Source organism: Telopea speciosissima, chromosome 4, assembly GCF_018873765.1.
Source record: "Telopea speciosissima isolate NSW1024214 ecotype Mountain lineage chromosome 4, Tspe_v1, whole genome shotgun sequence".
NCBI classification, from domain to species: domain Eukaryota; kingdom Viridiplantae; phylum Streptophyta; class Magnoliopsida; order Proteales; family Proteaceae; genus Telopea; species Telopea speciosissima.
The window spans coordinates 7,213,918-7,358,096 of record NC_057919.1 but is presented as its reverse complement, the minus strand read 5'-3'; the positions used below and the strand labels follow the sequence as shown (position 1 = coordinate 7,358,096).

The 144,179-nt window shown below is 39.1% G+C and overlaps 5 protein-coding genes, 2 long non-coding RNA genes and 1 pseudogene across 10 annotated transcripts; 5 read left to right on the top strand and 3 right to left on the bottom strand.

Annotated features, from left to right (window-relative positions):
- The first annotated feature begins 75 nt into the window (after positions 1–75).
- On the top strand, positions 76–2,805 carry LOC122657585 (psbP domain-containing protein 3, chloroplastic). Its single transcript, XM_043852330.1, has 10 exons — positions 76–235; positions 377–443; positions 580–689; positions 791–856; positions 1,489–1,569; positions 1,656–1,738; positions 1,832–1,907; positions 2,158–2,276; positions 2,379–2,423; positions 2,610–2,805. The coding sequence occupies exons 1-10, from the start codon at positions 154–156 to the stop codon at positions 2,634–2,636; spliced, it is 756 nt and encodes a 251-aa protein (XP_043708265.1). The 5' UTR covers positions 76–153; the 3' UTR covers positions 2,637–2,805.
- Positions 2,806–3,758: 953 nt separating this feature from the next.
- Positions 3,759–20,835, bottom strand: LOC122657804 (trafficking protein particle complex subunit 11-like). 3 transcript variants are annotated; one of them, XM_043852597.1, is made up of 10 exons: positions 20,731–20,835; positions 20,330–20,696; positions 12,426–12,487; positions 11,843–11,957; positions 11,626–11,749; positions 11,017–11,097; positions 8,309–8,650; positions 6,721–6,887; positions 5,805–6,640; positions 3,759–5,369 (listed from the first exon to the last, which is right to left on the bottom strand). In XM_043852597.1, the coding sequence occupies exons 2-10, from the start codon at positions 20,665–20,667 to the stop codon at positions 3,886–3,888; spliced, it is 3,549 nt and encodes a 1,182-aa protein (XP_043708532.1). In that variant the 5' UTR covers positions 20,668–20,696; positions 20,731–20,835; the 3' UTR covers positions 3,759–3,885. The 3 variants fall into 3 exon arrangements, with proteins under 3 accessions (XP_043708532.1, XP_043708531.1, XP_043708533.1); XM_043852596.1 differs by having other exon boundaries at positions 20,330–20,835; XM_043852598.1 differs by lacking the exon at positions 20,731–20,835 and having other exon boundaries at positions 20,356–20,493.
- LOC122657807 lies at positions 10,606–16,643 on the top strand. The gene is made up of 3 exons (XR_006332365.1): positions 10,606–10,650; positions 11,790–11,795; positions 16,346–16,643. It is a non-coding gene; the product is annotated as an uncharacterized LOC122657807 (long non-coding RNA).
- A 7,489-nt stretch (positions 20,836–28,324) lies between the features above and the next one.
- On the top strand, positions 28,325–75,621 carry LOC122657802 (brefeldin A-inhibited guanine nucleotide-exchange protein 1-like). Of its 2 annotated transcripts, XM_043852594.1 has the most exons (11): positions 28,325–29,640; positions 39,147–39,464; positions 66,602–66,929; positions 67,207–67,629; positions 68,399–68,691; positions 69,242–69,515; positions 69,874–70,379; positions 70,925–71,246; positions 71,805–72,165; positions 73,691–74,376; positions 74,860–75,621. In XM_043852594.1, exons 1-11 carry the CDS (start codon positions 28,589–28,591, stop codon positions 75,469–75,471), a joined length of 5,175 nt encoding a protein of 1,724 aa, XP_043708529.1. In that variant the 5' UTR covers positions 28,325–28,588; the 3' UTR covers positions 75,472–75,621. The 2 variants fall into 2 exon arrangements, with proteins under 2 accessions (XP_043708529.1, XP_043708530.1); XM_043852595.1 differs by lacking the exon at positions 28,325–29,640 and having other exon boundaries at positions 39,296–39,464; positions 66,592–66,929.
- Positions 75,622–77,706: 2,085 nt separating this feature from the next.
- Positions 77,707–85,315, bottom strand: LOC122657805 (RNA-binding protein 24-A). Its single transcript, XM_043852599.1, has 6 exons — positions 84,533–85,315; positions 84,079–84,202; positions 81,329–81,458; positions 79,002–79,038; positions 78,626–78,863; positions 77,707–77,814 (listed from the first exon to the last, which is right to left on the bottom strand). The coding sequence occupies exons 1-6, from the start codon at positions 84,767–84,769 to the stop codon at positions 77,717–77,719; spliced, it is 864 nt and encodes a 287-aa protein (XP_043708534.1). The 5' UTR covers positions 84,770–85,315; the 3' UTR covers positions 77,707–77,716.
- An 8,858-nt stretch (positions 85,316–94,173) lies between these two features.
- On the bottom strand, positions 94,174–101,876 carry LOC122657806. Its single transcript, XR_006332364.1, has 3 exons — positions 101,867–101,876; positions 95,721–95,727; positions 94,174–94,514 (listed from the first exon to the last, which is right to left on the bottom strand). It is a non-coding gene; the product is annotated as an uncharacterized LOC122657806 (long non-coding RNA).
- A 16,421-nt stretch (positions 101,877–118,297) lies between these two features.
- Positions 118,298–121,892, top strand: LOC122658227 (3-hydroxy-3-methylglutaryl-coenzyme A reductase 1-like). The gene is made up of 4 exons (XM_043853141.1): positions 118,298–119,304; positions 119,786–119,967; positions 120,670–121,016; positions 121,646–121,892. The coding sequence occupies exons 1-4, from the start codon at positions 118,298–118,300 to the stop codon at positions 121,886–121,888; spliced, it is 1,779 nt and encodes a 592-aa protein (XP_043709076.1). The 3' UTR covers positions 121,889–121,892.
- A 261-nt stretch (positions 121,893–122,153) lies between these two features.
- Positions 122,154–124,368, top strand: LOC122658226 (annotated as a pseudogene).
- Positions 124,369–144,179: the final 19,811 nt, after the last annotated feature.

The window sequence follows — 144,179 nt, the reverse complement described above, 5'->3', positions numbered from 1 at the left end:
TGATACTGACAGGTTGGAGTCGGGTCTTATCTCAGCCAGACAGACATAGAAGGAGCCTGGCCAAGAGCGAGAACCAATCATGTCCATCCATGACCATGAAGTCTGAATTGGAATCTGAGAAATCAGAACCGAAAAAAGCTTCATCCGGAAAGAATGGCGTCCATTCCATCACTGTTTTCCGACTCGGCACTATATCGAGTCGGCGATTCCACACTTCTCCGACGTAACAGAAAAGGTTTTATCAACCTTTAATAACTAACCCTTCATCCTAGTTTTCATTTGATGATGATTTTCTCTCTCTCTCTCTCTCTCTCTCTGTCTCTGTGCTATCGGAGCTCTTGAACAGTTGAACCTATTCTTTGCCCCATTTCTCCAGGCATTTGTAAATGCGGAAATAAGTTCGTTCTCTGTTCCAGGAAAAGTGAAACGGAACAAAAACAAAGGCAATTTCTTCTTCTTCTTTTGTTTTTTTTTTTTAAATTTTCTCTCTGCAACTAGTTCTTAAATTCTCTGCCATGCTTTGTGAGTAGTTTGAGAAATCGATCAATCCGTTCGTTTGATCTTTTCCATTCGGTGCAGCTTGCAACTCCATGGACCGGGAACTAAAAGGAGACAGGCGTTGTTGCAGATCATCTTTGGTGCATTTTCTTTTCCATCCATTGCTGTTGGTAGTGTTTCGGCTGATACAGGTAACCAACCATCTCTCGAAGTGGAATTATTAAATTTTTTTCCCCCTTTTTTAAACTTATTTGAATTTTGGAATATTTATCTCAATTTTTCATACCTTTAGATGTAAAAGAGGATTTCCGTATTTACTCGGATGATACCAATAAGTTCAAGATATCGATTCCACAAGGTAACATTTTAAAACTTTTTGGGTTCACAAATCTCAATTAGAAAGCTAATTTGTTAGTTATAGTCTTATAGATAAGGAATGCCTCCCTTCATTCCTCTTCTGCTTATTCTAATGTAAATTGGATGCAATGAAATAGAGTATCCGGCCTGAAATTTGCAAAAAACAGGGTTGGAAATAGCCATTACCTTATGGATCTTATGGAAATCGTGCATGTCTGTGAATCCTTCCTCCTCTATTCTTTCTACGGTTGAGAGGGCTTATCATGGTGTCTTAAAATAAAATTTGTGTGCCACTATATTGCTGATTCAACTCTTGGTTATGAAGATTAAGCTTTTACATCCTCCTCATTAGGGATACTAAAGCAACTGAGAAGATAGCTAAACATAGATTAGAAGCCCAAGGCCCAAGCACAGTTAGTATGATTTTTCCTCCACAAACAGTTACATTTTATTGTGCCTTCTGACAAGGTTAAGAATGAGTGGAAGTAATCTGTTACTTAAAGTATATATTTTCTAATAATGATCATGATTTGGTTTGTCATACTTCGCGTGTTGACACTACTATTGAGTATAGTACTTGTAAGACTAGAATGTGGGTACTAGCTTGGTGTTAATGTATACATGTTTCTGCAGACTGGCAAGTTGGTGCAGGAAAGGGTGATGGAATCAGATCACTAACTGCTTTTTACCCTGAGGAGACCTCTAGTTCTAATGGTATGTTACTCTGAAGGGTTTTCTGGTGGATCAATCTGTTTAACAGTCGAGTGCTTGATTTATGAATCATTCAATGGTTTTTTCAGTCAGCATTTTAATCACGGGGCTTGGTGCGGATTTTACCAGATTAGAATCGTTTGGCAAAGTTGATGCTTTCGCTGAGAATCTGGTGGGTTTTAACATTTTTCATTGGTTTCTAACCTTCAAGTGGAGAAATCGTCTATATGTTTATCCTGATGCACATTCCAAATAACATTCATAGGTCTCTGGATTGGACAGAAGCTGGCAGAGGCCTCCTGGCTTGGCAGCAAAACTCATTGACTCTAAGGCTTCAAATGGTAATTGCCTCTCTGTGTCTGCCCAGGTTCTTCTGTTTTTTGAAATTTTAGAAATTTAAGGTGCTCTACAGACAACAATCTTGATACTTGGAGATCTAGCTGAACATTCCAAACACTTTGGTCCCAGTTCCTGTAGATGATTACTAGATGGTAGTCAAAAGACATTTCAATGTCTGTTGTGTTGTCCCACCTAACCTTGCTCTTATGAGATTTGCTATTTCTTCTCTTTTGGAATGAACAAATTGAGCAGGCCTATATTACATCGAGTATTCCCTGCAAAATCCTGGAGAAAGTTGCAGGCACATATTTTCTGCCATTGGGATGGCATCAAATGGTTGGTACAACAGATTATATACTGTAACAGGGCAGGTGGGTGTTGCTACAACAGCTTATTCGCTCTTGAGTTTTCACGTAAATAAGTGAGGGATACAGAATATGAATCCAGACACTAAAAGTTGGCTTTATGTGCAGTATGTAGAAGAAGAGTCAGAAAAATACCGATCCAGAATTGAGAAGGTGAGCTGAAAATTCGAGAGATTCTTCATTACCAAACACGGCTGTACCATTGGACTTGTTGAGTACCTTGTAGTACTAACCTATTTGGTTAGCATAATGGCATTTATCCGACTTTCAGTATAGCTGTAATTAAGGACTCATGAAGCTGCTTTGGATTAATTTACTGTAATTCCATTTCTTTTGCAGTCTGTGTTGTCCTTCAGGTTCATCTGAGATGACTCAAGAGGCTGGGAAGCTAGTACATTTGTCTGTTCCTTGCCAATGGTGCTTACTTCATGTTTTGTTATTTCTTCCGTAGTTCATTTTCACAGAGAGGCAAACTGTTTATCTCCCCATAGGTTTGTGTAATCTTCTCTTATTTATTATAGGCAAAATATAAATGTGACAACATTTGATTATTGTCATTTCATAAAATAAAAATAAAACAAAGTTTGATTATTATCACGAGATCATATTTTCTCACTACATTGGGGACTAGGATGGGATACAAATGTTTCATGTGTTATAGGATCCCACAACCATCTCATTGATGAAATTTCAGAACAAAACAAGCTTGGAAATGGTTAAAGAGAGAGTTCAAATTTTCATTACATTACAAGAATACCCCTTCACTGAAAGATAGTGTGGCCCCTGCGCCAATGGGAGTATGCATGGAAGCATCAACAAAGGTGGGATGTATGCATGTCAATATACGTGTACTCCCAATTAAAACTCTAGTTATCGTACAACTGGCACTCTCACTGGGTCCCCCCCCCCTAAGGGTAGAAGTGTCCTAACATGCTGAAAAAACGGTTTTCATTTTTTATTTTCAAACCTCAAAATGGCACACGAATCGACCAATCCGATTACCAATTCAAATCGACCAGAATTGACCGGTTAGGAAAAAGCGGGAATCGGTGTGAATCATCCAAATCGATCAATACCAACATGAATCGACCGAGCCAGTTCTGATTTTTGAAACCTTGCATGGCACCAGAATTGCGATTTCCTTCCCTCGCCCTCTAACATAATAATTGAAACTCTCTTCAGACAAAATGTGGACTCATGGGAAACCTCTGGCCCTAATTTTTATTATTGAAACAACTAATTAGTCCATTGTGAAGTCACGTATCCAATTTTAAGGGAATTCCCAAAAAAAAATCTCAGATGGCAACCAAATTCAGCCTGTATAATTATCTTTGTTGCCCACTACTGCAAATTTCGCCAATCAATAGAGGTAAAGATCATCTTGATACAAGGTCACATATTTTAGAAAAATATTAGCCAATCATTGGCAAGTACAGCTTAAATGAGTAACTTAAAATATCACCACTGGCAAGGGACCCAAGAAACAAGCAAACAGCTGACCAGCCGTTGAAGATGAGATCCTTGAATTCAGCAAACAATTTTTGAAGTGTTGCATTCGCAATTAAAGATTTAAAGAAAGGGTTTTCAATTGTTGGGTATGTAATGCAGACTTTACTCAAGTAGCAATGGGTTCTAGTGACTTTGACCCCACATCATCCATCATAAATTGAGGCTTGCAGGGGAAGACAAAAATGGTGGACGCAGAGAACGATGGTTGAAGTTCAGCGGAGTATCTCACTGAGGTTACTGTAACCCGGGGTAGCTGTTGCGAACCAGATACCAAGGGCACAACCTTGTAACCAAGAATATGCTCAGACTTGGGCAGAACAAAAATTGTGTCATTGTGAAACCCAGACAACACAAAGCTCTGAGAGTCCGCCAGTGAGTATTTGACCTCTTGAAGCAACTCTGTCTGGTTCCGAATTCTCACATAGCATGTGAAGGGAGATCCAAGGATGGCCTGGGGAGGGCATTCCAAGCTCACAATTAAAGGCACCATCTCCACATTTACATCAGGGAGCCTGTGTCTGGTTAAAACCTCAGTTGCTGTAACACTGGAACGAGATTGCTCTTCAAACCCAAACTTCCTACTCCATCTCAGAGACACTGTACCCATGGCAAGTGTTGGAAAATTTAACTCAGGTATGACGGAGAAAACTTGTCTGAACTCTTCCCCTGGCACAAGAAATGCATTATCCAGTGGAATATCACCTCCCTGCTGCACTGTGCATGAGCGTCCAATCTCATCATCGTCCATTTCAATGGACATGGACATCAATTGCAAAGTAACATCACTGCAATTCTTAGCACTGACAATGAGAATACTGGTTTCATTCAGAGCCAGTGATTGTGAATGATCAGAATCAGGTGCTAACTTGATCTTTGAGAGCAACAACGGGTGCCGCCTGTATGGCAGCATAAAACGATGGCCCATCACTACAGCAGTTTTCCCTTCAATTTGAATGCTTTTGTGCACATGAACTTTCTGTGCCCCAGCTTCACTATTTGGGAGGTAACCCAGTGAAACATAGAGCATGATAGGTTTGGGTCTGTTCCATTTGATTTCTAGTTTGCAACACCAGGAGTCTCCCAGTTGTATGAAAGGAATGGGTAACAATCCAAAAGACTGCTGGACCTTCTTGATATTATCCATACCTGCTTGAGATTCACCTTCGCCATCTGGTTCAGAGATGCCAAGGAGCTCAACATGGTGACTGTCCATTGAAAATGGTTCTGTTTCCCTTGGACTAACCAAACCACCTCCACTAGCATCCACCAGATTAATCTTTAACTCACCAGAATAGATGGCATGGCCCTTGGAGGTCACAGTCACAGGAACCAAAAAGCGTTCCCCAACTAATGCAGGGCCGGTAGCACCTAGAACAAGATCAACTTGTGGGTCTGGCTCTTCAACTTGTACAACCTTCTGCCCAGAGAATGCAAGGGCAGGATCCTTTGTTGGAAAGGTCTGTACAAGATCCTCAAACTTCCAAAGTGGCAAATCATCCATTGAAGCAGGGCTCTCGGCTCGACAACAGATTGTCAAGTGGGGTCCCAATTTTGCAATCACTGAGAGGCATTCAAGCTTCCCGCTTTGTTCTGAAGTCATGCAGTAGGCATATATTTACAATGATATAAAATGCAGGAAAAGTGAAAATATGCTTGCACCAGTACTATCATCACACATAATTTGGAAGAGAAAAAAAAGGGGGGGGGAATATATCTGAACAGTACTATCACCATACAGATACAATGAGGATTGTACTGCACACATGGAATACATGCAGAAGTAGGGAGGACCAGAACATGGTAGATAATAAGGCCTACCTAGATCAAAATTGTACTCAAGTCAGACGATCTAGGAACCCAAAATCACATGTCTCTTCCTCCGTAATTCTTCCCCCATCCCTGCCCCTCTTTCATTGAGAAGAAGATCCCCTAATTGCCATTCATTGGGAATGCTGGCATGTATTCCATGTGTACAGTAGAGATTAGACAATATTAGTACGATATCAGAAGAACAGAGAGATCCACCTGATATGACGTCAAATGTCAACCGTAGCCATTTGTTTGTAACCAGACTTAGATTTGGTGCAGTCTTTAAGCGAGTAACTGTCTCCCCAACAGAACTTGCTACCTCGGTTTCTTTGGAAGCACTGGCAATGGTGAAATTACATTCTGACTGATTGAATTGGATTTCTAACTGATCAATCTCAACAGAATGGGGCAATTGTGATAAAAGTGACAGTGTAAGTGAGATAGATGCACCAGGTTTAACCACCTGCTCATGGAAAGCTACTGAAGCAAGAAGTACTACCCTTAAAGGGCTGATGAGATCAATCTCCAGATGGAGGGGTTCATCATTGGTTATGGCAAGGATACAATTGCCTTCCTCTGATGTCGAAATGGGTTCCCCTTTCACGAGCCCAAAAACTTCTCTGTGTATCATCTCTCTCTGAGGAAAAGCAGGGGGCCCAGCTGGCCCATATTCTCCTTTACACCTGGAGGACTCAGCAGCAGATGATATAGGCAAAGCAGCCATTTCAAGAGAGAACTCAATGAAATCTTTTACTGAACCTAGTCTCCTGGAGCACTCACGCAAGTAACCCAAGACTTCCCAAAGCAATGTAATCCAACCCTCCTGCCTGTACAGACTAACAACGCCATCAAAAAGGTTCTTTGCATTACCAAATTCACCAAGAGTAAAGTATTCTCTGGCCATCTGATTCCCGCAGTAAGAGGCCATCCTTCGGGCATTAAGGTTATCATATGATTCAAAAGACTTCTTGAGCAGAGCAATAATTTCATAAGAATCCTGAAACCTCTTCCCTTCTGCAAGAGCATACTGAACGTACTCTGCATCAGTAAGGCTGCATGGCAAATGAAAAAGTATGTGTTAGTAGAGATGGGAGGAGACAAGCCATTCTGACAACCACTTTACAAGACTTACATTTGCATCACAAATGCTTCCCCTTGCTCCAGTAGCCTAGCAAATTGGCCCACAAAAACTGATTGTATCACAGATTCAGAGCTACTCTCAATCCTTTTTGAGGTTTCTGATGCAGACAAAGCAACTTCCAAGCAACATCTCTTCTCCCTCATATAGTGAGCTGCTAACTGTTGCCAAATAAAATATTGTTGTTGACGTTAAAATAAGATAAAATAGAGTATTATGAACAGTTCCCCATTCTGTTTGGTTGTCAGCATTACGTTTGTAAAAATATATGAGACCTGAGCTTTCATCTCATAGTAAATAGGTTTCTCTAACTTGCATAACAAGAATATAGTCTGAAACATTTTTTTGAATTCAAAAATTGGATCAGATGAATGAAAACATCCAATAACTGTACTTCTCTTTTTTGATCATTGAATGTACCTTTTATAATTGTCGATGCAATGCTAGATATTTATCCAAAAAAAGGCAATGCTAGTGACTGGGATAAGCAGGTGTCAAGCATCAGTAGAGAGTACCTTCTGAACAATAAAATAATGGTAATATTTTCATCTACTTTTGAAAATAATAGTTTAATATGGCAAATTACAGCAATACCCCCTCATGTTTTTTTACTTCTGATATCTCCACTTAATTCACATAAGCTTTCATAAACATCCCTTATAAAACTGAGATAAGCATCACCTAGACATGCAGTTTAACAGAAATACTTCACTTATATTTACCAGAGTTCTACAAAAATGTACATACCAGAAAAAAGTTTCAATTCATTTTGGTCTTCACATCAAACAATGACGGGGGAGGGTTTTGTCAACTGAGAAAGGGTTTTCCATGGGCATTCATTATCACTGAACATACTTCGATGCGAAACCACTCAGGAGACCTCTACCCTTCATTTTTTTTATTTGAAGATAAACGGCAGTTTTGTCCTTAACAAATTTGTTTATATTCCTTGGTCCATTGGTCTAAGCATGTCAAGGTAGTTTTGGCTTCTCTCTTTTTTTTAATCTTTCAAAGGACAACAAACATTTTTATTCAAAAGGGAGAAAAAGGATGGACACAACACAATGCTAATACTACAACAGCAAAAAGGTCTCCCCATGAATACAGGACGAGACCACTCAATAGGAGGACCCACAGCCCCCAAGTAAAATTAAAGATCCAAAACACACAGATATCTAGCTATCATTGTGATGTAAAATCATATATTTCATAACACACATAAGATCAGTGCTTGCATATATCTGAGAGAAAATATGTTTGAGAGAGACAGTGCAGGGCAGGTGTCCTAAGCCACCAATGTATCATCCAAAATAGAAGGCATCATCAGATGGTCCTAGCCATTGAACTCCTCGGAACATCAGAAATAGTGTATACGACAGGCCAACGAATGTCAGTAATCAAATAATTAGATTCATAATTTTAAGTTGAAAGAAAGCATGCATGTCCATGTGTTCCATATAGATAAGGCAGCTTCATTCCATCCTCCTCTCCTGCCTGATTATTCCTTGTAACACCCTTCTTGAGAAGAGGGGAGGGGGGGGGGGGGGAAATCTTTGATATCAAAGGTAAAAAGGAGACCCACCTCATAATAGTAAGCTGGGTGGAATTCCCACTCAGTCGAAGGTTTCTCTGATGTGCCTAAGATAAGAGAAGCATTGCCTGGGATGGTTGCAGCACTTGTCTCCAGTAACTCAGCAAAGACCAAATACTGCCGGCTCATCCAGTCCCAGTGAAGGAAAACAACTTCTGGTGCTCCCACAAGAGTTTTATAAGATGCAATGTGTTGTCGGAACCACATAACTGCTTCTATGACCTTCCCACCATGCAACAACAAGGTTGATATCTTAAAGTGCAATAGCTCTACAACTGTTTTTATCTCGACCAGGCGTTGAATTGCTGGCAACCTTGTTGATGTCCCAACCATCTAAGACATAAAAATTGACTTGTAAGTACAATCTACAAAGGAAAGATTTGGATGAAACATATGGATTCAAGCAGCTCTTTCAAACAGACAAGTGGGAGCAGGGAAGAGAGCAAATGCAGCTAGTTATAATGCGCTTCATGGTTCTCAGAAATTTTCTGGTTATGGCCCTGCAGCTTTAGGCTATCGTGCCTGATTTCTTGGGAACCACAATAAGTCCTATGAACCATACATACAGTCAATAAAATTTATAGTTTTTGAGTTGTGTACAGGAAATTATTAGATGATTAAAATGGAATATTCAAACATCCCACCATCTTAATAGCATCATGGGTCCTGTCAAATCCAATTCCCCCTCACAATGAAAAGATACCGTTCACTGTTGTGCACAAAAGCAATTGGTCTTACTCATTCATTATTACAACCCAAGCTCATTTCCATTCATTATTACAATTGGGTTGATTGACCACCCACTCAATATTAAGAAATCCACTTGCTATAATCAATCCAAACATATCATGAATCCACACAGCTAAGTGAAACAGAGTTGTATTACTTTAGTACTAAACTTCATGGTCTCAAAAAAGGCTGCTTACAACTTTATTTATAGACAAACTAAAAATCCTAGCTGGATTAGGAAAACTACAATCCTATTACATCTCATACCTTAAAAGTAAATTCATATAGCAATTAGCTATTAGAACTTTTAAACCAATAACATAAACTGGAAAGTAGAAAAGAACTAGCCTTATAAGCCTAAACATACTAAAAACTGAAAAGAGAAGGACGAGGCTCTTAAAAAGCCTACAGTTTAGACCTTTTGCACTTGTTATTCCCACATCTCAAAGAGGGGTGAGCCGCATCACAATCATTTGACCAAAAACCAAATGCTTAATCGATTACTAAATTCATTCTTTAAAAAATTAATATTAAATATTGATGGTATATGTCTGGTCTTCTATGTCAGGAAACTAAAACTAGGAAAACAAAACTAGAACTTACTTCAATAAACATTGAAAATTCTTTTTTTTTTTTTCTAATTTTTTATGATCTTGTTTGGTTTCATATAAAATTTACACATAACCACACATGTTAATCAATTTCGTTGCCACCTCTGCAGTGTGGCCCATCAACAATTTGACCTTTCCCTCACTAATTTAAGTTATAAACACATTGAATTTTTAAGTGAAACCAATTTATTTCAAACCAGTTTGCTTGCCTGTCAAGGGTCGACACTGTATGAATATTAAAACCATTACAAATTCAATAATTTTTTATGCATAAAAGCTTACGTTGACTAGTAAGAGGATGCCCGCATTCTCCAAAAAAAGTCTTCAGTTCACGTTTTTGCTCATGCATTATTACAATTTATGGATTCTATTAAAATTAAGGTTTCAACAAGCTACTCAAAATTAGGGAGTAAGCCAACATCAAGTAAGCTCACAGACCCTAAAATCAATCTTGTTATCTGCCTCACCCTCTGCTCATAAAACACTTTTAAGGATTTAGGATGGCATGCCGAAAAGAATAAGGAAATGGAAAAGCTCATAGGTGTTTGATGTTTTTGCAGAACATTCAAATATAAGGTATTTCTAGAAAAAACATTCTTTGGTAAACAGGATGGTGTGAAGAAACTGACTTGACCTGATGTGCATGGGATGTCACACCACCAACTTTACTCAACAACCTAATAGTGTGTCAATTGCACTTTATTGTACATCCTTGATAACAGTAGTTATTTTAAATGAAGGGTTAGTAAAAAAAACGATGAGGATGTAGCTCTCACAGTAGAGCACATCAAGGGTGTAAATAGAGAACGATATTAAAATAGGATGGATAAAGTGGAGAGATGCGTCCGGAGTGTTGTGTGATCGACATATTCCTTTAAAACTTGCAGAAGAATTTTATAGGACAGTCATATGACCAGCTATGATGTATGGTGCAGAACGTTGGGTTGCTAAGAAGCATCATATAGATAAACTCAATGGAGCTGAGATGAGGATGTTGAAATGCATGTGTGGCAAAACTAGGAAGAATAAAGGAATGATCAAATTAGAGCTGATTTGGGAGTAGCTCCAAAACATGTTAAGCTACGAGAAAGTCATTTGAGGTGGCATGGCCATACTCAATGGAGGCCTTTAGATGTTCCCATAGGGAGGAGTGATTTGATTCAGCTTGAAGGAACTAAAAGAGCTAGGCACAGACCTAGAATGATTCTAGGAGAAGAAAGGAAAGACATGCATAGCTTAGAAGTATGACCTCGAATAGAGCTGATTGGAGGGTACGGATCCATGTAGCCGACCCTATTTAGTTGGGATAAGACTGAGTTGTTGTTGTTGTATTTCTTTTTTTGAGTACATGAAACATACCTCACGTAGAGCACGGTATGCATCTTCATAAAACCTCAAAGCTTCAACCCAGTCTCTCCGAAATTCTGCATATACAGCAACCTGCAATTTCATTAGTTGCATTTTCATTAACAGAAATTCCCTCACAAAACCAAATTTTGGATACGATATCTAAGATCACAGGGTTTGCATGTTGCAGAAATCAAGCATGAGATGGTCTGTATGTCACACAATAATAGCTGTACAAATAATAGAAAAAGACAAGGAGACATTTGAAGCACTCGCCTCTTTTCAAAGGTAAAAGAAACTCTCAACGCACATTTTTTGGGTATATGGAGAAAGAATTAAAAGTAGAAGAAGAACCGGTTATCCGAAAAATAAACAAAGAACAGTAAACATAATAACAAAAGCAGTGAAGCATTGTTCCCCAATCAAATCAGTAACTTTTTGTTAAAGAAATCAATATTGCTTATTGGAATCAGCTGTAGGCAAGGACTCGATCCATAATTATGTTTGGGTATCCACAAAGTCAATACAGGGTTTGTGCTTTTCAAAATTAAAAATGATGCCTATTGTATTAGCCATCAAACATAAGGTAAATTAACAGAAAAAAGAAAAGTGAGTCCTAACCTTAAAGCAATAGCGGATATTCAACTCAATAAAGTTGAAGTTCTTCTTCTCAATACGAGTTTTAATCCTTCGACCTTCATCCCTGTAATATATATTTGCTAGTTCAGCAAGTGCGCTGCCCAACCTGAAAGGTTTAGTCAATAAGATGTTAGATTCACCGACAGATTGAGGTTTTGGCACGGAACTGAGATTTTAATACATTAAAAATATTGCTTGCCTTTTAAGTGATTGTTTTAGTTCTGATGCATCATTCTGGATGAAGATAAGATGATACTTGGAATCAACTTCAGCACGCTTTCGCAGGGCAATCATACGGTCTTCAGTGACTTCATCTGCATTGACCATAGAGTTATTTAGATTTAATATCATTTCTATTTCCATTATCACTAGATTTAATGAACATAATACTTTAAAGTCTACAATTCTAAACAGACTCTTGATTTCTCCCTCCTTGAAAATCCTTTGAAGATCCTCAGCAAAGCTATTAAAAACATTTTAAATTCTCCCAAAAAACCTCCCAACAAAAAATTCCTGGAAATTAAAATAGAAATTAGATGTAAAATGGTAAGAATACCAGAAACCTAGAATCAGAAGTTATGCAAAAGCATGACCAAAGAATTTTGTATGGATGTGAGTAACGTTGATGTGATACCATCTGAAAACTTGAAATCCAAAGTACAAGCCTCAATAAAAATTGCAGCATACTGACAACTTGCAGGTCATTCTGAATTAGAACAATGGCTTCATTGAAGAGAGATTTTAACAAAATCTGATGGGAATGGCATGATAAAACGGCATACCCTTATCAGTTGACTGAACAACCACCACAACCAATTTAATGTTCCTTCCACGAAGCACAATTCTGCAGACAATAAGAAACATATAATGGAACCATACACAAAAATAAACCTTAACATTTGAATGAAACATTGAGGGAAAGGAAAAATATATAGAATATTGTTTAACATGATTGTGGCCAAAACAACAAAAAGAAATTAAACAAAGTTGTTACAACTGCTTATCCTAAAAGCTCGAGCTGTTAACTAAGAGCCACAACAATGCATATCAACACACAACACCCCCACACATGCAGGTCCACACGCACGGCTACGCATGTGACACCATCAGGTGGTACCAAGGGGGCACAACAACCCATAACACAAACCCCTCGCACTTACCAGGGATCAAATATCCAAACTCCTGGCTCACCATCAGGTGGTACCAAGGGGACACAAACCCCTCGTACTTACCAGGGATCAAACATCCAACCGCCTGGCTCTGACACCATGTTACAACCGCTTATCCTAAAAGCTCGAGCTGTTAAGTAAGGGCCACAACAATGTATATCAAGTATCAACAGACAACAAAGGTAAAATTTTCAAAACCACACACTATTACCCAGGAATAAAATAATTGGCAGCAACAAAATTCAGCCATGTTTTTACCAGTTTTAAATATTTCAAACACATGGACCTAAACCTGGTTAGGCCCATGATAGTAGTATTACTAAAGGTAAGAATTTTAGCTGAATCAATACAAAATTCATCCAATTACAAGGTTTTACAAGGAACGTGAAAATTTTAGTAAATTAAACCAACTAGTTCATTTTTTATTTAGTTTGGTAAGTCTAAGAATATAGCTACCAACTACCAGAAGTTTAGAAACTACAACTAGCGTACCTCATGTTTCAAAAACTACGTTTGGGGTACCCTTTTCTATATTTACAACTTTGCCCATACCATCACTTCCAGAAACTCCTCCCCACCACTACCTCTTCTTCCTCCGACGGAATGATCGTGGTCTTTCGGCCGGAGGGGGTCACTGCCACTACCATTGCTGCCTCGAAGGAGCAGAACACTGTCAAGCCTCCCTGTTGTCTCCCCCTGCCACCAGCCTTTGCATCTCTCCCTCCCCCACCCTCTGCATCTCCCGCTTCCCTACCCTTTCATCTTCCTCCTCCCCAGCCTCTGCTCCCTCCCTCCCGCACCCCTACCCTACCTGCTCCCTCCCGCACCCCACGAATCGTCTCTCTCTCTCTCTCTCTCTCTCTCTCTCTCTCTCGGTTATGAGTGGGCCAAAGGAGGAAAAAGTATATGGCCAAACAGAATATCCGTGGGCAAAATTGATCTCAAACATAAAATGTATGAAACATGAGGTACCCCAGGTGTAGTGCCTCTAAAAATTATGTACCCCAAGTGTAATTACCCTAGGAAATTTGAATGGAACATAACATGCTTTCCACAAATACTGTCTCTAACAAGATTTGGTAAAAATTGGGCAGTGTAAGGCCAACACCGAACAAAAAAAGTTATGAATAACCACGTTGGATCTACATGGAGACCATTGAATAAAATCACCTGGTACACTCCATGGGTGAATATAGGTGGAGGATTTCTGCAACCTGTGACTTTTTCCTTTTCTCTTAGGAAATTCAGGAATCTCACTATTGTGCTCCTTTGTTGTTATCACAGTAATTAATCCATCTGAGACAGGTCCACATCAGAAAATGATCTGAATGTCCACTAATTTAGAGGTTTGGATGAAAATCTCGAAACCAAATTTTCTCTTTATGGTGATGAATAGAATCACTTTGCAACTATACCTTTAGTGTTGATGCAAAATAAACTTCGCGAGTGGTTGCTGCCTGTACCAAGCCCGGGATTACAGAGGGTTGGTGCGTCAGGTCGGCAGCCGGCACCTGAAAAACCCTAGCCAAACCCTTTTACATGGATACTACAACCTTATATTATAAACATTATGATAGGGTCTCCCCCGACAAAATAAGCAACGTACTACAATATTACAGTACTACCCAGGTATAGTGAAAAGTGAGCAAGGATTAGCTAGGGCGTCCCCTCTAAGCGTCGACTCCCGGATGTGGTGACAAGTAGGCAAGTGTTCTTGCACCGTAGACGAGTGCAGGTAAAGAAGCTAGTCCAAATGCGAAAAATTAGATTAGCATCTTGGAACATTGCATCTTTAACAGGTAAGAGTCTAGAATTGATGGATGTTATGAGGAGAAGAAGGATTAACATAGCCTATATTCAAGAGACTAGATGGAAGGGTAAAAAAGCTAATGAGCTGGACGACTTTAAACTTTAGTATACGGGGGGATAAAAGTAATATAAGTGGAGTGGCATAGTAGAGAATAAAGATTTAAAGATTGATATGGTGGATGTTAAAAGTTTCGGAGATAGAATTATATCCATCAAGCTTATGTTGAAGAGAGAGATTGTCAATATAGTTAGTGCTTACGTACCTCAAGTAGGATTGGATGAAAGTAGTAAGTTGCAATTTTGGGACCACATGGATAGATTAGTGCAAGGCTTTAGTCAAGGAGAAAAGATTATTACAGACTAACAGAGAGTGATCTAAATGGATATGTTGGGAAAGATCATAGAGGTTATGAAGGTGTACATGAAGAATATTGTTTTGGAGAGATGAATAAGGAGGGGATCTCAGCTTTAAATTTTGTCATAGCTTATGACTTATCCATTGTAAATGCTTACTTTAAAAAGAGAGAGGAGCAATTCGTTACCTTCAAAAGTGGGCACCAAAAGTAGCCAAATAGACTTCTTCCTAACTAGGTGTCCGAAGTAAAAGAAGTTTTAAGGTGGATAAAAGTAGGCAAGGCACAGCTGAGGTCCCAATAGAAGTGTGGAAGAGCTTAGGAATCAGTGGTTTATCTTGGCTAACCAAACTATTTAATAAGATTATGAGCACAAGGAAAATGCCAGATGAATGGAGGAGACGCATCGTGGTTCCAATTTAAAAAAATAAAGGTGATATTCAGATTTGCATTAACTACAAGGCATAAAACTAATTTTCACTATGAAATTATGGGATAGGGTTATTGAAACCCACCTAAGACAATAAACTACTATTACGGAGAAACAATTTGGTTTTATGCCAGGAAGATCCACAACAGAAGCTATTTACTTACTTAGGAGACACATGCAAAGATTTAAAGATTGCAATAAGGATCTCCATATGGTCTTTATTGACCTAGAAAAAGCTTATGATAGAGTCTCTAGAGAGTTCATCCGACAAGTACTTAGAAGAGAAGTGTTCAAAGTAAATATGTGGGCATAATTAAAGAAATGTATGATGCCATGATGGTACGGTGACAAGTGCATGAACTGTGGGGGACCAAGGTAGTGAATTCCCAATTACAATTGGGTATTTGGGTTGCATCAAGGATCAGCTTTAAGCCCTTATTTGTTTGCACTTACCATGGATGTTAACCATAGACATTCAAGATGAGGCTCCTTGGTGTATGCTTTTTGCTAATGATATTGTTTTGTTGGATGAGACAAAAGCAGGGATTAACACCAAGCTGGAGTTATGGAGATCAACCTTGGAATTAAAAGGTTTTAAGATAACAAGAACGAAAACAGAGTATTTGGTGTGTAACTTTAGTTGCACTAAGATGGATAATGAGGTGTTTAATACTGATGAGAGGGAGATTCCGCAAAATGATTACTTTAGGTATCTAGGCTCAATCATAATAAAGAAGGTGATATAGAGGATGATGTTTTAAAGAGAATTAAAATAATATGTATGGAGTGGAGAGGTGCATCCGGAATGTTGAGTAATCAATAAATTTCTTTAAAACTTAAAAGGAAAATTTTATAGAACAGTCATACGATTGACTATGATGTATGGTGCATGTTGGGCAGTAAAGAAGCATCATATAAATAAACTCAGTGAGGATGTTGAGATGGATGAGTGGCAAAACTAGGAAGGATAAAGTAGGGAATGATCATATTAGAGCTGATTTGGGAATAGCTCTAATACATGATAACCTACGAGAAAGTCGTTTGAGGTGGCATGGCCATGTTCAACGGAGGATTTTGGATGCCCTAGTATGGAGGAGTGATTTGATTCAGTTTAAAGGAACTAAAAAGCCCAGGGCAGACCCAAAATGACCTTGGGAGAAGTGGTGAGGAAAGACATGCATAGCTTAGGCCTTGTATCAAGTATGACCTCGAATAGAGCTTATTGGAGGGCAAGGATCCTTGTAGCCGACCCCATTTAGTTGATGCAAAATACCCTTTGATGTCGTAACATCTCCAGCACCAATGCTATTTCCTATTCCATTGAAGTGGAGATACTAAACATTAAAAGAAGAACTACACTATGGGGGCATGGTTCTATATTAATTGAGTAGCACCAGAAAATGTTTTTGTTATTTGAAGTTAAGACAACACAAGATTTTAGTTAAATTAGTGGTTATGTACGAGTTTTTCTTATCTTGATTTTTAAAAACACTAAAGGAGTTGTAAAATTTGTGAAGAGAACAAAAACAGTAAGTTCAGGACTTAATTAAAATTAGGAAGTCAGTCTTAAGTGTTGATTTTTAGTATTGTAGTTGTCTTTTCTTTCTTTTTCTGGTACAAATAAGTTAGGCTTATTTCCTTTATATTCTGTTTTTAGCTCTTTCTTTTAAGCAATTAGGAGCAGAGGATGCTGAGATGGATGTGTGGCAAAACTAGGAAGGATAAAATAAAGAGTAAATTACTTGTACACCCCTACTATGGCCCGATTGCTTGACACCTCCAGCTTTGAAACTATTACTTGAAGCCCTATGAAACATGACGGTGTTAAATCTGCTGGTAGTGGTTGAATGGAAAAGTCTACCCTTATGAGCTATTCAACTGAAACCTGTGAAGTTAACCCATCAAACCACTTCCACTTCCCCTCCATCGCCCATCATACAACACCCCAACCCCACCAACCCCGCCATCACATACCCCAACCCTACTACCAGAACTGCCCCCCCTCACCATCACTATGCATCTCTCCCCTCCCCTATGCACCAGGCCTTGCACCATGGTAGGAGGTAGCTACATAACCACATCAGTCAATAAAGTCTCAAAATCTTCGTCTCTCCCCTAAGGCGACTCCTGTTGCAAGTTGGAAAAGTAAAGATAAACTCCCTTTCCAGTTTCTGTCAATCAATCCCGAGATAAATCTAACAGAAAAGAATAAAATAATAAAACGTAAACAGAATACCCATTTTATTCTAATCAAGCAACAAAGCTTTAGACCAAATCTAAACAGATAAAGGGCATAACAGCGCAAAAACATGGCTCTCTTGCACGTCTGAATGTCTGATATAGTTGGTCTGCCAGCCTGCAATAAATAGATGGGACCAAGAATGAGAAGAGTGATTGAAAAAAACTAGAACATGGTTTTGGAATTTTCGGTTTTCCAGGTACCATTTGGAAGCAGAGTATAGGCATCGATCCCTTAGTTAACGAACTGCAATTCAAAGCTCATTCTGCAAGTCTCTTTGGAACCCCATCAAACCACTTCCACTTCCCCTCCTGAAAACTGTAGCACCTTGCTTATGAATCCCCAACTGAGAAGCGGGCTTCAATATCATGAACCTAGAGCAGAGGCTGTGTTGAATGTTCAGCTCCCTTCACTACCATGAAGCCCCTACAACGCTATAAAATGAAGGTAAATCAATAGAATAGCCAGAAGATTGAGGGGGTTTTTAACATTTTCACAAAAATGTATAATGTGTTTTTATGAACAGAATCCCCTTCAATGGTTCGCAGACACCGGCGGTAGGATCACCATGGGTGCTTGCTTCGTTTTCTCCGGCGTCTGGAAATCGCTTCGTCTTCTCCAGCATCTGCAAATCGCCACAGCAGGAGCAGCAGAGTGGAGGGCTTGCTCAACGATGAAAGGAAAGGTTCCTTTACTACGGCCAAAGGGTAAAAGGGTCACTTCACTACCTTTAAAGGTAGTTTGGGCATTTACGATTTTTCTAACCCATGACTTCATCACTAAAAGGTGATTGACTAACGGACAAGAGCTACTTGTAAGAAATCTTATAATGCACTGGGTGTTCAAGTAATAGTTTCAAAAGTTGGGGGTGTCAAGCAATCGAGCTATAGTACAAGGGGTGTACAAGTAATTTACCCTAAAATAAAGAATGAACATATTAGAGCTGATTTGGGTGTTACCCCGATTCAAGATAAGTTACAAGAAAGTCATCTGAGGTGGCATGGCCATGTTCAACAGAAGCATTCAGATGCTACAGTTTAGAGGAGTGACTTCATTCAACTTGAATGTACTAAAAGAGCTAGGGGCAGGCCCAAAATGATCCTAGGAGAAGTGGTGAAGAAAGACATGCATAGCTTAGGTCTTGTTTCAAGTATGACCTTGAATATAGATGATTGGAGGGCAAAGATTCATATAGCAGACACCATTTAGTAGGGAATGATGCTAAGTTGTTGTTGTAATGTTTTTTTTCTTTCTACTATTTTTATTAATCTTTTGTCTTTGCAAGGATCCATGTAGCCAACCCCATTTAGTTGGAATAAGGCTAAGTTGTTGTTCTTTTAAGTAATTAGGAATTAAAAATAATTAATTTCAGGTTGCAAGTTCAAAACATGGAACCAGCCTCTCCGCGAAGCGGGGGTAAGGCAGTATACATTTGCCCCTGCCAGACCCTGCAGTAGTAGGAGCCTCGTGCACTAGGATGCTCTTTTTGTTTTTTTAAGAGAATTTCAGGTCTTTTTCAGCCTTTAAAAGGGCATGGGGCATTCAAAGCATGTATCGGCTGTATTGGAGGCTTGAAGCTGCTTTTACTGAACTGAAGTTGAGCTGTTTCTGTTCCCCAAGTTGTAGCCTTTTCAGATTCTAATGATTGTTGTTGCTTGCAAAAAACCTTGGTGAGTTTTAACTCATCTAATTGTATCTCATTTTTCTTCTTCCACTTTTACTTCCTTTTTCTCTCACTTGTCTGTTGCACCTATCCTATACCCACAGTGATGCAGCTCAAAGGTAAACTCAAAAATATATAGAATATTTCTATTACCAAAATGAAGAACCAAGTACAAGATAACAAGGGTCAAAGAGGACCGCTTAACTAAAAGGTTAGAGACGATCACTTAACTCTGGGGTCGCTTGAGGACTCACTCAACCACAAGGGGACCTCAAACTCAAATGGGGACTCAACCCAAAAGTGGGACTCACTCACTATAAGAGGTTACATTGGATTCAAATTCTTCTTCTCTCTCTTTTATATTTCACAATACAAATATATATAAAGGGAGAACTAGCCGTTGGAAAGAGAGTCATTGGAAATTAATGACTAGTGACATTTATCGCTTCATCACACAGTCACCCTCCTTCCTCCATATTTTCTCTACAAAACCACCTTCAAACAACACACGCAAAGAGAGTCCTATTCAAATTGTTGAGGTTAATCTGTTATCTTATTTCCCTTAATAAAATTGTTACTTATAATTAAAAAATGCTTTCCTTTTCTGATAATCATACAAAGGGGGGAGTGACCACTAAAGTTGAGGTAAAGTATAATGTAGTAAGTTGAACTGTGAAAAGCATTCCTACCACGAGATCAATTCCTTTCCTCAGCTTTTATGAGGTAACACCGGCATAAGAACATTCATTCAATTAAAAATATATATGATAATAATTCCCGTTACCGTGACTGAGACTGAGTGCCATAGAACTGAAGCAGGTTTTTCAACGATTCACCAATCATACTCCATTCTTACAGGAGAGAAACAGGTAGAAGGTCTGCTAAAATGTGTCCGGGGTGAAAAAATAGCTTACCAAATTTACAGTTTGAACTACTGTCTAACCGAAAGAGAGGTAGTAGTTATTCAAATGAAATGTCAAGTACGAGGGGTAAAAAAGCAGGGAAAGAAGAGCGAATTCGTACTTTAGGTTTTCAAGATCGGTGCAGACCTGTAGCCACTGTGCAGGATCGCCAGCGACCTGATCGGAACTAAACAAAGTAGCAACAACCGCTGGAACCTTGATTCGATGCTTCAATAACCAATCTCTCTTCAAAATCCCACCGGGCTGACCAGAATCTGCAGTTTCCTTATGCGTCCTCCCCAATACCGAGATCTTCGAGAAATCCGGCAACGCCAGAGTATTGATAGGGGGCTGCTCTGAGTGAAGATAAGTTGAGATTGTTGGATGGAGCTCCGGACATCCTACCAAAGAAATCAGAGTGACTGGTGGAGTGCGGAACTCTTCGGCGTAATCTTCCATACTATTCTGCTATAGTCGAGATTGCAGAAACCGCCCTCGTTTGAAGTTCAGGTGCGCCAGTCGAGATTTGAATGATTGCTAGCGTAGGCTAGGGCTTTTCATTTTGTGTCACATCGATCAGATTTGATGATGAACAATGCTATCTGAAACGAAAACCCAAGGATCTGCTAGATAAATTCCAGTCGGTCAGTTACCAAAAGCACCTTAAAGATAATTTTCCTTTCCAATATGTTGAGTTCGCAGTGTTCTCTATGACCGCCCTCGTTTGAAGTTCAGGTGCGCCAGTCGAGATTTGAATGATTGCTAGCGTAGGCTAGGGCTTTTCATTTTGTGTCACATCGATCAGATTTGATGATGAACAATGCTATCTGAAACGAAAACCCAAGGATCTGCTAGATAAATTCCAGTCGGTCAGTTACCAAAAGCACCTTAAAGATAATTTTCCTTTCCAATATGTTGAGTTCGCAGTGTTCTCTATGATCACTTTGTTGCAGGAGTCTGCTTCTCCACCATACTGATAACCTGCGAAGCTGCTGCGGTGAGAATTTTAAGGGCTAGTTTCGTTTTTACAGAGAACATCAGCCATCCTTCCATAATTTACAAATGAGACAGGGCTCTCCACGACGGCAGTGTAGGAGGAATTTGCATGCCACATCAATGGCTATCCGGAAAAAATTGTATCATTCACATTATTTTATTTTTTTTTTTTTTTTTATTTTTTTTTTTTGATGAAACACATGGGATTGACATACTTAGACGGATCTTTAATTATCCCCTCAATTTAGGCAAATTGAGGCGATAAGTTTCCTACTTATACCAACAAAGATCTCGTGTGAAAGGGAAACTGTATTCTAAGCCTTTTTTTTTAGCAAAACACTACCATGATTTATTATTAAGATAAAAAATCCCGTTGGAAGAAAGCCCAACGGACGCAGAAAATACAAGAGGAAAAGGAAATTAGCCATCGTACATTGGAAAGAAACAAGTTTGAGGCCCTAATAGTAAGATAGTGGGCCTCGCATTTAATTTGTGAGGAACAAATCTAAAGAAAACTGAGACATTAAAGCCCTAATATCACCTAAAATCATATATGTAGCCCAAACTATGGTAAAAGACTTTCATCAGAAAAAAAAACTATGGTAGAAGACGTCATTGATGAAAGAGAAGAAATAACAACCTCGCAATCTGAAAGAAGAATGATATGTTATAGCCTGGCAATATGAAAAAATAATGATATGTTGCAGCTCCATGCGACTAGGAATAAGAACATCATCTCTTAGGGATTCGGCCTCCATAGCAGAAGAAGAAAAACTATTGTTAAAAGAGTTTTGGCCAACAATAAAATGGCCCGTACTACTATGAAAAACAATTCCACGCCCACCAAGGCGGCGAGCATATGACCATGCACCATCAATGAAGATAAATACAAAACAAGAGGGCAAGATTGTTGGGGTCGCATGCAGAGGGGCCATACGAGGAAGTTTGGACTGAAAATATCTAATAGCACTCTCTCTTCCTTCAACAATAAGGAGATCAATAACCCGCAAGGTACCTCGCAAATTTGGGTCACAATCGTGAAAAACAATACAGTTTTCGTGCTTTCAAATGGCTTACAAGTTGAAACCCATATAATGATAGTGTCCTTATAGTCCTCACAATCACGATATCTATCTAATAAAAATTGAATCCAATCACGAAAAGATGATCCATAAAAAGTAGTAACATCAATGTGCAGTGAAGAGGCCCTCCAAACCAATGCCGCAGAGGGGCACTGCACAAGCAAATGCAACATTGTTTCAGAGTCATTGTGATATATAGGGCATATATCTAGATTTGCAAGTTGTCTACGTTTTAAAGATCTATAAACTGCAAGAGTTTTCGGCTAATATCGTCATATAAAAAATTGAAGTTTTTGAAGAATGTAAAGTCCCCAAATCTTAGACTAGAATGAGTCAATGGTGGAAGCACTTCCTAATGTTGACAAACTTTTGTTGTTTAAAGTATGATAATAAGCTAACCGAATACTAAAGCCCCTTGAGCTTGTAAAGGCCCACCACCACCATCTGTGATTTTGGGACTCAAAACATAGAAGGATAAGAGGGGATATTATCTGCCTCAACAGAGGATAAAAGTGGTCAAATTTGAAGGGAATCTCATTACAGGTGGTTGGGTGAATAAGGTAACTGACTAATCGAGGACCAGATGTGGAAGGAGTGATGTTTATGCGGCCACTATGGATTGATATTAGGAACCCAAGCTGAAATTGTAAACCTGGAAACTATGACCATTTGCAATTTTATGGGCGAAGACCATCAAGAATGAATGATCGACCCTTTAAGAGGTTGTGCCATGCCCGAGAACAATTGGGCCAAGTCAAAGCTTCTCAAAAAGATGTTCTAGGGAAATATCAGTTTTTTAACACCTAAACCCAAAGAGCGTCATCCTAATGGATTACACGCCAACATTGGCGAGCAAGAAAGGATTGATTAAAGCACTCAAAAGTTTTGAAAAGCCCATGCCTCCGGAGCTCTTGTTTTAGCCCATGCTCTAAAGTTTACTTATTGTCCTAAAGTTTGGCAATAGTCATTGACGATGTCCATGATGGCCCTAGAACTTGGATCATTGGCTTTTACAAAAATTAAACAGTCATCAATAAACAGAAAAGGTGTGACACTTTTATGCCACCTCTATTTGTTTGAAGACCAAGGAGAATATTTGCAGAAGCTGCATGTACAAAGTGGTAGGTGAGGAACTCTTAGCCCATAATAAAGAGGTAAGGGCTTAGAGAGCATCCTTGGCGCAGGCCTCTTTTGGGGGTGAAACGTCTTATAATAGAACCATTAACCCTAAGATGAAACTTTATGGTTGTCACACATTGCATAATCCATTAGACCCAAGTACGATTAAACCCGAAGGAAAATAGAACCATTTTTAAAAAGCTCCATCCTACTCTATCATCTTTAGTAATGGGTATATGTTGCATGACTTCAACTAAACAACATTAATTTTCATTCCTAAGCAGAAACACCCTACAATCATGAGTCATTTTCGAGCTATTAGCTTGTGCACAGTTTTTTGCAAAATTATTGCCAAATGCCTTGTTAATAGAATGAAACCCCTTTTAAACTCCATTATTGGTCCCTATCAAAGTGCATTTACAAAAAGGGGAAAAATGATGTGGATGTTGTTAATAGTGCACTCACTAACATTGTCTATCTCTCTTCCTTGATTGTGTAGATCTTTTTATACGAACTATAATGCACCCTTCGCATGGCCATGTACCCATTGGCTTCACATGCGCAATGCCAAAATATATTGGCAGCATCCCTCATTAACAAATATCAAACCTTTATTTTTTAGAAGAAAAGTTCTATGTGAGGGAGTGTACCGCCCACACCTAGACACGAAGGGGGGTGAAATAACCGCCCCACCCCCATGAAAGGTAGAAATTCCGCCCCCAAGATGCCAAGGCACCTGCTCTCATTAGCCCCTATGCGTGCAAGAACCATGCTCCCTCACAGAGAATGCCGACCCTTTTTCTAATCTGTCAAACTGAAGACTATAAATTGCCACTGCATTTTGTCACACGAGATGCGCCTTCAGGAATTTTTGCCTTTCCAGTTTCCATGGGGGTGCGGCGGTCATTTCGCACAACCCTGTGCTTAGGTGCAAAAACTGCGCACCGCACACGACCATGTAGCATTCTTTTATCCTTTTTTATTATATATTATCGGAAGAAGATATTTCACCATGAGCTGCCACAAAGGATTGTTGGCCAGCTACATCCATGAGAAAAAATATATGTGTATTTATTGTAATATTGCCTACCCATCTCATGTATTGTCATAATGTCCCTAGATGCTTTTTTCCCATGCGTGATATGGTTTGATGGTTTAGCAATGTTCCTACGTGTGATCCATTCACAATATTTTTTTTTGGGGGGGGGGGGAAAAAACCCCACAAGGGCTGCATGGACCCTATGTCCAGACACACGGGTGCGTGACTGTCCTACCCCATGAAAGGTGGAAATCCCGCCTCAATTGATGCTTCCATACACACTCCCATTAGACCATACGTTGGTGTGGGGGCCATGCTACATTTCAGGTAATCCTCTCCTTTTTCTTTTAATTATATATTATCACAAGGGATTTCACCATGAGCCGCACAAAGGATTGTTGGCTAGGGATGTAAATGGATAATCGAAAATACGAATATGATCCGCATCTGTATTCGTTTAGGGACATCCATATTCGTTTAGAGATATCTGGAAGAAAAAAAAAATTCGGATACTCTGATAAAAATCCGCCTGGAAAAAAAAATAAATCTAAATACGTAATAATAATAAAAAATTAAGTAAATAATGATCTTGAGGGTTTTTTAAGATTCAACTAGTTCTAGAATATGAAAAAAAGAGAATCATGATCTAAGAGATATGGATTGAGAGTGAATTGTATCCGCTAGGGGGAGGAAGGTTCGGGTTACACAAGACAGGGATGTAAATGAATGGTCGAAAATCCAAATTTGATACGCATCCGAATCCGTTTAGAGGTATCTGTATTTGGCCAGGAAATATCCGGATAGTCGAATTCGATCCGATTACGTCCTATTTGTTATTTTTTGTCGAATGGCTATATTCAAGTGTAGTTTCCATCCCCTTCTTTCTTGGCTATCTCTCTCTCTTCAAATCTTCTCACCTCCTATGCTCACCACTTTTGAAATATTTCTCTTGAAAGTTTATAGCTAGAAAGTTGGTAAGTCAATCTACAAAGACACACTCTCCCTCCTTTATATTAACCAATTCTTGGCTAATTGGTTCAATATGTGTCCTCCTCCACTTCTCTTGGGTCTCCTTTAAAATAAGCAATTGTTGGCTAATTGGTTCAATTTGTGTCATCCTCCACTTCTCTTGGCTAACCTTCTATTCTTCGCGTTTTATTCTCTCCACTTCCCAATTTACATGGTATTTTGTTTTTTAGGCAATGGTTTTCTATGCGGTGCCTCCTCAGAAGGGTTTACGAATCTATTATAATTATCAATGAATTCCTAGGATTTTAGGTGGAATGGAGATTGTAATTCTTTTTTACTTCTCGAGGTATAATGACATATCGGGAGTCTTGGAGAGTATTTTATTGAATTACGATCTCTAAACTTCAATGCATGCATGGTTACCCAAGAACGTATTAGAATTGCCATATCAATAACAAGTGGGATAATGCTTACCAAAAAAATACAAGTGGGCTAATGAGAAAGTCCTTCAAGGGTGGGCCACACAAGATCATTTTACCATTTTTTGGTAATAAACTTGTACAATAGTTTTCAATTATGTTTTTAAATATGAAGTTGGTGTTCAATCTATACTCTAGTTTACTCTCTCATATTTTTTGGTAGAAAAGAGGGCTATTCATTCATGCGCGCCCAACGCCAAACAAAGGAAAATAAAATACATAAGATAGATAGAGAGCATGATAAACACAAGGTATGGATATACGATATCCAAAACCAAGGAGTGGAAATTGACCCGGTCTCACATGCCATTTACTGGATCATCCAGAGTAGGGGATGGATTACAACCATATCCCTAGAGAAAAAGCTGTAGACACAGCCAAAGATAAGCGCATGCACATACGTGCCAATAGAGGGGGGCCCATATGCGCTGAACAGACCAAAAACACCAGACCTCCCATGCATGCCGCTATGTTGCCACAGTCTACTTTCAAACAGACCTGCTAGAGAGACAAAGTTCTGCTGGATCGATGAGTGGAGCTTCGATAGACAGTTAAAAAAACCATCTGGAACGTTGCCACAACCTACTTTCGAACAGATCTTCAAGGGTCTGCTGGATCGGCGAGTGGAGATTAGTTCGACGACAGGACAGGTATGGTGAAGGTAGAACAGCGGCTGGAATTTTTGAGTCGACGATAAACTCAGTGCCACCAACACCAACAAACAGACAAACAAAGAAAACGGAAAAGATAGGGCGGTAATAAACCTTGAAAAAAGGGGTGGGGTCATCATCATCGTCGGTATCGTCATCGACGAGTCCAAGGATCATGGTGAACGAAGCAAAAAGGAGAAGAAAAGTAGTACACGCACAGACGACGGAGGAGAGACACGCCCAAACGGCGGATTAAAAAAAAACACGCACAAATGGCGGAGAAGGGTTTCTGTCAAGAAACTAGATGATGCAAACTTTAATTCTAGGTAGAACAGAAACAAGCAAAAACAGCAGCATGAGGTTAGGAGCGTATATGCTCAGCTAGACAAAGTATCGAGCACCTTATGTGCAACAGTCGCAGGAAACTTCAATATATAGCGCTCGAGTGTCCAACCCCTTAATTATTGAAGAAATCTCTCAGATGAAAATGAAAACTTGAATGCCTGAGACCCTGCAACGTCTTCCACAAGTCTTCATCGACTCTGACCCTCAAATCCCTTTTCGATCTCTCGAACTTCAACAATCCTTATTTTGTCTCTATAGGAGCTTCGGCCTTTCTCTTACAGTCTTCATCGACTCTAATCTATTCACTTGGTTAAGAAGGATAGGAAGATTGTTTCCATAGTTCATCCCCTTTCTTTTGGAATGACGACCACACATTACAACTCAATATTGTGTTTAAAAATGACATTAAAAGATACCAATATTGTGTGTTTACTCTCTCATATTAGTGTCCTCTTCCAACTATTTATCTTAAGCATGTTCATCCTCCAACATCAATACTTAGGCCTTCAAAAAAATAGATCTCATAGAATGTAACATTCCTTAAGCTGCATAAGAAAAGCCCAAAGCCAATCGCAGGGTGCAAAAATGTGACATCATAAGTGGAACTAAATGGAATTAAGCTCATATTTTACCTTATTTTAAATAATAATTTTGATGTTTGTAATTATATTCCCAATTATTGATAAAAATCTCTCATAATCTAATTAGTTTTAGCTTATAGTGAGAAAAAAATAACTCTAAATATTATTTTTTGATAAAAAAGCACTAAGTGCATTACAAAAAGCCCATTACTATCGTTTTCGTTTGATTGTACATATAGGATCAAGTTTTCCTTCACAGATATTGGAGAGAGAACTTCTCAAGCCATTGCACCTGACTCTTTGATTGGATTATGAAAAATTATTTAAGCATAAGGTCATATCATCTTAGACGAGGAGATTTTCTCTTCATCCTCAATAGTGAAAACTTCCTCCATATAACAAATTTGAGAGTCAAGATAAATAGATAATGGATGTATCTTATTCTAATAAAAGTGATGAATTGAAAAATTATAGATTTCTTAATTTTATTTTAATTTAAAAAAAAAAAAAACATTTAAAATAAATTTTAAAAATGTTTTACATTATATCATTATCAAAAATTGTCATTGTCTTAAACTTAATATGATTAGAGTGATAGGATTTTAACTTCAATGAAAAAATAGATGTATTTTTTTATATTAGAAAATAAAAAAATAAAGTTACAGATTTTTCACATTACAAGTTAGAACAACAATCAAAGACGAAGAATTATTTATTGATATTGGTGGAGAAAATGAAAGAAAAATGTATAGAAAATATATTTTCTAAAAAAAGACCAAGACTTTCCCATAGTTAATTGTAAGGAAGATGGAGGAAAAATTCCTTAAATATAAATATATCCCATTTTTGTATAATTTGTTCAGGGCATCAGGCAACGAAAGCCCCATCTGCGAGGACGACGAGGTCAGAAGACAGATGGAGAGGCTTCTTCTCCCTTTTTCTATGCAATTTTAATACGGTTACGTTGGCATGCAACTCGACCCAGAGTGAGAGAGAGAGAGCTTAGGCCCCAATCGCCTGATCCTTCTATTGGTTTGCATGGCTGCTCTTTCCTCTCTGACCAGGTGAACCGACAACAGTTCTGAAACCCTATCCATTATCTGAATTCGATATCTCTACCATGTCCTCTTCGCAGGCCTTAGGCGGCACCTCCCGCGCTGGTCGCATTCTCGGACCCTCGTTGGATAAGATTATTAAGAATGTGGCCTGGCGAAAGCATACCCAACTAGTTGCTGCCTGCAAATCGGCACTCGACAAACTTGAGACCCTCAAAGATTCTCCTGATCCAATACCTGACACGCCCATATTTGGGTTCGTTGTTACAGACGCTGAATTCGTTCTCCAGCCCTTAATCCTTGCTGTTGAGTCGGCCACCGTCAAGGTCATCGAACCTGCTCTGGAATGCGCTATTAAACTGTTCTCCCAAGGCATGATCTGCGGTGAGATCGATCGCCTCGAGGGTGATGATAGACGCTCCGTTTTAAACCGGTTGATCGATTCCATTTGCAATTGTGCCGGTCTCGGTGAAGATGGGATCGAGCTTGCGGTGCTCAGGGTCTTGGGTTCTGCTGTCCGGACTCCGTGCGTGTTGATTCGGGGCGATTGTTTCATTCAGATTGTTAAGACCTGCTACAATGTGTATGTTGGTAGCATGAACAGCATTAACCAGATCTGTGCCAAGGTAGTTCTCGCGCAGATTTTGATGATCGTTTATGCCAGGGTCGAGGAAGATTCGATGGAGGTTAAGGTTCGTTCTGTTACCGTTGGTGAATTATTGGAGGTGTCCGATAAGAGCTTGAACGATTGGAGTTTAGTTCAATTTGTTCAGAACTTCATTGACGACATCGTTGAAAGTAGCCAAGGGGTCTCAAATTTGAAACTGTACTCCTCTGAATCGCTTGAATCGCGAAATGGTCATGTTTCAGTGCCCTCCGAGGAGGGAAAAGGTGAACTGGGTGATGGAGAGTCGGTAGATCGGGGAAGATCCAGTAGTGGCAGTAAGATTCGAGAAGATGGATATCTTCTGTTTAAAAACTTGTGCAAGTTCTCGATGAAGTTGTCAACCCAAGAGAATCCCGAGGACCAAGTTCTCTTGAGGGGAAAAATTTTGTCCCTGGAGCTGCTAAAGTTTGCAATGGATCATGCCAGTTCATTTTGGGGAACAGACGAGAGGCAAGTGTTCTTATGCTATTTAGTAACTTTTGGGCTTTCTGTTATTAGATGTTGCTTCACCTGGCACTAACATTATGTATTTCAAATAGGGAAATATAATTAGATTTCTCAGGTAGTTATTGTGAGCAAGGTTCTAAAACTTGGGTTTCAATCAGCCAGGAACCGAGTTCGTCTCGGTTTTGACCATGTCTTGGTCGAAATCTGCAACTTTCTCCAGGCTAACTCGAACCTTGGTTTCAAGGCCCAAAAGTTGTTTTTTTTGCCCTGATTCTTGTTGTGCTGCATATTTTTGACATTTTAAATCAAATCCATGCATTCGTTTCACATAAAGAACACTAAAAATAATACTTGTGGTTTTGATCCAAGTTTGATACTGTATATTGTTCTTGGACATGGTATCGAATAAGGTTTGACCGGAACATAACACCTTCAATATAAATCAGATTTAAGCAATCTTGGATTTGTTAGAAAGCTTTGTTTTGACAGCTTTCCAACAAGTCCAAGATTGCTTAAATCTGGTCTATATTGAAGGAGTTATGTACCAATCAAACTTAATTTGGTGTGCACAAATGCTGTCAAAATCGCTCTGAATGAAAATATTTTTTTGGAAATGAAAATATTTTTTTGGATATCAAAACAAATGAATATTTTACCGCACTTTTGGGTTTTAACAATGTTTTACCATATTAAAATTTATGGAATTTTTAGATTTGAGAAAAACCCCAGCTTTAGAAAGTTGAAAATTGCACCTAGTACCGAAAATCTAGTTTTTGTTATTGAACTGGGAGGTTGACTTTTTTTCCTTTTAGAATTTGATTTTTTTAACTATTTTTATTGGATTCAAATAGCGGGGTATTTGCTAATTTATGAATAATATCTTAAGTGAATGAAATACAAATACAAAACAAATGAAATACAAATACAAAAACATTTACTTTACAAATACAAATTCAAAAATGATATTAGGCATAAATAAGTGTATGTTCTGGTTTTTGGCCTGGTTACTGGCATACTTAAGTATCTATACTGGTTTCGAGCCAAGCTTCCCCAAGTTTCGATGGGCATAAGTGTCGAAATTTGCGAAATTACCAACATTCGGTCGAAACCGATCGAAACCATCGAATTTCAGTCGAAGCCCCGGAGTTTTTAAAATACCCTTCAACTCGTCTCGGAAACCTGCGAAACCGAGTTAACTTGGTGGTTTCGACAGGTTTCGATTGAGTTCTTCTTCCATGATAGATTGTGAGTTATGGTTCTTTTGGTTTTGTAACACATCCTAGAATATTCTTTCTTTTTTCTAGCAAAATAATGGATGATCAAATCCGGTTGGTGAGAATTTCTATCATCTGTTTAGGAAACAGCAGCAAATCAAAAGAATAACAATTATTTAGTAATTCTTTATTGATCATAGTTGTCGCGGCGACTAGGTGACCCAAGTTGTTGGAGGGGGCTTGGACGCAAGGCAACCAAGGTGCCCGTGTAGGCTACTAAGGTGACCAAGGGTGCCCCTGTAAGCTACTAAGGCGACCAAGGTGGCTGGACGCCTAGGCATCGCCTTGACAACTATGCTGTTGATATGTAAAAGAACCTATGTTCAATGCTGCTAGTCATTCTTCAAGCATGAATATGAATGGTGGTACATTGCGTCTTGGTGCAAACCACGAGAATGGTGGAAGGACAGGTAAATATGCCACCAATCATTGTCTTTGATTGTCAACTTTCAGTGTTACCATCTACAATTCTTTCATTTACCTATGGTGCAGTATCGCTTCTGTGAGCTGGGTCGAACTAGATTGGAAGCCCAGATAGAACCGGGTCCAGTAGAATATCTAGGCTTTTATTTGGGAATAATATTTTAATCTTCTTATTTTTGGAGTAATAGCGATGTAGTTGTTTCAAGTTTCCTAGAATGAGTTAATTTCCATTTTTTTGTTGGTGTCTTTCTTATTTATATGGATGTAACCAACATAATTACTAGTTGATTGAATATGGATTATTGGGTTTCATTGAGTGAGCTTGCGTGGCTTGTGTTTGTGCGCCCGACCCTCTCTCTCCGTCCCTCTTATCTTCTCTCTTTCTCTCCTTCCTTGCGAATTTGAATCTCCCCTCTTAGGTAAGCAGTTAGCTTCCCTTCTTATCTCCTTTTTCGATGTTACGCTTTTGTCTTTGCTTTTCATTGTTGTTCTGTTGTTGTTACCCTGTTCTGGCGTAACCTTGGGTCCAATGAAGAGCAACATCGATCTTTCTTGATTCTTCATTAATCAGATTCAAAACCTGGGGGTTTGAATCATTCCCTCAAGGTGGTCCTACGTGAAAGTTACCTGCTAGAAATTACGCTTGAATCAAGAGTTACACATTGAAACTCTAACTAAGTCATGAACTTCTGTCTGGTTCCCCTCTTCCCCCAGAACTATGATGATTTGCCTATTAGTTGGGTTCAAGAGAGTTGTTATGTAGGGGATAAAAATAATAGAAGTGGAGTGGGCATAATAGTAATAAAGATTTAAAGAATGATGTGGTGGATGTTAAAATATTTGGTGATAGGATTATATCCATCAAGCTTGTGTTGGAGAAAGAGGTTGTCAATATAATTAGCGCTTATGCATCCCAAGTAGGATCACATGAAACTACGAAAGTAGTAAGTTCAAATTTTGGGAACACATGGATGGATTGGTGCAAGGTTTTAATTAAAGAGAAAAGATTATTATAGGGGGTGATCTAAATGGACATTTTAGGAGAGATTGTAGAGGTTATGAAGGTGTACATGGAGGATATGGTTTTGGAGAGAGGAATGAGGAGGGGGCATCAGTTTTAGATTTTATTGTGGCTTATGATTTATCCTTGCAAACACATACTTTGAAAAAAGAGAGGAGCATCTACTTACCTTCAAAAGTGGGCATCATTGTAGCCAAATAGATTTCTTTCTAACTAGAAGGTCCGATAGGTTGGTATGGAAGGATTGTAAAGTTATATTGGGGGAGAGCTTAACCACACTACATAGAATAGTGGTCATGGATATGTGTTTCATTATGCCAAATCATAAGAAAGGTGAGCTTACTTGCCCTAAGATAATGTGGGGGAACTTAAAAGGAGATTCCTTAAATTCTTTTATTGATAAAGTTGTCAAACAAGTGGGACTTTGAGGGAGACACTAATACGATGTGGAATGAAATTACAATTTGTATTAAGGTTAAAGAGGTCCTAAGGGAATTGAAAGGAAAACGTTATGCCTCTAGGGAGACTTGTTGGTGGGATGATGAGGTTCAAGCAACCATTAAGAGTAAGAAAATTAGTTTTAAGACATGGCAAAGGACTAAGGAGGTAGAAGATCTAAAAAGGTATAAATTTGCCAGAAATGATGCTAAGAAGATTGTGGGAAAAGTAAGGGCGAATAAATATGAAGATCTTTATAACAATCTGAACACAAAGGAAGGAGAAAATGCTATTATAAGATAGCTAGAATGAGAGACATGAAGAGTAGAGATTTCGACCATGTTAGATGTATTAAAAGTGAAAATGGCAGAGTTGTAAATGAGAGATGAAAAGAGTATTTTCACAGCCTATTAAATGGAGACATTTCGAATAATAGTGTATAGGAAGACTGCATTACTCATCTAGATACCACATGTCGTAGATATATACACAAAATTAGGGTGTCTGAAGTAAAAGAAGCTTTAAGAAAAGGCAAGCCACCTGGCCCAAATAGGGTCCCAATATAAGTATGGAAGAGCTTAGGAATCCGTGGTTTATCTTGCCTAATCAAGCTAATTAACAAGATTATGAGCACAAGGAAAATGTCAGATGAATGGAGGAGAAGCATTGAGGTTCCGATTTATAAAAATAAAGGTGATATTCAAAGCTACAATAATTATAAAGGCATAAAACTAATGAGTCATACCATGGAAGTATGGGAGTGAGTTATTGAAAGTCGTTTAAGATAAGAAATTACTATAACGGAGAACCAATTTGGTTTTATGCCAGGAAGATCCACGACAAAAGCTATTTACTTATTTAGGAGACTCATAGAAATATTTAGAGATTGTAAGAAGGATCTCCATATGATCTTTATTGACCTTTGAAAAGTTATGACAGTCTAGAGAGTTAATCAAGCAAGTACTAGAGAAAAGAAACGTTTCAAGTAAATATGTGAACATAGTTAAAGACTGTGAATTCCCAGTTACAATTTTGTTATATCAAGGATCAGCGTTAAGACCTTATTTGTTTGCGCTTATCATAGATGATTTACCCAGAGACATTCAAGATCAGGTTCCTTGTTGTGTGCTTTTCGCTGATGATATTGTTTTGGTGAATGAGATAAAAAGCATGGATTAACGCCAAGTAGGAGTTATGAAGGTTTCCCTTGGAATCAAAAGGTTTTAAGATTTGTAGAACGAAAATTTGGTGTGTAACAGTTACACTAGGATGGATAATGAGGTGGTTATTATTGATGAGAGGAGATTCGCAACGTGATTATTTTAGATATCTGGGCTCAATCATAAATGAAGAAGGTGATATAGTGAATGATGTTTCACAGAGAAGTAAAATAGGATGGATGAAATAGAGAGGGGCGTCCGGATTGTTGTGTCATCGACGTATTCCTTTAAAACTTAAAGGAAAATTTATTGGATAGTCATAGTGTCATACGACCGGTGGCTATGATGTATGGTGCGGAATGTTGGGCAGTTATGAAGCATCATATAGATAAATTCAGTGTAGCTATGAGGATGGTGAGATGGATGTGTGGCAAAATTAGGAAAGATTGAGTAAGGAATGATATTAGAGTTGATGTTGGACGCAAGGCAACACCAACAAGCCGACCAAGGTGCCCATGTAGGTTACTAAGGCAACCAAAGCGGCTGGACACCTACGTGTTGCCATGACAACTATGCTGTTGATATGTAAAAAGAACTTATGTTCAACTTTGTTAGTCATTCTTCAAGCTTGAGTATGAATGGTGGTACACTGCGTCTTGGTGCAAACCACGAGAATGGTGGAAGGACAGGTTAATAATGCCACCCATCAATGTCTTTGATCGTCAACTGTCAGTCTTACCATCTACAATTCTTTTATTTATCTATGGTGCAGTATTGCTTTTGTGGACTGGGTCGAACCCAGTTGGAGGCCCAGACAGAACCAGGTCCAAGTTGGTTTTGGGTCCAGTAGAATAACTAGGCTTTAATTTGGGAATAATATTCTAATCTTTTTATTTTTGGGGCAATAGCTACATGCTTGTTTTAAGTTTCATATTTTATTTTTAGTTTTCTAGAATGGGTTAGTTTCCATTTTTGTTGGAGTCTTTCTTATTTATATGGATGTAACCAACATAATTACTAGTTGATTATGGATTAATGAGTTTCAGAGTGTGCCTGCGTAGCCTGCATTTGTATGCCGTCCCTTCTTCTCTCATCCCTTTCATCTTCTCTCTTTCTCTCCTTCCCTGCGAATCTGAATCTCCCTTCTAAGGTAAACTTTTAGCTTCCCTTCTTATCTCCTTTTTCCTTTTTTCTTCGTCCTTGCTTTTAATTTTTATCCTGTTATCGTTACCGTTTCCTTGCGTAACGTTGGATCTAGCAAAAGAGACAGTGATCTCTCTTGATTCTTCACCAATCAGATTCAAAACTGGGGGTTTGAATCATACCCTCAAGGTTGTCCTACATGAAAGTTACTTGCTAGAAATTACACTGAATCAAGAGTTATACTTTGAAACTATGAGTTATGAATTTCCGCCTAAAACAATTTCAGGAGGTTTCTTCCACCCAGAACTATGATGATCTGCCTATTAGTTGGGTTTAAGAGAGTTTGGTATACGTGGGATAAAAGGTAATAGAAGTGGAGTGGGCATAGTAGTGATTAAGGATTTAAAAATGATGTGGTGGATGTTAAAAGATTTGGTGATATGATTATATCCATCAAGCTTGTGTTGGAGGAAGAGGTTGTCAATATAATTAGCTCTTACGCACCCTAAGTAGGATTGGATGAAAGTAGTAAGTTACAATTTTTGGTAACAAATGGATGTATTAGTGCAAGGTTTTAGTCTAGGAGAAAATATTATTAAAGGGGTGATCTGAATGGACATGTTGGTGGAGATCATAGAGGATATGAGGATTTGGAGAGAGGAATCAGGAATGAGGAAGGGATATCAGTTATAGATTTTGTTGTGGCTTATGATTTATCCGTTGTAAACACATAAAAAATAGGAGCATTTAATTACCTTCAAAAGTGGGCATCATTGTAGCCAAATAGATTTCTTTCTAAGTAGAAGGTCTGATAGGTTGTTATGTAAGGATTTTAAGTTTATACTGGGGAGAGCCTAACCACACAACATAGATTAGTGGTCATGGATATGTGTCTCATTACAATGAAGAGCTTATTTGCCGTAGGATAAGGCGGTGGAGCTTAAAAGAGATATCTTGAAATAATTTATTGATAATTTGGTCAAACGAGGAAGGTGAGACTTTGATGGAGACGCTAATACGATGTGGAATGAGATGGCTGCTTTTATTAAGAAGGTTACTAAAGATGTGCTAAACAAATTGAATGAAAAGCGTCATTCCTCTAGGGAAACTTGGTGGTGGGATGATGAGGTTCAAGCAGTCAATAAGGCTAAGAGAGTTAGATTTAAGACTTCTCAAAAGACTATGGATGTAGAGGATCTAAATAGGTATAAATTTGCCAGAAATGAAGCTAAGAAGATTGTGGAAAAAGCAAAGGCGAAAAGAATATGAAGATCTTTATAACAAACTGAGCACAAAGGAAGGGTATCTATAAGATAACTAAAATGATGGAAAGGAAGAGTAGAGATTTTGAACGTTAGATGTATGAAAAGTGAAGATCGCCAAGTAATAATCATGAAACTAACTCTCGTGAGATCTCGGTTGTTCCTAGGATCGAGATGAGATCCCATCTGAAACAAAAAGTGCAATATCTCGTCGAGATCTCGGGTCGACCTAGATCTCGACCCAACTCACCTTATAAAACTTCCAAATCTCGAGCTATCTTGACCGAGAGGCTGTTTCACTGCTGCTGCCACTGGTTTTTCACCATTTTTGAGCTGGATTTTGTCGTAGAAGCTGCTGCCGGCATCATTCAGCTACACCACAACAAGATTGGTGCATGATTTGTGGTTCTTTACATCAATTTTGAGTTCGACAATCAAAGCATTGGGTCAAGTTTTGGGCCCATATTCCCAGTCCCAAACCAGCCACACCCATACATGCCTCAATATGGCAGTAGCAGTGGATCTCACGCCTTATGGCAACTGCCTCTTCTATACCCTAGGATAGGGGACTTGGCATATGCTAATGACAACTCTTATATGAGTGCTGCGGCAAATTATGTACAATACTACAGCAACAGTATGACATGGGAAGACTATGTGGCACAAGTTAGGACTGAATGCGTGATTCAATCACATTTTATGGGATGATAGATGTAACATTGTTAAACAGATTGATGTATTGGACACTTTAACATTTCTAATGCTTATTTAAGTTATTTTACATTAATTGAGTGCTTTGATTGCTTTCTATTACTAAATTATGTGTAGAGTAGGGTATTTTAGAACGTCGTCGCCTACCAACCTAGGGTCTGAAGTGAAACTCCTATTTGGACTTTGTTTTTGCAAAATCTGATAGTCCCATTGTGTTTAAACGGCCTAAAATAGACTGAGTGCGAAATTGCAGACCCAAACTAGGTCTAAAACCCACCGAAACCAGCCTTCGAGTTGAAAAAAAAATACACCAACTCGACCGAGATCTCGAGTCAGCTTGGTTTTTCAAAGGTCGAAACCTGGTCGAGTTCTAAGTTTTAGTTCCTTGGTAATAATAAGGGATGGGGACAATAATGAGAGATGTAAAGATTATTTCTACAGCTTACTAAATGAAGATATTTCGAGTAATACTCTACCAGAAGGCTGCATTACCCGTCTAGACACCACATATTGTAGATATATACGGAAAATTAGGGTGCATGAAGTAAACGGAGCTTTAAGGAGGGTGGAAGTAGTAATGTAAGACCAGTATACAATCGCGAACTTGACACTAGGCTCACAATAATACCGCGGTAGTGTAGTTCCCACAGATTACAGCATGCACCTAAATAACAGAACATTATAACAGTAAACCAATGACAGAATAAGTAACCCTAGGACTCTCAACAATGTTCTCAACACACAAGACACCAGACCAGAATTGGTACAACAATGTTCCTGCGGCTACACATGGACCTGTGATCTACATCAATTCTCTCCATCTTGAAATAATCCTCAAGTTTGGTAGAGATGTCGAATCTGTCTTCGGTGGAAAATTTCCGTCTGCCATCCTTTTATGGCTCTGATACCAAATAATGTAAGGCTGGATCACGAAGGACCTAGCCCCAGGCAGGATCTTCTTGAACAAAGTTTATGCTGGTTTGGTCTTCAAAACTGGGCAACAATTGATGACTTGTAGCAGATCACACAACGAAATCGATTGAAATAGAAACAAAGAAGAAATAGAAAACAGAGAAGAAGAATAGGATTGGATCGAGTATCCCACTCTCCCGGGCCACTCACCCATGGCCTCTCGCAGCCATTAATGGCGTTAACCAAGCTCATTCTTTTTTTTCTCAAACTCTACTTGGCTGGTTATCAGCCTATTCCTTTATTTATAATTCGAATTAATTACATCCTAGGTCTTAAAACAAAAATCCAATTGAAATAAAACCCCTATTCCTAATCTAGAAAATAACTACAATGATAAACTTCTAAAACCCCACGTAAGGCAGCAACCTTCTTGGATTCAAAGTACTCCACGCAAGCTGTCATGGCCCCACCAAATCTGGGTAGATAATTGAAGAAAATAATCCTAAATTATCTCTAACTATAATTACATCAAATAACTGAAGAATAACCTAATTAAAAACCTATCTAAAAGACTAAAACAGCTGTAAGAGTTCTCCACTTATTGGTAATTGAGTCTTCAATTTGCATTCACTTGCTAGCTAGCTGTGGGACCCTGTTGATCACCGAATTTCCTCCCAATAGAGCTGAACAATATCTCATAATGTGATAACTTCTCGATATAATAGGAAATAGGATAGAAAATATCTCCTTAAATAGCTGATCGATCTCCTCTTTAATTCTGGAAGTAAATCCACTGTAATTCTGCTAGACGATGGGGGGATGAACCTAGACAGGTTTTTGCTCATTCCTTATGATATGCCCCTCAAAATTAGAAATCTGGTCCATTGAACCAACCAAGAACCAGGCCACATCATCAGACCAGGCTGCCTCCCACAGCAGTTGAAGCCCACAATTCACTGGGCTGGTTTTGGGGCCTTGTTCCTGCGGCTACACATTTACCTATGATCTACATCATTGTGTTCCATTTTTTTTTCTGCTTGAGTGATTACATATTGTTCCCACCCTTTTTATAATGTACACCCACCCCCCCAAAAAAAAAAAAAAAAAAAAAAAAAAAAAACCTTGAAGAATAATCTAATCTGACATTTCCTTGTCCTGGACACAGGTTTCTCAGTGCTATCAAGCAGTATCTCTGCCTATCATTGCTGAAGAATAGTGCATTGTCTGTTATGACGGTTTTCCAGCTCCTGTGTTCTATCTTCACATGCTTGTTATCAAAGTTCAGATCAGGATTAAAATCAGAAATTGGGATTTTCTTTCCCATGCTTATCCTCAGAGTGCTTGAAAATGTGCTCCAGCCTAGTTTTATGCAGAAAATGACGGTTCTCAATTTGCTAGAGAGGATCTCTCAGGATTCACAGATCATCATTGACATTTTTGTGAACTACGACTGTGATGTGGATTCACCTAATATTTTTGAAAGGTAATACACGTAGCTCCTTTCTTTCTTTTTCACTTTTTTTATTTTTTGGGGGGAGGGGAGGTGGGAAGAGACTGTTGATTTCACTATTTTCAATGTTGTCTATTTGTCACCTTGGTGTGGCCTAGATGACTGGGCAACCCCAGCCAATTCATGGTATATCTAAGAAGTGGCATGGGCCCCTAGGCATACGCCGAAGTGACCAGGTTACAAGTGAGGTTTTACTGGGTGGCTTCTTATAATTTTGTATAGCAGGAAATGTTGATGCATATTAACCTGCAAATTCAACTTATATACTTGTATTTACATGTCATATTGCATTTTTGGGCCAAAGTTTTCCCCTTTTTCCCACCTCATTACGCAGTTATCATACGTGTGTAACTGAAAGTAGGTGTGACTGCCTAGGCTACCATAGAAATCTTTGCATAGGATTGCCTGTAGAAATTTAACAACATAGATTAATGACAAGCCAACTGAATCTAACTGCTGCAGTTTACACAACTGATGATGACACTAGATTGCCTCTTTTTCTTACTTGGTTATGTCCTGCTGAATTCAAGTCCTTTTAACTATTATGTTAAGTAGGTGGCAATTAGCATTCATCCAGATACACCAAGCTATGTTTGATCTCGCCCATCTGATTATTATGCCACCAATTGTATGGGCCTGGTCTCAAATTTCTCCCCTTGGATGATTTACTTGATTTTAAAAATATTTTGGCAAAACATTTTTCTAGGTAGGAATTTAAAGAGTTGAATGATTCGCTTAGAATGGCAAGAACGTGCAACAAGTTATTAATGACTTGTATTAGCATGTTATAAAGCTTAAATGACCACATGGTAGAGCTTGAGGAATGATATGGTTGATGAAGACCATACATCAGTGATCAGACAGGGACCTAGATTAAATATTCACTGGTGCAGTCCTAATATTTTCTTTCCCCCAACAATGTCTGAAATATTAAAGCAAAATGGTCCAGATAATTGGGAGAGGAAGAAGGAGAAGGAGAAGAAGGGAAGAGAAGTGGCGGTAGAAAATGTGGGAGAGTATTACCCTACTCTTCTCCTATATTGATTCACTTAGCCAGTAATAAAAGAAAAATTACATACCTTACCCCTCAAGCTGATGTAAGGTAGCTAAAAGAGGTAGAAAGGTAAAAGAACAATACAACATAATGTATCCCATTACCCAAAGTACCCAGTTGAGAACTAGAATGTAGAATGACAGAGGCCACCTTTATTTATAGATGGGGGGAAGAGCTTACAATTATGGGATGCTAGGTAAGGATGAGTCACAATCCTTATCTTAACATGTGGAACATGTGCACAATGTATCAAGACACATTCATTGAATCTAGACACTTCAGCACTCCCCCTCAAGTTGGTGCATATATATCACACATGCCCAATTTGCATATGATAGGATGAGAAACTTTACAACGTAAACCCTTTGTAAACACATCTGCTAATTGATTCTCTGAGGTGACAAAAGGAATGCAAATGGAGCCTTGCTCAAGCTTCTCCTTGATGAAATGCCTGTCGATCTCAATATGCTTCGTCCGGTCATGCTGTATTGGGTTATGAGCTATATTGATGGTGGCCTAGCCTTATTGTCACTAGTAAGGATGCATAGGTTCATTAGTAGTTATCCCAAGATCATTGAGCAATACCTTGAGCCATACAAGCTCATAGACACTTTGTACCACTGCCTGGTATTCTGCCTCGATATTGGATCTAGAAACCACTGACTGCTTCTTACTTCTCCAAGTAACCAGATTACCTCCAAGGAATGTGCAATATCCTGAAGTCAAACGTCGATCATCAACTGGGCCAGCCCAATCAACATCTGTGAAGGCTTCGAGTCTGAGGTTGCCATTATTGGAGAATGAGATTCCCTTTCGAGGAGCAGATTTTTAAGTATCTCAGGATCTGATATATGTCTCGAGATGAGTAGCTTGTGGATCATGAAGGAACCAACTGATAATCCGTACAACATATGCAATGGCAGGCTGGGTGTGGGAAAGATATATCAATCTGGCAACAAGTCTAATCACTTTCTCTATCAATTGGTTCACCACCATTGCTACTAGATGATGGTTGACCTCTATAGGGGAGTCTGCTGGTTTACATCCAACCATACCAGTCTCATTAAGAAGGTCTAAGACATACTTCCTCTGGGAGATAAAGATGCCCTTGTCAGAGCGAGAAACTTCTATTCCTAGGAAGCATCTGAGTGGTCCCAAATCCTTTATTTCAAATTCATTTGCTCATTATGCTTTCACTTTGGAAATTTCAGCATCCTCATTAATCGGCACCCCTATATCCTCAACATTCGCTATGAGAGCAGTAACCTTACTACCTTCATGTCTGACAAATAAGGTATGGTTGGCCTGACTTTGTTTGTAACCAAATTTCTTCAGTCCTGACGAACCAACCAAACCAGGCTCGTGGAGACTGCTTTAGACCGTAGAGAGATTTCTATAACATGCATACTTTCCTAGCAGTTGATGATGACGCAAGATCTGGGGGAATGCCCATATTGACTTCTTCCAAATTGCCATTTAGAAAGGCATTTTACTCATCTAATTGCTGGAGGTTCCACCCAAGGTTAGCAGCACATGATAATAAAGCACAGACTAAGTTCATATTGGCCACTGGAGCAATGTGTCTTGATAGTCAATGTCATAGGTTTGAGTAAAGCTCTTGGCGACTAACTTGGTCTTCTATCTCTCAATGGTGCCATTTGCCTTATGCTTTATACTGAATACCCATTTGTACCCTACTAGCCTCTTTCCTTCCGAATAGGGTACCAGCTCCCAAGAACCATTCTTCCGTAGAGCCTGCATCTCCTCTATCATAGAACCTTTCTACTTAGGATCAAACATAGCATCCTTCCAACCCTGCAGAATAGAAACAAAAGACAGAGAGGAAACGAAGGCCCTAAAGGGCGGAGATAAGGACTTATAGGAAACAAAGTTAGGGATAGGATGTTTAGTACATGCTCTAACTCCTTTCCTAATAGCAATAAGAACATCAGTGTCATCAATTTCAATGAAAGGATTTTTAGTACCTGACTGAGATGTCGGAGATGGATCGGGAAGCACTGATGGACATGGCGGGTTGGTCGTAGGCTGTTCCTTCAAGCGAGAGTATGAGCAAGTCTGCCTTGGGGATACTCTCCCCTTTACTACTATCAGTGAGTGGTCTCTCCCCCTCATGACAAACAGTATCGATAACAAAAGGACTTGAAGGAAGCTCTGACATTATGCTCCCCCCCTCAAGAGATGATTGGTAATAGGGTTCATGGAAGGTAACATCCATGGTAACAAAGAGCCATCGGGAGGGAGGATGGTAGCACTTATAGCCCTTCTGAGAGGCAAAGTAGTCAAGGAAGATACAACGAAAGGCACGGGGATCAGGTTTAGACCTTGAGGGGTTAGAGTAAGGTGAGAGGCAAGGGAGGGATCCGTAGGCGGAGAACTGGAGTTTGGAAGTCTAGTACATTGGAAGAAACCCTGTTGATGAGATAGGCTGCAGTGAGGAGAACATTCACAGTAAATAAAAATGAGCGAGTAATGTCAAGAAGGTGACGGTTCTTCTGCTCATGTATATCATTTTGATCCTTACACGGGAGGTTTGAAATATGATACCCTGTTCATCCAAGTACTGGTGAAAGCTAGCATCAATGTATTCAATGCCATTGTCGCTGACTCGCTGCGGAGGATCTGAACCTTGGCATCAAACTGGGTCGAATCATTCTGAGATAAGAACGAAAACAGGTAAAGGCCTCAGATTTATGGCAAAGAAGGTAAACCCAAGTTAGGATAGTGCAGTTATCAATAAAAGACAATAAAACCATCCTTAGTTGCAATGCGGGAAGGTACCTACACATTAGAGTGAATAACAGAAAAAGGGATCTTACTTTTATTCAATGTTGTGAATAAGAGGTCTGGGTATGTTTAGCCAGTTCACAAGTTTCACAGTGAAATTTATCCGGACTACAACCTTTTATTAAACTAGGAAACATTAAACTTAAAGAGCAAAAAGAGGGATGACCAAGACGTTGGTGCCATCGGTGTACTTGTTGGAGAACATTGTCGGTCCGAAGGGTATGAGCAAAAAGATGGAGAGTCATAGTAGTAAGATCTGAATTCTGATAATATAGCCCATCATCTACCCTACCATATTCAATCGTTGCCCCCGTCACCAGATCCTAAAAAAGACAATGGGTGGAGTAAAATGAGACGCAACAATTTAAATCAAATTTAAGCCGATAAATGGAAAGCAAGTTAGCACAAAGGTTAGGAACATGAAGAACAGAAGACAAGGATATCGTAGGAGAACATTTGATAGAACTTTACCAAAAATGGAGGATAAGGATCCATTAACTACTCGTACTTTGTACTTACCCGAACAAGGGAGGTAGGAACAGAATAAGTCTGAAGAACTAGTCATATGGTCTGATGCTCTTGAATCAAGAAGCCACGAAGGACTAGAAATGAAGGAGACATGGAAAATACCTGACTGATCAAGATGGGAGGCAGGGGTAGATGTAGGAGTCCCAAGCTGAGACATCATGCGGTAAAGAGCCTGCAACTGATCCGAGGAGAAAGGCACTGTAGAGGCAGAGGTGGGTGCAGGAAGAACAGGTCCGAGCAGAGAGCTGTCAGTAGTCTCAGAGAGATGAGTCTGGTGGCGGGTAGAGCCTTGTTTTCCACCACGACCTCCCCCTTTGGGGCTACCATGCAGTTTCCATAAAGTCTCGTAAGTACGGAAAGGCTGGCCATAATAATCGCACTTAACAGGTTCACGTGGAACAGAAGAGGACTTAAAAGTCCATATCCGCAGGTGTAGAAACCAGAGCGGCACGAGGAGGGACCACAATAGGCATCATGACAGAGCGGCGGTGGTCTTCTTGCTGAAGAAGGTTAGATGCCTGAAGTAATGTAGGAAATGTATCCTTGTCGAGAATTTGAATACGGATCTGATCATATTCCGGATTCAGACCAGTAAGAGTCATAGATTCATTCCATTTCTCACTCCTTAAAAGTTGCGGCATCAGTAGTACACACAATTGGGACTGGATGATAAAAGTTGCTAGAGAGCATTTAAAGTGGAATAATAGGCAGTAAGAGATAGTTCCTTTTGAGAAGTCTCACAAACTTGGTGGCAGAGCTCATAGATCTGGGTATAACTACTGGTTTGTGTAAAGTCTGTTGCACAGCGTCCCACGGTTTCTTGGCAGAATTCATGAGAACAAAACTGGAACTATTGGAAGGTTCCATAGGATTGAGAAGGAAAGACATGACCATGCATCATTAGCCAACCAAATGTTTTTAACATTGTTCTCAGTCGGCATAGGAGTATCTACAGTTAAGTAACTCGAAAAATGATTTACCGAGAATGGTCAGTAGACATGCCCTTGACCATGCAAGATTGTTAGACCCATTCAGTTTGTTGGTCTCTGCTGGAGGGTAGGTGGATCACCAAGAGTCCCAACACTACTCACCTCACTACCCTCAAAGCCTCCCATGGCAGTACTAGAGGTACTCTTAGCCATAGAGACCAAAAACAATAAAAATCAAAGGAATGGGTGCTGAAATCTGAAAGAGAGGCATGATGGGTCTACCGTGTCATATGGGCACACGACCGAGAACCGGAGCAAGGGAGTGTTGGCACTAGGGGCGGTAGCAGGCAGAGGCGCAGGCGCTAGGTGGCAACGGTGGAGAGGTCGTTAGGACCCGATGGCGATAGTTGCAGGGCATAACCGCCAGCACTGGTGGCGTGACATTAGATGGTCAATGGTGGTAAGTGATGGTTAGTGGATCATCCATGGTGCGACATACGTGGGAGCATGTTCAGTCTACCATGTAATGTCGTCCTAGCTAGATATTAGATCTACTAGGAACCAGGTCAAACAAAATTTTGCTAAGTTACTGGTTTGGAGGGGCTGATTTGGTGAAATTTGTCAAGACTAGGGTTAGGATTGGGGAATTGGGATTGATTCTTATGTAGTAAAGCAGGGCTGGTGTAGGGGAGGCTAATAAACCAGATTTGGATTGATTTGAATAAGAAATAAAAAATCAGAAAATTAGGGTTTTGGATTTTAGGTTTTGGAGAAGAAGAGATGGAGGTTTTAGGGCTTTTAATGGAGGGTTTGATCCAAGGTTTGGATCGAGTTACCCAAAGGCTGAGAACAGCACTCGGCCAAGGTTGGGTGATCTTTGGGTGGTTGGAAATGGGTGAGTGGAAATCTAGGGTTTTGGGGTTGGAGAAGGTGGTGAATTTTGGGAAGGAGAAGGTGGTGAATTTTGGGAAGAAAATGGGACAAAACTTAGGATCGAATAGAAGGGTTGATATGAAGGAGCTGTGGTTGAGAGATGAAAGGATTTTGATGGCTAGAAGTGATGGACAGAAGTTGAATCTTCAGAAAGAAATTGCAGAAAAACTGTAAACACTTACTGATTTGCAAAGAGTGCAAGACAACAGCTTGTAGATGAGCTTGAACAAGACCTCCCGATCTGAACAGATGCAAAGAGTCAATCGGAGTCCACTGATTCCTTCACCTTGAGATCCACGAGGCCTTCTTGAAGTAACTCTCAAGGAACACTCACAAAGGGAGTATGGCAGCCAAGCTGAAACAGATTTTAACAACAACCAAAAGTGGGGAGCCTCCCACGATTCTCTTAGCTATTAATAAGATGGCCAAAGGCCCAAACCCTAATACAAGCTAAAATGATCCTCTAAGGACCAATAGGAATACAAGGTCCTCTAAGGACCAATAGAAATAGGTTAACTCCTAGCCAATAGGAGTGAATCACTTAAATTGAACCAAAGGTTGAACCTGGTTCAATTGAACCAAAGATTGAACCTGGTTCAATTTAAGTTTACAAAAGAAGCTAAACATAGAATAAAAACTAAGGCTTCTTAATCAGCCCTAAGCTTAGGGCTGTCTCTTCTTCTTGCGGCTGCTTGGACCTACATCACCATACTGGATTGGAGAGGCCGGAGCCTCTAAAACCTATGATGGTGAACCTACCGGCGGTGGAAAAATAAAAAAACTCTTTAGGGTTTTGGGGCTTTGATACCAAGTTGATAACTAGAATGTAGAATGATTTGGCTTATCTTGAATGATAGAGGCCACCTTTATTTATAGATGGTAGAAGAGATTACAATTATGGGATGCTAGGTAAGGATGAGTCACAATCCTTATCCTAACATGTGGAACATATGCACAATGTATCTAGACACTTTAACATACCCTTATTACATGAACTCTAACACTCCCCCTCAAACTGGAGTATAAATGTTGTACATTCCTTGATGCAGATCAAAGAGTCTACATTGCACAAATTACTGTTCACATGAACATTGTTGAGGGCCCTATGGACAGCTTGCAATAGAAGAATTTGAGAAGATATCCTCCAGACCTCGTGGGCCTCATGGCCAGTTGTATGGAGGCAAGATTGACGAATGACGACTAATTACTGCTGCGTGGAGGAGTCTTACAGCTGTTATAAATTAGCTTTTTATTAGATAGATTTTAATGTAGAAGAGGTTCAACTAAGAATCACTCTACAGTAGGATCGTTAATAGTTGCAGCAGATCATCAATAATGGAAGCAAATCAGAATTAGAAGGTAACAAATGCTAGGTAATCCAGCCAGCAGTTTGGTGTCAAACTATGATTGAATGGAGCAGGGGCTGAGTAGGTCTTGTGTTCCAAACCTCAGCATGTTCTGATGGCTAACGAGGGAGATATGAAGGAAATCCCCAAAATAGAAGGTTAGGACAGATCTCCCAAACCAGTGGAGTTTAGAACACCAAACTTGGGATCGAGTGTAGCCCTTGATTGTGTGATTCTGCTCTCCAAACCTCTGCTGAGTATGAGCTTTGGTTGTAGAGATATTAGCACTTGAAGTTGGTGGAAAATCTGGGCAGAAACTGTAATCACAGGAGGACTGCAACCCTCTGTTGATGAGAGGCAGTAGCAGCAATTCACAGAGATGGTTAGTGGCTGATTAGGTCTTCGAGAGTGTAGCACAGTAGCAGGTTGGAGTGTTTCAGCAGCAACAACTCCAACAGTAGTCTGGATCGAGTTCTGGTCCTTCTCAGGTATAGCAACAGCACTTGGTTGGTGACTCCAACTATAACAGCAGGGAATCGATTGAAAATACGAGAAGAAGATAGAAGGGAGTAGGGGGATGGGCTCTCTCAGCCTTGGTCTCTCACCCACAGCTATCCCAGCTGTTGAACAGGGGTCTTACTCCATAATCGAGTGCAAGAATGCCTCAAAACTTCATTCATTAATTGTTTTTTGGTTTTTGTGTTTTTTTTTTTGGGGAGGGGGGGGTGCTCTAAGGGCATTGCATATTTATGGGCAGCTATGCTTGCCTTACAAGTAAGAGAAAATTAGTAACTTGCAAGAATAGGAAACAAACTAAAAATAAAAACTTCTAAATAAATGCTAAGCCTACTTTCTAAATGTGGAATTAGAAACTAAAGAGTAAGGTTGCTTAATAGACAACCACAAAATATCTAGGGTAAATATCATCCCCCTCCCCTCTACGTATCCATAATATCAAACCCCACCCCCAAGTTTTGAATATTGATAATGCCCTCCCCTACTTTGCCAAGATTCTATCAACCGTACCCTAACCGTTAAAAAACTCCATTAAGTGATGACGTGGGCATGCATAAAATGTCTAAAACCCCAAAATGCCCTTAGTAAAATTCTATTCCAATTTTGCCCTCCCCTACTTTCCCTTTTGCGTCTTCTTCTCCCATTTCCTCTTCTTCCTCTGTGGGTTTCTTCTTCTTCTTCTTCTTCTTCTGCCAGCACCACCATCATCGCCGCCACTGCAGCCTCCGATCCTCTTCCACCGCCAGCACCACCACCACCGCTGAAACCCCTCTGTGAAACCCCTCTGCTACTTTCCGCCGATCCTTTTCCAAGGTAAGTTGATTGCATTTGGTTAACATCGAATTCACAGTGGTTGGTAATGGTCTTGTCGAAATTGAAAATCACCACAATTCCAGCCATTCTGATGAACAACAGAAACTGATTACAGTGAGAATCCCAAATAGTGTTTTTGAGGGATTTAAGTGTAATGTGAAATATCACTTATACAAGTTCTTTTGAGGGACGAAGATTGAAGTGGTATTTATAGAGGTGAAACGACTTCTGGAATCGTAGGAAGGAGGATATTCCAAGAGGCGCGATCGGAACCGAGAGAGATGAGAAAGTAAGATGGAGCGGACTGAGATTTTGGTCGAAGGATCCTCTGCCTTAGGCGACCTAACCCCTAAGATTTCATCTCCTACTACCCTTCTTGGTATAAGATTAAAACCAGAAACCAGAAACCAGAGCTGGTTTCCCTCTCACCGTCCAGCACTGTTTCAGCAATATCTTAATCGAGTAACACTTATAGTTTGGGGTTGTGCTTGGATGATCTTAATAGGCCCGAGTGTTATGAAGTCTTACCTGAAATTTCAGGTTGAAAGGGGTTCCATCCATTGAAATCTCCCATTCGAAGCAGGTCTAGTCCACCGCAGGAAGCCCCATCGTGAGGTTGAAGACAACCTCATATATTCCAAAAGGAGTATTACGCCACAGGCCCACAGTCGTGGTTCTAAACTTCTAATCAGTTCCCATTTCTACCAAAAAACAATTCGATTCCCAGAACTTTGAAACAGAGAGCAGCTAAAACCGGAAAATCAGAAGCCCAATCAGTTAAAAATTACAAATTGATATATCTGTAATTGGGGTTTTCGTATTGAGTCTCTGCTCTATGGGGTTGGATTGATGAGTGCATGGTGGGGCAGGGGAGACTGGAGAGGGTGGTGGCGGAGTTGCAGGGGAGGGAAAGTAAGAGCGAGAGAAGGAGGGCTGGAGGGTGTGGTGGTGGTGGTGATGGTGGCGAAGGAGGGCTGGAGGTCAATCTCCATTGATTCTGATTGGAATCAGTTCTTTTTTGTTGGAATCAGGTGCACTAAGAAGAAGAAAGAAGTGAGTTTAGAGATGAGGGTAATACCGTCTTTTGAACTGCTGTTTTAATACCGTTAGCCACTTAGGGTCAGTTGATAGAATCTTGGGAAAGTAGGGGAGGGCATTATCATTATTCAAAACTTGGGGGTGGGGTTTGAAATTATGGATACTTGAGGGTAGGGAGATAATATTTCCCCAAATATCTAAGAGAATAATTCTAAAAATAGAAACTAAACTAAACTCCTAATTCCCCCACACATAGACAAAATTGAGTCTTCTAATAAAGTCTTCTCGTAATCTGGTCTTTGGCCCCACAAGACCTAATAGGCATTTCCACCAAGGCAAAATAAGGGGCTGTGACACTGTTCACGTGAACAGTGTTTTGGCCTTTTTTTCTTCATATTTCGATCTATATCAGATTTAGTCTTTGTTTTTATTTTTGGATATATTAAGTTATATATGATGTAATCAGATTTAGAAAGCAATCTAGGATTAGTTTCCTATTTTAGTTGGGTTTTATTTTGTAATCAATTATAGGGGATTTTATTCCTAGAAGTTTGTCTTAGGTTTTATGAATTAGTAGTTTCCTTTTCTAGGATTCTTTAGTTTTTTAATTAGATTGGGATTGGGTTGCTTTGTAATTGGTTTTTAATTAGGAAAGGTCTAAAGAGCTGTAACCGATTATTATATAAATAAGGAGCAAGGCTGAATACAGGGATGGTTGAAGATTGAAGAAAATAGAAAGCATGGCTTGAAGCTGTGAGAGGCAGTAGTTGTGGGATGCAGCAACGGTGAGAGACCCTGGACTGAGAGAGTCCCCTATCCCCCTTCCATATCCCCTTCTTCTTCTTCGATACCCTTTTATGATGTTCTTTCATATGTAAAAGAAAAAGAGAAATAAAACATTCAATTATTCAATTTTTTTCTTCCTTATTGTATCGATCCTGTTGCAATCGATCTCCCACTGGTTTTTCCCTGGTTCGAGTTCGAGTTTGCATTATTTCTAACTTACACCGAAGGTTATTGAACTAATGATGGACAAGCCCTTTGGTGAAGACTTATGCCAACTGACCACCTGTCCTCACAAAAATAGTGCATATGTCGCCAGAATCAATCTTCTCTTTGATGAAATGTCGGTCCACCTCAATATGCTTTGTCCTGTCATGTTGCACTAGGTTGTGGGCTATACTTATAGCGTCCTTGTTATCACAATAGAGTCTCATAGGTGCCTCAGTATCAAACCCCAACTCTTGGACCAGCCTTCTCAACCATAGGAGTTCATATACTCCCCAAGGAGAACTATTAAAGGATATACTAATGTTGATTGGGTTTGTTCAGTTTCTTACAGACGGTCTACATCAGGCTTGTACATTTGTGGGTGGTAACTTGGTTACATGGAGGAGCAAAAAATGGTTGTGTCTGGCACATAATAGTCCTTTCCCTGGGGAGGATTTCAAGTATCACATGACAATAAGGGTTGTGACAATAACATTACCTCGCCGGGTAAATAAAGTGTGATCAACTTAACTCTGGGAGTACCCATTCTTCAGAATGGCCTATTTAAACCTTTCAAACCAAGCCTTTGGGGACTGTTTGAGGCCATAAAGTGCCTGTTTTAGGAGGCACACTTTCCCTTCAGTTGAAGGGAACTTGAAGCCGGGTAGAGATGTACACTTCCTCTTCTAGGTCACCATGGAGGAAAGCATTCTTCACAACCAATTGATACAATGGCTAGTCTCCGTTGGCTGCCAATTATAAGAGAACTCTTATTGAGTTGTGGTTAGCCATAGGAGAAAATGTCTCCTGATAATCAATCCCATAAACCTGACTGCACCCTTTAACCACAAACCTTGCCTTACATCTCTCAATAACATCATCTGATTGGTACTTGATTGTGCAGACCCATCTACATCCAACTGGAACTCTCCTACTGGGAAGATCAACCAACTTCCAAGTACAGTTCTTCTCAAGTGCCATCATTTCCACAGACATGGCTTCCTTCCACTTTGGGTCATACATGACTTTAGTGACATTCTTGGTAATGGAAGTGGAGGAAAGAGCAACAAAAAAAGCAACACCTGTAGGAGAGAGAGCATCATAAGAAACAAACTTGGCTATAGGATTAGTGCAAGCTCTCTTTTCCTTTCGAATAACAATGGGGAGATCTAAATCAGAAAGAGGAAAAGGAGTGTTACCTGATTAAGGAAGGTGGATCTCAGGATGTGGATCCAAAGAGGACGCTTGGCAGGTCTTCTTTCCCTTTCTTTAGTACACAAGCAGCTCCTTATTACCAGAACTCCTTAAATGATCAACAACATCCACTTGTGTTTCCCAATATCAAACAGAAGTGGAGGAATAGGTAAGGGTAAAGGAAGAGAGGTACATCATCAGCCTTTTTACTCCCACTATTCTCCCCTGAATAGGAGTAAAAAAAGGTACAAATTCAAAAAAGGTAACATCTTTTGAGAGACGTCGCCTTCTAGAACTTATAGCCTTTTGTAGAGGAGGAATACCCAAGAAAGAGGCATTTGAGGGCCTTGGGGTCAAGTTTAGTCTGGGTAGACTTATTTATATGAGCATAAGAAACACACCCAAAAAATTTGGGGAGAAGCGAGAAAGCAGAAACTTGAGGAGACATGGCTTTCAAAGGGGATTTGGATCCAAGGAGTTTAGTGGACATGCGGTTGATTAAGAAAGGCATTAGACCAAAAAGTCTTGGGGACATGCATGCCAAATAGTAGACTCCTAGTGACTTCCAACAAATGGTGATTTTTCCTTTAAATTACCCCATTTTGTTGGGGGGTGTGTCAACACAAGCAAGCTGATGGATAATGTCATTATCAGTAAAAAAACGTTTTGGAGTCCACCATACATGTAGTCTCCCCCCCCTTATCAGTACGGACAATTTTAGTTTTAGTTTAAAATTCAGTACAAATCATTTGATAGAAAGTTTTGAAGGCATCATAAACATCACTCTTATGCTTCATAAAAAAAATCTAGGTGGACTGGCAATAACCATTAATAAATGAAACAAAATAACGATAACCAAACAAAGAAGTAGTGGGAGAAGGTCCCCAAACATGAGAATGCACAATATGAAAAGGAATAGTGAATCTGTTACCATGACAAGGAGAAGAAGAACGACAATGTTCTGTTAATAAAACAGAATATGAGAGAATGCTTGAATGATTAATGATCACCCCAAGCCTGTGAAAATAAAAGACAGAATTACATGTGAGCAATGTGGGACTAAACCCACATAATAGAAATAAAAATAAAACAGTAAAAAAGGTCCAGAATACCCCCCCACGGTATTCTGGCCCATATAATCCAACACTCCCCTTCAAGTTGGAGCAAATATGTCAATCATGCCCAACTTAACTAGATTAGGATAAAATAGTTTTCTAGATAATCCCTTGGTGAAAATAGCAGCAAGCTGATCAGCAGACTTCACAAAGGGAACACAAATCAGCCCTTCTTCCAATTTATCCTTGATGAAATGCCTATCCACTTCAACATGCTTAGTGCGATCATGCTGTACCGGGTTATGTGCAATACTGATTGCAGCCTTGTTGTCACAGTACAACATCATAGGAAGACGAATAGGAACCCTAAGGTCTTGTAGCAAGCCTTTGAGCCAAAGTAACTCACAAATGCCTTGTGCCGTAGCACGAAATTTTGCTTCGGCACTAGAACGAGCAACCACATTCTGCTTCTTGCTACGCCAAGTGATAAGATTGCCACCTATAAAAGAACAATACCCAGAGATAGACTTGCGATCTGTAGAACCAGCCCAATCAAATAAGAATAGTGAGTTTTCCACCAACCCTCTTTATAAAGAATGTGTGATCAACATTACTTTGCTTATAGCCTACAGAAATCATGGCCTTGTGAAACCGGCCAAACCATGCTCGAGGTGACTGCTTCAGCCCATAAAGTGCACGCTTCAATTTACACACCTTACCTTGGTTTTTGTCACAAGAGAACCCTGGTGGAATGTCCATATACACCTCTTCATTTAGTTCTCCATTGAGGAAAGCATTCTTCACATCCAACTGTTGCAATTCCCATCCAAGATTGACTGCACAGGATAGCAAAACCCAAACAGTATTTAGCTTTGCAACAGGGGCAAAGGTTTCCTGGTAATCAATGCCATATGTCTGGGTGAACCCCTTTGCCACGAGTCGTGCCTTATACCTATCCAAAGTGCCATCCACCTTCTGTTTCACTACAAACACCCACTTACATCCAATAGTTCTCTTCCCAGGTGGAAGAATCACAAGCTCCCATGTGCTATTTTTTTTCAGGACTTCCATTTCTTCCATCATTGCTGCCTTCCACTTTCCATTTGATAGAGCTTCCTGCCAATTGTTAGAAATACGAACAGAAGAAAGAAATGAAACAAAAGCACGAAAGGATGGAGAAAGGGAGTCATAAGAAACAACATGGGATATAGGATGCTTAGTGCAAGCCCTGACACCCTTACGAATAGCAATAGGTAAATCAGGAGAAGAAGTATTACCAGGTGGAGAGGCAGGTTCTGGAACTAGGTTCGGTAATTGGATAGGTACTGGTGCTATAGTTGATTGAAGCTACTTATGTTTCCCTGTATAAGTTTGCACATTAGATTTATTAATCCTCCTCTGAAATTCACTAATGGTTTTCTGGACAGGAGTCTGCTCCCCTTGAGTAGGAATGTCAACAACATCATCTGGAATGGTCTCCTCCTGTATAGGGACCTCTCCCCCTGAAGTAGAGGGAGGACTAGGAGTAGGAGGAATAGGAGCAGACTCATTGTAAATAGACTATAGGGGAGGTTCTATGGTCAGCACATCTCACTAACACTCTCCCCCTGAAGAGGTGGGGACAAATAATAAGACACAGTCTCATGAAAAACAACATCCATACCGACCAATGTACGTCTGGCAGGAGGATAATAGCACTTGTACCCCTTCTGGGTGGCAGAGTACCCTAAAAAAATGTAGCGGAGACTACGGGGTTCAAGTTTACCAGGGGACCTAGTATCCCTGGCATAGCAAATACAGCCAAGCACCTTAGGGGGAACAATAAAAGAAGAAGAGCCAAGTAAGAGCTCGACAGGGGCCTTGGAGTCAAGAACCCTACTGGGCAGCCTATCAATCAAATAGGCCGCAGTGAGGAGTGAGGACAGCATCTCCCTAATAAAAGGAAGGAACATGTCGAGTAAACATAAGTGCTCTGGCCACCTCCAAGAGATGGCGGTTTTTTCTTTCAGCCACACCATTCTGGGGTGGAGTATCAACACAGCTGGTCTGATGTAAAATCCCATGGGCAGCAAGGTATCTTTGGAACTGACCTTCCATATACTCTGTCCCATTGTCACTTCTCAAGACCCTGAGAGTGACATTAAATTGGGTTTGGACCATCATGTGAAAATGCTGAAAACAGGAAAAAACCTCATTTTTTGTGTGCATCAGGTGGACCCAAGTGAATCAGGAATAACAATCTATAAAAGTGACATACCACCTATGACCAGAGAGAGAAGCTTTTAGACTAGGACCCCACACATCAGTATGAACCAATTGAAATAAGGAAGAAGACCTTTATTAGAAATAGGATAGTTTGAATGTGTCTGTTTGGCCAAGACACAAGGCTCACAAAAAAAAATATTCCTTATTACAATTTTTTTATTAATGCTGGAAATAAATGTGATAAAGTTCCCAAGGGGGGTGTCCTAGTCAAGAATGCCATTTGTGCACTTCAGAGGAGAATGATGCAGGCTGACATAGCTGAGAAGGTAAAGCCTGTGTAACAAGTGGGTCACCATCAAGCAGGTACAATCTACCATGCACCTTACCCGATCCATTCGTCTTCCCCGAGTCCAGATCCTGAAAGACACAATGAGATGGAAAAAAGGTCACTTTACAATTCAGATTTTTTGTAATATACTAATAGATAGAATATTAATAGTAAAATTAGGAATATGCAACACAGAAGACAAGGTAAGAGAAGGGGAACAACTAATGGATCCGTTCCCGGAAATAGATGAGAGGGACCCATCAGCTGTTTTAACCTTATCCCTTCCAGAAGTAGGGGAATAGGTATGAAAAAGGCTAGAAGAACCTATCATGTGATTAGTGGCACCGGAGTCGATGATCCATGGAGTGGAGACAACCGATGCACAATGACCAGCAAAGGGAATACCTGAACGGGCAAAATGAGAACCTGATGGTGTGAAATAACTGGCAGTAGATGTAGTAGAGGCAGCGGAAGTCTGTAACATACGCCTGAGAGCCTGACATTCTTCCTGGGAGAAAACCGGTTCAATAGTAGGGGCTGTAGTTACACTTTTAGTGTGATTAGCCTTGCCTTTAGGTTTACCACGACCATGTTTGGTCTCAAAATCAGCGGGCTTCCCATGTAATTTCCAACACTGAGCCTTAGTGTGATAGGGTTTGTTGCAATGATCACACTTGATTGGCTCACGTGCAGGAGCAACAATAGAAGCACTACTCTCAGTAGTAGTAGAAGAGTTGGAACCAGCGGCCTGTAGGGCTGATCTCTCAACTGTAGGAGTCAACATCATAGCAGCCCGACGTGTCTCTTCAATGTGAACATAAGAAAAGGCCTACTCCAATATGGGGAAAGGAATCCGACCAAGAACTTGCACTCGAATTGGATCATATTCAGCATTAAGACCAGCCAAAAAATCATAAACCCGAAACTGATTTACATACTTGGAATAGGCAGTAATGGCGTCAGGTGTAGAGGGCTGAAATCGAGCATAGTGATCCAATTGTTGCCATAAGCTCTTGAGGACAGCATAGTATTTGGTAACTGACAACTCCTTCTAAGTAGTGGTATGGAGTGTCTTCCGGATGTCATAAACTTGTGCATCATTCCCCAATTGTCCATAAGTTCCCTTAGCAGCAGCCCATATCTGTGCGGCTGTGTCAAGGAGAATGTACTGGCTGGAGAGTTCTTAAGGCATGGAGTTCAGAACAAAGGACATAACCATAGCATCATTGGCATTCCATTTAGCTTGAGAAGGGCCCTCTTCAGTGGGCTGTTTAGAGGTGCCATGAAGATGGCCACTGAGTCCTCTTCCAGCCACAGTCAAAGAGAGAGATCTGGCCCACATTAGATAATTGGTGCCATCAAGTTTAATGGAGGCAGCATAAAGGAGGAATTCAGTCCTGGACTGACCATCTCCTCCAGAAGTAGCCGTGGTCACATCAGAGTCTGGCATGATGAAGATAATCCTTGGCAGCAAATCAGAAGTAAAAGACCTTAAAAATAAGGTTAAATGATCCTCTTGGCAGCAAAGAAGCTTTAAAAGTAATAGCAGCAACAAGCAGCCCTATCTCCCAAAAATCGATAAGAATCAGGGTTTTGAAAAAAACCCTGAAAGAGAAGATTGATTAGGGTTAGGGGTCTTCAAAAAAATTCGAAAGGGGCTGATAGTAATGTCAAGTCCTCCTTGAAGTAGTATGAATGAGATCTCCAAAGATCAGCCTAAGCAAAGAACAGAAAACCCAAAAAACGATAAAAGTCAGAGTTTTTTAAAACCCTAAATTGAGATCAATATTGGGTATAGGCTTCAAATAGTTTGAAATTGCTGTAGCATCTGCTGTCCAATACTGCTATGATCAATCTCCAATAGGTAAAAACAGCTTCCAAGGCAAAGGAGAAGCTAATCTTCAAGAAGGGGAGATCTCCAAAAATTGCAGGAACAAGGGCAGCAGCAATCAAACTTGGTATTTTGATTAAACCATCTGTTGAAGAGGTGGAATTGAGGGCAGCATCTAGATCGTATGATCACCTCATTAGATCTGCCCTAATAAGAGAAGAAAACCAAAAAGAAGGAAAGGAGAAAGAGAAGATCGAGTGGGAGAAGGTGGAAGAGAGAAACAATGGAAGGTGGTGGGGTTTTGAAAACCTAGATCAGAGAAAGTGGCTTTGATGCCATGTTAACGAAACAGAATATGAGAGACTGCTTGGATGATTAATGATCACTCCCAAGCCTGTATTTATATTGTTGAAAATAAAAGACAAAATTACATGTGAGCAATGTAGGACTAAACCCACATAATAGAAATAAAAATAAAACAGTAAAAAAGGTCCAGAATACTCCCCACGGTATTCTGGCCCATATAATCCAACAATTACCATGACAAGGATAAGAAGAACGACAATGTTTCGCTAACATACATGGTTTACACTAAAAAACATGGGAAGAAGAAAAACAAGAAAAAAGGTGACAATTGTTTTTTCACAACAAGAAGTCAACAACAGAAGGATGGCCTAAATGTTGATGCCAAAGCATCACAAAATCCACAGTATTGCTATCATTAAGTCCACACACATAGGAATGATCTGTGGGCAAAACAGGTGTGCAAGGTTTAAAAAGGTAGTCATTTTTCCTCGCGTCCACTGCCAATAATCCTCTTCGTCACCAAATCCTGAAAAAGACAATGAAAAAGAAAAAAAAAAAGTAACGACAATTCAAAGATTTGGTTAAGTGGCTCACAGATAAGGGATTAGTGGCAAAATTTAGGACATGAAAAACATAGTCAAAGGAAATAAAAGAAGTAACATGGACACTGCCCTTACTAGAAATGGAGGAAAGGGAGCCATCAACAACTCTAACCTTATCCTTACCAAAACAGACAAAATAGGAATCATAACACTGGGACATACCGGTCCTATGATCAGCGGTGCCAGAGTCATTAACCCAATTAGAAGTTGAAGGAGTTTATGTGGAGACCTATAAGGTTGAAGCCGAAGAATCTGGCACTGTAGATGTAGAAGAAGAGATGCCCAACTTTGACATAACCCTGCGAAATGTTGTAATATTAGTGGTGCCAGAGTCATTAATCCAAGAAGGAGAAGTGAAAGGAGTTGATGTGGAGACCTACAAGGCTGAAGCTGAAGAGTCTGACACTGTAGATGTAGAAGAAGAGCTACCTAGTTGTGACGTAACTCTGCGAATTGCTGCAATATCCTCCTTAGAAAGAGAACTGTGGTCTGTCTACAGGCCAGATGGATACCCCATAGCCTCAATCTCAGCCATTACTGTATGGGCCCTTTCTCCCCCTCTCTTGCCACCACGCATACTAGTGGGACCGTCGCGCGTACTAGGGGACGACCATAGAGTAATCAACGTGTTGAGATGTGTTACCCGATATTATAAGGGTATTTTGGGTCTTTTATTTATGCTTTATTTATGTACTTTTGAACAAGGGTAGGATTGTAATTTGGGCTGTGATACTGTTCACGTGAACAGTGTCGTGAATAGTGTCGTGAACAGTGTTTCCCTTTGTAATCTCTTTTATTATTATTATTATAAATAGAGAGCTTGACTGATCTTATTGATCATTTAAGCCATTCACGAAATTCCTGTTTTGTTAACATGGCATCAGAGCCAAATACACTCTGATCTAGGTTTTCAAAACCCACCTCCCTCCCTTCGATTTTTTTCTCCTTCCCTCCATCGAGCTTCTTCCCTTCTTCTTTCTTCCTTTCTTTTGGTTCTTCTTCTCCCATTAGGGCAGCACTACCGAGGTGATCGTAATGATCTAGCTGCTGCCCCAATATACCTCCTTTTTATGCCTCTTTTTGGATCGAGTGGAGCTGAAGCACTCGTCTCGCGATTTGAAGATTCCTATTTTTTTGGAGATCAGGCCTCTACATCCTGCTTCGGCTGCATCTTCTATTGTGGATCTTTATTTGATATTGTTCTCAGCCCTATTCACTTCATCGATTGGTTGAAGACCCGACCCCTTATCGATCTCTCTTCTCTCGGGGTTTTTTTCAAAACCCCGACATTAATCGATCTTGGGGTTGGGCTGCTGGTTCCTCGCTGCATCTGATTGGCACCCTTGCTGCCTTCATTCGACATCATTCCTTACATATCCAGATTTTTGCTCCAATACAGCCCTTTTCTATTGGGGGTCGATTCCAGAATTTTTGGATATTTTTTGGCTGTTTCTTCGCTTCATTGAAGATTGGTTACCTGCTGCAATGACTGGTTCAGATTCTTCTTCGCCTCTTCGGCATTGATGGCCAGCCCGGACTGATTTTCTTCCCCTTGCGGCAAATCAAACTTGATGGCTCTAACTACCGAAGTGGTCTCGGTCTACCTATTTGACAGTGGCCGTGGCCTCACCGCCATCTTCTTGGGACAACAACTAAACCAGTGGAAGAGGCTTCTCAGCTCAACAAGTGGTTATCAAATGATGCGATGGTGATGTCCTACTTGATCCATTCTATGCAAGGGGATATCTCAGGCAATTTTCTTCTACTGGACACTGCCCATACTATCTGGAATGGTGCCAAAGAGACTTATGGTCGCACGGGGAATGATGCACAGGTCTATGAGATTAGAAAGAAGGCTAATGCCACTACCCAACAGGAGCTCTCTGTCTCCAAATACTATGCTGCCCTCAAGAACATGTGGCAGCAATTGGATCATTACTTCGACTATCAGCCCCTCTCTGCATCGATCCGGTTGCCTATCGCAAACACGTTGATAAAATACGTGTCTATGATTTTTTGGCTGGACTAAATATGGAGTTTGATCCTATTCGGGTGCAAGTACTTGGGCAGTCCCCTTTTCCATCCCTAGAACATGCCTTTGCCTTGGTTCATAATGAGGAATCTCGTCGGGCTGCTATGCTGCATTCCTCTACTGTTGATCGCTCCGCCTTGCAAGTTGCTTCCAGTACTCCTTCTCTTACCCCTACTGATGGTGGTACTGCTGTCCCTAAAGGTCCTGTCAAGTGTGAACACTGCAACAGGCTCTATCATACTAAGGCTCAATGCTGGAAGCTCCATGGGAAGCCTGCTGATTTTGAGGAAAAGAAAGCCCGTGGGAAGTTTAAGCCCAAGGTTCATATGGCTGATTCTCCTACTCCTGCTGCTACTGCCCCTTCATCTGACATTGGGCTTACTCAGAATGAGCTCCTAGCTTTCCGTCGCATGCTACAGGCCTCTTCTGCTGCCTTCACTACGGCATCTACACCTGCTGCCCCTCCTGGTTTTAATTTTACCTCAGGTACTCCAGTCAGTAGTCTGTGTGCATCGGCTGTATCCAGTCCTTGGATTATAGATTCCGGTGCCACTGACCACATGACTAGCTCCTCCCATGTATTTCATCTTTATTCTCCATCTTCTGGCAAAGACAGTGTTCGAGTAGCTAATGGTTCCCTTTCTCCTATTAATGGGAAGGGTTCCATACCGCTCCTATAGTGGCTCCTATTCAGGGGGAGCGTAGACCAGTCAGTCAAATCCCTGTTGATCAGGTATATACCTGGGAGCGCACAGGACAAGTTGAGACTACCACCACCACCATACCACCTCCACAATCGCCTGCACTTGATCCAGATCCAGACCCTACTACATCATCTGGTAAGCATCCTTCCCTTGACTTACCTATCGCTGTTCGTAAAGGCGTTAGGTCATGCACCCAACACCCCATCTCCAATGTTGTTTCCTATGATGCTTTATCTCCTTCCTATCGTGCATTTGTTTCTTCTCTTTCCTCTGTTTCTATTCCTCAGAAATGGCAGGAGGCGATTGCAGATCCAAAGTGGAAAGCAGCCATGATGGAAGAAATGACGGCCTTACTTAAAAATGAGACATGGGAGCTAGTTGTTCTTCCTTCGGGTAAGAAACCAGTCGGGTACAAATGGGTATTTGTTGTCAAGCAGAAGCCAGATGGAACAGTGGATAGATATAAAGCCAGGCTTGTGGCCAGAGGCTTCACTCAGACTTATGAGATCGACTACCAGGAGACATTTGCCCCTGTTGCAAAGTTGAACACTGTCCGGGTCTTACTGTCTTGTGCTGTCAACTTTGGCTGGGACCTACAACAGTTGGATGTAAAAGATGCATTTCTTCATGGGGAGTTGGAAGAGGAGGTTTATATGGATGTTCCTCCGGGTTTTTCCTCTGCCAAGACCCATGGGAAAGTTTGTAGGCTCAAAAGGGCACTCTATGAGTTGAAGCAATCTCCACGGGCATGGTTTGGTAGGTTTTATAAAGCCATGGTCTCCTGTGGATACAAACAGAGTCATGCTGATCACACTCTGTTCATCAAGCGAAAGGGAGAAAATGTCACTCTTCTCATAGTTTATGTTGATGACATAGTTGTGACTGGTAATGATATAGATGAAGTTTCTCACCTGAAGGCTTTCTTGGGACGGGAATTTGACATAAAAGATCTAGGACAGCTAAGATATTTTCTTGGGATTGAAGTTGCCCGTTCTCTAAAAGGCATCTTTCTCTCCCAGAGAAAGTATGTTCTAGATTTACTATTAGAGACTGGTTTGCTTGGTTGTCATCCTTGTGACACTCCTTTGGAAGCTACTACCCTTCTGCAAGAGAAGGATGGTGAACCTGTTGATAAGGGCAGATATCAACGATTGGTGGGCAAGCTAATTTATCTCTCCCACACCAGACCAGATATTGCCATTGCTGTGAGTCTTGTGAGCCAGTTCATGCACGATCCTTATTCCACTCACATGGCTGCTGTTCTTCGTATTCTCCATTACTTGAAGTCAGCTCCAGGAAAGGGGATCCTTTTGTCTCCTCATGACCATCTTCGCATTGAGGCTTACACGATCTTGACGGGGTGGTAACCCCGACAGGAAATCTACCTCCGGCTATTGTACTTTTGTTGGAGGAAATCTAGTCACATGGCGGAGTAACAAGCAAAATGTTGTGGCAAGATCTAGTGCTGAAGCTGAATTCCGTGCTATGGCCCAGGGCATATGTGAGTTACTGTGGCTTCAGAGTTTACTCCTTGATATTCGTGGTTCTGTTTATCTTCCAATGATGTTGTACTGTGACAACAAAGCAGCAATTAGCATTGCCCACAATCCAGTGCAGCATGACCGTACCAAACATGTGGAGATTGACAGACACTTCATCAAGGAGAAGTTAGAGAGTGGGCAGATTTGTATTCTTTTTGTGAAGTCTGGAGATCAACTAGCTGATGTCTTCACCAAAGGGTTGAGTGGGAAGTTGTTTTATCCTAGTCTAGTCAAGTTGGGCATGTGTGATATCTATGCCCCAACTTGAGGGGGAGTGTTGAGATGTGTTACCCAATATTATAAGGGTATTTTGGGTTTTTTATTTATGCTTTATTTATGTACTTTTGAACAAGGGTAGGATTGTAATTTGGGCTGTGATACTGTTCACGTGAACAGTGTCGTGAATAGTATCGTGAACAGTGTTTCCCTTTGTAATATCTTTTATTATTATTATTATAAATAGAGAGCTTGACTGATCTTATTGATCATTCAAGCCATTCACGAAATTCCTGTTTTGTTAACACAACGCATGTCTCTACTATGGCCAGATTTCGCACAATGATCACATCGGAGTCTATATTTGTCATCCCCAATGGATGGCCCTTGGCCTCTTCCTCTACCACGCCAATCTTAGTAGGAGCTAAAAGTAAGGGCAGACTGCCCAAGATATGGTACACTTTCCATTGCCACTCTCTGAGTCTCCTCACTTTGTAAGTAGCTATAAACCTCATTTAAGAAAGGGGAGTCCGGCCTAAAATTTGTACCCAGATTGGTTCGTATTCTGGATTCAGCCCACCAAGGAGAATTAGAACACGGTCCTTCTCAAGCGTTCAATACACCTTTGCTTCAGCTTCTGGATTGGATAGTTGGATATCCCTATAATGGTCATACTCCTCCCAGAGACCAATAACAATGTTATAATATTCAGAAATTGTCCTATCTCCCTACTTCATTGTGATGATCTTCTGGAGCAGTTGGTACACCTTAGCTTAGGTCACCCACTCGGTCAAATGTCTTAGAGACATTATCCCAAATATCCTTGGCAGTCTCCTTTCTCATAAATCTCTTACCAATCTCAGGTTTCATAGAGAAGATCAACCAAGTCCTAACCATGGAGTTCTGTTGGGAAATTGCCCAATCATAAATCTCACATTCCCAAGTTGTTAACAATTCAGTTTTGATGATAACAAACACTTGAATGTACTTAACATTTAATGTGAAGCTTTGTAGTCACGTATACTACATTATTGAGAGCAACAAGACTTGAAGATGAACCAAGACTGTGAAGACAAGACAAGTCAAGCAAGTCAAGCATCTCAAGACAAGACAAGCTTCTCAAGGAAAGTCAAGTCAAGAACAAGAAAAAGTCCGAAGACAAAGTTTCAAGACATTTCAAGACAAATGCAAGACAAGACAATGTCTTGAGTATAAGACAAGGCAGAGTCTCAAGGAAGGACATGCTCAAGACTCAAGATATGCTCGTGTGCACAAAAAATCATTTATTGAATATTTGCACACATACTTGCATTGCAGCATGCATATATGCATATTACTTAGACATAGTCCAAGGACCCTTGAAAAGACTTAAAATAAGTCTAAAAACTGTTGGTGCAAAAGACCCATTTAAAAAATGACAAAATCAGGCCAAAACAGCACCAACGGCCTGACTGGGTTAGGAACCGGTCTGACCGGCTAGAACCAGAATACACTGGTTCCTACCGGGCTGACAGGTTGGGAACCGGGCTGACCAGTTGCCCCAACCGGCTGGAAAATGTCCAGCTGGTGTCAAGCCAGATCCCCAACGGCTAGTCCAACCGGTTTAGGAATAGGTCGACTGGTACAGCCAAAATATGACTGTTATTTGACCTTTAGAGATTCAAATCTCTCACCACTTTCGGCGATAAATAGGCCACTAAAAGCCAAACTTTACACAGAATTCAAGGCATTGAATACCACTATTGGGAAAGACTTTGAAAAAGCGTTTTGGTCATTATTATATTCATTTTGAATTGAGAGTCTCCATTATAACATTTTGTTTGGATTCAACTCAATCCATTGAAGGTTTGCATTGAAGCAATTAATCCTTCACTTAGAGGAAGCCTTCGAGAAACCCTTTGTCGTGAGCATTCATCTCCATATCATTTTGCTAAGGGAAGTTGTTTCCCCATATAGGTAATATCATTCCTTATTCATTCATTTATTGATTGATTTGAATTTGTTTTTTAGTGTTGATAGAGTTGGGTAAACTCTTGATCAAACTAAGGGTGCATCATCCTAGACCGTACTTAGGTCTTATCCTTAACAGAGTGTAATGGATTCTTTTGTCCTGTAACAAGATTGTGTAAAGGTGTTGTTTCCCACCTACTGTATTAAAAGGAAACATCTAGTGGAATTCTCTCAAGTGTTGAGAGGAGTGGACGTTGACTCTTGGAGTCTAACCACTATAAATCTTGTGTCTCTTGTGGATTGCATATTACTTTATTTTTAATTATGCAATTAATTTGTAAAAAAGTGTAAAAATGACACAATACACTGGATACAACCTATTCACCCCCTTTAGGTTGTTTCATAAGTTCTTGGTCTCCCATTTTTGATATGTTGGATCACTTGAGTTAGGAGCCTTAATGGTACTTGTAATGTACCCCAACTTCCCCCTACTTTGTAGCGAATGCTTCACAAGATGAGCCCAGTCCAAGTAGTTGGTATTGTCCAACTTGACAATGGAAATATGGGTGTTGGGATGCTCTAAGGCAATTTGAGTAGAATGGGAATCACTAGCCGAAGCTTCCATAGGTCCGCTAACTTCTGATGACATGATGTAAGAGTTGGTTTAATATCCAAACCAAGTAGGGAGTGCAAACTCTACACAAATATTCCTTTCCAGCACTCAGTTAAAAATTCCAGCAAGAGGAGCAAACACATAACTCAAAGAAATCCAAATCAAATACACTCTTTAAGGTGTAACATCGTCTCATAACAGTCCTAGGGGACCAAACAACATGGTTTACCACCACAAAGCAGCCGACGGCATCACTTACTATTTCTAGAACAACAACGACAACAACAACAATTAAGCCTTATCCCAACTAAATGGGGTCGGCTACATGGATCCGAGCAAAGACAGAGAATTAATAATAATAGGAAAAGAAAGGAACACAACAACATCAACAGCAGCTCAGCAATATCCTACCGAAATGGGGTCGGCTACATGGATCCTTGCCCTCCATTCAGGTCTACTTGAGGTCATACTTGAGATAAGACCTAAACCATGCATGTCTTTCCTTAATTCTCCTAAGGTCATTTCAAGAACAAAAAGAGGGTAAAAATGAGGGGCTTGCAGAGGGTCCTTGGGCGATCCTAAACCATACCTTTTTTAACCAAGAAAAAAAAGTTGTGCTTCAACAACTCTTTCCTGCACAAGCCGGGACAATGAGGGGGTTGCAGAGGGTCCTTAGGTGATCCAAATGAGTCCTATCTCATCTCCAACAACATCCGGATGAGAGAGAAGAACATCACAGAAAAAAGTTGGCTGTAAAAGCTAGGAAGCTAGCCTTTGATGATTTGGGCTTCAAACTTCTATTTATTCACATGAGACCTTTTGGGTATTTCTATGACCTTCAACCAAGTTCATCTCATGATTCGCTAAACTTTTCACATAATAGCCTCCTCCTTGGAACCCCTTTGTAACCTAGGATTCCAAAGAGAGGAAATGCTAGTGGAGAGCTGGGAGCACGACTCTCAAACCAACACTGTGGGCTCTGACACCAAGTTGGAATCTAAAGGTTATAAGAACACAAGAGAGCAAGAGAGAAGTTGGGAGTAGAAGGTTGAAGTACAGGAAGAAGGAGAAGAAGAGAAAGAAGTGGCAGCAGAACATGTGGGAGAGTATTGCACTACTCTTCCCCTATATTGATTCACTTAGCCAATAATAAAAAAGAAAGTGCATACCTACCCCTCAAGCTAATGTAAGGTAGCTAAGAGAAGTAGAAAGGTAAAAAAGTAAAAGAACAATACAACATAATATGTTCCATTAGCCAAAGTACCCTTATTACATGAACTCTTAACATATAAAAACTCTGAAACAAAAGTAGGTTGATAAAGTTCACCCAAATGACGTGCATCGGTCAATCACCGACGCTTTATCCCATCTTTTTGGGATTGTCTAAATAAAAGTTTTCTTTTGCCACCATATTTGGGCACTTCGGTGATGCTCTATAGTCTAGCCCTTAGAATATTCAATCTCAACTCATGTCAACAGGATATGGCAAAATTTCTAGTTGCCAATTTTCACTATATTTCCTTGTAGTTCTTTTTAAGTAAAATGTATTAAAACCATTTTAATTCCATCAGATATTTGCAGGATTGTCAATGGCCTTGTAAAGACTGTTTTAGGTCCGCCCCCGGGTTCCACTACAACCCTGTCTCCAGCCCAGGATTTGGCACTCCGAGTTGAATCTATGAAGTGCTTGGTTGGCATCATCAAGTCAATGGGAGCTTGGATGGACCAACAGCTGCAGGCGACTGATTTGTGTCTGTTAAGAAGTCCTGAGAGTGATGCATCAGCTGAAAGCTATAGCATGCTTAACGGAGATGAAGGAGCTGCTGTTGACTATGAACTGGAATCAAGTTCTGAGTTGTCAGAAGCTGCAACACTTGAGCAACGGCGAGCTTATAAGATAGAATTTCAGGTCAGTTACTGCTACTTGAATAGAAACAATGCAGTGGTGGGCTGGTGGCTTGGTATCCTTATATTAAAACGATCATTATTGTTCCCACTCATGAATACCTAGTAACTCAATTGATTTGCATTTATTTTTTAAAGAATAAGAAACGAGCTCTTGACTGGGGCTAGTGCTCTGTTCTCTGCTAGTTCATTCATTATATCTTACTGATTTATGCAAATTAAAGTTTTACTGCAACCACCTGATTCCAATTGCGTTGACACCTTTACTGGATTAATTGCAGAAAGGGATCTCCCTGTTTAACAGGAAACCTTCCAAGGGCATTGAGTTTCTAATAAGTGCCAAAAAGATTGGTGGTTCTCCGGAAGAAGTTGCTTCATTCCTGAAAAACACGTCTGGCCTGAATGAGACCATAATTGGAGACTACCTGGGTGAAAGGGAGGAATTCCCTTTGAAAGTTATGCATGCATATGTGGATTCTTTTAATTTTGAAGGAAAGGATTTTGGTGAAGCTATTCGGTTTTTCCTAAGGGGCTTCAGGTTGCCTGGAGAGGCACAGAAGATTGACCGCATAATGGAAAAGTTTGCTGAGCGTTACTGTAAATGCAATCCAAATTCTTTTACGAGTGCAGATACAGCTTATGTTCTTGCTTATTCTGTGATAATGCTCAACACCGATGCCCATAATAGCATGGTGAAAGACAAGGTCAGCTTCCTGAAAATGTTTTTAATTTTTCTGTCTGCATTCTCTTTCTTTATTAATAGCCCCAGTTCTTGTTTTATAGTATATCCTCAGCAGAGAAAAAAGGTTTAAAAAAAAAAAAAAACCGTGGAACCTTTTTGGTTTACTGGGGTTCCTTAGTTTAAGAAAGAAAATGTAGGACACATTAGAATATTCTTATTAGTAACTCATACAAAGTATAGTTTAGTAAGAATAGTCATACATACAATCGTGCCTACATAAATTGTACATACACATGCACAAATGTATACATATATACATATGTGCACATGCATGTACAGAGTCATGCATTCATGCATGTGTGTACATATGTATGTGTTTATGCTTGGGAACTATATATTGCAAATTTTTAATCTCTTTATTTTCTTTCCTTTTTTTTTTTGTTGGAAAGTTACGCCACAAATTGCTTGCATAATATTTTAACTTTATGATTAACAAATTCTTCCATGCCAGATTTAGTTGTTTTCTGGGATAAGAGAAGAGAAAAAGAAAAATAAATGACAAATTTTCCTTTCCCTTTTGTTTGGTTAAATGGAGAAATTACTAGTAAACACAATTATGAAATTCACATTTTTATATAGTTGTCAAGAAAACTAAGGGAAAGCTGAACATACCTAACTTTTCCTCTCCCCTTTAGATGGGATCTGTGATATTTTAATAGAGCTTGCACAGAATTGATTTGAGTTCGGTTTTGAGGTCTGACTTTCTGTCCTAATTTTATTTGTCACTCAAGATGTCGAAGGCTGATTTTATCCGCAATAATCGTGGGATAGATGATGGAAAAGATTTACCGGAAGAGTATCTGGGCTCGCTGTATGATCAAATTGTGAAAAGTGAAATAAAGATGAGTGCTGATTCTTCTGCACCACAGAGCAAGCAGGCAAACAGCTTCAATAAGTTATTGGGCCTAGATGGCTTATTCAATTTAGTCAACTGGAAGCAGGCTGAAGAGAAACCCTTAGGTGCAAATGGAGTTCTCATAAGGCACATCCAGGAGCAGTTCAAAGCAAAGTCAGGCAAATCTGAGTAAGCCTACTTATACTCTAGCAAGGTTTGATTTTCGTTGGGTTATATCTGAGATACTAGTTGGTTTGCAATAAGGATATTCCTTGTTGAGTCTTTTGTTTTATGTTCGGGTTTTTTCTGCCCTTGTTTTCTGTTTGGGTGTCTGGAGAGTTGCCCTCTTGTTGTGCATTTATATATTCTTTTCTAACAAAATTCATTATTGACCCAAAAATTAGTTAGGGGTGGAGCAAACCATTCAGTAGTTACATTTTAAGATTGCTTTGGATTCTTAATTCTTTTATTTGAGAGATCTCTTACTTGGGAGCCCTTGGATGGTGGCTCCCATCCTCTGCCCCTGCTTCTCTGGAAAAATACAATTAAACTTCTATAGACCATACTAAATACAGTATGTTATAGTCAACGTTGATTTACTTGCTTTTGAGCCTTTTATGGGAACTCCAATATCATCAATATTGCAGATTCATTATACTAAATACAGTATGTTATAGTCGACGTTGGTTTGCTTGCTTTTGAGCCTTTTATGGGAACTCCAATATCATCATTATTGCAGATTCGTTTTTTATGCGGTCACGGATACGGCAATACTGAGGTTTATGGTGGAGGTTTGCTGGGCTCCAATGTTAGCTGCATTTAGTGTGACTCTTGACCAGAGTGATGACAAGACTGCCACATTTCAATCTTTACAAGGCTTCCGACATGCTGTGCATGTCACCGCAGCAATGGGCATGCAGACACAGAGAGATGCTTTTGTTACATCTCTTGCCAAGTTTACTTTTCTCCATTGTGCTGCAGACATGAAGCAAAAGAATGTTGATGCTATGAAGGTAAGTGTATTGTTCTCCAATTGATTAAAGATGTTCTCATTCAATTCTGTTACAGGTCCTCTCCAGTTGGAGCAGGTTTATGTTTACTTGTCCTGTATTGTACAGCTGCACTGATTGTGATGTTTCTGCATCAGATCTTCTCTTCTTTTTTCCTGCATTTTTTATTTTGCCTTCTTTTTGAGATCATGATTAGATGTTTATCTTGTCATCCATAAGACGGTCAAAGTTCTGATGTTAGGATGTGCCATATGTATGGTACAGGTAGTTGAATGTGCAAGGCCCAGGCCCAGCATCCACTTTACTCTCTTGCTCACTCTCTTGTGTGTGTGTGTTCTCCTCACAGAGTTTTTCTCCACAGGTAATAATATCAATCGCCATTGAAGACGGTAATTATCTTCAGGAAGCCTGGGAGCACATATTAACATGCCTCTCCCGATTTGAGCATCTGCAACTCTTGGGAGAGGGCGCACCACCTGATGCATCCTTTTTCGTGGTATCTCAATCTGAAACAGAAGATAAGACACAGAAGTCTCCAGGTTTTCCATCTCTAAAGAAAAAAGGAAGTGCTCTTCAGAATCCAGCTGTAATGGCTGTTGTTCGAGGGGGCTCTTATGATAGTGCTACTCTTGGAATTAAAGCCTCAGCGCTGGTAACTCCAGATCAGATTAATCATTTTATTTCCAACTTGAATCTACTTGATCAGATTGGGAATTTTGAGCTGAACCACATATTTGCCCATAGCCAAAGGTTGAATAGTGAAGCGATTGTAGCTTTTGTGAAGGCCCTCTGTAAAGTTTCCATGGCAGAATTGCAGTCTCCAACAGATCCTCGTGTTTTCAGCCTTACCAAAATAGTTGAAATTGCGTAAGATTCTTTTATCTTGTTAATTTTGTTATAAATATATAACTTAAGAAGAACCAGAAATAATGTTGAAATTCTTGGTGTTTCCAGAACTGTGTTCATAGAAGGGGTTGCAATCTGTTGGGTCTGGCCATGCTCTGGGCAATGCGTAGCACAGGAAATAAGTACTACTACGTACATGGCCGGGGCCCAGTCTAAATTCTGGATCTGAAATTTGATGTCCAGGATGTGCGGGGTAGGCTGTGGGGCTGGCTTGATCATTGATACCATTGTAATATGTATATTTAGTCTTCTGTGAAGCAATCATTAATGGGTTAGTTTGTTTGTATGGTCTATGGAAGGTCTTGAGTTTAAACCTGCTGAAAATAATACTTTGCTATATATAATATTATAGTAATAGCAAAGTATTTCCCAGGGAATACTATTGACCTTATATCTCCAGAATATACCTGCCGAAAATTCCAAAATTAGTGTTTTAACATGCTTTGTACATATATTTATTATCAGTTGTATCGTATATTAGTGAAGATACTTTTTTCTTACGGCAGGCATTATAACATGAGCCGCATTAGATTGGTGTGGTCTCGCATATGGAGCGTGCTTTCAGATTTCTTTGTCGCAGTTGGGTTGTCAGAAAATCTTTCTGTTTCAATATTTGTGATGGATTCATTACGACAGCTGGCTATGAAGTTCCTAGAGCGTGAGGAGCTGGCAAATTACAATTTTCAGAATGAATTTCTTAGACCTTTCGTGATTGTCATGCAGAAAAGCAATTCTGCAGAAATTAGAGAATTAATTGTTCGTTGTGTCTCACAGATGGTCCTCAGCCGTGTGAGTAATGTGAAATCTGGCTGGAAAAGCGTTTTTACGGTATGTTGAATCTTTTGGGCTTGTACTGTTATTTTCACTAAGACTTGGAAACTTGAAGTGTCCATGCCACTGAGTCAACTTGACCAGTGATGAAGCTTGAATTTGGCAAGTCCTTGCCATCCTGCGATTCACACGAGTCATGGATTGTTTTCTTACATCATATTCTTTATAAATTATTAGGAAGATTTGTTGCTTTTATTACTCAAGGATACATGTTAGCCTTTATATTTCATTCTATAAATGCTAGACAAGACATTCTTAACCTTCTCAGTCACATCTGATTCACACGTTTTTCCATGTATTGGTAGAGTGAGATCATTGTTGGATTCCATCAAATGATATGGAGCATGACTCGATCACCCTGCTGAACAATTAAAGTTATCCCCATTTGTGCACTTCATACTGTCAGATTGAGTTTGCTTCTTAAATTTTCCTGCATAAGGATGATTGTTTTCCAGATCACACTTCTTACTGGGTTTTTTTTTTTAATGTTATAAGAAAGGACAAGTTGGTCTTTCAATCACCTTGGTCCTCACATTATGATGTTCTTATTGCCAGGTTTTTACAACTGCTGCAGCAGATGAACGCAAGAATATTGTTTTATTGGCTTTTGAGACCATGGAGAAAATCGTCAGAGATTATTTTCCCTACATAACTGAGACAGAGAATACGACCTTTACTGATTGTGTGAAGTGTCTTATAACCTTCACCAATAGCAGATTTAACAGTGATGTCAGCCTCAATGCCATTGCATTTCTCCGATTTTGTGCTGTTAAACTTGCAGATGGCGGACTAATTTGCTATGATAAGAGCAAGGAAGATGATTCATCTATTCCAGTTATGGACGGAGATGATTCGTATGGACTTCCCTTCACAGATAAGGATGATCAAGTCTACTTTTGGGTTCCTTTGCTCACAGGTAACTTGCTTTCAAATTTGCCTTCATAGAAAATATAATTTAAGTCAATCTATAGGCAAAACGAGGTAAAATTTGTGGATGGAGAAATCATGGGGAAGTCTAAACATTTTGCAATTAAACTTTAGGAAATGCCAATTTAAGAGTCAGATAGAAATTAGATATGAAAGAAAGCCATCAACAATGCTTTATGATTTTGATACCTACTCTAAGTTTGAATAGTATAGATTATTACATACAACCATAAGAGGCATGATATTGGGTAAAAACATGCTTTACTAGAGTTTATATTCCCTTTTTCTTCCCCTTTAGAATACGGTATTATTTTGTTATCATATATTTGGTAGTTATGTTTATGATTAAATTGAAAAATATAGTATTATGTGCAAAATTATGAAATACTGCCAAAAGGCATCTTAAGGTGTATGCTTTTCTTTTCGTCACTTCACAGTTTTTATGAAATTTTGACAAAAAATTTAAAAATCATACACTTTTAGTATATTAATTATCAATGTGGATATCAGCTCATTAACATCTTAATATGTAAAGTCGTTCTGATTGATACTCTGTAGGTGTCAAATGGTTTGGCAACCTGACTTCGTTTTGGCCCTTGACTTGCGAAATGCAGTAACTTAACTAAAAGCTGTCATTTGGACAAAGCATTCAGTTTCCACCCTGGTTGCTTTCTCCACAAATCCCTGCCCCAAACTCAAAAGAGAGAGAGAGAGAGAGAGCAATGACTCAACCTCTCCTCATTAACTGAATTAACTGATTTCTCTCCAGGTAATATTACCATTCAACCTGTCCCTGAGCAGGGTTTTGTAGTTGATATTAAACCATGACATTGGTCAAGAGAGATTTTTGTTTGCCATTGAATCTCTGGAATTTCAGCTTTCCACTTGAAGCGAGGATTTCTCCAATGAGAATGTTATCTGCTGCTGATAATTCTTGTAGACCTGTACAGCTAACAATCTTTCTTCAAAGTTAACCATACAAATTTTAATGGTGGAAAACATAAGGCAGGAGAGATCTGTGAAACATTGAACTCTTGTCTCTTGGACAACCTAGGTGGAGTCAGGGATAAGTCTAGGGTGAGTAGTTGGGGAAAGGGGTAAGGTGCTCTTGAGGAAAGTCACGGATAAAACCCCTATCTATTTTTGAGATTTGTTAAAAAGATGCTGAATATTGGGGCCAAAATCTGTTGAAATTTGGTGAAAAACATATATTGGAGGGTAATAACTAAATGAACAAGATCTCGTGAAACATCTCACTGAAATCAACAAAAATGGCAAAGAAATCAAGTGTATAAGATTCCAATTTCAGTCGAAATTTGAACCATGTGTCTTGGTTGCTAACCACCCAGGGGGAGGTGGAGAGAATTCTTTGTTAGACTGCAGCAGCAGTTGGTATGGCTGGTGGCAAGACCCTTCATTGTCCTAACTCCCAAGTACTCTATGCTTCCTTTATTTGTTGTCCATGTTGAAAATCATGTCTAATCTAAAAAGTGAAAGGTGCAAATTCTTTTCAGGTTTGTCCAAACTGACATCTGATCCCAGACAAACTATCAGGAGGAGTGCTTTAGAAGTGCTCTTCAATATTCTGAAGGATCATGGCCACATATTCTCTCTGCCCTTTTGGCTCGGTGTTTTCAAATCTGTCATTCTTCCCATATACAGTACCACTGAAGGAAAAGGAGAAACGTTTGACATTCATGATGGCAGATTTTCACTAGATTCTAAATCCTCAAAATCCGAAGAAAATGCATGGAGCTCTGAAACTTTTACGGAGGCAGCTCAGTATCTGGTGGACCTCTTTGTTAGTTTCTTTGATTTGGTGCGTTCTCAGCTACCAAGCGTTGTATCAGTACTCACAAGGTTCATTAGCAGTCCTGTTCAGAGTCTGGCTAGTGCTGGTGTAGCTTCGTTGCTTCATTTGGCTGGTGACTTGGGCAACAGACTTTCTGAAGAGGAGTGGGGAGTTTTCTTTCTGCGCTTGAAAGAAGCAGCTGCATCAACTCTGCCTGGATTTTTAAAGGTTCTTAGAATCATGGATGACATCGAGATATCTGATGATTCACAAACCTATACAGATATGGAGTTATATTCAGATCATGGATTTACCCATGATGATCTTGAGGATGATAGCCTGCAAACTGCCGCCTATGTCGTTTCCAGAGTGAAGGGTCATATAGCTGTTCAATTGCTCATAGTACAGGTACCCGTACCCCTCTCTCTCTCTCTGTGTTTGTTTGTGTGAGTTTGTAATATTTATTAATAGGTTTCCTAGTTTAATGAAATTGGGAGGCTTCTCTTCATGGGGTCACCTATTTTAGCCACATAGAGGGCAGATGTGACATTCTGACTGTCGGATTGATGGGGGTGACCATGTCAAATTTCATGGTCCACCTTAATTGAATTGCCAAACATATATATATGTATGTGTCAATATATGTTGCATCTCTTCTTTTTTTTTTGGAGATGGGGGGGGGGGGTGGTTTGAAACAAGTTTATGCTTTGAGGACCCAGCTAATGGGTTGTAAAGCATGAGTATCTACCCTGCCCCGCGTTATCTGTATTAAACTAGGGTATCATTTTTACACCAATCTACCGAGGAAGAATTCTTTTGGCAATATTTGGGAAAGATGTTTCCAACTGTATTACATTAAAATATAATTGCTTTGTTTTATTTGTTTCACAGGTCATAACTGAGCTTTGTAAGGCACACCAACAATCCTTATCGGCAGCCAACATGACAGTCCTTGTGGAGATATTTTCATCTGTTACTTCTCATGCTCACAACCTTAATTCAGAAACCATCCTACAGGTGAAGTTGAGGAAAGTGTGTTCAATCTTGGAGATTTCAGACCCTCCAATCGTTCACTTTGAAAATGAGTCATACCAGAGCTACCTCAACTTTTTGCATAGTATACTCACAGAGAACCCATCTCTCTCCAAAATAATGAACACAGAACCTCAGCTAGTGGCAGAATGTGAACAAATATTGCAGATATACTTGAATTGTGCAGGTTGTGAGTCCATCAAACAGACACCAGGTAACCAACCGGTGACACACTGGAGAGTTCCGTTGGGATCAGCAAAAAAAGAAGAATTGGCTGCTCGAACTTCATTGACTGTACTAGCATTGCAGGTATTGAGTGGCTTGGAAAGGGATTCTTTTCGGAGATATGTGTCACATTTCTTCCCTTTGTTGGTGGATCTCTTGCAAAGCGAACACAGCTCTGGAGAAGTGCAACATGTTCTAAGCAACATGCTCCAATCATGTATAGGGCCAATAATATTAGACTTGTGATGTATTATTCAATTATTTTTTCTGTCCGATTAGCCAGGGCGTAGGCCACCTTGTTTTGTTTTACTTTTGTAGAATATACAGAGGCTGGGGTCACATGTTGAATGAATGTACAGTAAATTGAATTTAACATATAATGAAGATTTTTTTATCTTGGCAAAATCACTGTATTCTTTTTAAGTGCTAAAACAGTTGATTTTCTTGGGTTAACCTTCTTTTTAGTTCAAGTACTGGTACTGTATCTCATTAAGTTGGTCCAGATTTTTTTTTTATTGGTTGGAGGGAGGCGGGAGAGGGAAGAAATTATCCTCTCCAATTCCTTAAAGTGTGGCAGTGCTAGGTGGAGCTGTCAACATCTGGCATCTGTCGCATCCAACTGTCCATATTAATGAGTTCGGACAGTTGGATGCAGCAGCTGCTAGATGTCAACATCTCCACCTATCACTGCCACATTTTAGGAATAGAAGAGGATAATGGGGGGAGGGTTGTTACTCTGCACACACTTTCAAATAACTTCCCATTTTTGCCTCATAAAGTTCTGTTTAGTATGCATTCTTGGAATGAATTCTTAGAAATACATTCCCAACATTGAATGAGAGTGCCGTTTGGGGACAGGCTATTCTCCTTTTCAGCCGTTCTCAGCTAGAATGCGGATAACACGTTCCAGAATGTCTTGCATTCTCTAACAGCCATGAAATTCCTCCATCACCATTGACGGATCATCCACCTTTAATCTGTGATAGCTGTTGTGATTCGGCTACTACTACTGCTGGCTGGGGTGCTGTATTTTGGGTGAAATCACAGTTCTGTTGGTTGCATTGAGCCATGGATGTGGAGGAACTACTTGGTACCAAAGGCCCGAAATATCATGCAGGGTTGCTCTAAGAGCTGAAAGAAGGTATCGGCAAGTAGAAGTGTGGGTCGATAATGACGAGTTGGTCAAATGGTTGAATCAAAATAATCGATAGGGTTGGTCGTGGGAAATGTTCAAGTCTTAATAAGAACGAAGTCAAGTCCATTATTTCAGTAAGTACCATGTAATAAAAAACATTCATCCAACAATCACTACTGCTATACACAAGACCTGTTAATTACAATGCAAGACCCACCCTCCACACTAGGGATTGACTGACCGACTCCTATACAACCAAATCCTGGGTCTACATCAAAGAATCATATTTTGATTCTACATGTAGAATTTACACAATTTTGTTCCTACAAGGTTGCTGGAAACCAGATTCCAGCATCCACAAATCCACACTCTGCCAGCTATTTCAAGTTCCGGCAGGAAATGAGGGTGTTTTTACAGACACTATGGGATAGAAGAGCAATCCGTGCTCTTCCCTGTTCCCAGCTCCGGCAATTGGAGCGACATGACATCTGACTTTTGAGCTATCTCTTGTGACCACGACTACGGATGACCTGCAAAAATACAGCACTAACATTATTCAGAAGTTCCGCAACAATAAAAACTTAAATATTAAAGAAAAGTGGCTTGGTACTCAGGAAAAAAGCACAATTTGGTCCATCTATTCAAATCAACATTAGGGGATTGAAACAGCGAAGGGAACCTGCTCATGAGCAAAACGACCAATAAATCAATCCTATATTAAAGGTCTAGTTCCTCTAATATGTATGATACAAGTGTTTACTGTAGGGCCATTCAATTAGAAACAAACAATATACATTTCTGAATGGGAAGATCTTTCCCCATGGGCTGGAAGACGTTGAGGATTGCTCATCATCTAACAAAATAGTGGCGCAACTGGTGCAAAAAAGATGTTATTTCATGCACTTCAATTCATGTAAGACGTTGAAATAATTTTGCAATGAGTATTCTGAATTTGTACAAAGAATGGTGCATACCATTCATGTTTAAATGAAAATCACTACTATGCCAGAGCAGCATCTCAAGTCTGCCGATTATTAGGTACCATAAATTTCTTCAAATAACTTCAAGTTGAAAGCATCGATTGACCCGACTTAGGTTGTTATTTGAAACTATATCCAAATATAGCAAGAATCAGATTGTACCTCTAGAATGCAAAGAAAATAACTTGCAAGGCTAGATTCGAAGCCCGCCACTCAAGTAGCAGTACTGCTGCTCTTAGTCCTGCTGCAATCTAAGGAACCTGCAGATAAACATAAAAACAACTCTTACAAAATAAGAAAAAGAGTACTATTCCTTCCAGCTGAAAAGAAGAGAGAGGTTTCCATACGTCAAGATGCAACTCGTTCGATCTACCCTTCAACCTATCGTCTGGTCTGAACCACTACCCTGCGTGAACTGAGGAGAATGAGCAGGAACCATGAACTGTGGCTGTGAAGGAACTGGAGCTGCTACACCTGACAAATCCAATAAAGTTGCCTAATTTTGAGTCACATGCATGTATCAGGCTGTACCCTTACCAAGCCAATTCCTCACCCTCCTGGGTAAGTTCATAAACAGCTACACAACCAAGTTATGACTACATATATTTGCTTCATCAAGAAACACACGTGCATGAAATTGTCATCATCATTTGTAGTCATATGTTTTCTTACAATTTTAATGTACTTTAATAAACCTTCTCATAGCCTCATGCTAATATTAGTATAGCCGTATAGGGGTTCAAAAGTTCAGTGGGAATGCTTGATTTTATAAAAAGAAATGATGTGCAACCAATAGCGACGCCACCTTTATGGTAACTCTGTTTCCATGGTCATCCATCCTGACCACCAAACAAATTGAACCACCTCCCAGATCAAAGGCAACCAAAAACTGCAAATATCTGATCTAGTAATCCAATTTTAGTTAGTAGTAATGAAAAGTGTCATAAGTTTTTGGCCCACTGATTAATCCATTAGGGGCCAAAGACTGTAACCATGATTAAGAACTAAGAAATAAGAATTGACAATGTATGTGGTGCAACATCGTTTCTTTGTATCACAGGCATGTTCCATCCATGCACACATTCATGTATTTGGACATATGGTAGGGTGGGTGGATGGATAATTACATCTTTTACAATCACATTGCCAATTAACTAGAAGTGACAAGACTGTCCAGTTCTGCAGTAGCCACAGATACAAGCATATTTACATTGGACTTTGCGGATCTCAGTTTAATATTGTCATCTGACTTGCAAGAACAACTTATGTAATTTAAAGAAGTTACCTGTAGGATACGAGGCTTGAATTGTAGGAATAGGAGCTGTGGTTACTCCGTTGACACTGGGCCCACTATATTGCACAAGATGAGGACCTGGCATTGCGTAGCCCTGAACCGTTGCATACCCATGACTGCCAGGAAGAGGCTGACCAAATTGCCCAAAAGGGTAGACAGCTGGGTTAACTGCCCCCGGTACCCCATATATCTGAAGATATTGCTGACCCATGTAAGGATTATAAACACCCTGCAAGAAAAGAAGAAGGCACACAAAAATTGAAGCAAGTCAGCTAAGCGAGGATCTCTCTGTTCCTGTACAGTGTACACACTCTTTCCCTAATAGAAGTGAATTTCCAGTAGTGGTGGTGATTTCAGGACTCTCAACCTGTGGGTAGACGTATTCAGGTCCATATGTAGTGTACCTGCACGAAAAGAAAACCATAGCATCTCTTGAGAATATTAAGCTTGTGAATTATTCATATTTCTTTTTTCAGGTATCAAGTAGCAGTTTTGGAACAATCTCTGGAAGTGTTCAGCAAGTTCCCAGCACTGGAAAGCCCTATGCCAGGAAAACCAGGAACATCTGGAATGTTTCTGTGGAGCATTCCCAAACTGTATCTTGGTATCCAGACACAGGACAAGCTCAGAAGACAACCGAGACAAGGCACAGAAATTGAGTTTGCCTACTGAACTAAAGGCACATTTGCTCATCAAAGCAGCACTTCCAATCGATATGACATTTCTTTAACAATGTGGCTGTGAAAAAGCAAATATCATATTGGGTGGTCCTATCCTAAACACTTGATCATGTAATGAGTAATGACAGTACAAGCTGTTCAAAGAGGAGTTGAGTTTTATTATTCTTCCCAGTGTAATTTTTAGCCAATCGTCTGGATTAATAAGCAAGCATGATTATACTACACAACCAAATTACAGTGGGAGTGTGGGACTATAAAGTGACTTCTCCGTTACATGTTTGCATATGTACAAAATGCATTATATGCATAAACATGGAGAAGAACATCTTTTACCCAAATTTTAGTATATAAATAAACACAATAAAAAAAGAGAATAAATTCGGCAAATATGTCGTTCTCATGTCCATCAAACGTTGCAAGGCCCATTAACCTTGGATAGGAACAAGTTGCTATTATTTAACTAGGCTATGCCACCAAGGAAACACAAGAGAAAGAGGAGGGGAGATAACAACCGTTTGGCCTTTGGCGAAATGAACCTTGGATATGAACAAGTTGCTATTAGGTAACTAGGCTATGTCACCAAGGAAAAACAAGGGGAGGAGGAGGGGAGATAACAACCATTTGGCCTTTTGCGAAATGAAGACAATTTGTTCAAAAACTCCACTTGATTTATAACTGGTCCTCCAATTTCAAAACTAAGTTGAAGGTGTCAAGTTAGCTCAATTGCTAAAGTCTCTTGCCTGTTGTAGCCGATACCTGTCATAATTATGCAGGACTGGTCTTATTTTGCTAGTACTTGGGTATGGGCTTCTGTTTAAAATGTTTTTACTTGTAACGGGCTCAATAACAAGGCCAAATTTTAGGCCGGGGTACGTGAGATTAGTGTTTTACAATAAGTAATTAGATTAAGGGTTGGCGTTCTCTGTGGGGGAGCGTGGCCCCTGTGCGTGTGGGGGGCCAATGAGAGTACGCGTGTTGGCATCAAGGGGGAGGGGGTGGTCATTTCGTCCCTTTGTGTCCTTCCTTTTCCTTCATTTAATTTTCTACTCAGTTCGCTGCCCTGTTCTGACGTTATTTTTGAGTTAGCAAGAGAGAAATCTCTAACTTTGGGGATAACATCACTAACCTGGGGAGACCCAACCCCTAGGATCTTAGCTCCAAAGTTCACCTCTGTTGCGAGTTATCCATCCATAATCACGCATGAAACTGCAACCATCGCTTGGGTTAGTTTCAGCAAAATTTTATCAATCTTCTGTCCACTGTTTCGAATGATTCTCGTTTGGGTCTGAGAGAACAGCAGAAAAGTCAACGAATCCTAAGATTGCGGACTGATTTCTGATCCAACGAAGGAGTTCTCCCAATCGAATTAGGTTCTGTTCTACCGCCCTAATTCTTGTCGTAAGGTTGAAGACAACCTCAAATCATGGGTTGTTTTTCGAAGCCTTATTTTATTATTTCCATATATACCCCTCCCCTTTATTTCTAATTCAGTTCATATACTTTAGTAGTCATCTCAATTCCTAGTTTGCCCTTACTCTTTATTTGGTAACCTCTCGTCTATCCTTTCCTTCTCTGTCGTCCTAAGTAGACCTTTAAGATTCTATATTTATTTACCAGACTGCCAATCTTTTGTAGACTTGAGATAATTTACAGAATTGCCATTATATTATATCTTTTGTCTCTCTTGGGTGGGCCATAAGCGATCCAAACCAGGGTTATCGAACCCTGGATTGCATCACCCTATAAGCAGGTCTGGGTCTGTTTCAAATCATCAATTATTCTCCACTGAGTTAGGATTCACCCAACCAAAACAAATTAAGATGCAATGTATGCATACATAAATATATTGTTGCATGGACGTATGTGTGTATTAACTAAAGCCATGACTCGAACTCAACACTTTGAATAAAGACACACAAGATCTTGGACTCCCAATTCAGGATCTAACCAAATAGAGCTTACCAAGCTTTTGTAACATTACATGCTATCGGAAACTTGAAGAAAAAGAACTCACCCATATGGAGGATATGCAAATCCTTGTTGGTAACTGTAAGAAACCGGTTGGTGGTAACCAGGGCTTCCTACATATGCTCCCCGAGGAACTTGTAAACTGCCAAAAAAGGGACCTGCTGACCTCAGGCGCCCTATATGAAGCCAAAGCAGAGAAGGTAACTCTTAACTATAACTCATGAAAGGAGGAAAGCTAAGGTATTAACAAACAAATTCAAAGAAAATTTGTAAAATAAAATAAAAGGGAATCAAATTATTATCTCCACACCTAATCAGGTATAAGATGCTATAGTGTTTCTACCCCAAAAAACAAAGATGCTTTAGTGTAAAAACGTTCATCCATCCAATGGTACATACATACACAAATACATAAATTTTTCTTTAAAAAATGACAGGACACTTGAGCGAAGGTTGAATAATAGAAGAAAATAAAGAAATAAATATGTGCACCAAATTCAAAGACAAAATAAGAATAAAAAGCACAAAAGTTTATTTGGGTGATCGGCGCTGGAATTGAATATAATCTGATTCTTAATGAGTTTGAACAGCTTGAATGAATAGCAGAAAATAAAATAAATTTTTGTATACCAAATTCAAAGCATGAATATCAATAAAGAGCACGAGGGTTTTCTTGAGTCCCAATTGCTGGATTTGAACATTACGTGATTCTGGATTGGTTTGCAAAGAAAAGGTCCGACCTATTGCCACTATTGGACACACAGCACACATTATTGCCTGTTTGGGCACACCCAAAAAAACACACACACAAAAGACACGGAACCTAATATTGCCTGTTTGGACCCACCCCAAAAAAAAAAAAAACAGAAGAGTCATAACCCAATATTTGCCTTTTCGGGCAGGATATATCATTAGTACTTTATATTTCCATGATGAGATCATGGCTGGATCCTATAACTTGCATTTGAACTATATTTCTAGTAAAGAAAAGAGACACACAAAAGAACATTGATATAAAAAAGAACATTGATATAAAAAAGAAAGAAAAATGAAGAAACCAGAATAGTAGACACATAAATAATATCCTATTTTAGTCGGCAGTCCCTCTACATCGGGGTTTCAAAGTTTTGGAGAAATTAGCTTTTTAAACAAGTTATTAATAAAAAATTATAGTAGAAAAGAGAGGTTCGAGTGCAAATTCCAAACATGATTATCAAATATTTGGATACTTAAACAGGGGTAATGCTTCCTTTTTGTTTAACAGGCAATAGTGCACATGGATTTTCCAAGGTTTTGAACTTAACTATTCTGTAAACTTGCTAATGATAGACAATTTTGGCATAAAAAAAATAATGAATTAAATGGTCAGTAATGAAAAAAAAAGGGCATATACGCAGCCTTACCCCTGCTTTCGTAGAGAGGATGTTTCCAGACTCGAACCTGTGACCACTTGGTTACAATGGAGCATCTTTACCGTTGCACCAAGGCCCACCCACTTGGTCAGTGATGAATAGCATTAATTGTTTAACCCAAAAATTAGTAGAGCTATTAACTGACATCTCATGTCCTAAAAAAATCTTTTAATAGGCATCCCTGCAAATAGTACATTTTCATATTTCCAGAAATCATCGGGTAGTAATGTAGTATAATTGAATTGACCTAAACCAGACCCTTTCGCATTACACTCCTGGTAATGTTAAAAAGGGATTATTTACCCTCGATATATCATAAATTATAAATGCTAACTCCTAGTCAATTTCAGCATTTCAAGCACCATGGTAGGTCTAAGGAAAAAAAAAATACATAAGCCACTTGATAAGAGTTAAATTGGTTTGATGATACATGTTAAAACTTTTGGATTCATTTAAAAAATAAAGCTTAAATATGAAAAGATAAGGGCTGGTATACTGGGCTCATATATATCATTTCAACTGGTTCTATCAGATATGTTAAGCTTTTGGATTAGGTAAAAAAACAGTGGGAAGCAACAGTTTTCAAAAAATAAAGAATCGTTGGGTGCGTGGTTTTAGTCCCACATTGGCTGTGTGCATGGTGTGCGTTGTGTATATTCACCATTCCACGATCCTAAAATTCGGTTAACCTTTTGGGATTGGCATGTGTCGTGTGGTTTGTGTGATTACCAACAAATCAAATAAAGAATCTGAAATAGCCAAGGTATATGCAATATCTTGGACACATTTATATTTTTCTGACATGCATAAGATTGATTACCACCATTTATGAACAGATGAATACAATTCCAATATAATGGCAGTACTGATACTAAAGATGATTTTGGCCAGGTGGCAGCCTTTTTTCTTAAACATTCTTTATGGTAGTAAGAGAGAAAAGAGACCGGAGATGTGCTCCCAAAGTGAGACCAAGCATAAATCTTATACTCAAGGCTCCACTGCCTCAAAAAAAATTATTGTACAAATCCCAGGCAACTCCAATCTCTGCCCATAACACATAAACACAAAGGGAGAAAAAACCAAAGCTCATGATTCCTTCGAACATATTTCTACCTTCGAACATCTTGTTGACACCAAAGTGCGGATGCACAATAGAAACTTCAACAATATGAATAAGCCTCAGTTCATGGTCTTCCCAAATCGATAAAGATAACATATATTACATCTAACAAACTCCAATCATTCATCACATTAAAGAAGGATAAAATTTCAGACAGAAATGACCAACTTCATGATATAATTGAGTTCAAGTTCATTGCATAAGTCAAGAGGTGCAAACAAGAAGTCATGAATCATAAGTTATTGGAAGGATCAAAGGAAATACCATAAGGCGGACCAGGCCTAGGTCGCCCAAGTGAAGCCAAGTTACAGTTAGCCCTCCTACCGTCAATAACAGGGTTTGGATCAGCACAGGCTCTCCTTGCAGATTCAGGATCACGGAAAGTCACCTAAACCCTCCATACAAATCAATCCAACGAAAACCAAGTCATCTCTCTGGCCAACTGAAAGAAACTAAACATTATAAAATTCCATTCTTCAAAGTCAATTTTCCTCCTATTATTGGCCAATTCCCAAAATTCCACATTTATCCTCCTTTTTAGTTACCAAGTTACAGTAATGGATCCTTGACCTGAGACTGTATTGAGGTGTGGAGACACACACCCAAACACAACACCCCCCCCCCCCCCACCAAACCAAAAATAAACAGAGACTATCAAAAGAGTCAAAATATATGAAAAGCTGCAAGGAACTAACGACCCAAAACAATAAATACTCACAAAACCATAACCTTTCGACCTCCCCGTATTCTTATCTGTAATCACGACCGCCTCGAGAATCTCTCCAAACTGCTCGAAGTATCGACGCATAGTTTCGCTCTGCGTCTCCCAAGCCAATCCACCGACGAAGACTTTGGTGTAAGTGGTGTCTCCGAAAGGAGAATTCAAGAATTGAAACCCGGAATTCGAACTCGATCTCGATCCGGAACCAGAACTCGGAATCGACATGTAAGCCATGGAATTCCAATAAATATTGTACCCAACTCAGAACGTCCCACGTGGCAGATTCTTCTGAAAACCGATTAAATTCGAATAAGATGAGTAACACTCAGGTCGAGCTTGTTAACACTGAACCTCATCTTGCAAGGAGAAAAATAATAAGATCCTATGCATGTCCAGAATATGGTGATCAGCTATCAAATTCCACCAACAGTGACGCCAGACTAATTCAGAAAACCACAAAAACAAAACCTGCGAAAACTCGATCTTATTTGATGAGATCAGGAAAGCTTTGGTCGACCCAATAAACCCAAAGACTCATAAACCCCATAAAAACCCTAGATTTGAAGACGCGTTTAGAGAAACAGAGTCAAAAGAAGCATCTGAATGGTGCAGTTTTGCTGAAATCTGACATGATTTGGACAAAAGCTAATCAAAGGAGAGCTGTAGAAGAATCTAAGGGGGGTTAGCAAAGGAAAAGGAGGGATTTCTCTTTTTCCTTGACCGAATGGAATGGAAAAGAGTCATGATTTGCACAGAGGAGAAGAGAAATGAAAATGAAAAACAAAACCCGATTGCCGTATTTATTTCATTCATGTATAAGGTATATACAGGGTGGAATGAATGTGGGACCCGCTCTTTCTCTATATGCCGTATTGGACTATTGAATATTGATTGCGAATTTATAAAAATCTAGGGATGTAAATTAATAGTAGAAATCCGTATCCCTTAAGCATTATTCGAATTCGTCCGAAAGCTAAACGGATATGAATACGGATAGGCTATAGCTATTTGAAAAAGTTATATTTACATTTAATTAGATAAAATCTTCGATCCGTATTTGCATCCGTTTAATACTATCCGAATTTGTCCGAAAGCTAATTGGATGTAGATGCAAATATAGCACTATCCGAATCGAATCCGATCCGTTTACATCCCTACATAAATCCCCAATATTCCCTCTGTTTTTTATTCTTTTCTATATTGTTTGACTTGTTCTACACTTCTACTTCTATGATCACTGTATTTTTTTTTAGGACCTGGGTTATGCGTTCTACTATCATATTCTTAGTATTGTGCGGACCATAATTATTATTTATAATTTTTTTTTTCATTTTTTTTTCTTCAAATTTTTTTTTGTTAGCATGTTAGACATGACTAATAAATACAGAGGAAAAAAAATACTAACCAGTTGCCTGGTTCCTGTCTTCCTGCACTCAAACAACTCAAGTACAGGACCACATGAAATTGCTGCATGAAATTACTGTTCAACCCCAGTGAAATAAAATATCTCATTCACATAAATCTATTTATGTGCGCTCTCATTGGTCCCTGCCCTAGTACAAACGGCACTACACAACTGGACAACGATCTCTTGCCCTAAACAAATTCAGTGAGAAAAATAATCCAACCATAGTCCCAAGTGTATTGACTATCAAAATACCATCAGTATTATTTACCCAAAAAAAAATGTCATCAGAAGAATTCCTCCTGTGAAATGACGTATCTACCCTTATTGTGAGAAGAGAGAGATAGACACAAGGATGCACCGGTATACCTTACCCAGCCTAGTAGCATTCTTTCTTCCTAATTTATTTATTGGAAAAAAGAATGTTGTCTAGCAACGTCCCCTTGTGCCCTCTCACATGGAGCAGTGAAATGACCACTCCAACCCTCTCTTTGGATGCTTGTATGTATGCTCTCATTGGTTCCTATGTTGGCTTAGGGGTCACATAACCGACATGAGGCAGCATACCCCTTCTCTTTTTTATTTAATTTTAAGGGGCTAAATTCTGTTGTTTGACATACCACGATAACCTAGGGATAGATTCATTCTAGAGTATTTCAGAAATTTCGTCCCCATGGATGAGAGAGTTTAGAATAATTATCACCTCCAATTTCTCCAATTCCTCTAATAGGGGGGAGTGGGCCCCATCTTGGGCCGTGTTTTTGAGTAGGGGGTAGAGTAGTCATTTCCACCCCCCATGTGCGGAATTGGAGGAATTGAAGGGGGCAGCGAATTGGAGGGGATAACAATTCGAAAATTTATTCTAATTTGTGGTTTATTCCTCCAGAGTACAATGTCCTATCTCTGCTCTCTCTTTTTTTGGTAAAATGTCTGGATCCACATCCTCTACTTCCAAAGCTTGTAATTCCATCATACTTCCATGAACTCCCAGTGCGCCACCTGGCCTGACATGCATCTAATGGTTGAAACTAAAAAAATTCAAAATTTTTTGAAAACCGCATGACATCATGTTTGAACCACCTTAGACCCCAAACCAAACCCACCCGATCGGTTCGACTCATCAACCCAAACCCATTTCACTCAAACTCATACTCAGCTAGGGTTTCAAATCGATTTGGGGCCATCATCGTCTTCTTCCTCCCTCCGTTGGATGCTAAAGACGGGAGCTCTCTTGACCTGGCTTAACGTAGCTCTCCTCCACTGAAGACTCGATTCTCTCCTACTTCTGAACTCTAAGCTATCTTCCTCCCTAAACATTGAACCCTAACTATCATTGATGCCCTCTTCTTCGCTTGTATCGTGAAGCTCTGTTCGTCATTGGTCTGGGAACCCTAACTAAGGAAACTCTGTTCGTCATTGGGAGGATAAAAATCCTTTCTCAAGCTACTCCGGTTACTCTTCTTCTCCTTCCTCCTCTTCCTCCAACTACTCCATAACGTTTTCAGGAGTGGTTGTGAACAATGTTAGAGATGGGTTCTTGATTTATCTTTCTATCGATGAAAATTGAAACAAACTGAGTAAGTGCGGGTTTTTGTTCTTTTTTCACTCACTAAAAACAGAGAAGCTGTAGTGAGAAGTAATATTAGAGACTTTTCAACTTTTTTCAAGGACTGGGGTTTTGTGGGACTTGATTAATGTGGAATTCTATTATTTTCCTCTTCCTCCTGCAAATGACGATGATGTTGGATGATTATCCTTAAAGAGGATTTAACAAATGGAGTGGGGGAGGTTCTTTTTGCATCCTGTGCTATAGATGATTCGAGCTGAACATTGAAGGCGTGGGCTTCTCTTGCTGATGGATTTGTAAATTCTAGTTGCAAGAATTGGTCATATCTGTTAGATTTAAAATATATTTTATTTTATTTTAAGTTTCAAAATTTTTTGATTGCTTTGTTATGGTGTGGGACCCATGTGATCAAAGAAGTAATTCAAAGGTTGTAACATTCTATGGTACCTAAAGTCTATTCATGGTCACTATCATCGAGTGGGAAGGTGGGTCAAGATATTGAATGAGATTGATTTCTCAATTCATGGCCATAGGTGATGTCTCTCCTTTATGGGTATTAAGGCCTTTATGGTCCTTAGTGGAGAATGACCATTTTATGGGGTTTTAAGGCCTTTATGGTCTTAGTGGAGAATGAATGAATTTTAAGGTCATTCACGACCCTTAGTGGGGAATGACCATGAATTTGGAATTAACCTCCAATTCATGTCCATATTCATGCCCATAAATCTTATTCTTCAATTTGGTCATAAGTGGATGGTTATTCTTGAGAATTCAAGGGAATGCAAGGATTGGTCTGGGCCATATAAACCCAACCAATTGCTTTTAGAGATATCTTTGATACATGTTCAATTTAGCAATCATAGAGTATTATTTTCTCTCTCTCTCTTTTCTTCTAAGTGTGTTAGAGGTTCTTGTTGAAGCTCTTGGCTCCTAGGTATTGTTTTATCTTGGGGTAGTGGTGCGAAAGGAGCATCAATTACCTTAAAGCGCACCAAAGTGTGACTCAACCTCAAGCTTGTTCAAGTTGTTGCGGTGTGGTTCTACATCAAATTCAAGCTTGTCTTCTCATTTCATCAAGCCTTTTCTCGCTTAATCTATTGTATTGCATGGTTGTTTCAAGTAAGAATTGTAATACAATTACAACAATATCGATGATGAATTGTTTGTTTCAAATGCAGAGAGATGCAAAAAAATATTGTACCTTGTGATACTGAATCAATTTGTAATGGAAGATGATGAATATATGTATTTTGCGATTTTGATTTTGAGTGAAGTCATAATAATTTTAAACAAAATTATAAAACAAAAATATAAGAGAATCGAGATTTAAATTTTAGGTTCCCGTGGATGATTGTCAAGAGAGTTTGATAGCCAAAACTTTTCAGAGTTCTCCAATTTCGATTTAAGAGAATTTCCTGTAACATTTGTACAACCTCAAGGGATTCGTTCGGAGAGAGAATACTACTCCGATTACTCTTCTTCTCCTTCCTCCTCTTCCTCCAACTTCTCCATAACGTTTCAAGAGCGGGTGTGAACTATGGTACCCTGGTTCATTGACCGTATCAACCCCTTAGTCTGTGGGTTAGAGTCTGTGGGTAGAGTAACCAGGTTAATATTAAGGGAAATTAGAGAGGGAGGAAGAAGATGATGATGGCTCCAAATCGATTTGAAACCCCTAGCTGAGTGTGAGTTTGACTGAAATGAAATGGGGCGATGGAGAGGTTCTCCCGAATGTGGAGCGGTAGAGGAGCTCTGCAACTCAGTTTTAGGGTTTCTCGTTCGAAGTGAAATGGAGATGGGTTTAGTTTGAGTGAAAATGGTTCAGTTAGAAGTGGGTTAGGTTTGAGTGAGACTGAACCGGTTGGGTTGGGTTGGGTTGGGGTTTATGGTGGTTCAAACAGGTCCCATCATTAATTCAAAAAAGTTTGAATTAATTAAAGTACAACCGTTGGATGGTCATAAAAACAGGTGGCACGCTGAGAACTCGTGGAAGTAGGATAGAAGTATAGCCGCTGGAAGTAGAGGATGTGGATCCTAAAATGTCCTATCTCTACTTAGCCGTTTTAAAAACTTTCTCCTAAATTTAATCTCCTACCACTTGAAACTTTTTCTTTCTAATGCCAAAAAACTACCTTGATTAAAATGAAGACCTTTGCTTTTTTTTTTTTTTTTTGGTTAGGAATTAAAACGAAGATCACAAATTACCACATTTGCCCTTGTATGAGGAATAAAGCAACTTTAAAATAAGTTTAGCCTTCCTTTGAATGTAGTTACAAAATCTGGTTCAATTATCATCATCAAGAATCAAAATGATGAACCAGTCCTTGAGTTTTGGTCGGTTCAGACTTTGATCCTTAGTAGCTATCAAATAGGTAATAACATATCATTATCTTTAAAGTGATTGTTAAGGTCCAATTATGACCCATGTCTTAGGTTGACGAAATTGATCAGTAGTGCAATATAATTTGATAACCATTATTAAGGTTTTTCTTGGCCCTTTATTCAAATCAACTGAGTAGTAAGTAGAGATTGTAGTATCCTCTATGCATCATGGTTCAAGTAAGTGAATTGAGCACCGGTTCCGTTTTCTTCGATTTCAATTCCCATTCAGTTGGAATCCATCGAAATCGACTTGAACCCTAGAAATCCAATATGAATTGATTGATTCAAATCAATCAGAATCAAAATCGATATCTATCGAGTTTGATCTGATTCAATTGGCCAGGATCGATAATCTGATTTTGATTATGATTCCTCCAACCATGTTATGCCATGTTTGTTAGATTATTTTCCCATCAACGAAATAGTAAGTAGAGATTTTAGTATATTTTACCAAAAAAATATTACAGTATTCATCGATTTCAATTATGCTTCAGTTGGAATTGATCAGAATCAACTTGAACCCTAGAAATTCATTATGAATCGACTTTTCAAATCGGCCAAAATCAAAATGGGAATCCGCCAATTCTGATTGGATGCAATCAACAATCTGATTTTAATCCTGAATCCTCCAACGGTGTTGTGCTTTCGTTTGTTTGATTATTTTCTCATCAAATGAGTATTAAGTAGAGATTGCAGTATCTTCCGTATTAGGTAAAATTTTATGTCGAAATAAACAAAGTCTAAGTGGAATTGATTGATAACGTGTCTTGTTAATTTCGATTCCGATTCAGTCGGAGATAGTCTGAATCAACCTGAATCCTAAAATTATAATATAAATCGACTGATTGGATAGAGTTGATTTATGGATAGGGAGAAGATTTAGAGTGAATGTAGGCATACTGTCGTCTAGTCCTAATTTAGCATTGGAATTCAATTTCCTTCATTGTATTATGCAAATCCAAATGTTGAATTGGTTAATAGCACTTTCTTATGTTATTAATAATCACTAACCTCCACAAATTTGTTACAATTTGGGATCTTGCCTATACAGTAGGACCCACATTCGTAGTTTCGTACATGAGTAGTTCCACTATAATAGTGGATCCAACTTTTCTTATCTATACAGTGTCTCACACTCTTAACTTTTAACCCTCAAATCCTTAGCATCTTCTTAACTAATCTAATGAACTATTTATTAATTTATTTCATTCTTATATACCTTATGCAAATACAAATTTCTTACCAAAAAAAATAAAAATAAAATGCAAATACAAATGAAAAAAAAAAAGAAAAATAAGAAAAAGGGACTCTTTCCGGGAGCATGGCTCTTGCGCTCATACACATGATGGGGCGAAATGACCACCCTGCCTCTTATAAAAGGTGGAAGTCCTGTTCTATTGATGCTTTCTCATGCATTCCATTGGCCCTTAGTATAGGGACCACATTTTCAGACATAAAACTCTTTTCTCAGAAAATTAATAGGGTAAAGTACACGTATCCCCCTATAATGCACCCAATATTCCTTGTACCCCCTTAAGCTCCTCAATATTCCACGTACCATCCCTGCTTTACCCCCTAATGCCATTTAAGTCCACACCAGATATTAAATGTTATAAGATAAACAAACTACCCTTTCTTCTATCTTTTCTAAAATTTAAAAGAACCTAATTATTCTGACCTATTTGCTAAAATTTGGAAAGACCAAAAATACCCTCATCTTCTCCAAATCATCATCTTCTTTTACATACCCACCACCACCACCACCACCCACCATTAACACCATTACCATCCCACCGTGAGCCCCACCTCACTGGAGGCAAGATGTGGCCATTGGGAAACGACTCATCCAGGCTTCCGCATGCAGAGAATCGGCTCTGATTAACGGTATTGCCCGAAAACCCACTCTCGTTGCCGTTGTTATTGTTTGATGTAACTGTTCGAGAAGACAAGAAAAGGGAATTCCTGTGAGAATCAATTAAAAAGTTCCAATCCTTCAAAAGAATAAAAGAGGAAAAAAAATTTGTTGAATTAGGGATGTGAAATATGAGAAAAAGAAGAACCCATTTGAGACAGAGGAATCAAAATTTCAGAAGTAAAATAGAATGCAGAGACAAAGATAGGGTAGATGGGTGAGAAGGAGAGGAAAACCAGCAGATTGGACCCAAGTGGGGGGTGCCCATCACCACGGTTATGACGAGAAGCTTAAGGGTGAAGTGAGAGAAGGGCTGACTATGGTGTTTTGCTGGAATTAAAGAGGCGAGGGAGGTAGATGGGGAGGAGGAGGAGAGGAAAACCAGTAGATTGGACCCAAGTGGAAACCCACCTGATTGAACCGCCATGAATGAAGTAGAATTTGGAAAGCAACCTTAAAGATAGGGTACCTACGAACAGAGATATGTAAGTGATGGCTAGACACGATAATGGGTGCTGGATGTGTCCTTATCAAAACTGCGTCTTCCTCCGTCGACCTGGATTAAATTGAAATTGTCGCCGATTTCGTCATTGGGTTGAACGATTTGAATTCTTTCTTCTCCTCTCTCTATATCCGGTTTTTAAACCCTAATCTCTGGAATCTGGATTTTCCTTAGTTCTCCTTTTCCCATCATCCCTATCCCAAGACCCCTGCCTCCCACCCGATCTCCTCTCATCTTCCCCACTGCCCTCACCCTGCCATCGGCCACCCCGCTACTGCCCCTGCTGCAAACTCGCTTCGGTTTCGGTTCAATATTATCTCTATGTTGTATACTCTGGAGATGAACTTAGTTAAAGAGTAGCAGTCACTACACACACGAAGGTTCTTCACAATCCGAAATGGTGTACCCAGGGTTGTACTTAATTGCTAACTTCTCATTGTAAGCGCATCCTCCTTTCCCTCTTCACCCATGTCAAATAGAACTTCAAATTTGTATTAATGGTGGTGGGTGGCGGTGGTGCTAGAGGTGGGGCTTCACAGTGGTGGTGGTGGGGGTATATAAAAGAAGATATGATTTGGGGAAGATGAGGGCATTTTAGTCTTTTCAAATTTTAATAAATAGGCCAAGGCAATCTAGAAGAAAGGGTAGTTTGATCATTTTGTAGCATTTAATACCTGGTGTGGACTTAAATGGCATTAGGGGGTAAAACAGGGGTGGTACATGGAATATTGAGGGGCTTAGGAAGGTACGAGGAATATTTGGTGCATTATAGGGGGATACGTGTACTTTACCCAAATTAATACCTCTAGACCTGGATTCTGGTCAATTTTCTTTTTCATAAGGAAAAAAAAAATCAAATGAAAGAAAAATACCCTTTTAAGTTTTTTTTTTTTTTGAAAGATGGGATGGGAAAGTTTAAGTATGGTCATTAGGTAAATTCATGAATAAATTAAGGGAGAGGGTTTCCCATGCCAGTGTGGGAAGAATTTCTCATGCCATACCAATGGCAATATGGAGAATGGTATCATTTTCATGAAACTTACATTGTCATGGCAGGAGAGAAGACAATAAAAAAAAAATTCCCATGTGCGAGGAATGATAGGACAGTGAAGTTATAGGAAACAATTTTTTCCCTAAATTAAATGGGAACAAAATGCTTACCAGTCGCACATCGTGGTGTGTACCTAGGGCCAGATACAACCGCATGCAAAATGATTGATGCCCCCTGCTCCTTTCCGCCATACATTTATTGAAACAATTGTACATGTTAAAGTGCAACACCAATGATCAAAATTTGAAATAGGATCTTATGTTTAATGGAAATTCCAGAGTAAGATTTGAAGAAGAAATTTAGGTCATTTAGTGAGGAAGCTGTGGCCGTTTGTTCAAATATGAAATATTGAGTTATAATTCATCTTAATTCAATTACTGACTCTTGCTCAAAAAAAAGAAAGGGATGATCCAAAGAAAAAACAATAATCAGGAGTGATCACATGAACAAAAAATATGATTGAGAATTAATGAAGATTAAATGAATTTTTAACTTCTAATAGATAAAAAAAGACTGTGAATTTAAGGTTGTTGAATGATAAAAAAAATAAAATCTACATTGCCATTAATTAATAAACGCCATTGTTAAGATAAATATATTTTGCAAATAGGGGAAAGGTTTCGTACATGGTTGTGTAAACTGTGTACGAAACTTTTCCCCCCCTTTACTTTTTGCTTTTCCCCAAATTTCCTTTACTTTTCATTCACAATTTTCTGTGTCTCCTCTATTCATCTCTCTCGTCTGTATTCATCTCCTCTCTGCAACTGCTAGTCCCATTCCAGTGGGCATCATACTGTTTGGATGGTAGCCTCCTGGAGCCAAATGATAATGCTGAAGACTACGGCGAACAGGACTTGAAAGAGCATTCGAGAAAACTGAATTGTTTCCTTGACTATCAGACTGCCCCGAACATGGACCCTGCCCAACAGTTGCTGGCCCAAAAGAACCAGAAGAAACTTGGATGCCATTTATGACATGCGTTGTGGGCAAGGAATGTTGATTTTGGGAATGCAATCTGGGGGACATTGGGGGTTCCTCTCCACCATAGTCAAGCTCATTCTAGAGGTAAGCTAGTATATCAGTCGTCATCACTCTCGATCCTTCCTCTTGTTGTCTCAAGATCCATTGGTAAAGTTTATCCAGGGCATGGCATTCTATGGCTTGGAAGACGAGCTTCTATTGATTCATAGCCTGGGTGTAAAGCTGCGATAGCGAATTCACAGCACTGCAGAAAGTGGTGTACATCGTTTGATCGACCTCATCCAGACGAGTCGCATCAAACTTCCTTAATTTTCTTCGCCATTAAAAACTTTCCTATTCAATTCTCTCCCTGCCCTTTTGATGACGATGATGAAAATCGCTCACTCGAACCCTAGAAAACCTAGGGAAAGGGAGAATTTGATTATACCTAAATGGCCTGAACTGCAACAATACATACTGTTCTTTATTGTGAGTAATCAGTTGTTGATTTAACAGGAGAATATATTTGATAAATGTTTACTTCTTATCCTAAAAATTTAAGAACAAAGAGAATCGAAGATATGAATTTCCAGCGCAGTTGTAGAGAGGAGGTGAATAGAGACAAGAGAGATGAATAGAGGAGAGAGAGAACATTGAGAATGAACAGTAAGACGATTTTGGGGAAAAGCAAAAAGTAAAGGGCGGGGGGAAGTTTCGTACACGATTTATACGACCGTGTACCAAACCTTTTCCCTTACCAATAATATTAAAATTTTCCATAACAAAGTACACAAATAAATTATTAAATTTGTAATAAACTAGAATGGATTAGATTAATCTTGCATGAGGTCACATCTAGGAATAAAGATTGCAATAACAATGGTTAACCAACATTTGTTATAAAGTACAAGTTGTCAAAGTTGGTGCATGTGGTACAACTCATAGTAAATCATTTTTACCTTTCTAATCAAATGTCATCCACTTCCATCAACCGCCATCCATAGTCCATATATAACATTTCCAGCTGTTATTTTAAGTAAATTCATGAAGTACCAAAAAAAAATTTCAAGTGAGTTTAAGGGATTGCTCAAACTCTAAGGAGCATATGTCAAGTTTTATGTATTTGCTTACAAACAAGAAAATGAAACCGTTTGTAACAATAATAACGACAAGCAATACCCAGAGAATAAGAACAATGAAAAGAGGGGGTTTGGAAGATTCAATGATGATGATAATTATAATGTGTCTATTTCAAAGAAAAAAATAAAGGGAAAAATGTCCCCACCACGTTAGAGTGCAATTTTTCTCTCATATGAATTTATTATTTTATTTCACTATTCTAAAAATATGGATTCCATGAGAATGATATTTTTGTCAACAATCATTGGTGTGATGTGCAGATTCACCCTTACACTGGCAATGCAGGGAACCCTCTCTGATATTGTTTGTATAAAATAAAATATTATATCATTTTAAAAAATACTTGACAAATTAATTAAAATAGATATCTTGAAAAGTAAATGATAATTTGAAATGCTCAGCGATATACAATAATCTATTTCAAACAATAATAAAATGATAAATTATGTAAATAATTCATAATAAAATATTTATTTTAGTAATATATATAGCTTGTTATTACTATTTAATGGGAAAATGTTTTTGGAACCTAGGGCAGATTGGCATAGAATACACTATCCCCTTGTCTCTCTATATTTCTATTCTTCATATGAAATGACCTCTTTGCTCCCTATATAGGAAACCATTTTGTCGCTCTTCATTGGTGCACAGTCCTTCTGTCATTGGCTCAGAAAAGCCTCTCTCTTATTTTGTGTACATATTTTTTGATATTTCTTTATTTTTTGTGGGTAGTATTGAGCGTTAGGTATTTAGTGGTATAATAGGAGAAGTGGATAAAGCTTATCTCACTTGAGCTAGAAAGCAAGGGACCCTCACAAAGAAAGAGGATGATGGCAGAACCGTGTTTGTATTAAGTTGTGAAAGAGAATAGATTATTAGATGTTTCTTTTGGTTGAAAAAGGCAAGTTCAGCTCCATTCAGACAAAAGCGTCACCTTCCATGCATCATCAGCGGTAATGTTGTCTGGTGCCATTCATTCAAAGCTCGTCTCATGGCTAGGGGTTTTAACCATCAAGAGTCAAGGGCCCAATTACACCTGGCTTGACCCACGACTGGACTCTTGGCCTGGGACCACTGGCGGTACTGGAAATTTTCTTAACAAAGGAATTGCAAGCCCCACACGCGTGCGTGCTGGGTTGAGTGGGTTCATACGTACAGTGTAGCCTCATACCGATCCGTGGGCTGTCATCACCGTGCATTTTATGGACAGTGGTCCTAGTCCTACACAAGGACATGTTACATCTCTGCTCGAGTGGTGTGGAAATCCAATTTCTTCCAATCGTAAACCTATTAAAACCTGAGGTTGGCTTAAGTTCTCGTACGCCTCTAGGCGTACAAATGGAATCCAATAGAGGGAATGAATTTCATCCATGCACTTTTGCGTACGAAAATGGTTATCGTATGAGAACTTGAGCTGGACTCTCATAAACCCTAAAAGTAGGAGTGTCAAAAATCAAACCGACTCGGTTGGATCGATCAAAAACTGACTGAAAAACATAAGCAAACCCATTTTCTTATCGGTCGTGTTTGGTTTAGGGTTTTTAAGTAACATCATGGATCCAAAACCGACTAGACGGACCCAAAACTGAAAAAGCAACTGAAACGAAAAAAAGAAATGTAGTTTGTTTGTTTTTTTAACTTTATTTTCTCTTTGGGAAGTAGTTTTCTGTCCCAGAGTATGGCTTAAGCCAGCACTTCCATGTAAGAGAGAAGAGAGAGAGATACATGGAAGTGTTGGCATAGGCCACACTCCCAAAGAGTTCTTTTTTCCTTCTCTTTTTTTAATGGAAAAAGAACGTTGTTTGGTCACGTGGTTCCTACGGGTTGTGCCTAGACACAAAAGTACATGAATTTACCATACCACCCCTTGTGGAATAAAAATACCCATCCATGTTGATATTCATGCATACGCTCTCATTAGCCCTTGTGCTGGTGCATGGGCTACATGAACAAGTAGCGAACTCTTGCCTTTTTTATATATCAAAAACACAACCAAACCGATAAAAGACCAATATGAAAATCTGATAAAAACTCGAAATTGATCAAACCGAAATCGAAACCAACTGAAACCGAATATCACCTTAGGAGTTTGGCTTTGGTTTGAACCAATGTATAAATCGATCGAAAGTGGACCGGATCGATCGTTTGGCACCCCTATGTGAAAGAGAATCTAGGCAGACAAACAAAAAACGTGTAAATGCTAAAAGCCTCAAAGCCACTGATAAGTGTATTCACAAAAGTACCCTCTTAACAAGGGGACCCTGTAAAGCATGTGGGATTGAATCATATTGAGGCAGAACTGGCAGAAGAGGATGTCCTGACTCCTGAGTCTCCTTGTAGTACTATTGTCCTTCTTGTCTTCTCTAAAATTCATAAGAGGTATTTTAAAGTTCATAGCTAGGGGTGTTAATCTGTCATTCATGAATGGAATGTTTGGATCGGAATTTTCAATTTCAATGCTTTTGGTAGAGGATAATGATCATGTATTATTAATTATACCATAGTTTATAAAATTGATGGGAGAAGATTTTCTGAACAAACATCATAAGGGAAGTGCACCAATGAGATGCGATAAAACAGTATCATACATTGAAGGCAATAATGTCATTTCATGCAAGGAGGAAAGAGACAGACATCCCATTTCTCACCATCTAATAAATTGATTTTTTTAATTTAAGGATTGAAAAAAAAAAAGAATGCTACCGGGTCGCATGGCTCCTACGCCTAGACACAAGACTACAAGATTACTCAAAAGTATTGCCTTGCCTCCTTCGAAATAAAAAAGTCACATCTATGTTGTTGCCCTTGTATGCACTCTCATTAGTCCCCATGCTGATGTAGACACTACACGACCAGACAACGATCTCTCTAACTTACAGATTATACGGGAAATATCATTCTAATGTTATTTTGACATAAGAGGTCCATGTAGTCCATGCGGATTATTATTATTTTTCCTATTAATTCATTGGAACCAGAGATGGGTTATTAAATTTTCAAGATCACCTTCAGTGCACAAATTTGATAGAATAGGAGTGTGGTATGCAACATAGATCATGTACAGCGCGTTGCCCTGTGCTGTGCAGACACAAGGCCACGTGCAATGATCGCCTTACCCCCGCTTGGGCAAGGCGTTTAGGCAAGGGTAATACGATCAATGCGTGCCGCTTTGTGTCTGCGCAGCATGATAAGATGGGCAGCCCGCGCTATAGAAGATCTAGATCCGTGTGATATGCAATGTCACCAATCTCATCAGTCTTTCAAAAAATTGGAATCTTTTACCGAAAAAAAAGAAAGAATTGGAATCCGATCGATGGAACCGGCATGACTAATCCCGCTCGATTCTGGACTTTTTGAAATGGCCGATTCTAGGGTGTTTTTGGATCGATTTCGACCGATTTCAAATCACATGATCTGATCCGGAATTGTCAGGACCGATTCGACCCCGATTTCGAATTTAAAATCATTGAATGGGCGCGCATTGGCTTGACCGGCGAGATTTCGAGTTGCGGAGTCGATGATTCCAGCACAGTGTCAACGTCCAATGGGAAGTTGCTCACATTTCGCTTGGCCGAAAAACCGTGAATAAACTGGTAAGAGTTTTCTCATATCTCAATGACACAGTGAAAGAGAAACCGGAGAATTAGGGTTTCAACTATCCAAGGCTATTTGTTTTGCATTTGCCATTGTTGATTTTGAATGTAGCCGTCGCCTATAAATGAAATATCGGAAATGGAAGGGATGGTAAGGGTTAAAAAGAGCAGGGAAAGAGGGTGGATGCTATCAAAGTTTCCAGCTACTGGTAGAGGAATCCAAACCATTACGCCCTGCCGGAAAATATGCGAGTTCGGTAGTTTGATTTGATTTTGGAATGAATGAGAACAAAAGGTGGTATCGAGCTAACATCAATACCGCCGAGCTGCCGCAGAAGATTATGTGTGTCATACACAGGAGAGTGTGTGGGGTCGTGGTTTGTGAAGCTTCTCCTTTCTAGGGGCTACAAAGTCCATGAAACCGTTAGAGAGTCAGGTGAGTTAGGTGACTTTCTTGTCTCTTAGATTTCACCCACCCGCTGGTACTTCCCCTTTTCTGGCCCCTCCCGGTCTTGACCAACCTTGAGGATCAACTAGTGACTATTTACGCTTGGTTTCTTTATTTGCTAATCTATTTGATGAAATTATTATGCTTGTTTTTTTTCCTGGTTACTTGGCTGTGTTGGAATTGGTGTGTCCATCAAACCTAGTTTAATCGATAATTATAATTAATCTACACGATGTTATCAGGGATTGGTTGACCTTAGCATAATACCTAAATTCGTTCACAACTAGGGATGAAATTGGGCCTTCTATTCATATGATTGTCGCACTATGCGTTCTCAGGAAAGGCGATTTCAAACACAGATGTGAGTATACATATCTATGTATATTAAACTGGATCACATGAAAATCTTGAATGAATTAGTGTTAGTTAATGTTGTATTTATAAAGTTTTTAAAATGAATTTAAGATTCAAAACTCCTCTTGTGTTGTTTTGTTTTCATTCCTCACGACTGCATGCATTTTTTGCATGGTTTAGTATAATGCAACAGTAAACTCTTTTCGGGTGTTTTGAATGGGTGTGGTCAAGGGATTAAGGGAATCTGACCTAACTGGTCGTATGATTATCTTTTCGGGTTTTGAAGGAATTCATCGATCACACAACACCCCAGATGCACTTTTCTACTTCATCCATCCTATTTTAATTCTTTGTGAAACATCATCAACTATATCACCTTCTCTATTTATGATTAAGCTCAAATACCTAAAATAATCACTTTGTGGAATCTCCCTTTCATTAACATCTCTACCATTGTAGGATGTGATGGAATATTTCATGTTGCAAGCCCAGCCCCATTGGGAACAATACTAAATCTTGAGGTAAGGATAGCTCTCCTTAGGCTATTTAGATGTGATTACGTCAAGGTTCTAAAACTCGGGTTTCGACCAACCAAAAACCGAGATATAGTCGAAACCTGTGATTTTTTCCCAGCCAACTCGAGTTGTTGGTTTCGAGGCCTGAAAATGTTTTTTTTTATCTGATTTTTCGTATACAACCTATTTTTTGACATTCTAAACACAATGCATGAACTATTTTTCACCTAAAAAAAAAAAACTCAAAATGGTACTTGTGGTTTTTTACCCAAGTTTACTAGTGTACACACAGTGTACTGAGAATCATAGTTGTTAAGACAGACACTTATTTATGTCAAACATCATCCAGTAAATGATTTCATTTACTTAAGATATCATTCATAAATAAGCAAATACTCTTTATTTGAATCCAATAAAAATAGTTAGAAAAATTAAATTCCAAAAGGATAAAAAGTCAACCCCCTAGTTCAAGAACAAAAACTAGATTTTCAGCAGTAGGTGAAATTTTCAACTTTCTAATGCTGGGGTTTTTCTCAAATCTAAAAATTCCATAAATCTTAATATGGTAAAAAATTGCTAAAAACCAAGTAAAATATTCATTTGTTTTGATGTCTAAAAAATTATTTTCATTCAGAGCCATTTTGACAGCATTTGCATACACCAAATTAATTTTGACCGGAACATAACTCCTTTAATATAGAGCAGATTTAACCGGAACATAATTCCTTCAACAAATCCAAGATTGCTTAAATCTGATTTATATTGAAGGAGTTATGTTTCGGTCAAAGTTAATTTGGTGTGCGCGAATGCTGTCAAAATGGCTCTGAATGAAAATAATTTTAAGTAAATGAAATAAAAAATCATTTACTTAAATGATATTAGGCATAAATAACTGTCTATCCTAGTTTCTAGGTTTCCTCAAGTTTTGATGGGCATGAATGTCGAAACTTGTGAAACATTGGTTGTTTCGGTCGAAACTCGTTGATACCAGTGACCTTTTTTAACTCCACCCACATCTTGTCAAGAAACCGAGATATCTTGGTGGTTTCGACAGGTTTCGATCGAGTTCTCTTTCCATGGATTACGTACATTACCTGGTTCGTGGATGTTTTAGTAGGTGTGGTGGTGGGGCTTATTGTTGGGATTGGTGGCTTTTATTTAGACTAGTTGATGGATTGGTTGAATAGTCTATTTGTGTTGTCCATTAGAATGGAAGGTGAATGGTCTTCAAGCAAGGTTTTAGACCTCCGTTTTGCCCCCGGTTTCGCCAGGCCACGAAACCGAGTTCTGCTGAGATCTCAGAGTTGGTGTATTTTTTCCCGTCTTGACTCGGTGGTGGGTTTCTGTGGCCATATGGCCAAGATGGGTCCTGGAACTTGACATCCACCCTATTTTAGGCCTTACAAACATAATGAAAACATTAGTTTTTACAAATTCAAACCCAAAATGGTACTTTGATTTCGGACCCTAGGTTGGTAGTCTATGGTGTACGTGAGCTCTACCCTAGGCTATTCCACACAATATTTAGAACACATATAATTAAAGTAGAAGTGTAAAACAACTTAATTAAGTGTTAGGAATTAAAAACATCAAACCATAAACCATAAACCATTTAAGCATTAGGCATCATATTCATAATCATACATGGTGATGGTTTGACGGTATGTTAATTGTTGTTAGAAACTTAGAAAGAGATAGAGATTACACAGATACAAGTGTTAGTGTGTAACAAGTACTACCATGTAAGAGTAGCTAGTATTGAAATGAGTGTCGGGCCAGATCATCAAAACGACCATGTTGTTGTTGTTGTCGAATCAAGCTCTGTTCTAATTGAATCACAAATGCTGGCCATAACATATTATGCTGTTCTTGAGATGCAATGCAGCTCCCTCTCTTGATGTTGAAGCTTCAATCTTGAATCTACAAGTTTTAATCTTCAGTTGAGGTGAGATTAGCAAAAAAAAAAGCACCAAAACCGTCACTTCCAAGTGCTTTTCCTTCACAGTAGACCAAGAGAGGCGAGATTTCGAGTTAAGGTCGAAATCTCTCCGAAAGGGTGCCTTTTTTATAGTTTGGTTTGGTCGAGATCGAGATATACCACGAGATCTCGGCGAGATACCAAGATCTCGACCGAAATCTTGCACAAATTCTGTATCGCCTACCATCTTGCTTTGAGACTTCACGAGACCGAGATATTTTTGAGATCTCGGTGAGATCTTGCCGAGATCTTGTACTATGTCTTCAAGTAAGTGGAAGAGTAGAGTCTTCAATAAGGTTGCGTCTTTCAAGAGTGTGGAAGTGGTTGGTGGTTGAAGTCATTAAGCAAGGTGGAGTTTTCCAAGAGAAACTTTGGAAGAAGTGTGTTATGGGTTTTATCTAAGGAGAGAGAAAGCAACAAAGTAGAGGAGACTGTAGAGAATAGAGAAGAGAGAAAAGAAGAAAAAGAGTGTAAGAAGCCAAGGGTGTAGAGATACCAAGAGAGGGAGAGAGAGTGATGTAGATCCTGGCCAGAAGAAGAAGTAGAAGAACCAGACCCAGCTGGCCCATCGAACCAGGTCCTTTTTGGGCCAGAACTGGACCAGCTCGAGCCAGCTCAGCAGGGCCTCTAGAAGCTGCCCAAAGATGCTCCACTATTCTGGCGGCCTTTTCCCTTGACCAGTCAACTAGGATTGCTGCACCTTAGTTTCTTATTTCATGATTGCAGCCTTTAGTAGTTACTAAATTTACTAGTTTCTAATTCTGTTCCTTGCATGTTGGTTGAACTATAAAGCCTAGTTTCTATTTTTTGAAGTTGCTATTTCTTTTAGAAGCTACTATTTCTTAAGTTTCTAATTATGTAAGCTGACGTATTCCATTAAATAGGCAGTCCCTCTTGTAATAGAAACAGTGAAAATTAATGAAAGAATTTTGAGGCATTATTGCACTCAGTTATGAGAGTAAATCCTTGTTTCAACAGCTGGGACAGCTATGGGTGAGAGACCCAGGTTGAGAAAGCCTGGGTCTGCAACAACTGCTGCTGCTACTAATCTTTTCTTCTATCTTCTTCTCCCTTCTCCTCTTTTCTTACCCTGCTCAAGTACTGCTGCTGCTACTAATCTTCTCTTACCTTGCAATCAACCCCTTTTGTATTGCTGCTATTGTGTGATCAATACAAGTACTGTGAAGTGTGAAGACTCTTTGAAGGCTTGAATCAATCCACCATCAATTGGAAGTGCTGTTGCCATCGATTGAAGACTGCTGTTGCTCCCCTGCAATTCAACTTGTTGCTGCAACTTCTGAGTTTGATATCTTCACTTCCACTGGTTAGAACAGGCTAACACTTGGAGGGGTTTCTCACTGGCCCTGGGCCTCTACTCGATCCTAATTCCAGCTCAGTGACTCAGTCTGCTCGTTGGTTTGGTCTGTAGAGCCTAAGTTTCTATTGTAATGTCACCCTCATATCTCTCAACTCAGCCATCGACCAGAGTTTGGTTGCATTCCACTGGCTGGTTTGATTTTTACACTCTCATACTCTCTAATTTCATGACCTGTTGGATACTTGTGTTCTGACCATTCGAATCTACCCTAGTTTGGAGACTTGGTTCAGCCTATCAAGGCCTGTACTTGATCCCTATTACAGCCCCTGTTCTTGGCTGTAAACTCTGAGTTCTAGTTGAACCCTAAAGCCTAATTACGGCCCTAGTGTGCATCCTGCTGTTGGGGTTATTTCCTGGTTGTTTGCTTGACTATTGTGGGTTATTTGGGACTAGATTACTCGTAATCTGGTCTTACATTAGAGAGAGGGAGAGAAAGAGAGTGAGTGACCAAGTAAGAAAAGGGAAGAGAGAAAGGGTGTACAAAGGACTTGGGTTTCGGAAACAAATTGCAAGGATGGTACTGTTTTACTTCTTTTGTTCTTAGTGGAAGATTGAATCACTTCGTGGATGTGGACGGTATTGCCGAACCACGTAAATTTTTTGTCTTTTGTGTGTATGCTTGTTTTTCTTTTCTGTTCTCGTTGATCGTGCACATGCGCTCTTGTAGTGCTTAAGAATACATAAGGTCTTCACATCGGAAACAAGAAGTTGTTCCCCCTCCCCCCAACAAATGGCGTCATCAGCCGAAGAACCTCCAATGATGGACGATGGGAGTGACTATGGTGTGAGGACGGGAGACCTTCTGCATCCAGCCATGGACGATGAGGAGATGGCAGAGATCAGATCCATTGGAGAGAAGCATCAGATAGAATGGAACGATACTATGAATTTGATAACATTGGCTTGGTGGTTTAAGTTCCTCAATACCATGGAGATCAGCCCAGACCCGGGGAGCAAACAAGATGATGGGTTTCAGAATCCCTTCGATGAGGTCTTGGAGTTTCTATCTTGGTTGAATGCAAACGCAAGTGAGAGATGCTTCTTGCAACAGAATTTGGAGTATTTACAAGATCCTGCCTTGCCCTGGTATGAATTTAAAAGCAATTAATTGGCTTATTTACGGACTCTAATTAGGGTTTAATTGGCCCATGGCCCATGGCCCATGGGCCTCTTAGTGCTTTGCCTAATAATGAGCCCTTTTAGGCCATCCAGTGGTGATCATATTTATACCTCTTATCACCCAATTCCAATTGGAACTGATCGAACCTAAAGGGGGCTCCAGGTAAGGGCTCATTTATCGCCACACCAAAATGTTGACTTATTTGGGTTTTTTTATGCTGATGGGTCTGTGCCGATGGTGATCGACTATCTACCACAAGTTATCGCACATTTATTGGTGTTAACCTTGTCTTGTGGCACAACAAGAAGCAAACAATTGTGGCTAGATCCAGTGTTGAGGTTGAGTATAGAGCTATGGCTCATACTATAGTTGTGTTGATGTGATTGAGTTCATTTCTTCAAGAGTTGGGTTTCCCTGTTATTCAAACCATGAAAATGTATTGTAATAATCAAGCTGCTGTCTAGATTGCCAGCAACCCGATTTTTCACGAGAGAACCAAACATAGTGAAGTTGACAGTCCCTTTGTATGGGATGCTGTTATGAAGGGAAGCTGATTGTTACTCCGTTTTTCTCATCTGTTGAACAGTTGGCCGATCTATTTACCAAGTCTCTGTTTGGACCTGCTTTCCGTAAGTGTTGTTTCAAACGGGGCATGGGAGATTTGTATGCTCCAGCTTAAGGGGGAGTGTTAAATTATGGTCTTATAAGGAGGCGTGGACTCCTATTGGTGGTAGTTGTATTTTCCCTATCTCACGATTGGGGGAGTCTTTAGTTGTTGTTTAGTTCATTTCTTATTTGGTCCAAGTTTCCTTGTTTGTTTAGATTCCTTATTCAGTTATAATTGCCTTTAGTTGTTAAGAAATAAGGATTATTACCAGCGATAGACCACACTGTGCCTATCGCTGGTTCAGTTTCTCCCATCTCTTTCTCTCTCTTGATCTTCCCTTCTCCAATCTCTGGGAGAGTTGGTTGTTAATTTAAACACTTACTCATCCCATTAGGACTCCTAATATATGTTAGTTTCAGCCCCATTGGAATTGAAGTATGCAAGATATAAACATATTAAGTTTCTGCCCTATTTCTCAGTTTAGAGGTTCACTGCGATTCGGTTTCTTTAGATTTGGTAATATTTGTTTGCTTCGGCCTTGCTTACCTCATCAATGTGTAGATTTCCAGAAAATGCTGAGCCATCTCACTAACATAAATACATCTTCCATGGGACTTCATGCTGTTTCTATATCAATTCTTAAATTATTGTCTCGCAGGTAGAACTTATTGAACCTTCCGTGACTGGTACACTTAATGTTCTTAAGACATGTAATGGAACAAGAATGAAGAGAGTTGTAGTTGTGTCATCCATAGCTGCTGTTTGCATGAACCCAAACTGGGCAAAGAATCAAGTCATGAATGAGACAGATTGGTCTGATAAGGAACACTGCAGTGAATTCAAGGTTAACTATCGAGAAATATACCATTCAATATAACTAATTCTGCTTGTAAATTCATGAGAAAATTACCTAGATCCACTAGATAAGAAAAAGTATTACAAAACAAATAGGTTTACAGGCAAACCTACTTGTTTTGTAATACTTTTTTCTTATCTAGTGGATCTAGGTAATTTCCCTCAATTCAATTACATGTACTAATTGTCTTGAAGAATTCATCAGATTGTGGAGACAAATTAATAGATGTTGTGGATGTTTCTGTCATCCAGGCTGTGATTTCTGGTCCCCTTGATTTCACCATATTATTATCAATAAATTTTGAGCTTGTCTGTAATTCTTATAGTCTTGTGCAAATTGGGGATTTGAGTTTAATGTGCTTTAGCTTTAGTGTCTGAGAGACCTATCCTCTATCTTCTGATGTTAAGAGTTGTAAAGACTGAATGAACTCTGCAGGGCTTTGTGTCAATTTGTGTGGTTTGAAGCATTGATCCCTCAAAACCATGGAACTAAATCTCAGTCAAAACTGACCGAAATCTCCAAGTTGTCTCGGTTTCAGGCCTGGTTGAAACGAAACCTCAAAACAAGATCAGGCTCGTCTCAGTTTCAGGCCTGATCAAAACCAGGTACAAAACCGAGATCTCGATCCTTGCTCAAAACTGGGTGATGATTATTTCCCTTGGCTCCAGCATAGAAAGATGTGGTGTATTTCTGCTCTTTAGGTTATGAATGTATGTCATATGGTTTTGTTGAAAACATATGTAAGTTCCATAAACTCGGTTTAGTGGTGTAGGAAGATGTCTTCCCGTTGGAAGTTTTTTCCCTTGAAACCAAGGGTTGAGTAATCAAATTTGGTCGCCACCAATTCCAATCCGATTCGGGTCCGAATTGGGAAGAATCGGCCAAAAAACCCCAAAAAAATACCATTCCAGATTGGCCAGAATTGGGATCGGCCGCAATCGATTTGGCTGATCGGATCCCAATTCCTTGAACCATGCTTGAAACACTGTTATACATCATTGCATATCAGGTGATCCATGCCAAACATGTTTTTTCCATGGAAATGGAGCTTTGATTTTGATTCATGACTGAACAGATGGAAGTGAGAATCTGTGGACAACAAACTCGGAATGGTCATAAATGTCTGTGATGTTGTTGAAGCACTGATGCTTGTGTATGAGAAGCCTTAAGCACGGATTATACACATGTACTGCCCATACAGCATTAAAACAAAGGATCTGCAGAAGCTGAGGAGCTCATTTTCTAACAACAGCTATTCAAACAAGTAAGTGGGCTTTCATGTACTAAGAAAAAATACAGGTGAGGCCATGGTGACCTCAGACGATCCAGGCTCAACTTGTTATATTACAACTTGAAAATTTTGCTTTGCTCAACCTTCCCAACCCTCCGCAGGTTGGGCTTGGGTTGTGTTTGTTACTTTGACTTAGGTCTAGTGTATAGCTCTTTGAGTTGAATTTAGGTTGCCTCAGACCCAGCCCAAGTTGCATCTCTGGCATTTTCTGCCTAATTTTCCTATGCCTCAGATTTTATACCTGAGTGCTGTCATGAGTCTATCTCTCTCCTCCCCTATATGAAAAGATATCTCTGCTCCCTTGTTTTAAGGAAGAGAGAGACAGACACATGGGAGTGCTGGCTTAGGCCACACTCTCGTACAGAAAACTGCTGCCCATTTTTTTAATATTTGAATCAAATGTACATGATAAATTCTATTCCTTGTTAATGTTTGAAAAAAATGACCCTAATAAATAATGATCGTTTTGTTGGTGAAGATGTAAAATGTTGGCCGAAACATTTAAAATAGGACCTAAACCAAATTAAAATAGAATAAGGAAAATGTGTTAGCGGTACTATAACTAGGAGAGCCAGCCAGAAATACTGCATCCAACAGCAGCATGAAAAAGATGGACAAGATCACAATTCTCTTCGAGTTTGAGGACACAATGAATAGTAGATGGAGTTTTTCTTCACCCATGGTGATAAGAGAATCTCTTAATTCATTCATTTTGGTGAGTAGATGGTACTCCTGGAACAATGCTAAGGACATTTTAGACTTTGTACAACAGAGGTAGAGCGAATAATGATACTCCAATGGTTAGAATTAACTCTTGCTGATTGATGCGATGACGCAATGGGAGTCAATTCTCGCTGATTGATTATGTAGGTGCTACATGATCAAACAGTGATCTCTTGCAAAAATGATTTTTTTTTTTTGAATGGATGAAAATAGATTAGATATTATCAAGAATGCATCAATTCTTGATGCTATGATGCACTGGCAGTCAATTCTTGCATGGTCAGCATTTTTAGACTCCAAAAGGCCTTTCAACGTATGTGTGAATTATTAGATTTGTAAGTCAAGTGTGAAATCGATAAAACGTGAAATCTCATGCCCAGATTATTGGCCTGATTTATTTTCATATCACCTGTTTTAGGGTTTCGTTGTTTTATTTTGTTTTGTTCCTATCCCGTCATATCAAAATCGATTCAATGGACTAATTCTTAAAATTTCTAAATCAAAACTAATAGTTATCAGTCCGATCATTTTCAGTCTCGTATCAGTTTCGATTTTCATTTAAAAAAAAAGAAAGAACAGTGTAAAAATATCTATTCTCATTAGAACAACCCAGAACCGAGTCAGGCTTGAATTTTCAGTTCATGCGTCTGGCTGGTTTTTTGGTTTGCGTTCCATTTTGATACCTTTATTCCAAGGATCCGGTTCCTCTCCGGGGAGTTCAGTGCCCAAGGAGTGCTCAAGGGGCATTCAACGGTTAGATTGTATTGCACACATTCCTAAATGTGCATCAAGATGTGTACAGCACAGCCCAACAGCTGGATGCTCCCTGGAGAGGAGCTCAATCCTTATTCCAACGTTGGATCCCTTTTTCTTTGGAAAACTCTAAGCTTTGGTGAGGTAAATAAACTTTAAAATACTGTTTATAATTTCAATACAAACACATCTTTGGGCATTGTTTCAGGATAATTCATTGGTGACAATGATATGCAGTAGGACTCAATTTCTCAATTCTCATGGCGTCAACATTTTTATACTCCAAAAGACATTTCAATGTTGGGTGAATTCTTTTCAATGCACCTTTGAAAATCTGGAATGTTTCTAAAAGGAACCCAGTATCCCTTGACCCACGGAGAAGAGATAATTCATTCATCCACAAGTTCTTACCCTCCGATAAAGATTAGAAAAGGGTATTTTAGACCGATATAGTATTGGCACAAATCGATCGTATCGGATAAATTTACCCCTGATTCTCTTTTTAAAAAATGATTTTTTTGACCATTTTACCCCTTGTTTGTACTGTATTACCAATACGGTATCTAGATTGATCACTTACAAATTGGTATGTATCACCTGATATGGAGATACGATATCGATAGCTCAAACCATGATTTCAGACCTTGAGCAACAAGAAAGAATTAATGATGGTATTCATATTTTTCTCAATTCAATCATAGTGTCAAACCATGATTTCAGACCTTTGGGATCATGGGTGCAGGGGCCTTGCGGTGGAGGTTCAGGTGGAGGGGACTTGAGTAGGGTGGGGTGGACATGGTGATTGGAGAAGGTAAAGTTCAGGGATGGCCCGGTGGGATTTGCAGGGAAGGGAAGGTAGGGGCAGGGGTAAAATTGTCTAAAATGTAGGGGAGGGAGGAGACACTGTTTATGGCTAATTTTGTAAATCCAAACCTAATTTTATATATATTTGTTAGCTGAATCAGTAGGTGGTTAGTTTTGTAAAGAAAAACATGATTTTGTCTAATCTTGTAATTAATTTTTTTCAGTTTATTCTGTTAGTTAGTCGGTCCAATTTGTTTCGGTCTTTAACTGTTTCTAAAAATTCTAAAGCAAAGCTGAAATGATAAGGAGTTCGGTTTGTTATAATTACTTTTTTTTATGTTTTTTTGGGACTTCAATTTGAGACCCCTATTCTCATAGCACGGGAAATATGTACCAATGGCGAGACTTGAAATCTAACTGACAACGCTTTCGGAGTCTGCAAGCAAATTGAATTCTATTTCAATGTGTTATTAGATCCCCTTTTTTCTTTGGATGACTCTAAAGAGTTGAGTTCTGATCCTATTCTCGAACGAGAATGTGAATCAGCTTAGGTTGGAATTTTATCCCCTTCAGTTTCCTGTACGGTCCAGTTCTCCAATGCTTCTAATAAAAGGAGTATAATGACTACCCTATCTCTGCCCAAACACTCTACCCGTGTGGGGTCAACCTCCTTTTATTATAGGCACTGGGAACTGAACCAAGTCAATTCTCGTACGTAAGGTTAGCATTTTCAGACTCCGAAAAGCACTTCAACGAGTTTTTGTGTATGTGTTGTTTGTATTGTTTGTAGTGTGTGTTTCATAAGTTTGTCGTCATTTGTGCCATTTCATATTAAAAAAGGATTTTGTTGTCCAAAATAGAGAAAAACCAAGAATTGAAGGTGTCCAAGAATTGGAGGTGATAATTATTCGAACGGGCCAAGTGGAAGTGCAAACTGCAAACGAATCTTTCGCTCCCAGACAAAAAACAGAGAACGGAGGGTGCGCCAACACACCTTTCGCCCAAGCGCACCCTCTCCTCTCTCTGTCTCTCTGTCTCTCTGTTTCTCTATTTCATTTAAAATGACTTTGTTGCTCAAAATAGAGAGAGAACGAGCGAGAGGTCCAAACGAATCCTCAGCTCCCGGACAAAGAACACAGTTGCCCAATAATAATGTGTTTCTACAGGCTTTAACCATATTTGCCCCGGCCCACCAAACTCCCTCAGAACCATCCATTTTGTTTGTAAAATGCATGCTAATTTCATGTAAAATTTTTGAGTTAATGATCAATAAATGCCAAGGAAAATAAAATTTTTTCTTCTAATTTTGTTTCTTCTCTTTTTTTGTCCTTCTAGGTGTCACAATCACTAGTGAAGTATAATGTTTATTATTTGTCACTTGACAGTGCATTAGTTATCCATGTGATAGAGGATCCCATATACATCTCAGTGGCCAAATTTTAATCCAAAATATGCAAGGAAAATTGATCACTCTAATTCAAAGTTTTAATAAAATTACCAAAATACCATCAAATAGAGACAAATATAAAATATAGAATGACATATTTTTTAATTTTAGCTACTTCCCTATTCATTTTCAGCTGAAATGGTACTGATGAGATGCTTGTCTGGTCTTCTTTTACATGGATTAACCCATGCATTACCATGTGGCAAATAGCGTAGCATTATATTTCCCTATGCATAGTGACAGGAAAGAACCCTCGGCCTCCCCCCCTCTCCCTTTTTTTTTTGATTAAGGACAATTTTCCCTAACCCATAAGCACACCAACAAACATGAGGCAAAATCCCTAGAATCTGCCATCAGTAGTTGGAGATCTTACCACCATTCTAAGGGTGGCAATGTGGAACCTAGGGATTTAAATCATGATATCAGTCTCGACTGATATTGATACCGAAACAGATTGATCATAATGGGTTGGATCAGACCATTTTGCCCCCAAATTTAGATTAAAAAAATTTGATTTTTGGATAATTTAACCCTCATTAGATACCAACACCACCTATCCACATCAGTATTGGTATCAGTCTCCTGTGATATCGTTACGTATCGACCAATATGATACCAATATTTAATACTATGGTGGTACGTCCTATTTTATGAAGTTTTTTATACCAAAGATCTTGTAGAACATGTTTGTACTGTAAATGTGAGTAACGTCCCTCACATGATATGTAAGATCAACAAAACTTTACGAACGAATACTGAAAACTAGTAAAAGAAAAGGGCATTCGTACATGAATCTGTTATCACATGTTCTCATCTGTAATTGCAAGTTGATATGGTATGTAAATGGAGCTGAAATTTAACTCATAATCTCATGGTCACTTGTCATATGTCAAGTTTTAGCCTAATTAGAATTAACCATGTGACAAATTAAGGGTTAAAATGTCATGACCAAAAAGAAGGTGTATTGGCTTTAAGTAGGGTTGTAAACGGATCGGATTCGGCTCGGATAGTGCTATATCCGCATCCGCATCCGATTAGCTATTGGACGGATTCGGATAGTACTAAACGGATACGGACATAAATACGGATCGGATATTTTATCCGTTTACATGTAAATATAGCTTTTCGGATATTTATAGCCAATCCGTATCCGCATCCGCTTAGCTTTCGGACGGATTCGGATAGTGCTAAACGGATACGGACACAGATACGAAAACAGATTTCAGCTATTCATTTACACCCCTAGCTTTAAGTGGTGCAAATATGGTCATACATGGCGGGATAGCGCTATTACGTAGATGTGGACATGTTTGAATTTTCTTACTAAAAAAAAAGAAATGTTTGAATTTGAAATTGAAATTTGACTTGTGGATAATCCTACCGATTCTTTGTAATATCCAATGGTCGGATTAATCACATAACTTTTCCACATGCCAAAATAAGAAACCATGGTTTCTCACTTTCTCATTAGAAAATTTCAAAGCAAGTTCATTGTCCGGACATTTTCGTTGATTTCATTCTATAAGTGGTTAACTTTTCTCGATTTATACCGCAAAAGTGGAAGACTCAAGAAAAGTATAATTAAGTAAGAAAAGCAAGGAACTTTTTCGCCCAAGTCATGTACGGTTTTGTAGAGAGAGCAAAAGAAAGAGGGAAGATTTAAAATTGTTGACTACCAAATTGAGCAATTTTTTATTGGTTGAACATATTTAACTCGCCATTTAGGTAAAGCAGATTGTATTAATAAGAAAAATATAATTTAGAATAGAACAAATTAGGTCAAAGTAACAGAATATGGCAAAAAGAGATGAATATATACTATCAAAGAAGAACACTGGTAGATGATGATCACAATATGTCAAAGGGATTATTACTATCAATGAATAAGAATATCAAATGATGAAGGATTTTTATCTTCAAAAGGAAACTACTTTGTTTTGATGCTTAACAAAGGAGGTTATGATTTTAAATATTTATATATGATTTTCAACAATTCATCTAATTGAATTGTACCGTTGTGCATGAACCCCTATCTCGACCAAAACATCTCTTAATTTCTTTTGAAAAGAGATGAGAGAGAGAGAGAGCTGGAGAGATTTGAGGGATCCATCTCTTCTAATCCCCAAATCTTAATATTTTGGTAAGGATTTAATCACATACCAAATTGGATAGAAATGCAAGATTTGTTCTTCTTATATTGATGAGAATTTAAAGATATGAAAATTGAATAAGTTATCAAATTTCCCTTTATCTTTACTAAAACATCTCTTAATTTCTTTTGGACAGAGATGAGAGAGAGTTAAGGGATGCATCTCTATCCAATCCCCAAATCATAATATTTTGGTAAGGATCTAATCACATGGCAAATTGGATGGAAATGCAAGATTTGTTCTTCTCATGTTGATGAGAATTTAATGACATGAAAATTGGAAATTTTTTTTTTTCTATTTTCCATTTATAACTCTCAATATTTTTCTAAAAATTTGTATATCCAATTAATTATTTTGATACATGATATAAGTGGCTTCTTTTTCCTATATATATATATATATATATATATATATATATATAGAGAGAGAGAGAGAGAGAGAGAGAGAGAGAGAGAGAGAGAGTTCATGGATTTCATTGATGATAGAGATTTTCAAGGGATCCATTACCAACCTATTCCAACCATTGAAAACAGTGATTGAAAAATATCAGTTCCCAAAAATAACAAAAAACCATCATCCATCGATTTGAGAGAGAGAAAGAATCGCTACCTAGATTATGATTTAAGGCCCATAAAGACATATATAACTCTATGACGTTTTCAATAGGGACCGATCAAACCAAAAAGTAGGGTACGGGTTAGGTTGTGATCCATAGAAGGTGTTAGGCAACCCGATCTATCTAGTTAAACTGGTCTTTATATTTGCTTAGTCAAATTAAAATAAAACAAAATACAAAAATGAAATAAATTAACAAAAAACAAGATTAGGATTAGAACACATACCTAATGGGCGTTTGGCTACAAACCAAAGATTAGTGTAAATAGACAAAATATGGATAAAATAAATATATAATATATTTACTAAATATGCCACTAAGATGCCAAAACCTAGGTTAATGCGCACAAGTGTATGAAACCATCAAAACAAGTCCTAAAATGTTAGAAGAATCAATTAAAACATAAAAATCATTTTCAACACATTTAAAATGCCATGAACTATTATAAGAAATTCATGCATAGTAAAATATACTAAAAATTATGAAAATGCCAATGAGGCTAAATGAAGTCTACAAAAATCTAAGTTCAATACAAAAAAATCTAAAAAAAGCAGTATAGGAAATCTACTTAGAAAAATAAAGAAAAAATCAAAATTATGCTTCGATAGTATGACACCGCACTTTATAAAGTTAAAAACTAAGACAAACAAATATAACGACAAAAGGAGAAAACAAAAGGAAACATTGATAGTGGACTAATTTATGAAATCATGAATGTGGAAACATCAAAACACATGCATTATGGTGATCCTAATGCTAATATGGGATGCAACACAAAATCATGAATGTTGATAAAATTAATAAGTCTGCATGAATATGAAGACCATGCATAGAAAGAAATATGATCAACAAAACAATACAGAACTATTACAAATATAAGGGAACTGAACTGAAGTGTTATAACACATTTTTTTTCCATAAAAAATAAAAGGAAATCAAAACTCATTGTGAGGTAGATGTCTCCACTACGTAGAGAGATAGTGGCTACGCCCACCTTCCACAGTACAAAATTAAGACAATGAAATTAAAGAAGAAACAAATAAGAAAAAGAGAGAATATCAAAATACCTAACGAATATCATTTTTCATCTTTTTTTGCCCTTTTTGGTTAGAATTCTGCTTTTCCTATTTTGTTGTGTTAGGATCTTTGTAGTCGACCCTATTAAGTTGGGATAAGACTGAGCTTGTTGTTGTTGTAAGTCACTTTCAAACTATTTTAAAAACTCTTATTTATCCATGGGCAATCGAAAGAAGGGAGTACAAGTTCTAAATACACATATAAATGTGTCATTTAGACAGTCCCTTATAGGTATGACAATTCATACATATTTGATAGTGAATTAATATATGTTTTCGACTTTCTAGGATCCAAATTACTTCAATTAACAAGTTGGAGATTTAAAAGGGAAAAAAAGAAAAACCTAATATGGGCAAAATAAAACTTGTATCGAACATTGCTTAATTGAGTATAAACAATCATTTTTTTTAGAAAAAAGGTTTCTATGCGCATTTATTAGAGATCTATACCAGTCTCTCTATTTTTGCCATGTAGTTATGATGATCTGCCATTCTTATTTTTGAATCAAAATAATTATTTTTTTTAAATTCTATTTCTGTCAGACGACAATATGAATGTTATCATGCTCAATTAACATACTAAAAGGGTTAGACGATATATCCAGCATGAAAGTAAACCAACATTTCTATTGACAAATAGGAAATTTCCAAGTTCATGCCCAAGTACTAATTACTTCTTCGGTCATAATTATTATCTTATTAGGTTTAGGCTCTATAATTGTTCGAAATCCACAAACTTTCCACCTGATGGTCAGGGTTTCTTTGAATACGTTCTTAAGTTCATTCAAGACTTGAGCAAAACTCAGATTGCACTATATTCAATTCTCCAAACAGTTGATTTTTTTTTTTCAAAAATTATTTCTAAAGTATTATATGGAGAGAGGGAGAAGTTGGATCAATTTAGAATGTTATAAAGACTTGGTGATGATGTAGACACCATCTGTATTGAATTTGAGAGCTAATCTGACTACCATATGGTAATTGTGGGTATGCAGGTAAAAAAACCTTTTTTTAAGTATCCTATATTATTTGTGATGAAATTTAGATGATTAGTTTTCTAACTGTTGGATAGAGGGAGAATCTCTTACATAGGCCACATCTCAATTGTTTTGCACTTGTCCTTGTCATTCAAATAGTCTTAATTTTGTTTTTGTGTGTGTGCAAAAATCCCTCGTGAAAGAGGGGGAATTTATTGAATCCCATTGTGATACGATTGGAAGAACTCACCCTCATAAACCGGTCTACAAAGGGAGGGAACCCAATATTATATATGCCCACATCCAATCCCTTATGGGACCGATGTGGGACTATTGCACATAACACATTGCCCTCACCTTGGGCCAGTGGTAAAGATCTGGGGCAAGTCGTAAAGTACTCGGATGTCCTAAGACCGAATCCCACTACCCTCACCTTGGGCCAGTCATCACTCAGTCTCAATCTAGTTCGCCACTGTGATAGAGGTTAATTGCTGTAGTCAGCGCGGTGCCCGTACTGTAGCCGAGAGGACTATGTGTAGTTCCAGTAGTTTCGTGCTCCATTATTATTAATGATTGGAGCCTTCTGAGCAGCTAAGGCCAAACAAAAATGGAAAACTTATCCTAAATAACTCGATCCAAACTCGCAAAGAATCGTAGCTAATGAACGGAATGAATGAGGAGTCATAAATAATGACCACGAAATCCTAATTAATGAGCGAATAAGCAAAATCATTAAAGGAAATTTTTTGAATCACACTGGGCACAAAGTGATTTAAAAGCCTCAGAAAAAACTTGGGAAAGGAGGACTTTCAAAGACCTTGATGTGGACAACTCAAAAAAACCCATTTAAAAAATTTAATTTATCATTATATATATTTGGTTGTAATGGTTCTCTTCAAATACTTTATTTATTCTCGCGATAATAGAGTTAACAAACACGTTTGGAAGAGTAAATTAGGAAGAATAAACGTTTTTAAGGTTTGATTAGGGACCAAAAAATTGTCATTACCAACAAAGCAAATCTAAATATAGAGCAGGACAGTAAAGATGGGTTGGGTTGGGGACACACCACACATGGGATGGGAGGGTGAGGTCTGGTGATGTAGCTTTTGTTCTCATAAGAAGTTCATCTTGGACTTGGACATCATTCTTGTCAAAAAATAATTCATGACAGCTCAAGTGTCGTGCTTAAGCATCCATTGACCCTACCCTTTGCATTGCCATATTAACGTAAGAGTTAGATGATAAAGCTAGTAAGTAAATAAATTGATAATTATCAAATCTTATTCAAGAAAAAAAAAATTTTGGTATGGAAAATTTTTATCACTCCTCTATCCTTATTCTATATTTATTCAAAATTTTGTAGTCAAAGTTTCTTTTTTAATTCCTCAATATTTTTTCTATTAACAAATTAGTATGGCAATTTTTTTATTCAAATTTGTTTTACTTTTTTTTCAATCCAACTCATTAAGATAGGTGATTATTTTAGGTATTTGGGAGATTTGTATGTGATCAATCGTATTCTTTTAAAATTTAAAATAAAATTTTATAGAATAATTATATAACCAGCTCTGATGTATGAAGCAGAATGTAACTAAAAACAATAATATAATTAATTTGAGAGTATCTTTCTAAGCTTTGTTCGGAGTATAAATTCGAATAGAAATTATTGAAAGGCAAGAATCCATATAGATTATCTCATTTATTTAGGATAAGAATATGTTGTTGTTATAGATAGAAATGTAAGGAAGAAAGAAAAATGATTTTTTTTTTTTGATTTTGGCAAAATCAAAAATAGATTCTATAATAAAGTTTTGAGTAAATATAGGGATGGAAATGGATAGTGGTGGAGAAGATGCGCAATACGCAATAGGTGCATCCAAAATCATGTGAGTTGTGAGTACGTGTGGTCCTCTTCGCTTTTCCTCTCCTTCTCTCCCTATAAATTGCAACCCACTCCTCATACCCCGCTTCAGACTTCAGTTGAGCCAAAAAAGAGGACAAGTTAGGCTGGAGTCGCTGGATTTTCTCTCTCGTTCTCTCTCTCGTTTTCTCTCTTTCTCGCTTTCGCCTCTCTCTGGTAGAAAGTGATCTTAAGAGCTTCAAATCTTAAATCCGAAATCCTCTTCTACGTCGGAATCTCTCCAGTGAACTGCCATGGATGCTCGCCGGCTATCGGAGAAAACTGCGACTGTGGAAGGGTCTGGGCCTCAGCCGAGGCAGCGGCAGCTTCATAACTCGTCGACGAAAGCTGTCCATCCTAATGAAAATCAAGCTAATCTTCCTCCGACCCCACGAGCCTCGGATGCCTTCCCGCTTCCTCTCTACCTCACCAATGGCATCTTTTTCACACTCTTCTTTTCCGTTGCTTACTTCCTTCTCCTCCGCTGGCGTGACAAGATCCGCACTTCCACCCCTCTCCATGTCGTAACCCTCTCTGAAATTGCCGCCATTTTCACCCTCATCGCTTCCTTCATTTACCTTCTCGGTTTCTTTGGTATCGATTTCGTCCAATCATTCAATTCACGTACCTCTCATGAAGCTTGGGACGTCGATGAAGACAATGAGCAGTTTCTGATCGAAGAAAACACCCGCCGTGGTCCTTGCCCTGCTGCCCTAGATCTCTCCATCTCTCCTCCTCCGAAGATCATTGATCCTGCACTCATTATGAAGCGGATGCCGGAAGAAGACGAGGAGGTCATCAAATCCGTCGTTGACGGAACCGTTCCCGCTTACTCGCTCGAATCGAGGCTCGGCGATTGTAATCGTGCCGCGATGATACGCCGTGAGGCGCTGCAGAGGATGACGGGGAGATCGCTTGCTGGTTTACCTTTGGATGGGTTTGACTACACCTCCATTTTGGGCCAATGCTGTGAGATGCCGGTTGGGTATGTCCAGATTCCTGTGGGAATCGCTGGTCCATTGTTGCTCGATGGGAGGGAGTATACGGTGCCCATGGCCACTACTGAGGGTTGTTTGGTGGCCAGTACCAACAGAGGGTGTAAGGCCATTTACGCATCTGGTGGTGCCACGAGCGCATTGCTCAGAGATGGGATGACTAGGGCTCCGGTTGTGAGGTTCGGCTCCGCCAAGAGAGCTGCAGAATTGAAATTCTACCTGGAGAATCCTGTCAATTTCGAGGAGTTGGCGGTCGTTTTCAACAGGTGTTTCAAGTTTTAAATTTATCATTCGCTTTCAATTGTTTTTCTTTTCTTTTTTTCTCGATTTTTCTACGGATATATTAATTAAATTTCACTTTGTATCTTTAAATACTTTTATATTTGTCACTGTAGTTTGCTTTTCTTACCTGTTTTCGTTGGAATTGGGAAAATATTACCTCTGTTTGAATTTTCTTTTTGAAGTTTGTAATTTGACAAATATCCTCTGCAGTATTTCTGTTTTGTATGTACACTGTATAATTGAAAAACGCACAACCTTGTTTCCTCTCATTGTTGACTTGGTATTGATTTACTTATATTTTTCTAAAAAGTAAAATTATGTTTGGTATTGGTTTCTATCTTGTATGTAAAGTCTGACAAGCCATTTTGAATTAGTGGTTCGAGTTCTTGGATCTTGACTATCTACTGAATTAAAATTTTTAGCACAATGAACCTATCTAATTCTTGTGAACTCTGTTGCTTGCAGGTCGAGCAGATTTGCAAGGCTGCAAAGCATCCAGTGTGCGATGGCTGGGAAGAATCTGTATATGAGATTTACCTGCAGTACTGGCGATGCTATGGGAATGAACATGGTGTCCAAGGGCGTCCAAAATGTCCTTGACTATCTTCAGAATGATTTCCCTGACATGGATGTCATGGGAATCTCTGGTAAGATACTTATCCCTGGCTGCTGCTTTTAAAATGATCTGAGGCTCTTAAAAATAAGCCTGGTTAATCAGATTCAAATTTCGTTTTATTATTTTTGTTACCCCGGCTAACAGAGAAACCCTTGAACCTGCCTGGGTTTACGATTCAGGCCCAGGGGAAAACCCGGTTACATAGAAGCCTCCCCCAACCCGCTTAACGCTTCATTCGTGGGGACTCGAACTTGGGACCCATGACCGAAGCACATCGTCCTAAACCCGCTGACCAAACCCACAGGGGTGATTCTGCTTCCCTTAAATTCCATTGACCATGCAAAATTTTGTGACGCTTTTTGAACACTTAGTTAACGATACTGATTTGCGGTTTGTGGTTAAACCTATTTTAAGGACCCGGATCCTCTCCAGCGCGCCTCCTCCAGCCGTTGGATGCATGCTGGAGGAGCTGGCACGTTGGAGAGGATTTCTTTCCCTATTTTAATTGTCTCAGCATTCTATATATGCCAATTGGAAATAACGTTTCTTGAATCCCAAAAATTCTTGGAATAGTGTTTCCTTTAGAGCCCTTGTCTTTTGTAACTAGATATACTATCAATATATTTGTGAAAATAGGGATCCCTCATAATAAATTTCATCTTATGAAGGGCTTTATCATCACAATTCTTATATATATATTTTTTAATTTCAATTTTTGTTCCAATTTGTGCAGGAAATTTCTGTTCAGACAAAAAGCCAGCTGCGGTAAACTGGATAGAAGGGCGTGGTAAATCTGTGGTCTGTGAGGCAATTATAAAGGAAGAGGTGGTGAGGAAAGTCCTGAAGACCACTGTATCTGCCCTTGTAGAGCTTAACATGCTCAAGAACCTTGCTGGCTCGGCAGTTGCTGGTGCTCTGGGTGGCTTCAATGCACACGCCAGCAACATAGTATCCGCCATCTACATTGCAACTGGCCAAGATCCGGCCCAGAACGTAGAGAGCTCTCACTGCCTTACGATGATGGAACCCATGAACGATGGGAAGGATCTACACATCTCTGTAACCATGCCTTCTATTGAGGTAACTGATCATTCCCCATAGCTACCCAATTTATATTTTAATCTTTATCTTGACTGGAGCTAGTGCGATGACCTTTTGTTTCTTTCCTTAAATTTTATATGGACTAGTTAAGGGCAGTCATTAGAGTGGCAGCATCTTTTGTCTGTCTTTAATTATGATTATCCTCGTTACCAGTATGAATCCAGGCCTTCGGAGACAATATGGACCCTTGCATAGCTTGTATGCATAGAGCAGCTTTGGTTTCATGTCATCAATTCTAATAGGGTCATTGATCATCTTTGAACAATTGCATGCGACAGCAATCTTGTAAAGACTGGCAATTTAGTCCACACCCCTCCATCCAAATTTAGTTGGTTTCCTGCAAATCAGCTAGAATCTATTGTGTACGAGAAAATTAAAATGGAAAAAGTTGGAATCTGTTTTTCTTGTTGCATGATTTCATCTGTTCTGTCTGGAAACCTTTCTTAAAGAGTTATGGAACTGGTCGAAAATAGGGTATTTTTTTTAGGGGGGTGGAGATGGGGGTGGGGGTGGGGTTGAACAAAATTCCTTGCCTTAGCATAAAGAATTAGATGGAATCTGAAGCAGGATTCATTTCAATTTTCTTTTCTTCTGGTGATCTGTTGCAGGTGGGTACAGTTGGTGGTGGGACCCAACTTGCATCGCAATCAGCTTGTCTGAACCTACTAGGAGTGAAGGGTGCGAACAAAGATTCAGCGGGCTCCAATGCAAGGCTGTTGGCTACCATTGTTGCTGGCACCGTGCTCGCTGGGGAATTGTCCCTCATGTCTGCCCTTGCAGCTGGGCAGCTTGTTAATAGCCACATGAGATACAACAGATCAAGCAAGGATGTCTCCAAAGCTGCCTCTTAAGACAGGAAGAAATAAAGCATGCTTGGAGAGGAAAGAACCCCCTGATGATCAATATTTGGCCAAAGAGAGAAAGAAAGATGAAAATTTTATTAAGATTGAGAGAATTTTTTAAGGGGGGAGGGAAGTGTGTTGTGAATGGGAAATGGCCCCCCCCCAAAAAAGGGGTTGTGAATAAAAAAGGGTAGTAAGATGATAAACTAGTTTGTATTCTTAGAATCATTTTATATCTTGAAAAATCGAAAACAATGTGAATTCGGTCTCTTGGATGACTGGGGAGGTCAGAATTATGTGTGAAATTGGAGGGGGGGAGGGGGGAAGAAAGAAGTGGCAGAAGGGAAAGCTAACAAAATCAGGCCAGCAAGCAGCTTTGGTGGTTGTTTGTATTTTGTCAAAGGTCCTTTCAACTGTCAGTTTTATGAAGAGGGTCTCCACTCTCCAGATCTTTGGTTTCTGTGTACCCAAAATTGTTACATGTCTATCCCACTCAGTTTCTGTTCACTCTCCAGATCTTTGGTTTCTATGTGTACCCAAAATTGTTGTATGTCTCTCCTTCAGTTTCTGTTATCCTGTATTTTATTTGTATTTAGGTTTGTATGTAGGGATACCTCAAGATGTTATTTGTAGGTTTCTTGAATTGATGTTCTTCTGCCGAGCTGCCTGGGTTGTATATTTAAACCTCTTCTTTTCTGTTTTTTTTTTTTTTTTTTTTTTTTTTGGTTTTAAGTGGTTAAAATTAAAGAGTCCAAAACTCCAAGTATACCCACTATACAATCAAATTAATAACAGAAAGGGAAAATTTCATGGACACTCCCTATAAATGAATCATATATCACGGATACCCCAAAAAATCCTAAAATATTAATTTTCCCCAGTTTCCCTGACTTTAAGCAAAATTAGCACCTAAAATTGAAATCCTCAAAAAATCCTAAGATATCAACCTTACCCAGTACCCCTTAACGTTAAGCACAGTTGAAATTGCCCATTTTAATCCCGTTAGTTATTTAAATAAAAACCACTCATTCCATCTTCTTCCCTCTTCAAACCATTGAAGACCTGCGACAACTCCATCTTCGGCAACCATAGGCTTTTTTCATTTACATCAATAGACACGCCAAGCTCCTTACAACGTCATTAGAAACTCTATGCGTTTCTGACCTTGTTTTCCTAATTTGAGTAGGGTTTTTTTCAATTTTCTCAATTGAACAAACAGACACGGTTAGCTCCTTGCAAGACTCAAGCAGATCCTGGCGAAGCCGATTCAATTGGCGGATCAGGTGACCAAGTTCGCTGACAATGCCCAAACCTTCAAGCAGGAGTGCGCCGAACTTAAATCCAAAACGGAGAAACTCGCCGTCCTTCTCCGCCAGGTTGCCTATTCTAGTTCCGACCTTTACGAGCGCCCAACTCGCCGTATCATTGATGACACAAAGCAGGTCTTCGACAAGGCTCTCGCTCTTGTCTTCAAGTGCCGCGCCAATGGCCTCATGAAGCACGTCTTTACCATTATCCCCGCCGCTGCCTTCAAGAAGATGTGTTCCTAGCTTCAGAACTCCATCGGTGAGGTCTTCTGGCTCCTCCGTGTTTCCACCTCCGTCGACGACCACGACGATGAGTACCTTGGCCTTCCCCCATCGCCGCCAACGAGCCCATCCTCTGCCTCATTTGGAAACTGATCGCTACCCTCTACACTAGATCCGTCGACGACAGGTCTGACGCCGCCGCTTCCCTCTTATCCCTCGCTCGCGACAACGACCGTTACGGAAAGCTCATCATCGAGGAAGGTGGGGTGGTGCCCCTTTTGAAATTAGTCAAGGACGGACGACCGGAAGGCCAGGAGAACGCTGCCCGAGCTATTGACCTCCTCGGCCGCGATCCGGAGAGCGTTGAGCACATGATCCCCGCTGGTGTCTGCTCAGTGTTTGTGAAAATCCTCAAAGAAGGTCCCATGAAGGTGCAGGCAATGGTGGCCGGGGCTGTGTCTGAACTCGCCGCCCATCACCCCAAGTGCCAGGATCATCTCGCCCAAAACAATATAATTCGGATGCTCGTTGACCATCTGGCCTTCGAGACCATTCAGGAACACAATAAGTATACGGTGACCAGTAACAAAGCCGTGCCCTGTCCATCCATTCAGTGTTAATGGCTAGTAACAACCCCAATTCCAATGCCGACGACAGCAGCCCCGCTGTTCACAATAACCAACCCAATGAAGACGAGAGTCAGATTGCTCACCCATTGGGTCGCCAGCAGCCGAACTAGATGCATAATTTGGTCACAAACACCATGGCCATCAGGAGCACCTCAAAGGCACCCCAACCACAAGGTACCAATGGCAGCAACACTCACCAACTGAACCACGTCAAGAACCCCAAACAAAATCTCTAACAACATCCTCATCATCACCCGCAACACATTGCTCTTGCCGGGGATAACATCAAGGCGAGGGAATTTGAAGACCCAGTCACCAAGGCCAACATGAAGGCCATGGCAGCCAACATCGAAGCTTTTTGGCGTCGATTGCAGGTTTTCCCTTGCTGTTCTTGCTTCTTCCCCTTTAGAGCATCAAAGACAATGATGAGAATTGTGGTTTATTTGGGGTTTTCACCTTAAGGTATTATGGGAATTCACCTTGTTGGAAGGGTAATTTCATCATTATAAAAGAGTTAACAGGAACTTAACTGCTAACACCTAACAAAAATATGGGGTGTCTGTGTCTCTCTGATACTTTAGGATTTTTTGATTTTTTGAGGTGTAGTGATATACGATACATTTACAGGGATTGTCCGTGAAATTTTTCCAAGAAAACATGATAGGAAAATGTTTTCCAATATCTACTTTCCTCTCACAAATTTCCTTTATGGCTTCGTTTGGTTGCAAGAGAAATTGAAAGGATAAAAAGTAAAAACTTAGCGAAAACTATTAAATTTAAAAAAGAAAATTTTGTAATTATTACTTAATTTATCTCTTCTTTTTTTTTTTTGATTGAATACCTACTCCAAATTATTCTTTATTTGATTATTAAATTTCATTTTACTTGCTTATAATTCAGTTGAATTAAAAAAAAAAAAAATCACATCTAAAAATATCACTACCAAATATAGTAAGAAGTTCAAGTATCTTATATAATCATAATTCGATAACGATTACAAAAACTTTTTTTTTTTTGAAGTTTGAAAAACTTCACTTAACTTTCCTTTAATTCTCCTTACAACAGATTACAGTGCTCCCTCTTCCCATGAAGTGGCTAAAGTGGCTTCAGTCTTTAGATGCATTATTGCAGCAAAACATGTCACATGTACATGTTCTCTTCTGGGAAAATAATGTGCAAAAATGTGCGCATTGTCTTAGCACATGTTCTCTTGCATTCTCTTTTCTTTTTGAAATTGATACTCTCTCTCTTTCTCTCTCTTTCTTTCTTTTGTTGTTGATCATGTGGACCTCTTATATACAATCGTGAGGTATCTTCTCATGTACACTCATTGGCTTTGCATGGAAGATGCCCATACAGGTAAGCAGTGTGTATACCCTTCTTTCATTTCTTATAATTATAAATAAATAATTTGCAGGTAAGCAAATACATATATGCCTCTCCCATTTCTTATAATCAAATAATAATGGGATAGGGTTGGTTCATTGAGCAAGTAGGGTACTCTACATCCTCTCACATATATATTTTAATCATTTTTTTATTTTAAAAAAATATTATAATAACATATGTGAGAAGGTATAGTGTACGCCTTAAGCTCATAGAACCTTTCCCCAATGATAAATATATCGAAGAACTGAATTGGTTTTAGGGTGAGCAAGTGCAATTTGTATGTGTCAAGTTTAACTCCAATTTGAATCTACAATATAAGAAAAGAAGTGAAAAAAAAGGGGCAAGTTTTCTTGAGCATAGTATAAAAGCTGCCATATAGCATGTTGGTGGGGCCTTTTTTTTTTTGTGAATGGTAGATCCCAAGATCCCCTACCTATATGTAAAGTTTTGGTTCCAACGATATTACCAAGTGATGAAAATAAAGCTTTGAAAATCTAGAGAATATGAGAGGATGCATAGTCATACATGGTTGGGTCAAAAATAAAATGATGCATGCTAATACATGGAAATGTATTTAATTGAATTAAATTCTGAAATTCGACACGTGTTTAATTCAAATCTAGACTTGCTCATCCTATGATTTTGCATTAGGGTTCCGAATTTAATATCCAATCAATAAAGGGGATCCTCTTACCATACATTGGTTCAGGTTTATGCAATTGGTATGTCTCGTGACAAAAATAGGAGTGCAATTGTCTCGTTTACGTCATTTTTTTCCCCATTTTTCAATTAACAAACTTTTAAGGAGGAGTCTTTTGTATCGACTTGTATAACATTTGACAGTTAAGAGTATATTTATATAATTGTTTAAGTGTTTATTATGAAGGGTGTAGATGAGAGGCTTGGTAGGAAATGTCTGATGAACTATTTAGTAGATCAAACAAGTGTCTTTTGGTGTCTTTTAGATTAGGATGTATTGAACATTAAACTATTTATTTATCCACCAAGTGAAGAAATAATAAATGACATTTTTATAGGTGAAAGTTATTTATTTATTTTTCCTGTTTATAATGGCAGGTCAAAATAATGTTGAAGGATAAGCTATTGATGAACATAATATATACACAACCAAAGGTTTAAACAAAAAATGATGTTTTCGATCCCCTAAATAGATGTACATAAATTGGAGGACAATACAACTAGAAAATCTAATCTTTATTATCAAAGAAGAAGCTACGAGAACACTAGTGCATTAGAAAACCCTGAAGATATTCATTATAAGGGGTGTAAAGCTGCAAACGAACTAGATTTATGGATAAGGATACACCATTCGCTTTAGATAATCTGATTCGCTTATGACATATTCGTTTAATAATTAGTAGGATATTGGTAAAGCCATATTCGATTAAATTAATATTTGATCAATTTTATTATTATATTTTGCATGTATTTTATTATTATTATTATTTGTGTATATATCATATCATATCATATTATATTATCATACTATTATATAAAAGCATCGGAGTCTTTTTTGTGGTAAAATTTTCACTTGACAAAAATACTTTTCATAATTCTAAAAATACCCTTCATTAAAACGCTTCATAATCACCTAAAATCTCTCATATCTCTCTCATCCTTCATAATTCCAAAGATATCCTTCATAAATACCTTTCATAATTCTTAAACTTCTGTCCACTTCTATACTTTATACCTATGTTTCTTTCTCTTCTGCTTCCTTACCCCTTAAATCTTTTTTCCTTATATTGTGTTAAATATAATATTCTAAGTTTCATTGATAACTCAATCCAATTTAAGCCTCACTTCAACAAATCTTTAAACAATTGATGATGGAGGATCTTTGTGAACGTTTGACCATTAATCAACATCAAACACTGAAACACACCAATCTTCTTCATCAGTTTTGAGTCATATTTGATGCTTGATTTTCTAACAATGCCATGCACCTATGCATCTCGTTTGAATTATCATGGTTCCTTGGGGGGTGGATTTCTCTATTAAAATCGTTATCCTCTCCCATAACTATACGATACAGTACTGCATCGTGCGATGCAGTAGAGGTCATGTGACACAATAGACACCACATAGTGCACATGACCTTTGTAGCCGCCGATGCAGTACTGCACTATGCAGTAACTGCATAAGATAAAAATTCCTCTCTATTATGTTTCAAGTAAGGGACAATTGAAGCTTTTCCTTCCACATATTTCACCAATTGACCCATGGCTTAGTAGGAAACACATCCAAAAAAGTTGAACCGATTGGATATGCAACATGAGAGATATTTCGGTGGTTTTTTGTGATGTTGTCCGATTGGATTTCTAATGACCACAACGCTGCGGCAACATTCTCCCATAAAAAAAAATATGAACCTCTATAGATTTTTTTTGGGTAGAAAAACCTCTAGAATTAATGACATGAGAGATATGTCAATGTCTTTTCTTGATGTTATCCATTGGATTTCTAATGACCACAAATAATGGAAGGTCTAAACCGAATATTTAGGAAGACAATATGTTTGACATGCCTTTCTCTAACGAGATTATTATTAGACGTGAATGTCTTTTCACAAAAAAAGAAAAAAAGAAAAAAAAGAATGTTGATTTTGATTTTTTTTTTTTTTTGACGATAAATGGTTTGGCCATTTAGAATGTTTAAACTTTACTTAGGTGTATTAATTGGATTAGGATCGTCTCCAGGGAGCCCAGTGCTCAGGGTGCTGTCAGGAGGCATCCAATAACTGAGTTGTGCGACACACATTTTGATGCATGCTTACGGATGTGAATATGAGACATGGATCTCAAATTTTACATACACCAAAATGTTTAAACGTCTATTAGACGTGAATGTTGACTTTTGTGCTACTTTTATGGTGATAAATGGTTTCGTCATTTATAGAAAGTTTAAAATCTAATTGGATGTTTAAATGTCTATTAGACGCTTAGTTAATAAATTCGTGTATTATATGTGTACTCGAATTTTTGAATGTATAACACTCCCTTCCTCGTATTTTTTTGTATTTTTATAAAAAAAATATAATTTTTAATCGATCGAGTATTATACTCGTATAATACACATATTATATATTTAAAAAAAAAAAAACCCAAAAGATTAGAATTTATGGAAATAATTTCACTTTCCCTTTCGTCCCTTTCGATTTGCGTTGAACATCCAACCGTAACAGGCAACAGTAGCCGCCCTCCATCTCCAATCATCCTCCCCATCTCTGTTCAACAAAACGGCACTTAAGTCTTGTACTCTCCTCTTGTTTCTGTGGTCTTTGAACTTTGATGGTGGTAGTGAAGCAAATGAATCTGGTGTGATATTGGCGAGAACGGCTCAATCTCTATTCTATTTTATTATTGTTTTTCTGTCTTTTGTAGCTAATGTGTACAGTGGAGATCCATATCTGGAACTCTCCCTCTTGTCTTGTGTTGGTTAATTAGTGAGAACTCATCCCCCTTCACAAGAACACATCTGGTTAAAAATATATGGTTATCTCATTGTAGATAGAAAGATATGTAATGTTGGAAGAATGATTTAATGATAAGATAATCAACTTGCTCATCTCATTTTCAGACAATCTACATTCATTTCTTGTAGATTATTGATATTTTGGTATGTTAAATGATAATCTTAGAGATCTTATATAGCATATTATATTATTGTGTTTATTTTAGTTCATAAAATCATGATATTATTTTGTTTATTAGGTGGTGAATGTATGTTATATAATGAATATATGCCCGTTTTTTTAAAAGTATTATTACCGTCTATGCCGTATTATACCCGTATTAAACACGTACTGTATTATTACTGTATGCGCTTTATGAAGCCAGATTTTTGAAAAATATTATTACCGTCTAGTCCGTTTAATTGTCGTACGTATCCGCTCCCGTTCAATTGCCGTTCCCAAACTTACTAAGTTCTGAACGAAGTATTTAAGAAGGAAACTTTCTCAACACGCCTTCTTTTAAAGAGTCTCGGGAAGTTCCTTTTAAAAATCTGTTTGGCTGGGCATAAAGTGAGTGAAAATGACTGCCTTGCCCCTATAAAAAGGCAGAATTCCCATGGGGCAAGGCAGTCTTTCTAGACAGCAGGGTGGTTTCTGTGTCTTGGCGTGGGAGCCACGCTAGGCGCACGGCGGTTAGCGCACTTTCTCCCCCAACACTTCCCAAAAAAAATGTATATTTTTCTTCTTTTATTTTTTTCTGTACATGGAAACAAACGGGACCTGAAGCTGAGCAGTTGGAAAAGGACATTCGGAAACTTGAAATCCTTTATCGGGAACTCGATGGAAGGTCTGAGTGGAGGAAGCAATCTCGATTCGTGGGTTATCGCGGGAACCATAGCGTGCTTTTTTTGTTGGATCAAAACCTCTCAAGATCAAGAGGTTGGATTCCGTATTGTTCGCCAGTGCCTTCTGTCGATTCCTTCTTCATTCCTTTCCGGTTCTGAATTTTGATTGTTTGATTGCAACTGGATTTATTTATTTACTTGCTTATTATTCATTTGGTTGCAGGATAGGGCGGCTCAGGCCGCAGCATCAGATCCATACGTTTATGTAGAAAAAATAAAACCTATTCTTGTTCTTCAGGTAATTCTCTGTTTTTATCTTTCTTCACACTAAAATGGTAATTTTGCGAAACTGTGATTTGACGTGTATTTTCGTGAAACTGACCTGCTTCCTCTTGTCTTCTTCCCCTCCTCCCCCCAAATTATGCCAGGAAACTGGCGTGGTATATGGAAAGACGAACACAACCAACAAATTAGACGATTGACATATTGCTAAACTTACAAATTAGGGAGTTGGTTTTTGTTGCATAATTCAACGAATTATCCTTTGGCCCTCGTCAGGAACGATGTCATACTTATCCGGTAATTTTCACTTTGTATGATATGTAATTTGTGTTCATGTTTTTGAGATCGGTTGTGCTTGTAACAATAATTAATTTGTATTGAGCTACTACCCTTGGCCTTGTGTTGACAGTAGAGACCTGGGATTACTCTTTTTTTGTGTGCGTGTGTGTGGGTGTGTGTGTGGGGGGGGGGGGGAGCGGGTGGTTGTTATTGGGTGTGGATGTTCCTTGTAATACAAAGTATATCGAGCACATCGAGAAGAGGAGAATCTCGATCAGAATATTCTATTACTCTGATCGAGATTCCCTCCTCGTTCTATATGTGGAATTTAGTTAGGATTGTCTAGTCCTAGTCTTATGACAGTTCCTATTGTAACTAGGATTGTCTTCTCGTTCTCTTTTATTTAATTCTGTCACAAAGTTGACAGCAGAAGACTCCAAACAATAGTTGCCGCAGGTTGTATTCTTGTCTCCTCCAACTAGTTCTCAATGAAACAGTAACAGAGCCTCCTAACAAACAAATTGTAATCTCAGCAGCACAACATGTCTTCGGTTGTGTCTCAGGGGTTGTTTTTTATCACAAGAAAATAAAATAGAAACTAGGGACATCGATGGAGATAAAGAAGAAGATAGGATAAGGGATTGAGTCTCTCAGTCTGACCTCACATAGGACTCTCTCCGACAATGTTTCACACAGCCATTGGTAAAAACCAGAACTCAAGCTTCATTAAAATCATGGGGAGGACTCTTAATGGTCCATTACATATATAGTGGATATTGCTAATGTCAAAAAAGGAAACAAACAAATTAGAAAATCCCTTACAAGACAATATTGGGATCCTAGCTTTTAAACTCAAAATAGAAAGTATCTAGAAGCAAGATTACAAAATAAAAACACTTAAACTGAACCCTACGATCTGGTTTTGAGTATACCAGTGACACCCAACCCAAATGGATTGGTCCAAAGGTCCACTTAAGTGGTAACATGGACCTGACCCTTAGGTTCCTGCGGCTATATTTCTGGCCCAGGAACCTGTCTGCATCAATCCTCCTGAATGTCTTTCCTTCCATGTTATATTTTTGTGTTGGAAGAAGCAAAATAGCCTTATTATTGAGGATAAATATGGATATTTGGAAAGTGATGGACATGGTGAAGAATCGTTTTTGATGATCTTCAGCTAAACAGATTTTAGAGCTGGCATTCTTATTGTAATTCCAATAGCACTGAAGATTGTGTCCTACACGGCTTCCTTCCAATAGCACTGAAGATCATGTTCCTACCACACGTTCTTCACATTGCTTCTGGTGAATTGCAAGCAAGAAGCAATGTGGCATAAAAAGAACACTAGTTTCTGGGGCATTGCAGGCAGCTTCCTCTGGAATGAGAATTCGGTGCGATGCAGGGGAGATAAGCCAAGATTATACCCCTGAATCAGGTCTTAGTGCTATCTTGCTTTCTTTGGCTAGCAGTGCCTCTCTAGATAGAGTCTCCCAGGGCAGGGCCTCTCCCAGAACAGTGTCTCCGGTGTCCCTTCCTAAGACCAGATTTCTCTTTCTACAATGCCAGCAGGGCGGGAAGACAAAAAGTTTCTCTTTTGGAGAGCGGATGGAATGGAATAGTGGAAGCTGTTGACTGAAGCGGCATAGGGTTCTATTGGGAATGGATGGTAATGGGCGGTCAAACTCTGCTAGGGTTTTGTTCCATGGAGATTCAACTCGAGTTCCTACTACGGCAACTCAATGCGAAGATCGTGTTCCTAATGATGGTGTGAGATGTAACAATATTTCACCTATTTGCCAAGCCTTGGTTACAGATTTCTTTCTTCAAGGAAAGTCTAATGTGGCTTGTGCACCTATTGTGGAGGGAGATAAGACCTTGCAGCAACTGAACTCCTCTGTTCTTGCGGCTACTGCGATGGGAAACCAGATTTCATTTGCGCAGGATGTTGGACGACAAGCTCTACCCAACATTGACAACCTGTCGAATTCGATTCTCTATGGCAATATTACCAGAATCAAGATCCCTCAACCTATTAAGGGGGCTGCCTTAAGGTATGGACTGTTTCTATCTTGCGGCAGTGTACTCTTTCTCCTTTCTTCCTCAATTCTTCTTCTCTCTTCTTAGTACTGGTTTTGTATTTCTGATATTATAATCAGATTTCCCATTGTAATCTCTAAGCTCTAGCTTAACCTTGTGCCTGTCGTCTTGACGCCTAGCACCATAACCAGTAGCTTCATCATCATCAAAGTAGTGATTGTGTGGATCTCCTTGGGGCAGACGAGGGGGATGGTGAGGATGAGGTGGAGGTCTGCCAATAGTAGGCTGCCTGGAGTTTTCCTTCACTTCCTGCACATCTTCTTTCAAGGAAGCAATCTTTGTCATCAACCGTCGAACAGCAACAACAAGATCTTCATTAGTACTTAATTGAGCATGTCGAGGATTGTTGGAACTCTCCTCATCACCCATGCAAGGTTCAAGAACTTGGGTTTCGACTACTCTGGAACCTAGATATGGTCGAAACCTACCGAAACCAGATCGAAACCTGGTACTTTTTCCCAGCCAACTCGAGACAGTGGTTTCGAGGCCTAGAAAAGGTTTTTTTGGTCTATTTTTTGTATATAGCCTATTTTTGACATTTTAAACACAATGCATGAACTATTTTTACCACAAAAAAAAAAACACTAAAAAATGGTACTTGTGGTTTTTGACCCAAGTTTACTAATGTACGCTGAAGAATACACACTAAACTGGTATTATAAATACTTGGTTCACATAAGTTAAAGTTCAAGAACACTGAATAATACATGTTATCCAAAATATGTTGTATGATAATTATTTTAATAAATCAGAAAATAAAAAAATAATTAGGCTACCCAAAAAAAAATCCAACTCCGTAGAGTCGTAGATTGGGCCAAAGACACTAACATATATTAAATTCAACAATTTCTACCATGTATTCAATAGTATTGTACAAAAATTTTAATTTTTGGGATAAAAATACTATTACCTTTGAGAAGAGAGGTTCACACACTAGTAGAATCAAGTTGTAGATGCACCAAACGACCTCAATATGCGAAGAATCAAGCTGTGGAGGCCAAAAATTTTGAAATTTCCTAAGTTTCCCACCTGCAGTGTCGAAACCTAGTCTCTTGGTGAAAAGTTGTGAAATATCACAAGTTTCGATCGAGTTGTGTTACTTTAAGTGGCTGGGTTGGTTTGGTTCAGCTTGTTTCGACCAAAACCAGTCGAAACTGGTTGAAACAATGCACCTTTTAAAATACATACAGGTCTCATCTCAGTTGCTTACGAAACCGAGATATCTCGGAAATCTCGGTCGGTTTCGATTGAGATCTTGTTCCATGCACCCATGGCTCTGATACAAAATAATGTAACACTGGAATAACAGTCCCAAAACCCACAAAAATCCAAACAAGAACAGAACCAGAATTAGAAACTTAGGGTTTATGATCAATCCAGCCAAGTGATGGTCACTACATTTGGGTCGAGTGTAGATAGCAGTAGGGGTAAGCTTGTCTCCAAAGTTGATTCAATTTTGATGGTCTGATGTAGAGATATCAAAGGATTCCCAAAATAGAAGGTTTGAGGAAAAACCTTCCAATCAATGCTGTTCTGGGCTTCCAACAGTAGCCGAGTGTGGTGATTGGAGTCTGGTCTACAAGTTTGAGTCAATTCTGATGGTTAGAATTGAAGATGGAAGGGTGAGAATGAAAATAGAGAGTGTGTGGAATATGGAAGTCTTAGACAGTGGGATGGGGTGGAAGTCTCAATCGAGTGGAGGTAATGGAGAGGGGAATCTGAACTTCAAAACCCAGCAGGGTAGGTGGTGATTTGAAGGAGATATGGAATTAGAAGGTTGCAGCCTTGAGAGTTGCAGAATCGGAATGATTTTGCTTGTCAGTAGATGACAAAGACCTACTTTATGGTGATCTACATGAGGTGTATATGGAGCAACCTCTAGGGTATGCAGTATGCTGCTTAGGGGGAGAACACTCACAGTTAAGTTACACAAGGCAATTTATAGAAAATAGTCACCTAGAGACTGTTTCTATAAGTTCAATTTCATTGTTACTCGGTGCGGATTCTCACAATGTTTTATTCTGATCACTCCTATTTATTCGTCGCTGGGATTCTAGAGTGCTTATATTGGTTGTGTATGTCGATGATATTATTATTTCTGGGGATGATGCATTTGGGATTATAAAAATTAAATCTTATCTACAACAACATTTAAAAAAAAAAAAGACTTGGGTGCCCTCAGGTATTTCCTTGGTGTTAAAGTACTTCAAAGTAAGAAAGGGATTAGTCTGTCACAGAGAGACTATGTGTTAGACCTCTTATCTAAAGCTGGTATGTTTGCTTCTAAACTAGTTGATACTCCTATGGATACACAATAAGAGTTTTAGACAAGTGATGGCGAGGAATCTGATGACAAGCGTTGGTACAAGAGATTAGTAGGGAAACTCATTTATCTTACTGTTACTAGACCTAACATATCCTTTGTTGTTGGAGTTATTATTCAGTTTATGAAATCACTTAAGAAGACTCATTGGGAGGCAGCATGTTGTCTTAAGGGGGCTTCAAGAAGGGTCCCATTTATTGGCCTCATCAGCTTATTGATTTGGTTAGATATTCTGATGTAGATTGGGATGGTGTTGACGGTGATAGAAGATCTACCACAGGTTACTATATGCAAGGTTCGAGGTTTCGGTTTAGAGGCCGGTTTTGGCCCTACGCCAAGACCAACTCTGGTAGAGAATATTATACAGATCTAAAATAAAATACCTACGATGGTGATGAAAATGAATGGTGGAGATGATGAGGATGATTGTGATAATGATAGTTGAAGATGAAGATAGATAGGTGGTAGCCTAGAGTCACACCTGGTGCCCAGCCATAGGAATCTCACCTAGGCACACTTGATTTTCACAAGTAAGTTCTCAAAGAGAGGATTTTCACAAAGTTTTGGATTCTGTAAAATTCGATGGGTGCCTTTAAGAGCAGTTAAGATTGGCATTATATAGAGGTGGAAATCTTGAGTACAACAAAATAACATGAAAGAAACTTTTAGAATTCCAAAATACATCATAGATAACAATTCCTAGACATGGAAAACTGTTCCCAAGACGCTGAAAACTACAATCAAGATATTGAAATCTGATAATGGGAAGGCAATGCTGCCTTGGAATATGAAAAGCAAGGTTCAAGATCTCGGGTTTCGACCAGGCTGAAACCGAGATATGGTCGAAACCTGTTACGTTTTCCTAGCCAACTCGAGATAGTGGTTTTGAGGCCCAGAAAAGGTTTTTTGGTCTGATTTTTTCTATATAGCCTACTTTTGACATTTTAAACACAATGCATGAACTATTTTTACAAAAAAAAAAAAAAAAAACACTCAAAATAGTACTTGTGGTTTTTTACCCGAGTTTACTAGTGTACGCAGAGTGTACTGAGAATCATAGTTGTCAAGACAGACACTTATTTATGCCAAATATCATTTAAATAAATGAAATACATTTACTTTAAGATATTATTCATAAATAAGCAAATACTCCCTATTTGAATTCAATAACAATAGTCAAAAAATCAATTTCCTAAAGGATAAAAAGTCAACCCCCCGTTCAAGAACAAAAACTTGATTTTCGGCGGTAGGTGAAATTTTCAACTTTCTAATGCTGGTTTTTTTTTTTTTTTTTTTTTCAAATATATTAATTCCATAAATCTTAATATGGTAAAACCAAATTAACTTTGACCGTAACATAACTCCTTCAATATAAATCAGATTTAAGCAACTTCCAAAACAAAGCTTAATAGATGAAAATTTCACCTACCGCCGAAAATCCAGTTTTTGTTCTTGAATTGGGGGATTGACTTTTTATCCTTTAGGAGTTTATTTTTTAAGTATTTTTATTGGATTCAAATAGGGGGTATTTGCTTGTTTATGAATAATATCTTAGGTAAATGAAATATAAATAAGTGTCTGTCCTAGTTTCTGGTCTGGTTTCTAATATACTTAAGTATCTGTACTGGTTTCGAGCTAGGTTTCCCCAGGTTTCGATAGGCATAAGTGTCAAAACTTGTGAAATTACCAACATCTTAGTCGAAACCTTGCATTTTTTCAAGTACCTGGCCAACTCGTCCCGGAAACCTGCGAAACTGACATTTAGTTCCATGATGAAAAGACACAGAATTTGCTGGCCAGAATTTTGACTGCTCTAGGAGTCCACGATTTGGATGGGAAGGGCTGGATCTGAACCAGGCCAGGCTAGGTAGTGGGTCTGGTCTTGGACTTGGGCTAGTCTCCCTTTCTAGAGTACTTCTTGGAGAAGTACTGATTGGGCCTTTTTGAGGGGCTGGCTGTTGGATCATATGGATGCTCTGCAGCAATGAGGTTTCCTTTATTGGAGGATCTATCCATCAGATTTCCCCCATCTTTGGGAATTTCAAGGGCTGATCAGGACTTGACCTAGTTATCCTAGCCACTTGGTCGATCTAATTGTTGGGGGCTTGGATTAGATTGCTGACATAGAGAATCAACCCAAGATTCATTCAAATCTGTTGGTCTGATTGAATTTAATTTCAGTTTTATTGTTTCCGAGATCTCCGCCCGTGAGATCACTGTTTTCTAAATTACTTCCAAATCACTCGTCGGATCATTCCCATCTTTTGATGGATTCTTATCCTTCTTATTGACTATTGTTTCCTAGAGTTTGGTGTTATTCTTAGAGATATAATAAGTCATAATTCATTGGTTGGTTGTATCATTAACCATTTTTTTTATTTTGGTGTGAGGAGTTTACCATGAACCCACTGATTTCTGCCGCGTCCGTTATTGCTGTTGGAATTCATTGTAGGGCTTGCTTCTATTGGCTAATTTTGTTGACTCGAATGGTTAACATGAATCTTTCTTAATTCTTTTTCGAAAGCAAAAAAAAAAAGTAATAATAAATAAATAATAATGCCTACTAGAAGGACTAATCAGTTATTTTTTTCATAGCCCCAAACATACCAATATTAGCACTGATGGTGCGCAAATGTAACTCATTGTTCAAATTTGAGTTTTCAGTCAATTTTCGGGTTTCTATCAGAGTGGGGTTTTGACTTGGGATCCTATTTGGGAGGGTTTTAGAATTCTTCCTACTAACCCCTCCCCACCAATTCGGTATCAAAGCTATGGCTACTCCAAGCAATAACCCTACAGGTGATCAAAGATTTCTTCAACAATTGATCGATATGGTCAGGTGTCTGACTAACGAGGTGAACTCGCTGAAGCAACCTCTGACAATATATCTAGATACGGTGTCACAACGTGATAATTCACTGTCACCACATCAGCCCGCTCCAAAAGACTGTAGAGGCGTGAGCATTACCCTACACTGGCTGTGTTGCAGAACCCCAACCGATATCAGGGAAGGCTGCCGCAGAGAACTATTATCCATCATTGTCACCACCAGTTATTTTGAGGATCACTTGAGAACATACTTCGACACCAACAATGTTAAACCAGAGGTTGAGATCCACCTTTCACCATCAAAGGAAGAAATGAAGGAAGCATTCAAAGAAAGAAGCTTGAAGTTGTAGATAAAGTTGAAGTGATCACAGTGAACTATGATGATAAAGAAGAGATAGTGCTTGATGCTTCAAAGACAGAAGATTAAAAAGTAGAAGATTCCACTGAAGAGGTTCATGTTGAAGAAATCAAAGCAAACAAAACTGAAACAGTGGAAGATGAGGTGATCGAGGACACTCTACAAGAGATTGTCAACATACAGGCTGTAGTTCTTGAAGAGGTAGAATTCGTGGCTCAATTCTTCGGCAAGAAAGCTCCCAAAGTTGAGGACTCTATGGATATGACATTCAAGGTTGATGTTGATTCAAAGGTTGAGCACATGGAGTTCGTCATACCACCAAAGTTCTTTGAAGAGAAAGCTCCACACCTTGAAGACGACATTCTTAACATCCACGAGTGGCCCGAGTACTGTTATGGTTTGAAGACAGATGTTCACCACACAAAGTTGATTCTTCCATGTTGCAAAATTCGTGGTCGATTTTTTTTCAAGCAGAGGAGAATGATTCAGATTAGTTACCTAGAAGGCTTATTTTAGTGGAAATAAGCCTTGGGTTGGGTTATGTATGCATTGGGCCTTTGATCCTATGTGTTTTCATTGTAATGGGCGATTTTAATGAGCCTAAAGTATGATTAGAAGGTAGGCATATGGGATTAGGCTTAGTTAGTTAGCTATTTAAATTTTCCTACTAGTATTGTGATTCCTTTTTCAACTATGTTTTGTAATTAGCAATAGGATTTGATTATCCTAGTCAGATTAGGATTCTGATTTCGTTTTCTATATATAGCTTGTAAGAGCCAAGGTCCATAGACGATTTAGATGAATGAAAGTTTGATGCTTTCTTCAATGGAATGTTGTGCAATTCAGTAGGGGGTGAGATATCCTTGGAGGGCAGTGAGATTCTGTACCTTCTTGGTGGAAACCATAGTAATCCTTTTCTTTCTTCTTTTACTCTGTTTTCTGCTTCTCAAGTAAGTATTGTTACCATCTGTTCTTTTTGTGCTTGCTGGAATTCAATTTAACCTGAGATTGTGAGGAATTTCATCTCTTTGAATACTGTTTACATGCTGTTCATACTGGGGTTTAAATTACAGCAAGAACCCTCTCAAATAGACCTGGCAGATACCCTGTTTTTTAGCCTCTTTTGCTGAAAACGTGATTTCCTTTATTGGAGGATCCATCAGATTTCCCCCATCTTTTGGGGATTTCTAGGGCTGACCAGGACCTGAACTTGACCTGGTTATTGGCCCCTTCTGAGGACTGTGACCTAAATTACTTTAAACCACTGTTTTCTAAAAATTTTCAATCCCAGAATTTTGGTTTTCAAAATTAGTTTTCACTTGACCGATCTAATTGTTTTGGGGGGGGGGGGTGTTGGATTAGATTGGAGAAATAGAGAATCAACCCAAGATGCATTCAATTCTGTTGGTCTGATAGAATTTAATTTCAGTTTTACTGTTTTTGAGATCTCCGCCTGTGAGATCACTGTTTTCTAAATTACTTCCAAACCACTCATCAGATCGTTCCAGTCTTTTGAAGGGTTCTTATCCTTCCTATTGACTATTGTTTCCTAGAGTTTGGTTTTATTCTGAGAGGTTTGAGTTTTCAGACAATTTTTGGGTTTCTATTTGAGTGGGGTTTTGATTTGGGATCCTATTTGGGAGGGTTTTAGAGTTCTTCATACCTAACACCCCCCCCCCCGGCCGCACCAACAAATCAAAGCCGGGCTGAGAGTTGGGCTAAGATTTCTTTTCCGAATGTCGATGAAGCCATGGATTCAGTTGGAACCAATGAATTTTTGTTGAATATAGAAGTGGAGGCTAAATAAAATCTTCACAATGCATTAAACATGCATTAAAAGCTCGTGGCAGAGAAATCAAGATTGAAATAGCTTCGGTGTGGTGCTAGAAATAAGAATTCTTTTCACCTATCCTCCAAGATCCGTAGGGAAAAAAAATCTTATTAGAGAATTTAAAAAAGGTTATGGTTCACTTCTTTCCAATGATTCTGCAATCAGGAGATATGTTGAAGAATTTTATACTGACTTTCATGAGTCTAAGGATGTGGTCAAGCATCCTAGGCTTCTTGATTGCATCCCTATGCTTGTTTCTGTCGAGGATAATAATTCTCCTACTGTTATCCATACTGATGATGAGATCAAGGTCACTGTATTCAACATGGATCCAAATAGTGCCCCTGGACTAGATAGATTCTCAGGTGTTTTTTTCCCAAGTGTGTTGGGATATTGTTTTTGTGCATTTCTGCAATGCTGTTAAATGTTTACTCAAGGAAGGAGTTATTACTAAAGGCTTAAATAACAATTTGATCACCTTGATTCCTAAAGTGGCTAGTGCTAGATCTTTGGATCAATTCCGATATTTTGTATGGGAAATTTCATATTTAAGTTTATTCTAAAAATCTTGGCTAACATGTTGTCTAACATTCTTCCTAAGAAAGTTCAAGGAGGGGGAGTGGATATCAAGCTCGATGTGATGAAGGCCTTTGATTCTTTGGAATGGGTTTTTTGTTCGATGTGCTTCACAAATCTGGATTCTGCCAGAATGGATTGCATAGATACCTTAAATTCTCCTCTTGTATAATCTCTGTGCTTGTCAATGGAGGCACATGTGCTTCACAAATTTATTCTATCATAGTTGACTGGTTATTCCATCTTTTTTTTTTTTGACATAATGAAGTTGGTTTCGATGCTGTTTAGTGAGTAGCTTCATATTGTTATCAGCTTCAGTGAGAAGGAGAAAACAGCATTTCTGTGTTTTTTATGTGTGACCTCATCCAGTAAAAGCAACATAGCTTGAGATCGAAATTTTGGTGCTCCTTCCAGTTAACATGGGTCAATTTCTGGGCATTTGACCATAAAAATGCTTCACTTTTGGTGATAATTGCGTCTTGAGCTACTACCTGTAGCCAGTTTTTGTGCTTTATTTTACATGCTAATCCTGGTGAAGAATGATATGCTTAGCTTACGCCTTGCTCCTGGTATGACCTCAAATAGAGCTGATTGGAGAGCAAATGTCCATGTGGTTGACCCCTCTTAGTTGGACTATGACGTTGTGATGCTGCTGTTATAATACACTCAATTTCAGGCCTGGAGCAGATTGTTGGGTAGTTATGAAGCTGTATGTAGCTAAGAAGGTTCGATGCCCTAGAGTTTGGGTCGATGTTGTATGCACCTCCCCTTTATTTCTTTATTACTATTATGCTGTCTCTTCTAGGATCCATGCAGCCGACCTCGTTAAGTTGGGATAAGGCTAAGTTGTTGTTGTATTTTACATGCTAATCAATCGCACAGGTTTCATGGTGGATTTGAGTTGGTTAACTGCACCACACTTGAAAATTTTTTATATCGGTTTTTACTTTTCAGGTACCTGATGCAAGGGAATGTAACATATGGTACTGATGGCATTGAAGTGGATAATATGGTACACAAATGGGAAGGGGTGACCTGGTTTTGTACTTTTGAAAGGCTGTGGCAATCTCACTCTCAATCCAAGAGAAAATATTGAATGTGCTCCCCTCCCTGCCTCCCTCCCTCCCAACCCCGAGGTGTGGTTGGAAGATTAGAAGAAGGCTGAAGGTAGGATTCGATCACAAGACTTGGCCACAAGAATCCAAGGTCCTTGCTGGGGCAAACGGCACCTTTTTTGAAGGTGTTGGAGGTGTTCTCCTTGTACTCTGTCTTCTGGTTTTAGTCTGTCTACCTTTTCCGATGATAAAGGGAAAAGAGGTCTGCATTCTTAAAGCTGCTCCTCGGGTGCTTGGAAACTAACTCATAAGGGCAATGAAGGGATCAAATGTTCAATGTTACAAGGCATTAATCATGAATGCAAGGCTTAAAAATTCATAGCTCTTGATTGCATTAATGACATCCTGTACTGAACTCTTCTTCCCTACTTGTAGACTTGATGACTGTATGCCCTCAAGAAGTAGTATTATGGACTTATGAAAATTTGATCATGAAAATTTGGTCTGGTTCAATTTGTATGCGCACATGATTGCTTCTGTATGCTTCCACATCCATTCTTTGCAGACCAAACTGTTCTCTAAAGCGGCGGCATGGGTGATGAGAGTTTAAGCGGCCGTTTTCGTGATTGATATCGGTATCAACTCATTGCCCATTTAGTGAGCCATTACTGAATAGTGATTGTTTCTGAGATTGACAAGCCCATGGGCAGCCACTACATCCTTTTGGAAGGCTGCAAAGTATAGTTAAGAAATTGTTTTTTCAGATAGGAACCTATTCTATGGGGGAAGGAGGGAAGATTAGAAGTTGAGAACCAAGATGCTTGAACCCAAGACCTTTTGGTAGGACACTCCACACTTCTACTAACCACGCTAAGCGTAGTTCTCTGGTTAAGAAATTTGTTCTGCTCTGAAATAGTTTTTCACTGTTTCTATTTAGGTAGCTCTTTTTTTTTGTTTTTTAATGATGAAAGTGTATTCACACTAGGGGTGTAAATGAATAGCCGAAATGCGTTTTCGTATCCGTGTCCGTATCCATTTTGCAATATCCGAATATGTCCAAAAGTTAGACGGATGCGGATACAGATAGGCTATAGCTGTCCGAAAAGCTGTATTTACATGTAAACGGATAAAATATTCAATCCATATCCGTGTCTGTATCCGTTTAGCACTATTTGAATTCGTCCGATAGCTAATTGGATGCGGATGCGGATATGGCACTATCCGAGCCGAATCCGATCCGTTTACAGCCCTAATTCACACAAACCACACACCAATCCCACTTCTATATAGTTCATTGTTGGTTGTTTCACTATAGTTCATTGGTCGGTGGTTGTCTATTGGAGTTTTTGTTACCTCGAAGTGCGAGAGTTCAAGTATAGAAAGAGATCATCTCTTGTGCCCCAGCCCCTCCACCGCGAATCCAATGGCTTGAGGCCCTTGGGGTGCGTGTCTGGCTGCCTCCAGTTGTTGGATGTGCTTCGGAGGGGCTGGCAGTCTGGCACGCTAGAGAGGATCCAGGTCCGTTCAAGTATTGATATGCCTTCGACGGTTATGTAGTCTTCTCTAGAGCTATCGGTTGCTTCTTCATTGGTTTATTTTGCTTTTAGGATATCCTTGGGAATAGTAGCATGTATACATATGGGGAATAGAATGCTACCAGGTCGTGCACTAGGCGTGGTGGCCACACCTAGACACATAGCCACCTTGGGTCGTCTGAAATTTCCACCTTTACATGGGGGCTAGGCAATCATTTTCAGACGCCCTAAGGCGGCTATGTGTCCAGGTGTAGTCGTCACGCCTAGTGAATGTTCGGTTTGCATTCTTTCTCCAAATATATATGAGCTTCCTGGTTCACATCTCCCCTCCTCCCATAGAATAGGAGAGAGTACGAGCAATAAAAAAGAAGCGAAATCTCATTTCTGCGGCGTTATCCAAATTGTTCTTGCAGTGAAAAGTTAACACTACGCCAGTGAAGGTCGAGCTTGGATCAGCTCCTTGTGCGTGAAAGCTTTATGTATGGTTTCAACATTTGGTCTTTATATTTTGATAAATTTTCCTTAATACTATCATTAAGAGTGTTCAAAGGAACATTTGTGAAAGATTTCACCCAAAAAAAAAAAAAAGAAGGAACATTTGTGAAAGAAAAATGATACATGTTGTCACGAAACTGTACATGAAGAATCTTTACTCTCCATGTATTTGGGGATTTTTATCGCCCCAATACATGATCCCTCAGTGCATGTCAAGTGCACTCTGGGAGGTCGACACGTGTCATGTACGAATCTGACGGCTAGGTTTGAAATCCAAAAATCAAGCATCCCAACTAGGCTAAACCGGGTCATTGTCTACCCACCCGACGAGTGAAAGAACCCTTTCCGTCTTCCCTAACCCCTTCCCTCTTCCCTCTCTTGATTTCAAGCTCCACACAGAACGAAAACCAGAGGAGAACCCCTACCCTCTTCCCTCTCTCGATTTCAAGCTTCACACAGAACGAAAACCAGAGGAGAACCCCTTCCCTCTTCCCTTCTCTCGAATTCAAGCTCCAGACAGAATGAAACCAGAGGAGCTGTTGCACACTTCTCAAATCGCCTTCCCTCCTCTTGATGGAAGCTTCAACCCATTCTCTTCCCTTTGCAGTTGCGATCTGCCTTGCCCTCTTCCCTCCTCAGCTCTCACAGATGCAACCTCCATCGCCTCGCTGGAATCGGAGAAGCCTCCATTTAGGGATGTAAATGAATAGCCGAAATACATTTTCGTATTCGTGTCTGTATCCGTTTAGCACTATCCGAATCCGTTCGAAAGC

Bases quoted from the DNA above. Each gene is read 5' to 3' on its own strand.
- LOC122657585 (XM_043852330.1), top strand. From the start codon at position 154: ATGGCGTCCATTCCATCACTGTTTTCCGACTCGGCACTATATCGAGTC. The intron at 690-790 runs GTAACCAACCAT...TCATACCTTTAG, and splicing joins TAGTGTTTCGGCTGATACAG to ATGTAAAAGAGGATTTCCGT. The intron at 857-1,488 runs GTAACATTTTAA...ATGTTTCTGCAG, and splicing joins CAAGATATCGATTCCACAAG to ACTGGCAAGTTGGTGCAGGA.
- LOC122657804 (XM_043852596.1), bottom strand. From the start codon at position 20,667: ATGGAAGATTACGCCGAAGAGTTCCGCACTCCACCAGTCACTCTGATT. The intron at 11,098-11,625 runs GTTAGGACTCAC...ATGAAATTGCAG, and splicing joins ATATCCGCTATTGCTTTAAG to GTTGCTGTATATGCAGAATT. The intron at 8,651-11,016 runs GTATGTTTCATG...TTTATGTCTTAG, and splicing joins CATACCGTGCTCTACGTGAG to ATGGTTGGGACATCAACAAG.
- LOC122657802 (XM_043852594.1), top strand. From the start codon at position 28,589: ATGTCCTCTTCGCAGGCCTTAGGCGGCACCTCCCGCGCTGGTCGCATT. The intron at 39,465-66,601 runs GTAATACACGTA...AGATATTTGCAG, and splicing joins TCACCTAATATTTTTGAAAG to GATTGTCAATGGCCTTGTAA. The intron at 68,692-69,241 runs GTAAGCCTACTT...TCATTATTGCAG, and splicing joins GCAAAGTCAGGCAAATCTGA to ATTCGTTTTTTATGCGGTCA.
- LOC122657805 (XM_043852599.1), bottom strand. From the start codon at position 84,769: ATGGCTTACATGTCGATTCCGAGTTCTGGTTCCGGATCGAGATCGAGT. The intron at 81,459-84,078 runs GTATTTCCTTTG...GGCTTCATATAG, and splicing joins TAGGCCTGGTCCGCCTTATG to GGCGCCTGAGGTCAGCAGGT. The intron at 77,815-78,625 runs GTAACTTCTTTA...TGGATTTGTCAG, and splicing joins TCAAGCCTCGTATCCTACAG to GTGTAGCAGCTCCAGTTCCT.
- LOC122658227 (XM_043853141.1), top strand. From the start codon at position 118,298: ATGGATGCTCGCCGGCTATCGGAGAAAACTGCGACTGTGGAAGGGTCT. The intron at 119,305-119,785 runs GTGTTTCAAGTT...TGTTGCTTGCAG, and splicing joins TTGGCGGTCGTTTTCAACAG to GTCGAGCAGATTTGCAAGGC. The intron at 121,017-121,645 runs GTAACTGATCAT...GATCTGTTGCAG, and splicing joins TAACCATGCCTTCTATTGAG to GTGGGTACAGTTGGTGGTGG.